Source organism: Ictalurus punctatus, chromosome 16 (genome assembly GCF_001660625.3).
Source record: "Ictalurus punctatus breed USDA103 chromosome 16, Coco_2.0, whole genome shotgun sequence".
In the NCBI taxonomy this organism is placed as follows: domain Eukaryota; kingdom Metazoa; phylum Chordata; class Actinopteri; order Siluriformes; family Ictaluridae; genus Ictalurus; species Ictalurus punctatus.
Window position 1 is genome coordinate 19,985,103 of NC_030431.2, and position 144,179 is coordinate 20,129,281.

The 144,179-nt window shown below is 38.4% G+C and overlaps 1 protein-coding gene across 1 annotated transcript; it reads left to right on the top strand.

Moving 5' to 3' along the window:
• Positions 1-35,231: 35,231 nt before the first annotated feature.
• On the top strand, positions 35,232-98,679 carry LOC108276527 (ephrin type-A receptor 5). The gene is made up of 17 exons (XM_017488273.3): positions 35,232-35,696; positions 39,546-39,610; positions 46,789-47,452; positions 65,541-65,696; positions 66,993-67,328; positions 78,203-78,327; positions 79,855-80,014; positions 80,528-80,630; positions 84,512-84,579; positions 85,216-85,341; positions 85,724-85,909; positions 86,826-86,887; positions 87,769-87,978; positions 88,633-88,782; positions 92,936-93,129; positions 94,041-94,196; positions 95,887-98,679. The coding sequence occupies exons 1-17, from the start codon at positions 35,600-35,602 to the stop codon at positions 95,990-95,992; spliced, it is 2,964 nt and encodes a 987-aa protein (XP_017343762.1). The 5' UTR covers positions 35,232-35,599; the 3' UTR covers positions 95,993-98,679.
• The last annotated feature ends 45,500 nt before the right edge of the window (positions 98,680-144,179 follow it).

Here is a 144,179-nt window from a genome sequence, read left to right on the forward strand (position 1 = left end):
CACGTTCACCTCACACCTCCAGGGTCTGGGATTCGATTCCCACCGTGGCCCTGTGTGTGCGGAGTTTGCATGTTCTCCCCGTGCTGCGGGGGTTTCCTCCGGGTACTCCATTTTCCTCCCCCAGTCCAAAGACATGCATGGTAGGCTGATTGGCATGTCCAAAGTGTCCGTAGTGTATGAATGGGTGTGTGAGTGTGTATATGATTGTGCCCTGCGATGGATTGGCACCCTGTCCAGGGTGTACCCCGCCTTGTGCCCCATGCTCCCTGGGATTGGCTCCAGGTTTCCCCGTGACCCTGAAAAGGATAAAGCGGTATAGAATATGGATGGATGGATGGATGGGTCTTTTGGAAGAATGGTGTTGATCACTGCAATACAGCTCCAGAGATTTGTAGAATTGATTCTAAGGTGCATTAAAGCATTTTATGTAGTGGCCCAACACCTTACTAAAACACTTTGTTTTAGTAATTTACTTTATGTTAAGCCATGCGTTGAAGTCATTTGTGTCCCTATTTATTTACTTTCGGTGGTTTTGATTTCATCTCTGTCAATATAATCCAGCATAACAAGTGCTACTTAAATAGTTAATACTAAATACTTTTTCCCTCCTTCTATTTTTACCTTTATTGAAATTAGGCTTCTGGCTGGTTGACCCACCTCTTACAGTCTAAGCCGTGTTGGACTCTCAAATCGGTACTGAAAAGATGTCTGTATTTCTGTATGTCTGTAATATATTTAAATGCCCTTCTGTACTCATGTCCATTTCGACAGTTATCTTTCTTCAGGGAAATAAGCAACCATCCCCTATTTTCACCTATCAAATGTCCTTCCTGTATCCCACTCAATCACCTTTCCTGTGTAATTGTGTTTTAGTGTTTATGGGAGGAGCTCAGGACCCGTTTTGGCTTAGTCGCTACACTTAGTGCATGATTTCTCCCCCAGCACAGCAGTGTGTATAATAGGTGGCATTTAGGAGCCGGAGGCTTATTTGCTTGATCGTCACGTCCAGTTTGCTCACTGTCAAGTGTCTCCCCTCCCCTCTGCCATCAGTTGCTGGCACAATTGGATCTCCCTGGCCAGCGCTGTCAGTCAAGTGCTTTGGGCAGATGGTGAGGATGGACCCGATAGAGAATGAGAGCGAGAGAGAGAGCAGGCAGTCTGTCCTCTATTCAGACTGGTGTGGCCAAACTTATAGCCTCACTGACCCGGACAATGCACACACTGGGCATGCGGAGCACCAGACGGTGCCCCACACACACACACACACACACACACACACACACACACACACACACACACACACAGTGATGTGGGAAGAGAAAGAAAATGAAGAAAACAGCTTTAACTGACATTTCAAAGTTGGACGGAGACATTGAATTAAATGAAGAACAAATCTTCAGCAAACAGCCGAAAAACATCCAAATACAATTTGGATTTAGAAGCATTTTCAAGCATTTTTTTTTTCAATGGCCACAATAATGTGACAATAGTACTGTTCAGTTTATATATAATATGGATTTTTCCAAAACTGATACTAATTAAATGTGATTAAAACAAGCTTTAATATATTTTTTTTTATATAACAATTAGACTGTAGGTTTTCTTTTTCAGCTTTGCCATAAACATGATTTCAAAATATTTTCTGATTTAAAAATACATAATACAATGAACACTACAAACAAAGCAAATGAACATCATTTTCTTTAATGATCACATATACTGTATATACACAGCATTTAATAATTGTTTTGTCTGAGGGAATGCATTCTATATAAAGCAGTCTAAAGTGACGTTACATCATCATTATTATTACCATTATGCAACGCTATGATTAGTATTAAGGTTAATTATTCTATCAGAGCTAAGCTTCACTGGCTGGTCATGTATGAGGTAGATATGCATATGAAAAATGATGTTTGGGGTCAATTTAATTGTTTTTAAGCATTTTTGACATTATTAAAAGAAAAATCCATCCTAACTGACTTTATATAATAATCTTTATAATTAACATGTGACCTTCAAAGGTGTCTATTTTAAAAATATATATATATATATATATGAGTTGACTTTTTTCATGGGCACATTTCACAATGCTGTTTGACTTCCTGCTGATAGTTGCACCAATGGGATTTAACCCTTGCTTCATTCATTCATTCTTCAGTATCTACTTTGTAGATACTGAAGAATGTATCTACTGAAGAAGTATCTACTGCGTCCTCATTTATCGACCATGCGAACACACAGGGTAGTGCGTAAACAGTGTATACACACATTTCTACACAGAATATTATTTATCAGTTGTGTATATTTACACTCCTGACCATGCATATGGAGGAACTCCTAGTGGTAGAAAAGTGTAATCATGGATGAATTGATTATGGGGAGCTCTCATCACGCTTATTGTCAGTCAAATCAGGATAATTGACATTGAAGTAGACATTGTCAAGTCAAGTCAAGTGGCTTTATTGTTATTTCAACCGTATACAGCTGGTACAGTACAGAGTAAAAGGAAATAACATTCCTCCAGGACCATGGTGCTACATAAAAACAATACACTAATGACATGAGATGACACAGAACTAAATAAGACCTTCACTGAAGACAAAGCTCACATTTTCAAACCAATATATGAGCCAAAAAAGTACACATGTCTTACATGTCTTTACAGTGATCAAGCTGCAATACATTTCCATATTACAGCAAAAAAGACATCACCAATGAGGAGTTTTCAAACCATTGCAGGTTTTCTAAATGTAATTAGAATGCACACATGTAGTCATTAAATGTATAAAATAATTCATTTATTTCCTGATAAACCACTCATAAAAATACCAAATAAGCAATTTTTTACTTCACTTTGTACAATAGTATTTGTACTCTAGGTGTAGTTCATCTTCTTAGACCTTTTGGTATGCTTTATGTTGCCTGCAACAAGCAGTACCTTGAGCAGTCTACTGGGCTTTTTAAAGGAAATTTGTTTACCATTTATGTCAATTTAGGGGTGTTTCGTTATGCAAATTAGAGTGTTTGTGCACAAGCAGAGCAATTTAGAATATTTGGGATTTATAACTGTGTCCAATGTGTACAGTTGTGCATGTGCACAGGTGAAAAATGGCAATTTAAATGTTCATTTTTATCTCCGAGGTACATTACTACATTCTTTATGTACTGAATAATTCAGAATATCTTTAACCACAGCATATACATTTTCCCAAAACATGTATAATTTGTTGCATTGCCAAAAGATGTGCGTGTGATTGTCTTCTGTACTCCCGCACATCCTCCAACACGGTTGCTGAGAGCCAGTTTGTTTGCTCTTTATTTGAGGTTTATTTGAGGAAAATAGAGAGTCCAAATTTTCCACCCAAATTCTATCCACGTCCGTGAGTTAGTGGTTGTGCATTATGTTACACACATTTCCCCCCACTCTTCTTCTGTAATTTCAATAGTTAGCTCCTTCTCTCATTTAGCTTTAATATACACAATAGATGAAGTTTTTCAGTCCCTCAAATTGTCTTAGAGCTGAGCTATCTCTATATTTTATCCTACACTATGTCTTCACTATAGTAGCCACCATTGCATTTAGAGGTTTAGACATTTCTACAGCTTGTATTTCTGCTATAAAGCAGTCCTTTAATTGTAAGTATCTGAAAAAAATCATTATTTCCTAATACACAATTATCTCCAAATTCCTGAAAACTCATCACATTTCCATTTCGAACTTGTTCTAAGCACCCCTTAAATGAGTCATGGTGGATCTGGAGCCTATTCTGGGAACATTGGGCTCAAAGAAAGAGAATTCACCCCGGATGGGTTGCCAGTCCATCGCAAGTCACCATGAATATACATCCACACATTTATCTTAGCCAATCAACGTAGCTGCATGAAACTCATGTGAGCACAAAACTCTACGTAGACAGTAACCTGAACTCAGGATGGAACTGGGGACCCATGAACTGGGGACCATAGAGCTATGAAGCAGCAAGGCTTCCCACTGCACCATGTTCCACCTTGTTTTTCTTAATCTCTTCCTAAATAGAGCCATGAAACAGTGCTTTAATTTAGTCTATCCAGCTTTCCCACTTCCCCATCTATACACTATACCACCTATTTAACTTTCATGCTAATACCACCTACAATGGCATTTTGTTTGTCATTTTGTACATCAACAACTAGTAAAGCTGGGTGTCCACCATAACTCAATACAACTTCTGTCATATAGTTGCATTTCATTGATTGTATTTTGAGTCCAACATTTCCTGTCACTACTTCTACATTATTCATTTTTTTCCATTAATATGACACTGACCATCGTTGGAAAATGGCGAGTGGGAATAACCTGGTTCTTTATCACTTATGTTTAAGAAATTATTCCTCCTATTAAATGTCACAGTACAGTAATCGCACTAGCAACCACGGTAACTGCGCTCCTGTGACGTCAGAGTGCCACACAACTACTCACAGCAATAACGACAATACATCACCTAACAACAAATCTGAAATAAGCACTTCATAAATATTTCAATATACACATACTAATTGCATTTCTGCGTGGGCTTTTCCTTTAACAGTCATCAGCAGCCTCACAGGATTATACTGTATATAATCACGATATTAACTGATGGCATGCAGTCTTTTAAAATCTATCCCAGTGCCTTGTTAGTAATTTGAAATTATAATTGCAGAGTCAATATTATTATAATAAGACCTAGAATTCTGTGGTGTTATTGCATCTTGCTGATTTATTTAATTGATTCATTAATGATTTATTTACATCTAGGAAAATACATTCATCTTTAATGACGAAGCAGAATCCCCTCACCTGTCTCTATTTCTATATAACTCACAATTACGTGTAGAGTATTTATCATTGGTGAAGAATCTGAATGATATTACAGCACTCCACTGTGCCTCAATATGAAAATGATGAAGAAATATTAATATTATCTATATTTCTGTGTGTACAAAAGATTGTACTGCAATCAAAATGATTTCCTCACAAAGAAGGCTTTAATATACCCTTACCAGACCTTATTGTTAACAAAGACTTTAATAAATACTTATTAAAATCTTCTTTGACTATTTGCTCGCTCATTTCCTGGTAAGACAGACAGCTCAAAGTGCACTTCATCAGAATAAAGAGGAACAGTAAGGACTTTATGAAGTAAATTCTTTATCATTTAATGAGGTCTGGATTACGTTAATTCGGACAGGTGCAGGCCAGACAGACGTTCATGCAGGAAGGACCAGGGGTTCAAGAAAAACTTTTGGGCAGCACAAAAAGAGCAAAAAGGGTGTCCAGTAATAATAGGATTGATTTGATTCTTGTCATGTTAGTGGGAGTTTTGTATTCTGTCATTAAATGTCACTTGGAGAATAAGAATAAGATATTTTACGATAACGTTCCTTAATTTAAGAAATTGTTTTTGAAAGAAGGAAAATTTTCTGCCAATGGAATGAGACAGTTTGAAGCATGAATTTTGTTTAAGAAAAGACATTAAAAATGTCTAAAGACTAAAACGTTTTAGACTAAAAATGACATACGTCACATATGATTATAAGTTTTTACATGTGATTATGTGAGTAATATACTGTATAACTTTATGTGAAAAACATCCATCAAACCAGTTTCCATCCTACTTATCCTGTACAGGGTCAAGGAGAGCCGGGAGCCTATCTCAGCGAACTCGGGGCACAAGGTGGGGGACGCCCTGGACGGTGTGCCAACCCATTGCAGGGCACATTCACACACTATGGACAATTTGGAAATGCCAATCAGCCTGTCTTTGGACTGGGGGAGGAAACTGGACGTGGGGTTCGAGCTCCCAACCCCAGAGGTGCGAGGCAAACATGCTAACCACTAAACCCCCTGTGCTATCTATGGTTTTTTTTTTTTAAAAAAAAAAAAAAAAAAAAAAACATGTGAAGGATTTCAACATGTCATCATGAATCATATGGAGAAATCAAATGCGGAAAAAAAAATTCACGTGAATATAAATGAATCATGTGAGGGGAAAAATCATGTGTAAATAAATAAGTATTCTGTTAAAAAATCGTGTGTTAAAAAATTCATTGTGTAAGTCAAAGGTGAAGATAAATGAATAATGTAGGGGGGGGTGATCACATATGTAAATTAATAAATCATGTAAAAAAAAATCACGTACAAAAATTGAAGAAATGAATCATGTGTAAAGTGAAAATCACATCTGAATATAAATGAATCGTGTAACGTCACATGCTCAAATAAAAGAGTCATGCTAAATTAAATGAGGAAAAATCTCGTGAAAATAAATAAATCATATAGAAAAATATGATAAATGAATCATGTATACATCACATGCTAAAAGAAATGAGTCATAAGAAAAAAAATCACATGAAAATAAGTGAATTAATGAGTGAAAAAACAATGATAAATTACTTTTAATAATGTCATAATAAGTAATATTAAATATTTTTGTCTACTTTTTGATGTTTTTGTATTTACTTGCACATGTTATCTCTTTCAGTACCCAAAACATCTTGTGCACACTGATTTGGATTCCGGTGCATTAGCGAGACTGAATCATATAATGCGTCGCCAGGCGCTGGTACTGATTTAGTCATAACATCCTGCAGAAGCTCGAGCAAGTTTAACAAAGGCAAAAGAGGAAAGAGGAAAAACAACAAAAGCCTGCGAGATTATGAAGATATAAATGGCCGCTGTCAATGTTTCCTGAAACTCTCTTTAATGAATAAAAATTTGTACAAAAAAAAAAAATGTTATCTCCAACTGCTCCACTTCTGACTGCTCAGTGCACTGTACATATTTGCATAACATTTGCATTTGGAGCTGTTAACTTTATTAAGATGCCTCTTGCGAAGATAAAAATCTACTCAGTGACCAGCTCAGCACTTATTTCCCCCTCATTATCCTTCTGACAATCCCACAGATTTTCCACGCCTTAGATCTATAATTATCTCCAGTGTTTGAAGCCTGAGAAAGTAGGCCTATGTATTATGCTGAATTAACGGTCAACAACTGCAAACTGTTCATATCAAGGCTGGCTTTCTCTCGATCTTTATATGTGTTTAGCATGGAAAGGAACGGGGTCGGGGTCCAGCAGCCTAGTCTTAAGGGGAGGGAGAATGTAATGCATACGTAGTATATTAGCATAGCATAGGGGAAAACAAACACAATTGTAACATGTTTGTTTTCTCTAAATGCAGGCATGCAAATGTGAATATATTCTGTGCATACCCAAGTACATCACTTCGAGTGCATTTGGAAAAAAAAAAAAAAACAGCAGGATTCGTCCACTCTTGTATATGTAAAGTTTACATAAAAACAAATCAAGTTCCAGCTACTGTATAAATGCTGTATTTATAAAAAAGAGAAAAAAAAAGAAAAAAAGTGGTCATGTAAATTGCACGTAGTGTTATTATAAAAGACGTTGGCATTGATTTCATGCAGCCAGCAGCAATCATGGTGAAGGAAAACGCAAAGTTCTCAGGAACATTATTAAGTAAGACTAAAAAATAGAAAAAGTTACAGCGTCATTGCAAAGACCTAAAACATCCATGTCAGTACACTTGGTTTAATAATATGCAGTTGGAAAGTTAATGCAAATACAAATAATTGTCCCTGGACAGGTGCATTATGCATGATTTCACAACATGCTTTCAGACTAATAAGGAAGGTAAGAGAAATAAGCAGCACTCACATGAAAAGTGGTGCAGAACGACCTGAAAGCAGCAGAAACAACAGTTAAACTGAGAACAATGAGTAATGAAATGCACAGCAATCATATTTGTTCCAAGCAATACTCCAAGCAAAACTCCTCTGCTAAAAAAACAAAAAAGAACCATGGAGGTGCACATCTGAAAGTATTTAGACAAATCAGAACTCTTTCAGAACAATACACTCTGGTCAGAGAAATAAAAAAGAGAACTCGTTGGAAATAATTCAGCTCCTCATGCTTGGAGAAAGTAGGGTTGTAGGTTGATCCCAAGAACACCACACTCACAGTGAAGAACAGTGGTGGGAGGATCATGACATGGGCCTGTTACTCTGCAAACAGGACTGATTCTCATTTCACCAGCCAAGAAAGATGAAAGTTTCAGCAAGATACTGACCCCAAACATACAGTCAGATTAACTCAAGAAGGCCTTGCATGGTCTAGCCTATCATGATCTCCTGAATCCCACTGAAAATATAGGGAGGATTTTGAAATTGCGAGTCCATCAGAAGGACTCTCATAACCTTGGGGAATTGAAGACAATTTGCCAAGAGGAATGAGATGTCTCGAAGCTGTAATTGCCAAGATAAGCTTTGTACCAAAATGCTAATGTTGGTCATTTGTGGTGTCTGAATACGTTTGTCCTTATGAATTTTATTTTTAAACATCCGTCAATCCATTGTCTGTACCGTTTATCCTACACAGGGTCAGAGGAAGCCTAGAGCCTATCCCAGGGGACTCGAGCACAAAGCAGGGAACACCCTGGACAGGGTGCCAAACCATCGCAGGACACAATCACACACACACACACTACAGACAATTTAGAGATGTCAATCAGTGTACAATGCATGTCTTTGGACGGGGGGAGGAAACCGGAGTACTTGGAGGAAACCCACTAAGCATGGGGAGCACATGCAAACTCTGCTCACACAGCGCAGAGGCGAGAATCGAACCCCCGACCCTGTTGGTGCAAGGCAAACGTTAATTCATACTTATGAATACTAGATGAACTCACAAATTTCTAAGCTCATAAGCATGAACTTCAATTGATGCAGAGTGCATAAAGATTTCATTTTTTTAAATCATAGAATTATAGTTAAACCATAGTAACCATATAAAATCACAAATACTATGATAAACAGAATGCGTCATGCATCATGAATCAATTACAATTACATTTCTATGTGCTTTTCCCTATGTGCACAATTATGTGTGAAATTGTATTTTGTTACAATACATAAGCATGATTTTGGTAAGCATAAGCATTATTTATAATTTTTCTTGACCTCTACACTTAATTACATTTACAAATACCTTATTTTTTAGGCCCTTCATTTTTTATTTAGACCTTCAAATGACTCGTTACTACAATAGTAAACTACTCGTCATCCAGGCAATGACTGTATGCTACACATCAATCGAATGGGATCAGTTTAGCATCCAATCAATTCAGTTTAGCATCCAATTAAGTTCATCAATATAGAAAAAAAAAACCTATCAAGAATTGTGTCAATTTCTGCTGTGACCTTCTCTTGCTACACTATGTAGTTAGCACTATAGCTATCCATGTGCATCTGAATATGGATCAGCCACCAGACTACAGACTATTTCCATATGCTGGCGTAAACAAAACCCTGTATAAAACTGTGTCTCCTTTGCCTGCCTAGAAGGTATGAACTCCAGTCTACTTGCTAACATTAACTGATTATATTTAACTATCTTGGCCTGTTTTCTTTGCTAATGTCAGGTAAGACTAGCATCAACTCCAGCAGCAAGGGAATTCAAATTCTAGCAAGTGGGTTATTTACATAGCATTTTACTTCTGATTTATTCATTAGCAATCTTAAAGAGATGAATGATGTTTTCACGGTGTAGCTGCTTTAAAACAGAAAAGTAAAGTTTTAGAAAAGTACTAAAAGTTACTTTTCACATGAAAATATCACATCGAGTTAGTTTCATCAGTTAAAAACATTTAACTTTTTGATACTTGGGTACTTTTGATAGTAGCTTTTTTTTTGGCCGGATACTTCCACTTTTAATTAAGATTTTGGCACATTATCTATGCAGTCACTTAACTATACTGTAAATTCCTAGTACTTTTTCCACGCTGCCAATGATTTATTGTAGTTATGTTAATATTTATCTATCAACATTAATATAAATCACACAAATCACACAATTCTGCTTTCCAATCGGCGTTGACTAATACAGAAGAGCGATTAACTCTGTGTGTATAAACACACTTTGTAACCTATGCTTACAGTTCCCTGACGGATCAATAATTCATCGGCGGTGATAATTCTTTCATGAGACTCATCGCACATTATTCATGCTGCGCTGTGAAAAGTAGGACACATATAGAGCTAGTGAAGGTAGAGCTCAGAAATGGCCAGAAATTCCGGCGTTAATAGATGATGGCTGGAGAGAGGAGAAATCTGACAGACATCTGAATTAGTCTGGAACTTTCTGGTTGACATGGAGAGAAAGATCTTGTTGGTTTGGAGGTGTCACCGTGGCCTAAATGTTTCAAATGTAGGAGGAATCTTTCTGCAGGGGAATGAAGACATCTCCTACGCTAAATAAGTGTTCAGCCAGCTCTTTTTCTCCTCGCTGTGCCTTTAGCTCAAGGGCAGAGTGTGTTCTGCAAGGTAACAGCTCGCACAATGTGCTGTGCAAAGCGAATCTTAGGAGAGTTCATCAGCATGTGTGTGTGTGTGTGTGTGTGTGTGAGAGAGAGAGAGAGAGAGAGAGAGAGAGAAAGTGAGGATGATGCCTTCAGACTTTAACAAGTGTCAGAAACCATCTGCTTGTGCAGTTCAGGGTGAGCCCATGAAAATGTGCACCCTGGAAAGGTTCTTAATTAAAAACACAGACCAGAGAAGACCAGGCAGGGGCAAACATTGTAACGTCCTCTTTGGGTGAGACACAGGGTGAGATTTTGAAGAGAAAGAAAGAAAAAAAATCACTTGACATTCCATGAACGTTATTTCCTAGCACTTACAAGTAGCATGTAAATGCAGCAGCAAAGCCCGTGGTCTGAATCACAATGACCAAATCGCCATAACAATGTTTACGAATATACAGTAATGGTTAGGAAACTGGGAAAGGGAACATTTGTGTCAGAATGGGCATCTTGTGATCTCTGAGGGGAAAGGGGTGAAATAATTGCTCGCCCCGTTTTGACAGAGACATACTACAGTGCCCCGTGTTGTGTATGATCAACCGCTAGCTTGTGTGACATGCCGCTGAATCTGTGGGCAGGAATTAATGGAGAGCGTGATTGTCTGTGCTACCACAAGTTAGTCCACAAGGCACAGTCCAATTCTCCATCCCAGTCCTGCTCTGCTTGCTGAACTACACTTTTGCTCATATATTCCTTTATTTATACAGGGAATACCTCATCCCAGACCAAAATTTATATATTATTTCTTTTACAGTAGGACACTTTGTGCAATTTAAAATGTGAAAAAAAACACACGCTTGTTTGCATCAAATAACATTGTCATAAATGTGTCACAACTGGTCTTGAGTCATTTCTAATCCATCCAGTGCTTTTCTTATAACATTTCTGCTCACCAGAGCAACATTACAGATTATTAGTACGTGATTATACCCAAAAATACAAAAGTTATAATTAAAATACTGAAAGAGACAGAGGTAAACTAAAGGTCCTGTTATTCTATAACAATACTGAGATGTTTCCAACCAAAAAGGGCTTTGTACATGCTATACATATACAAAAATGTTCTAACATAATAAATATACTGTACAGGAAAGGCAAAATAAACTTGAAATAAAGTGTCATAGTAAGGCCAATACGAGACATCAGAACATGCTCCTTGGCATTAATTCCATATATCTCTAAAACTGTACTGGAGAGATGAATATCATTCTTCCCAAAGATATTCCCTCAGTAGGTGTTTTGATAATGGTGTTTGAGAGCGCTTTCTAACACGTTATTTCAGAATTTCTCGTTAGGTGCCCAACTGGGTTGAGATCTAGTGACTGTGAAAACCATAGCAAATGATTTACATAATTTTCACACTCATCAAACCATTCAGTGAACCCTCATGCCCTGTGGATAGGGGTGGGGGCATCCTCAAAGAGACCACACCCATCAGGATAGGAATGTTTCATCAAAGGATAAAGGTGAGCAGTCAAAGGAAGTTTGGACAGGTGGAGACAAACCATGCCAGCAGAATAAATAAATGCCCCCTCTAGCCAACATTATTCATTCATTCATTCATCTTTGGTAACCACTTTCTGTCAGGTTCATGGTAGATCCGCAGTGTATCCCGGGAACACTGGATGCAATGCAGGGACGCACTCTGAATGAGATGCCAATCCATCACAGCCCCCACACCACTTTTTCCTTTTATTTGCCATCCATCTGTATGTTAAGCTCTCTTGATCATTATTATTTATAACAGTTGGATCTGGTGTACTAATTCGATTGAACGAGCAGCATTCCAAAATTGCTAATATTTACAATAACAGCACTGGTACATTTCAGAGTTTGTATCACTCTGCTTGTCTGTGTTAGCTACAAAACAAAATCCCAATTCTAACATTAGTGTGTTACATTAGTTTCATTTCTATACAATAGTTTGTCTGTGTGTTGGCATGGCAACAAGCAACACTCTATCCAGCTGTGGATTCTTTGGGAACTATTTTTGTTGACAATGCAAAAATATACAAAATATATGAGAATATTGTGTCTGAAATGTCATTTATCACTCAGTATTAATTTCTTGTTTATAGAAGGTTTGTATAAAAGAAAAATCATACTCACAATTGTGCTATTGTACTGAAAATTTTTACCTGCATCTGAATCATAGCCATGCTGATATTCAGTACAACAGCACTCTTGCTCAGGTTATATTGCCATAGTGGTAGTAAATTAACATTTTTGCATCACAATTGTTATGGCAAGCATGACAGTGCATGACTTCTTTCATGTTTATGATATGGGTATGCTAGTCATATGAAGCAGGGTATTCATTTTTATTTTTTTTTACATAAATACCTATCTAATAGACATTATTGTGATATTTGTTGCGCTTCTTTAAGAGTTTTATATTTACCAATGCTTGATTTGTATATTAAGCATATTAAGTGTATTTCCAAACACTTAATATATATGGAACCTTTATATTTATATACACAGTCATGGAATGAAGACCTGAATGTGTTTACAAGAGTGGCCACAATTAAGATGGGCAATATGACTTCGATTTGATGTCGATATTATGATGCATTATTACAATACATTTTTTTTTCAGAGGATTATGGGTAAAATCTATATTTTTGACTGGTGATTTCACGTTTCCTCTTTTTGTAAAGAGTAAATATAAAACTATCTGAACTATTAAATGTGCCTAAATGTTGTGATACATATTGTGTAATGGGTAAATCTCACAATATAATATGTAGGTCATATCACAATGGACAAAGTCCTTTGAGTTTTCCAGCAAATTCAATAAGTGTGGTCTTTATTTATCTATTTCTGTCATTTATGCATTTCTCTGTTGGACATAATGTACACAACCAATCAGATTCGAGCTAATGATGTCACTTTCATGTTGAAATTGTATCACTCAAGACTGAAACATTGATAACTGGAATAGAGGCTTTGTTCAATTTTATTATCAAATTTATGTCATATAAAAGTACAGAAGCTGCCATTTATATAGAAATATGATGTTCGTGTCAAATTGATTTATTAGCCGAAAAGCATCACAGAGCTACAGAAGGTTAAAAAAAAAATTCCCCCATCAAGCAGCAGTTAAAATAAATAGCTTGACAAAAGTCCATGTGGGCTGAACGATCAAAAGGACAGCGTGACCTTCCACATCCACAGCAGCAGAACAGAGTAACATCTCACACACACACACACACACACACATAGCATGGACAGCTTACACAGCAGCAGTGCATGTGTTCCCAGGAGGTCTGAGCCCAGAGGAGGTGGCAACAGAAACAAGCTCAGCTTCTGCTCGGGAAGAGGCGTGTTTCACAGGTGGAAAACACAAAAGATAAATTTGTTTGCATGTTGGGAATAACCACAAGTCTGCACATCTCTCAGCCGTGGCTCGTGGAGTGGTTTATTCTTAGTAATTTTGGACAACTTTTATAGTCCTGTTGGACTACTATATGCATAATAGTTCATTCTGGAGGTCTACAGTGTAATATGGCACATCGTTCCTAATCTGTAATGAATATGTGAATATTGTAATAGCCACTGGACAGTAGCATCACTAACGTCTCACCCTTAATGTGTTATACCACTGAAATGGACTCATCATTCAATTCAAACACAGCTTTAGCTTTATCAGGATTTGATGTCAATCAAATTGTTGTTTTAATCCCGAACTGCCCCCCCACCCCCTCCACCCCCCATATCATGTTGTGTATGGAGCCAGTGTAACAGAGTGGTAAACGCAGTCAGTCTGTCTAAAGATGTTAAAAGTTAAAAGCAAGTTAAGTGTGATTTTGTCACATCTTGTTAGATAGCTCCATGCCATAGTGACATGGACATAAACCTAATCTATTCAGCTTGTAAACAGATACCGGCTATCAAAATGGTGCAGACACACCATCATCAAAACAAAGAAAATAGCTTACAGACTCTGTACAGAGGACAGCAGGCAGAGTTTTAAAGCTTTTAAATGACCTACCAATCAGATATTAATAACAAGGAATTTGTTAAATGACAAAATGGAAACGATAGAATGAATCAGCGCTTACTTCAGTACTGCTGTTAGTGTGAACGGAGATCAGTGCAGTGAAGATATAAAAAATGAGGTCTGTGTTAAAGGAAACTTTTTATTTTTCTCAACCGCATAGAAAATGAAAAAAACTTGACCATGTGAAGGGATTTCCCATTCATCTGCTCAATTTCCATTACCTTCAGCCATTTATGCAATTACAATTGTCTTGTTTTTGAAACAAGACTTACAGTACCATTGTCATAGCGCAATAGCTGAGTGTAGCGTAATGACACAGAGAAGCACTTTCTATGCCCAATACATTGCGGACTGAGGAAGAGCATCAGTTTACTATGATCAAGTTACCGTTAGTGATGATGCAGGTTGATAATAATCGTCTCTGTATTGGCCTGCACTCAGACAGTCTGATGGCTCCAGAGTGTGTTGATGCGATGAAGCAATAGAGAACAATTTCCCTTGTATGTTTGTAAACTAATTACAGGCTTAAAAAATGGATGGATGCACATGCATGACAAAGAGAGTGTCTCTTCCAATATTATGTACTATTATGTTCACCCACTTGGCTTGAAGATGCAGTACGTAGAACGCTCGTGTGACAATGTAGTAGTGGTTATTTCTAACTTTTATGTCTATGGTCTATGTCTACACTGAAGTAATATTTTCCTCCCAGCGCAGGACAGGTTCCAGGTTATACACTAAAGCACCATTTATCATGACTTGCGCTATACTGGAAACTTGAGAGGTCTGTAGTCCCTTGAACAAAACATGCCCTTGCTTTTTAAGCTGATATGCAGCGAGGTTATATGTGGTTTGAGGCCTAAAGGTAAACTCCATTCTTGGAATCATCATGGACCACAGTCTGGTCAGGAGTCCCTAATTCCAATAACACAAAAACCTAAGGAAATACCTAGAGCAGCAAGAAATAAGGAAATCATGTTTAATGGCAGTGATAACAAAAACTGGAAACATTTCAATTCAATCAGTCAGAAATGAAATTTTATCTAATAATACAGTAATGTAAAAGTGTTATTATTTGACAAAGAAAAACGTATGTGCCTTTCTGTCAGAGGGCATTTATTTAAGATTTATGGAATGAGTCTCCAATGTCAGCACTTTGTAAATGTCAGTTTTGTAGTTTCTGCTATGGGAAAGACTTTAGGACAGAGGCCATTGTGCTTTGAAGTTTCTTAGTAACATGACAAGCTGCTTTTTTGTCATATTATCTTCAATAGAGAGACAAAAACAGAGGCTGGTGCGGGAATGTCTGTTTATAGCTGTTATAATGTAAGTGATAACAGGACCTTTTCATGGATGTTCCACACCAATAAATGTAACTATACAGTACATAGTATATTAATGACTAATTACTGGTCTGATTCTGTATTCAAATAAAAAATGTCAAATGGATAGTTTCGATTCTACAATCTGATTGGCTTAGCTATGTTCAAAGTTTTTGTTAAACCCTCGATATACACACCTTTGACCGCATCACTATAAATGTCTTTTATAAAACTGTACCAGGTTTTGAACCAATAAATATTTTAGACTTGTTATGTTATTTAAGACTTGTTATGTTACTTAACAACCAAAGCTTACTGTTAATAGATTGTGTTGCATGGAAAAAGAATTGTTTATTGTGAATATTATTAATAATAAATATTAATATTAAAGCAGACGCTTTTATCCAAAGCGACTTACAAATGAGGAAATACAAGCAAAGCGATATATCAAGCAGAGAACAATACAAGTAGCGATACCATACAAGATTTTTTATTTTTTTAAAGTATAATGTGGGGTTGGTGTTTTACGGGTTAGTTAAGTGTTCACGGAAGAGGTGGGTCTTTAGCTGTTTTTTGAAGATAGTGACAGATTCTGCTGTCTGGATTGAGGTTGGAAGTTCATTCCACCACTGAGGGACAGTTAGTGTGAAGGTCCTGGTAAACAGGTAAGGGTGTTAGGCATCACTTTGCACTGTGCAAAACAATAACCTTATCTGTAATAAATTTACTGGAATACAAGTACTCTCTTGGTTTGTTGCTTTAGTCTGTCTCTTGTTAAGGTTTAGCTTTTTTTTTTTTTTAATAAAATCAGCGTCATCTTAGCGCCTGATCTTAGGACAGTGATACAACCTCGAGGTCTGAGATAAATGCACACCCTTTCTGGTACATTCTAAAGAGTCCTTTCACAGCAACTGGAGCAAGACTGGATCCGGAAATCAGACTTTCGCTCTAAATGAAGTCTCCTGGAATGTGATGTGTTCTTTAAAATGGATTTCATAGCCTACTGAATGATTCTGATTTCAGAGAAATGAAAATTCATGTGCTTAATTGGCGTAAAGTAGCGCTTCAGGGAGGCAGATTTCAGGCAAACTATCAGAAGACATAAGTAAGACTTCTTTGCTATTTTTCCATAACATTTTCATAATAATTTCAATAATTATGATTCATATAAAATGGCATGTTTGAAATAGTCGAGCAGCCCCTGATATAAAAACATCTTTGATAAGACTATTTGACAGTTTTAGAGTTGCGGGACTAAACTTACCCTCGCTCCACAGGGGCTCAGTTTTATGAGAGGAATTGGAAATGCAATAACCCATCTGGGCGGCTCTAATCAGCTCTGTGTGAATGTGTGTGCTCACATCGGTGGCAAGTGCCTTTCATCCTCTCTGGGTACTGCGAGGTCAATCGCTATCGCTCTCCTCCAGTTCTGCACAAGTCCAAATGGTGAATCTGGCTAGTGTGTAGCAATTGAGGATTTTTGCATTTAATAAAGCTGTCAGAATGACACAGCCAACGAAGCCTGGGCATGCATGTAACCCAGTACCTCCCTTCTCTCTCACACACTCTGTCACTCCCACTCTCTTGGACAAGAGGGATTATGGAGATGAGGATGGACATTGTTAGGAATTGTTAGACACACCTAACAAAGCTGTTTTGGGCAGGCTCTTAAACAGATGTGGCAGCCTTGTCAGATAGAAAAGCATGTTTATTTTCTCTTCACATGTTTTCACTCTTTTTGAAGTTTTAATTGTCCTCCTCACTGTCTAGTCCAGCTATTGTTCCTTTACTGGTTTAGTAAAATTGCCAATTAAACTGAGACAGGGTCTTGAATTACAGTCAAGTTCTGATGATAGAATACATTGTATTTTACAGCTTTAATCAAATTATCTTGACTATCTATAGCTGTGGTTCTCAAAGTGGGGTCCAGGGACCGCCAGAGGTTCATGAAGCATATCCAGGGGGTCTGCAATATTTTTCAATTAGTTACAGCAGTGGAAACCCACTACTGTCAAAGAGTTATTAACTTATTCGACTGGTTTAATCCAGACCTCAGTAACTCAAATATTTACATCCCTACAACCTGCTGTATCAGCAGTATCTATAAATTGCATACTTTCTTTCTGTACAGATAAATTGTATCATATTTTATCATATTGTATTGCACTGTATTGTATTGTTTTGTATCATATTATATTCCATAATATTGTATTGTACTGTACTGTATTGGACTGCATTGTATTGTATTATATTGTATTGTATTGCACTGTATTGTATTGTATTGTGTTGTATTGAATTATATTGTATTGCATTGTATTGCACTGTATTGTGTTGTATTGTGTTGTATTGTACTGTATTACACTGCATTGTGTTGTATTGCACTGTACTGTTTTGTATTGTATTGTGTTGTATTGTATTGTATTACACTGCATTGTATTATATTTTAAACCACGGCGCTGTTGAATTCTCGATTCTGATTGGCTGACAGACGTTCTGAGGTGTGCAATTATTTTCAGTAAATGCACAGCTTAAGTAGTTCCAGGCAGGTCTTGATGCAGTTCCATATCACTTCGCTGAGTTAGCTGAACTAATGGAAGAGTTAGCCTACAGTCCACCACAGCATACAGATCTAACAACAAACAAAATGACAGAAATTTGAGATTTTCCAGAAATAAGTAAGGAATAATTGATGATGGGCCGTTGAATTATTAGAAAAATAATGCAGTTACTGGAGAGAGAGAGAGAGAGAGAGAGAGAGAGAGAGAGAGAGAGAGAGAGAGAGAGAGCAAGAACAAAGAAAGACAGAGCATGAGAGGCATGAGTGAAAAGCCGGTGAACAAGTATCAATATTTATTTATTTGTTGTAATTTGCAGTAATAAAAATGAAAATCCCTGTGAACAAGTAGGCTTATCGACATTTATTTATTTGTTTGTTCTATTTTTATATTATCAGCCTGAAATGAAAAAAAAAAACCTGAACTCTCTCTCTCAAGCCTCCATTACTAATTCTAAAATAACGTTTTGGAATTAGCAACGGAGGCTTGAGATGGGTTAGGGTTAGTAATAAATTAGTTCCAGACACAAGAGCATTTTAAGCACACAAACCTGACAAATGACTTGAAATAAAACATCTGAACAATGTCTTGAGGTGTGGTAACTGTGGTATCAGCGGAATAATTGACTCTGGTTTGTTGAATTATTCGAAAATTTTCTAATAATTCAACGGCCCCATTGTCAATTATTCCTTACATATCGCAATGTATTATATTATATTGTACTACAAGGTATTGTATTGCATTGTATTATATTGTACTCTTTGGTCAATGTGCAGTCCTGTACTATATGTGACTGCACGAAAAAGAAGTCCTTGTGTACCCTATGTTTGGCGAATTAAAACCTTCTTATTCTGATTCTTAAGAACCACTTTAATAGGAATACTTGTAACCCTGCTCATTCATCCAATCATGTGTCAGAAGCATACAGCATTGAGATACCTGTCAAGAGCTTCACTTAATATTCATAGCAAACATCAGAATGGGAAACAATCTCATCTGATTTCTAAATATGACCATTGCATGTTTGTTGATGCCAGACAGGCTAGTTTTATTAATAATCTTTCAGAAATTGCTGGTCTGGGATTTTCAGGCACATCAGTCTCCACAGTTTATACAGAATGGTGCAAAAAAATAAAAATAAAAATAAACACCCAGTGAGCAGCAGTTCGGCGTGCAGAAGCCCTTTGTTAAGGAGAAGAGAATAGCAAGACTGGTTTGAGCTGATAAGACAGCATTAATATCTCAAATAAACACTCTTTACAACTGTGGTGAACAGAAAAACATCTCAGAATGAACATGTTAAACCTTTAGGTAGATGGGCTATAACAGCAGAAGACTACATCAGGTTCCACTCCTGTCAGCCAAGAACAGGAATCTGAGGCTACAGTAGGCACAGGCTCACCGAAGCTGGACAGTTGAAGATTGGAAAAGCATTGCCCGGTCTTTATCTTCAACTGTCCCCTTTTGGCTCTTGAACAGTATCTGTATGGTTTTACGCATTGTGCTGATGCTAGATGATTGGCTGATTAGATTGCATGAATGAGCATGTGTACAGTACAGGTGTTCCTAATAAAGTGGTCAGTGAGTGTATAATGTCATATATGTCAATAAATAATGTTAAATTATTCCACTAAATCTACAGTTAGTGGAAAATTTAAAAAAAAGAAGAAGAAAAAAAAGAAAAAAAAGGTTATATGACTCTAATAAATAACCAATTGTTGTCCATATTTAAATAATGCCTCATGTTTATGCTCTTAAAATAAATCTGCACTGGGGGGATTTGTGGAATTTCTTTTACAGTTAAAGAGGTCCCTGGCTGCAAAAAGCTTGAGAACACCTGATTTATAGAATTCTAATGATGAATGTCTGATGAGGCAATTTACTGATCTTATTACATCAATTATATGCTGGGTGCTCATGTGTTTCTTTAATTCCTTATCACAGATTATAATACACCAGAAAAATACACGCAGCCATATTAATTCAAAATGACGCTGTTTCTCTTTCTCTGTGCGGCCCTCCTTTTTAACTATGCAGTCCGTGTTCTGGCGCAGATGTCAGACTTTACGACTGAAGGTTATGTTTGCCTTTTGTAGATCACCCAGCTGCTGGGTTTGACTGCAGTCATCAAGAGAATACACTTGGAGCAGCCGTAAATTAACACCTGCTGAAATCTGCAGCTCCGTGCCCCGACTAACCTAGAATGAAATGACGCTTACTGTATGTTGCATCAGACTCTGCCATGCAGTGCCATACTGAAACCTTCACACAGAGTCAATTCTCGCTGTGTTAATCACATATGTGTGAACAAGACCTATATGGAAGTCAATTTCAAAAACATTTCCTTGCAGACTGATGTGGTAATTATGAAGTGGGTGTAGTTATGACATCCATGTCATCTGTTTGCAACCGTTTCAACCCAGCGTGATCAACAATACACTTCAGGAAATTATGTGCACTTTCCAATATTCATTGTTCCTGGTAAATAAAAGATTGCTCAGGTTTATATTATGGGAGTTTTGATCAAGCGATCAGACCTCCACTGTGGAACATACTTAGTAGATAAAACTGTACAAGGGTTATAAATTATGCATCCATTTTTTGATAAATGGAATGTCTATTTGTACATGTGAAAGTCACGTTCAACACACAGTACCGCATCAAGACACCTCTCTGTGCCCATGAACCCTTAGGTCTGTACCATTACTTAAGAGAAAAGCTATTTAACAAAATGCCTGATGAAACAAGTAGGTTTTCAACCTAAACCTAAGGATTTAGCCAGTCCTGGAGTCCCAAACGGTGGGGGCTTTATAGGAAAAAGCTCTGCCCAATATGTAGTTTTGTGTATTATTATTCTAGGTACTAATAATTAACCTGAATCTTTTGATCAAAGCAAGCATGGCGCATCATAATAAACTAAAATTTCACTCAGGTACAGTGATATGAGTCCATTCAGTGCTTTATAGGTCAATAGTAGCATGTTTTAGTCAATGCTGGATGTAAAAACTAATGTAGTGTAAAATAGGGGGTAATGTAATATAATTCTCTAGCTCTAGTAAGGAGTGCATTCTGGACAAACTGAAGCTTGTTTATTCTGGAACATCCAGACACCAAGACATTACAATGGTCCAACCTAGACTTAGCAAATGCCTGCATCCATAGTGTCTGACAATTTTTCTTGTCTTGGGAAATGTTTTCATGACATGAAGACCATAAGCAAAATCCCCCACTCCCCCACACCCCAAAAAAAAAAATCTGAGATGATGGAACTTATGAGCATCTGCTACTGTTTATTAAGGCTGGAATTGAACAGTCAGACAAGTGTGTCTCAGTCTAGAATCATAACAGAAAATCATTAGCTGCTTGAATAAGTATAGGGTCTGATAAAAGTCTTGGATACATCTGATTTGATCTGATCTGAGGACGTTGAAGCAGCCTGATGTACATGCCAGGTCTGTATAAGACTACATCATGAGTATATTAATGCTCATTTCTACCATCCTCATCCATCCTTTTATAGCATGGCATGAATATCTAGCAAGACATAATGGGATACCATTTTCTTTTTGTAAGCTAAATATAAAGTTTACAGGACATTGTGCATTTATCAGAGGCCTAGATTTAACTCATTAGTGTTATTATTCATATATGAAGTCTGTAGCATGAGCACAGGCAGTGTGGTACATGAAACCCCATCGTACAAATCCAAAGACTTGATTTAACAGTCTGTTTTTCAAACCCCCTTGATAGGGAAGATTTGTAGTTCAGACAGCTGGGCTAACCAAACCTACCTTTCGTACCTCGAAACCCCAGTAAAGTATAGCATTGTTATTAGATGAATAAATGTGAAATACATGTAAGGTTATGTTAACAGGCATCCATAACTAATGCCGTTTTCAAGTGGCACTTTAATAGAGCACATAATTAAGACCAAGAGAAGGAAAGCATGCCGAGCACGCAGTTGCGAAACTTACAATGCAGAGGCTTATTATAATTGCAAATTAGCTGAATAGCTTTTACTACTTCATGAAATAGGCACATTAAAGTCAGTAGTATTTAGTTACTAGGTATCTACATAAATTAGCATCTATTTTACGACTTTATCTACAGCACATTATTTTAAATAGTATGCACCCTTCGCAATGAATATGAAAGATTCTTTGTAGTTTGGGGGGTTTTTTTGAAGAAGAAGAATTTGACAGACACTTACTGAGTGTCCAACTTCATTATCTCTGTTTGTCCTGCACTGCACATGTTGTGCGTAAGTCCTAATTAGTTAATTAGGGACAGGGCCAGACTCACTGACTTCCTTTCAGATTAATGGACAGCTGATTGACCCCTGACATAAATCATTAGAGGAGCTCAGCAAGATCCTGCAAGCTTCCTCTTAACCCTCATATCACTCATATATTCTCTGTAATAGGAAAACATTTCAACGAGCTCAAGGATGCTTGAAGTGATTTTCTTTTAGCATTAGGGTGCCATAACTTTGCATATTCTTGTAATCCCTACAGAACCTATGACAACAAAAGTTCATTTTCTTTTCTTTTTTCTTTTCTTTTGTTATGTGAATTGTGTAAAAAGCACTGGACTGAAAAACTGCATTTAGTTCAAATTTTTATTTTACATATAATAAAATCAATGTATATAATCAGTCTAAGTAATAGAAGAAGAAATACAACAAGGCAAATACTGACTTGTTGAGCTAAATGCTTAATAAGCTGACAGTAGGCAGTTGATGAGAGGAGAGTAAATCTTATTTTAATCCATTTAATCCAGGAGGGAGTCTGCACTGAAGTGTACACAACCTACGGCTTACCGTGTTTTACTTTTGGTGAACATTGTGCCACTAGAAATAAATACAAAATGCACCATGGAATGTTCATCACTAAGTTTGTTTTAAAAAAAAACACTGAGGACACTCAGCTCTATCATATATACATGTTTTTTTGTTTTTTGGGGGGTTTTTTAGCACTAGAACTAGCACCAGTCACTGTTACATCACCTGTCAATCAGGCCAAATAACTTAGTAAGATGTTTTATATTGTATTTTTCCCTTTAATTTGTAACCTGCCTCTATATTGTTATCTACAAAGTGTGTAATAGTGTGAAGTAATACTGTATGTATCTACTGTAGTTAAAGTTAACTTTAAGAATGAGTGAAAAAATGGTGCACATAAAGTATATTCAAACAATAAAAGTAGTGGATTTTTTTATTCCATATGCATATTTTTTTTTTTAGAACAATACCTTACCTCTACTGATACACTATTTTACTACATATTAACCATAAGCACAACAAACATACAGTACATGTATAATAATCTATGAATTTATGTTTTGTCTTTAAAGGGGTCATATGATGCTTTTTAATGTTTTCTTTCTCCTTTAGTGTGTAATGTATCTGTTTGTGTATGTATAAGATCTGCAAAGTTGCAAAGTTCATTGTCTCCCACAAAGGGATTTATTCTATCTAACAGTGAAGTCCAGATATTACTTTCACAAAAGTCTACGTCACTATTTGAAATATTAGCATAATCCCAGCCAGAGACAGGCATGAAGAAAGAAGACAAGGCTTCAGTGAATTGTGTTGGTGCCATGTTGTGGAGACGCTGTGTGTTTCAGTGCAAAAACAAAACCCCTTTGTTTGGCCTTCTGAAAACGGATGAAATTAGGAATCAGCGGTTAACATTTATTTATAACGCTGTTCCTGAGCAATACAACCCAAACATTTGCTTGTGCATAATAAATTTTACGGAGGACAGTTTCCTGAACCTGGGAGCGTACAACACAGGCTATACACGAAGGCTACTCCTGAAAAATGGTGCAGTTCCCAGTTTGCTCAGACAATCATGAACTTCTGAACTAGAACCTGTGAGTATGTTTGTTTATTTTATGAAGTATCTGCCATTGACTGTTCAAATGTGAATTTTGTGTTGTGGCCCGGGGCTCAGTTGTAGACCTCTGCTAACATGCTAGCTAAAGAGAGAGTTACAAAATAAAACTTACCATTGTGAAACGTTCCGCTCAAGTCGTGCTTGCAAGGTTGGTTCCGATTGATCTGCTTGATTTTCTGACTCTGACACGGGCTTGAACTGATACAGTAAAACCAACAACACTCAATCAGGCAGCCTGGGAATAGAGGTACTGCAATAATGTACAGCATGTGAAAAATAATATGGCTTTTGAACATTAAAACATGTTAATCTATTGTATTACACCCAATAAACAAAAGAATGAACTTTTAAAAAAAATAAATTATTAAAAGCATCATATGACCCCTTTAATTTTTTTTTTTAACTTATTTGGTCTGCAAAACATTGATAATTGTTGATAAATAATGTGATATATAAAATGACAATCCACTGCGATAAGTCAAAAGTAGCCAAATTCTGCAGGGAAGCCACTGGCCTAGCAACTCTGCTGGGATGTACTAGATACCAGAGATCTGAGTTATGTTCTGGTCTTGCATTTTCATTGTGGCTGATTCAATGAAGACCATAAAATCTCCATATGCTTGTATTTCTGTTATCATTACCTGCAAGAGGGAAAATTGTAAGTTGTAACAGATTCTTTTATACTTCTTTTTCTAATAAATGAACAATTCTGGCACAAAAATCCATGCTTATACATGGTGCTACTCATACATTTTAATGCATTTAATTCAATAATAATAATTTAAAAAAAAAAACATTTGCATAGACAACCTTAACACACTGCAGTCAAAGTTCTTCCCAAAAAACAGAGACATGCAGTCTCAGAGACTTTCATGGAAGAGTTCCAAAGGGGTCTCTGACTGCTCTTGTTTTCATGTCTGATCAGAAGAGCAATGCAACAATGAAGACATCAATCAGCATTATTCACTACTACAACACTGCCAGGCTTTTTGTAAAGAAGAAGAAAAAAGAATGAGCAATGGCAAGTGACCAGTCGGTTTAGTCTGGTTAAAGTTCAAGGAAAGAAGAATCAAGGATCATTGAAACAGTGTGACTGTGACATAATGGAGTTCACTAGAGTTCACATCGCAAACATAGACGCCTTTTACTGGTTGCCCTTCTGTAGCTTTTTGTTTAAAGAATTTTGTTCAGCTTTGTAAAGTAAGAACCAGACAATTAACCAGATGTCCCTGAATGTATTACTGTATAGAAAATGTAAAGCTGTACGTTCTGGAAAGGTATTAGTCAGGGTTTGGTTATTAAAAAATATGTAAAACTTTAAACATCCCACAGCGCACCATTCAATCCGTTATTAAAAAAGAAAAAATATATGCCACAACAGCGACACTGCCTAGATGAGGCCATCCACAAAATCAGTGACAGGAATTAGGGCATTAGTTAGAGAAGCAAATACAAGGCCAAAGGTAACTGTGAAGGAGCTAGAGAGCTCTAAGGCTCAGATGGGTGAAACTGTTCATAGAAGACTCGGAAAACATGTAGGGGAACAAAACCTCTTTCATCTGACGGAACTAAAATAGAATATTTTGACTTTGGCACAAAGTGCTACATTTGTCAGATACACAATTCTGTTCATGAACCTGAGAACACATTTCCCACAATGATAACATCATGTTGAGAGTGACCCTTGACCTTTTGGTTGCTCCTCGGACTAATACCCTACTTACCTGGTCACGGACTTCAATGTTCAAAGGGATATTTTTTATTCCCAAACCCTGATTAATATTTTTCAAAAACTTTGACCTATACTTTTGATAGCTCCTTGGTCTTCATGATCACATGACTCTTTAATTGCACACAGTTGGACTCCGTTCAATTAATTGTTTTATGTAAATAGCAACTCATTGTACCAGAACTAAATTATGGGTTTTATAGCAAAGAACACTTATGGAATCAGATCACATTTTTAATTGTACATTTTTTTTTTTTTTTACAGAGTATACTGATTTTTCCCCACCGCTTCTATATTATGGTCTATTTTGTGTAGATTCATGACATAAAATCCCAATAAAGTCCATTTCAATTCCAGGTTGTAATTACAAAATATGAGTTTCAGTTGGGTGAATACTGCATACACAGATTTCCATGTCAGTTATAACCCATTGTTTTTTTTCAACACCACATTGCTCCAATCTCAACTGCTCCACTGCTAATCATTAGTGACAGCACTACTATAGCTGCCTACAGGGAGCCTTCGCTCTGACTCTGACCCTGTGGACATAGAATCTGCTATGGCAACATGGCTTCACAGCTTCACGATTACCGAACCTTAAGGTTATTTTTAACAAAATCTATTCTACTTTTCACTTCATTTGGATGAAATCCAATAACATTATTTGCCACATTTTTAGCATGGTTCACCCTAGTCCAAGTTTTCTGTTAAATCCAGTCCATATTTTCCTGATAGCACAATCTCATTCCGCTTGAGCAGGTATTTGATATCCTGGTTCAAATGTACAGTATGTGTTGAATCTACACTAGGTGTAGCGAATAAGTAATGGAAGTCTATCCCATCCAAGTCATATCATATTCAGTTTTTAAGATATAAATGATGGATTGAAGATCTGATGTAGGAGTTATTGTAATCTATAAACATGAACAAATCTTTGTTGCTGAAAGATAATTGGAACTTTTTATTCGGCACAATCTGGTATCCTTCAGCGTGTCACAGTTTAAAGGCATTTGTTTAAAAAGGAAATGTACACAGATTAACAATATTTTTTAAAAGCAAGTATAAAAAAGATTCTTGCTTTAAACAAGTGTTTGAGTGAGTAAAGTTAGGACAGCAAACATGCCATAGTAGGTAAGTTTCTTTTGTGGAAAGAGTCATTTTAATGTTTGTCTGGACTGTTCCTTCAACCCTGGCAACAACATGGAGACTTTATTTATTTATTTATTTATTTATTTATTTATTTATTTACAACTAAATATATTGACTCCCCCAGGGTATAGGCCTATCTATTTATCCCACCCATGATTGAATGAGAAAGCAGGAGTCTAGCAGTTGTCTATCATTGTTGTTTAAATGTCAGCGCTGTTTCTAATGATGTTATATCCTTGGAATACATGGCACAGAAACATGTCTGATAGATTTCAGGTAAATAGAAAAATATGATACATTTCAGAAAATAGTAATTTAATGCAAAAAAATGACACTTTAGATATGAACATTTTGTTGCCATTCAGCAAAACTTTAGGATTTCCCATTAATATTCATGTAGAGTTTCAGAGTATTGATGAGGAAATTAATGCTTACATACACTATATGGACAAAAGTTTGTGGACACCTGACCATCACACCAATATATGCTCCCCCCCAAACTGCTGCCACAAAGTTGGAAGCACACAGTTATGTAGGATGTCTTTGTATGCTGTAGCATTATGATTTTACCTTCACTAGAACTAAGGGGCCCAAACATGTTCCAGCATGACAATGCCCCTGTGCACAAAGCGAGCTCCATGAGGACATGGTTTGCCAAGGCTGGAGTAGAAGAACTCAAGTGGCCTGCACAGAGCCTTGACCTCAACCTGAACACCTTTGGGATGAATTGGAACACCAGGCCTTCTCACTTGACATAAGTGACCTCTCTAATGCTCTTGTGGCTAAATGAGTACAAACCCCCATAGCCACGCTCTAATATCTAGTGGAAAGCATTCCCAGAAGAGTTGAGGTTATTATAATAGCAAAGTCGGACTAAATCTGGAGTGGGATGTTCAAAACGTACATATGAATGTGATGGTCAGGTGTCCGCAAACATTTGGCCATATAATGTATGTGTGAATTTTATCAGCATATCAGTGGTACACAAACAGAGGAAAGACGGTATGTAAAGATACCCTGAGATCAAGAAAGGTGAAAATGCTAAGAGAATCACCTATAGCAGAAAGCTGTAGGTCATGGTAGGTCATAAAACAGTTCTTGAAAGCGCATAAAAAGAGCATTGGAGGAGTTTGCTTGTGGTTCAGAGTGAAGATCTGCCAACATATATGCCAACAATTACTTCCCACATGCCATTAGACTCCTCAACAGATCTGCCTGAGGGCTTCTGTTCACTTAATTTCATTCTGATTCCCCTCTTTCCTGCTTTACCCGGAGCCCTCAGTCACTTTACAAGAGACATTATATTTATGAAATTCACACTCACAAGCCACTTTAGATGTTTCAATGTTACTGTTGCTGAGGACTATTAACACTTTGCATTATCAAAACTAGGGATGCATCAGTACCATTTTCTTTTTCAAACCGAATAGATGAGGGCATTTTTTCTGGTACTTATCTATACCAATACTGAAACTGATACCAAAAAGAGTAAGCTACTTGGTGTTAATCACTCAAGGCCATCATAGAACATTTTATTAAGCTCTATTTATGTTGTTTGCTATGATGTGCCTCTATGAACTCCTCGTGCTGAACTGTATGTTTATGATATTATTGTATTTAAACACTTTAATAGGGCAGACTTTTAATGAAGGCAGCCAAAGTGAGTTTGCAGTTCAGTATCAGTGACCATGGCAAATAAAAATGAGTGCAAGGTGCCATGAATTGCACTTTGACGCTTAGACCCTTGCAAAGGATGGAAAAGGGAGTGTGTGTGTCTCAGAGCTCAGTGCTCACAGGACTGAATTGATTTCACTTGTGACTGGTTCTCTGCATGGTCTCTTCCCTGCTCCACACTCACAAATACCTTTCACACAATTCATGGCAACTTATGCTTATTTATATGACTATACTCTCTGATCTCTCATACTCCAATGTCATACGATTACATTTATGGCATTTGGCAGACAACCTTATCCAGAGTGACTTACATTTATCTCATATATATACACCTAAGCAGTTAAGGGTTAAGGGCCTTGCTCAAGAGCCCAGCAGTGTCAGCTAGATGGTGCTGGGATTTGAGCTCACGACCTTCTGATAGAAGTACAATGTCTTAATCACTGCGCTACCATCACCATGTGTTTTAAATGCGTGTCTTATCCAGTGAGCTACCACCACCACATCATTCGACGTTTTATCATGTTACTTGTATTGTATAAAGATGCAGTAGTTCCTGCTCTTGATATTTTCACAGAGCACAGTTTGTAGTCTGCTTTGTTTTGCTTTGATCATTAATCTTATTACAGAGGACAGATTGCTGTTATTTCATGTCATCTGTTCATTACTGCAGTAAAGGTCAAAGGCTTATGTCATACAGTGCATCCGGAAAGTATTCACAGCGCTTCACTTTTTCCACATTTTGTTATGTTACAGCCTTATTCCAAAATGGATTAAATTAATTATTTTCATCTTCTAATTATAGAAGATGAACCTTTTAGCAAACTCCTGGCGGGTTGTCATGTGCCTTTTACTGAGGAGTGGCTTCTGTCTGGCCACTCTACCACACAGGCCTGATTGGTGGAGTGCTGCAGAAATGGTTGTTCTTCTGGAAGGTTCTCCTCTCTCCACAGAGACACGCTGGAGCTCTGTCAGACTGACCATCGAGTTTTTGGTCACCTCCCTGACTAAGGCCCTTCTCCCCTGATCGCTTAGTTTGGCCAGGCAGCCAGCTCTAGGAAGAGTCCTGGTGATTCCAAACTTCTTCCATTTACGGATGATGGAGGCCACTGTGCTCATTGGGACCTTCAATGCTGCAGAAATGTTTCTGTACCCTTCCCCAGATCTGTGTCTCGATACAATCCTGTCTCGGAGGTCTATAGACAATTCTTTGGACTTCATGGCTTGGTTTGTGCTCTGACATGCATTGTTACCTGTGGGACCTTATATAGACAGGTGTGTGCCTTTCCAAATCATGTCCAATCAACTGAATTTACCACAGGTGGACTCCAGTCAAGTTGTAGACACATCTCAAGGATGATCAGTGGAAACAGGATGCACCTGAGCTCAATTTTTAGTGTCATGGCAAAGGCTGTGAATACTTATGTACATGTGCTTTTTTTGTTTTTTATTTTTTTTAAATTTGCAAAGATTTCAAACAAACTTCTTTCACGTTGTCATTATGGGGTATTGTTTGTAGAATTTTGAGGAAAATAATGAATTTAATCCATTTTGGAATAAGGCTGTAACATAAAAAATTTGGAAAAAGTGAAGCGCTGTGAATACTTTCTGGATGCACTGTATACTGTAGTATTACACAATATAAGATGTTGGTATAAGATAATTTTTTACAAGAAGTAAATGAGCATGGTATTGCATTGATACATGATACTGGTATCTGTAACAATGCACCCCTAAGCAAAACTATACAGTACAATAGAATTTGTGTTTATGGTGCTCTGCGTGATTTGTTCTTAACATCACATCTGTCTGTGATGAGAGGAATGACAATAAATCCTACTTGACTTGACTTGAGCATATATGATAAAGAAGCAGAAGGTAGAACAGAGAACATCAAGGCCATTCTTTCACTCAGGAATGTGCGGTGAGGCATATATCTCTTATTTAAATGCAAGTGATTTTTATTTTTATGAGCTCAGGACAGAATCATGGAAAAAAGTGAGTGTCTTAGATCAGCCTGGTCTTTAGAGTGGCATAAGTCATTTAATCATTATGTTAGCAGTAGTATCACTGTAGAGATAAACCAGGCCATCAGGACAGGAGAGCTCAGATCAAGCTATCAATATCACAAGAAGTGGTTTTTCCTCCCCAGAACTAAGAATAGAGGGTATACATTTAAAATGAATTTAGGATCAGAAATGCCATTAAAAAAAAAAAAAAAAAAAAGGCATAAAGATTTCTGACTACAGTAAAACAAATTGAATTAAATATGTGGCCATGGATATGAGTGGAAAAATCTATATGCTCTAGGAAGAGAAATCATTCTAGTAAAAACATCTAGTGTGCATAACATGTTTAAGATGAAAATTGTTTCCATCTTGTTGCCAGGTGTCAAGGAATCGTTTGGTCAAAACTGAAACCTACTCACTTTTCCTCTTACCTGAAGATGTAATCAATCATCCAAGACATGTTCAGACAACCAAGACATGAAGCTAACAAAGGGAAGCTTAAAGCTGCCAGTTTCACAAGTTCACTTTCTCAGACCATGTTGAGTTGTTCATTATCTGTCAGTAACACTGCTGTCTGGCACTCTATCTACGTCTGTTATATATATAAATAAAAAGGCCAAAAGTACAACACAATACTAAAATAGTAGTAGCAGTGTTGTTGAATCTGGAATCACTTTCTTTGATAAGTAAAGCACCAGACTCATGTAGGACATGTGGATTTTAGATTTCCAACATACAGCAAAACAGACAACCATTGGTATTTTCTTTGGTTATGTAATGTAGTTCTGAGTGAAACAAGGCCATGGTTGTCTCTCTAACATATGTTGCCCTCTTCCAGAGGTTTATGGTGATAGTGAAGAATCAGACGACATTAAATCATTGTATTATGATGGAATGTTTTGTTTTTAACTGATTCAGTAAATGGTACTGATAGGTTGTAGATAATATGAACATAACCTGAACTACAGTCAGTTTTGGTTACAATAGCAGGTTACGAAGGCAGGATGTTAGCAATCATTTGGACGATAATATTCTTCCAATTTAATTAGTATATTTACTTTTTTAATACAAACTTTCTGCAAGTTAATGAACCTGTTTGTGTACGGTTGTATATTTTGAGGTTAGTGTGTGATGATTAAGCAGTAATTAATGAAGTTTGCATGATGCTTAACTACAGGCTGTAAGCTTTTTGCGCTTGTTTGCTATTTTGGCCTCAGGGCTCCAGAACAAAGCTAAAGAAGGCATAAAATATTTGCATGACTGATACCAGATGCGAGTCCCAGAGAAAGCAAAACAGCCAATTGATCTAGCTTGAATGGAGTTTATCCAGTTATTTATCCGGATCGCAGGGATAGAAAGCTTTTGAAACAGAATGAAAAGAATGAATAGAGCTTAGACTGGAGCATACTTCCGTAATGACCAGCAAGGCCAAGTGAGAATGAGAGAAGTTAAACGGAGCAGAGACAAATGTGGGAGTTCATGTACAGAGTATGTAATCTTCATTGGAGAATAATAGAAAAACACTTCGCATATGAGAAAAAAATGAACAGATGATAAGTGTGAATTAGCCATTAAATAATTGTAGCTACAGTCGGACGTCAAACATTAAGAAAGCCCCCGAAGGCTGAACACTCAAGTCCGATATCAAAATGCAGGAAGTCTTCTGAATGCGCTGATAAGCAATGTGTATCACAGCAGCATCGCAGGAAGTACCCCTGTCTTGTTATCATCGTGACTTGCTCAAGTTGGTTACAATGAATGCACGAGTGCATCTGTCAAAACGAAAAGAACTTACCTATTATGAAGTCGAAACCGGAAGAGCAAACAGGAAGAGAAAGAGTGGAAGCAGGATAATGGTAAGCGGTAAAGATGATGATAATTCAGGATGACAGCTGTAAACACCTAGAGGAACTGGCACTCTGTTTTATTATTAATTTATATTTCAAAGTAGAATTCATTATTTTGCCCATGTTGTCCTTCTAATTCAACTTTCCAGAGTATACAAAAATATAGTGTTAAAAAACTTCAACATTAGCAAAAGTTCTGTTTTTGACCTGCGCACTTTCTATCCAGTAAGCTGACACAGTTTAACACCTTTATTTTCAAGCAGTTATCCTAAGAGTATAGTTAGCTGTTGTTTTGGAGCTCGTTATAACCCACAGGGCTACAGTCTGGACTAGGAAAGATATTTGTTTTCGTGGAAAATTAATCTGTCTAGACAAGCCTTAGTTAGAGATACAGTCAAAAAGTTTGCATACCCGTAGGACAAAATGAATGAGGCACAGACACATTGACTACGTTTACATGGACAGAAATAATCTAATTATTGACCTTATTCTGAATAAGACAATATTGTGATTAAGGTGTTTACATGAGTTGCTTTTAGAATATTCCTTTCATGTTCCTGTTTGACATGTTATAGAAGATAGATCTATTAACTCATTACGTCCCCACGCCACGCCGTCCGACGTTCCCTCCAGAATTTCACGTATCAACATACAGTTGGTCTTCATTTGGGTACCGTATACAGTTTTTGGTGTTTTTATTTTTAATTTTATGAAAGCTTCAAGTGCGGTTAATTATTTGTCATGATATACATGCAAATAGATGACTGCTTGAAGCCGTGGACTGCATCCCAAACCACGTACTTACCTACTATATAGTAGCTGAAATACGTGTATCTCACCTACTATATAGCAGGTAAGTACACGGATTGGGACGCAGCTGTGCTTTCTTCTTTGCCGTCAAACAGTTGAGCACTGCCATGTGTGTATGTGTCCTGTCACAAAATGTGGTGAAAACCCGCACACGACGTTCATACTGTGATTAAGGTGTGTACATGTCTGTAATACATGTTGTTAATGTGACTAAAACATGAATACTCCATGTCTTCATTCGATTTGTGTTTACTTCGAGTATGACTTTAGTCAGATTAAGGTAATAAAAAATGCTGTTTACATGCTAGTTTCTTAATCAGAGTATCGTCTTAATCGGGTTAATATTGGATTATTATTGTCCATGTAAACATATTGATTGTTTATACTGTAGTAGCGGAACATTTTATGTCTTTCACAGGTGCCCCCCCCCCCCCCCCCCATTTTATCACAAGTATATAAGGAAAAATGGTGAAATTTTTATAGATGTTCCCAATAAAGTGACCACTGTATGTATATATATATATATATATATATATATATATATATATATATATATATATATATATATATATATACTATAACATGTTTGTTGGTGCCAGATGTGCTGGTTTAAGTATTTCAGAAACTGCTGATCCCTTTGGATTTTCACACACAACTGTCTTTAGAGTTTAAGATTTTGTGCAGTTGAAGATTGGTAAAATACCAGGCAATCTTCAGCTGTCCTGTTTCCGTGAGCCTGTGCCTTTTGTGCCACATTACTGTATCATGTGGTCTTTTGTTGAGTGTGATGAGTGTGTTGTATGTTCGGAGATGCTTTTCTGCTCATCTTAGCGAGTGAAAATATTATTAATGTATTTAATATTTCTTATTCTGAGATTTTTATAAATCAAACACTAAAATTGTTCAGCCTGTTTTTATATCTTTTACTCATTTCAAGCTCTAATTTTCTCATTGTATTGTCATATATTTTTTTTGCTTCTTTTTAGAAATAAATGCTTAAAATTAGAAAGATTACCTGCCATTAGGACGAGGTGATTTCAAGCATCGAATAAGTACAAATGTCCTACAGAAACACATATAATAATCCTATACGTGGTTTATTGTAATCTTATAATAGGAAATACTAGGTATATTTGAATGTATTTGAGTTTTTTCACTTGTTAAGGTCTCATTTTTGCAGTGTATTTGAGTTTCCCTAAACTTCCAGTCAGCTTGAATCTTCCGGTCTTAGCTCGAACAAGGCGTTTCCACCTGCAGAAGGTTTTCGTTTTGTTCTGTTTTTTGTTTTCTGCACCATTCTGTGTAAACTCTAAAATCCCAGGAGATTTCTGAAATACTCAAATCAACCTGTGTGGCACCAACAACCAAGTCACTGGCAAAGTCACTGAGATCCCCTGTTCTGATGGTCGATGTGAACATTAACTGAAGCTCTTCACGTGTATCTGCATGACTTTATGCATTGTCCTGCTGCCACATTGTCTGATTACATAACTGCATGTATAAAACAGAGGTGCAGGTGTTCCTATTAAAGTGACCGGTGAGTGTGCACACATTTGAAAGTTTGAGCATTTGTTCACGTCTGCCTTCTTAAAACCGGGAATCAGGTCTGGAACATGAAGTAGTCTTTGCAAACTCTTAATACTGATTTGGATGATTTATTACTACGATTTCTGGATAAGACAGCAATGGCCACTGGTTAAAAAAGCGAAATCACCCAATGCATTCTTTCTTCCTTCCTTTCTTTCTTTATCAAGCATCATAACTGATTTTGTTCTATTAAACGCATGCATTCGTCTCTGCCGAGTCTAAACGCACCCTTCCAAACCGTGTCCTCGATTGTCTCCTGTCACCCGCGCGCTCACTGTTGTCTTTATTTATCACGCGAACCAATGCTGGAAGTGCGCGCGCTGCTCTGCTCCGCCTCCGCGCGCGGCGTCTGACAGCTCGCGAGCTTCACACACACACACGCGCACGCACACACAAGCGCGCACGAGCCGCGGCGCTCAGCACTTCAGCGTTTCTTTCGCAGCTCCCCGACTGGCGCGCCGCTCAAATGCGAGTTTATTTCGCCGTAATTACCGGTAGCGACGCTAATGTCTTCGGCACGGACTGTGGGACGGATTTAGTACTGAGTTTGAATTTCAGTACATTCATTTGAAAGGTTTTTTTTTTCTTTCCTCCATCAACCTCAGTCATTTAGACGAGTATGGTTTCGCTGTGGAGTTGTGTCTCTATCAAGATAACATGCCTTTTCTTTTTCGGCTTTGCTGTTTTTGTCACACAGGGGGGCCCCAGCAACGAAGGTAAGAAGAGTATTTCACGAATTTTGAATTAGAAGTCAGTGAATTTAATGTAATGTTATTTGAGAGTCACGGTTGGAAAAAAAAGTACCTCAAACGTTAGCCTAGCCGTAATTGGAATGGCGCGCGAGCTCTCTCTCTCTCTCGCGCGCGCTCTCTCTCTCTCAGACTTTTTTTTTTTAAATTAATTAATTAATTTATTTATTTTTCCATTAATATAGCCTACCTGTTATAAAAATTTGGAGTAATATCATGTCTTCTGCTTCTTTTGTTATTCTGTAATTTCACTGACGTGACAAAATTGTTACAGTGACACGGTGTTACTACAGTTAGGCTACATTTTGTCTGGAAAACGCTCCACATTCCCTTCAGTGCTGAACCTGAAGACCTGTCAAACACAAACATGCTTCAAGAAGCTAGGATGAAATAAAAATGTACACAAGCCCGTGTGAAAATAAAAGAAAAAAGTTCATGTCACCACGTGTCGTGGTCCTCTCTATAGACCTGAGCACAGTGTGCCTAGGTATGTGCATGCAAGGTAATTACAGTCCAATGATAATGTGCCATAAATCTGTGCAAAAGGCACACTGTGTCCAGATACATATTAAAGGTGAAAATAGATCACGAGAAGAAAAGGTTCAGTTTAGTCCCCCCCTCCTCCTCCCACCCAGAATTCCCACTAATCCAGGCAGCAGTCATAACAAGCTCCAAGTTCAAAGATTTAAAGGTTAACTTGGAGTAAACAAAAAAAATAGTATATAATCAACTACAGTATATTATCAGGATGCTATCAGTATGCGCTTTCCCTCTCTCTCTCTGTCTCTCAGATTGCTCCACATCATGATATGCTTTGCCATATATTATGTTACAACAGTCTCGTAAACCTGTGATGTGTCACATGCATGATTACGCCGTCTCCATTTTTACCTACATTTTTGTCCTCATCATTTTGGATCATTTCGACACCACGATTTATCAATCCACCCACAGAAATCCCATCAGATATGCGGGATCGGTATTGCAATAACGATTGACAAATGATATGTTGTGCATGGCGAGACTGTGACTTCAATTGAAAAGAAAAAAAAAAGTAAATTTGAAAAAGTGCCAGGTTGCAAGAAGAAAAAGAAAAAAGGTAGGGTTTGTTATAGTAGTGTATGTCTGGGTTTTTTTTTCTCTCTCTCTCTCTCTCTCTCTCTCTCTCTCTGTCTCTCTCTCTCTCTCCCTCTCTCTCTGTGTGTGTGTGTGTGAGAATGTTTTTTTTTTTTTCTTCCAAATGTCCCCACAAGGATAGAACTAAATGACAGTTTTGAACTTATGGGGACATTTGGTTTAGTTTGGCTTTTTTTCCCCCCAGTGCAGCATGTTTCCTATTGGTTACTGAGTTTAAAGTTAGGGTTATAGGCATAGCGTTAATTAGCTGCGTTAATAATTATGCCAGTGGAAGGTCCTCACAAGGATAGTAAGACCTTGTGAGTGTGTGTGTGTGAGTGTGTGTGCACTTAATGGCGTGGTCACTGACGGTGGCAGGCGAGGACAGCACTACTTACATTCCCATAATAGATATAATAACATCCCAGATGTTGTTACATCAGGCGTATTCACAGCTATACATCTTTTTTTTTTCTCATCGACTTCTGAGCGTTCTGAAAAAGTAGAGCTCTGTGTCTGTTTGGTTCACATTGCTGCCTTTGTTCCCTGGGCGTCTAAGATTGTTTTGTGTCTGCTCGTCTCTGTAGATAGACGAGTGACTACTTTATGTGAGTGCTCTTCCCCCACTCTCTCTCTCTCTTTCTCTCTTTCTGTCTGTCTTTGATCCCGTACACTTGGTGATCCCATCAAGACATGTTGCGTCAGAATTTTTGCATCAAAATTGTGAACGAAAAACCAGCGTCGTTTTATGTGCTGTTTGCAATTTGAGATCGAAATCTAAAATCCAGCGTGTCCGTTACAAAAATACATCTTGCATACAAGTCTACTTTCACAACAACAACAAAAAAACCCCCAAAGACTAGAAACGAACTGGCCGAATGTTACATGAGTACAAATGTACTAATAATTTGGGGCCTAAAATAAAGTCAACAGTATCTTTGGTGAGAATTCTCCGACTTTGGATCGAGTTGGAAAAAGTGTGTCTGTCTGGAAGTCAGAAAATGGCAGTGAGCAATTAAACCCTCTGAAGAGACGAAACAAAGGTGAAGAAGGTACGCCGTGCAGGTTTGTCAGCATGTAACAGACTCGTCGGCATCTCTGCATCTCCGCACCAATTTCCGCATCGCACGGAAACACAGTAGACATTTGTACTCTCGGTTCTTCAGCACTGCAGTGTTTTAAACGGACACAAAGCACAGCCGCTCACCACGCCAAGTGCCAACCATTCCTGTTTAACTATAATTGATGTGCTCTAATTTGTCATCCAGTCCAAGTGCTTTCACGCTGTCATATAGAATATGTAAATTGTTCAGATGACTGCTTGGAGCGAGCATATGGATGGTGCATGACAGGTACGTGGAGTGCGTGATTGATCGCCACTGACGGTGGCACAATGAATCGTGGAGCAGTGTGGGGGCGCCAGACGGCTCCGTGCCTCCATCGGCACTCACAAAGGCATGGCAGACGAGGAAGGATAAAAGTCACGATTCCTTAACCCTGGCAGAATTTTAATACAAACACCGACCCCTGCTCTAATCTGCCAAGCAGATTAAAGAGTTTTCCGTTTCCTTTTCCTAACACGCAGGTCAAACCTTTCTGACTATTTTGCCTCTGCTCTTTTGTTTGAACTCTCTCTCTTTGTTTTGCCCTTGAATTATAAGGATGTTTATTTTCTTGTTAGGTCACGATTGTCTCTTACATGATAGCCTGTCACACAATAGCACCATTTTATCATTCAGTTAAAGAACAGTGTCAGGTAAGAGCACACTGGACGGTCGTCGTCCCCGATCCCCCCCCCCCCCTGCATTTGCCGTAGGACGGACATAACCTTAGAACATGATCTAGTTCAGCAGTTTAAACTTTATACTTTTTGTCCTAATTAGGTTTACGGGATTCTCCCCAGGATATATTTCATCTTGCAATTAGAACAATGTACACCGATATCTGTCATTCAAGTGGAACACATCTGAAACCCAGATTAATTGTCGCGAAGAGAACGTCACGCTGTAGTGCGAATGACTCTTTTCTGTCAACCTCGTGGCGATTGCGCACGCCCTTTATGTTTTCGGCGTCTAGTTTTGTTAATGAATATCTGAAAAAACCGAACCCCCGTTCTTCCATCCGGATCACCATCTGGAAAAGTGCCGCATTCCTTTCACTGTCATTTTCTAATATTGGCTAGGCGTTTTTTAAAAATTTTTTTATTGAGCTGCCGCGCGGTTTTATAACGCTGCCTGCTGTTGCCTGTAAATGATTTCACACGTGCTAAATGGGGCTGCCACGTAACATCTGATTAAAGTCCAGTTCACTGATGATCAGACAGACTCGAAAGGTCATCTAATTAACGCTAGCCCTATTCATTTGTAGAATCCTCCAGCTGCTCTCAAAGCGTTGCATTTCAAAGGCGATGTGAAGACGACACAGTGTTATTTAGTCACGTTCGTGCACGCAGAGCATACATACCGCACGTGATCGTGTCATACCCGGTTGAAAAATATCGGCGAAATGAACGAGTAACGAAGCGTGGATTCATAAAGGACGTTAACGTGATATACGCTGACTTTTAATGTGTTTAATGCACTTTCGAGAGCTGACTCTTTTCTACAACGTGTTGTATAGCTGTAACACTATCGCTGTGTACTCTGAAAGCCTGCAGTATCCTAATAACATGCCTCTCTCCTGTGTCCTGCTCTCCCCCAGTGAACCTGCTGGACTCGCGCTCTATAATGGGTGACCTCGGATGGATAGCCTACCCGAAGAACGGGGTGAGTTATACACACCCTCACTCCCGAACACTGCATTAAGACTGGGTCCAGGATAACATCTCAAGGTCTCACGATTCCCTTGAGTGTAGCAAAGACAGATTCAAAGTGAAAAATAATAGAACACGAACACATCAGAGACACAGGGGAGAGAGAGAGAGAGAGAGAGAGAGAGAGATATTTATTTTTCTTAAAGGGAAAGACACTACTCTTTGTTCTAATTTCATAGATAAACTGTGAATAATTAAGGGATGTTATATACGATTTGTAAAAATTTTTTATAACTAATTAATTTTTGAAAACTGTGGAATAGTCAAGTGAATGGAACAACTGCAAAGTGATGAGTAAAATCTATTTGGGAAAATATATCACATACTTTTTTTTTTTCCTCTGTATGAAAGTAGTAGATTGCTACAAGGTCAAGATACTATTTGACTGAAATGTACCAAGTTGCTTCCACACATATAAGGATCATTTTAAAATTGTGGTTAGATTTAGTTTAAAAAAAAACAAAACAAAACAATAAAATAAAAATACTTATATTGTCTTATAAACTGTCATCTCAAACACCTCAATAATAAACATTAAGAGCTGCATATTAAGCATTACACCAGGCAAAACCCGGGAAAAACACCAATACGGTCGAAACTTTCTACACTCTATAAATTTCCATGTGCGCTCTGATGGTGAGGTGAGACTACTGCTTAGCATTATACTCGAATACAAAGTCAACAAGACCAAAGTGTTACCCAGAATCTCTGTTCACAGTGTGGTTTGTAGCACCTTACAGTGTAGATCATATTCTGGCGTCTCTGAGTGAGAGGGTAATAATGTGTACAGCGAAGTGTAATTAAATGGCAAACATGTTATCAGGTAGGAAATTATGGACTACAAAGAAAGAGCCTGGTCAGCAGCCAGGATAAGCAGAGTTCATCATGTTTATAAGAACAGCGGGCATGGGTACGCAGGTTAATGCCATAACGGCATTGTTTGCAAAACCAAACACTGAGTTTCTGAAAAGCTTTGTGTTCAGTGACCCACAAAGGCATTTTTGTGTGGAGGCCAAAACTCAGACAGAAAAGAAAGGGTTTTCAGATATATATCGGTATACAGTGTGCGGATGGGGCTGCAGTCTACAAGATGAGAACGTCATATTTTCGGCTCCGTGAGCCATTCACGGTAAGTGAGTAACAGACAAGCTTTAATTCGCAGTGAAACAAAGGACATCATCAACGCAACATCTGATCATAATGACATCACCATTTGCCCATATCCTGGTGTGACGGTACAGTTCATTAACAAAGCATTGCATATGATTATGTGTAGGGGCCATCTGTTAGAGTAATCTCTGTGTGTGTGTGTGTTTACTATATCCACTCACAGTCAGAATGCGTAAAAGAAAACTGCATGCCGAGACTCGTATTTAAACACTCTACGGTATGAAAAGCCGCTTGCCTTATGTTTCGATCACGATCTCTGTTTTCACTCAGATTAGCCACTTCCACGAGCATTGTGAATCAGCTGCGCGTTGTGTGAACCTTCACCCATCGCTGTCTGTGCATGTGCAGCGGTAGCTGACCCCAGGGGTGCTCAGTGGCCTTTGTGTGTGTGCCAAGCCTGTAGTCGCTGTTGACAGTGTGCAGTCACGGCTCAATTCAGCTTCCTGTTGTGAAGTGAAGGGAGAACTCGAGCATTGTGTTTACCTGCACCTGCCCTCGGCTGCGACAATGCAGCCCAACAATAAGCTCTTAACTCTCCTGGCGCACGTGGTGTGGAAATGAATATTCAGATCGCAAGACAAATATCCTCGCCTGATATCCAGCTCGTTGCTCTGGGGGAGAAATAAATCTGTGCCAAATAAAAGACAGCTTTTTAAGTCACTCTTGGTGGTAAATAATACAAAGCTGAACAGCCGTAGTGTTTTAATTATATATCTCTAGAGTTTTCTCCAGAATGAAGTGATCATTTTTTTTTTTTTAAGTTATGATTTTTTAATTCTTGTAAGTCCATGGGTCATGTTGCATCGACTACATCACTGACTACGTTTACATGGACAGCAGTAATGTAGTTATTGACCTTATTCTGAATAAGACAATATTGTGATTAAGGTGTTTACATGAGTCGCTTTTAGAATACTCCTTTCATGTTCCAGTTTTATATGTTATAGAACATAGATCGATTAACAGCACACGTCATTACGTCACCGCGTCACGCCGTCCGACCTTCCCTCCAGAATTTCACGTATCGACATACAGTTCGTCTTCGTTTTGGTACCGTATACAGTTTTGGGTGTTTCATTTTTAATTTTATGAAAGCTTCAAGTACGGTTAATTATTTGTCATGCTTTACATGCAAATAGACGACTGCTTGAAGCCGCGATCTGAGTCCGAATCCACGTACTTACCTACTATATAGTAGCCGAGATATATGTATTTCTCCTACTACATAGTAGGTAAGTACGCAGTTTCGGACGCAGCCGTTCTCTCTTGTTTACCGTAAAGCGGTTGAGCACTGCCGTGTCTGATCGTGTCCTGTCGCACAATGCGGTGAACTCCCACACGACGTTAATAGTGTGAGTAGGCTGTGTACATGTCTGTACTACACGTCGATAATGCGACTAAAACAGGAATACTCCACATGTCTTAATTTGATTTGTGTTTACTTCGAGTACGAAGTACTTTAGTCGGATTAAGCTCATTAAAAATCACTGTTTACATGCTAGTTTCTTAATCAGAGTATCGTCTTAATCGGGTTAATATCAGATTATTGTTGTCCATGTAAACGCACTGATTGTTCTGTTCCACCCCCCCCCACACCAGAACCACCCAAACACCAATCAGAGCGAAAAGCCTGTTTCAGTCGGAAATGAGTCATGATATGGATAAAAATGCGTTTCTGTTCTCTGCTTTATGTTGTCTTTAATGGATGGGGTGCTTGAAAGCTTGTCTGAATTCTAACTCAGTATGTATGTTGGCGAATTGTGATCATTTATCCTACAGGAGGACACAGGATGCACTGTCATTTATTCAGACTGTGAATGCTGCACTAAAAAGTTATAAAATAAAAATAAATATAAAGTACGAGAGCGTTAATATTCAGAAGTCATGATAAGCCTGTAATGAAGAGAGAACTAAAGCTGTGACATCTATAATATCGGCACATTGTGTTTTTTTTTAATTTTTTTTATTAGCTTAGAGAGATACTAATTATTAGACAAATATTTGGCTATAATTAGATTTTTGTGTCATTTCTGTGCTTGTATAATCATCCTGCTTTTCAGTACTATGTCTATGGCTGTTTAACAAAAATATGCCAATAAAAATTGCTGAACATGAATTTTGAAAAGCAGCTTCAGAACAACAAGAGCTTGTAGGCGGCTGATTTGTAATCACCTTCTATGTGCGTGATTACACTGTCTCTGGTATAATTAGGTCAAATGAGTGTGTAGCTCAGCAGCTGTTTTGAGAGACAGTCTGGCTTTGCTGAACGTCGGAGGATATTTCCTGCATACATTCATCAGTAACTGTTGAGAGCGATTTTATTCATGAAAGACTAGTACTTTTTCTGTTAAATGTGTTTGTTTTCAGCGCTTGCTCCCTTAACTGCTGCGAGAACACCAGGCCAAAGTAGCGATTTACAGGAGATCAGCTAAATCTAGGCTTTGTGCTGGCCTGTAACACCTCCTGTTTCAAACACTGTTCTTTTTTAGCCAAAAGACTTTTATGTGACCCTCAGTAGAGGATCATCATTCCCTGGCTGCAACCTGCTTGGAAAGGCTCTCTCTCTCTCTCTCTCTCTCTCTCTCTCTCACGCACACACACACACAAACACACACTCTTTATATGTTGTAACCACAGGAAGTGAGTTTTACCCATGCTCGTCAGGTCTGTGTAGCTCCTCCTGTGCTGAATGGTAGGCCTCAGTGACCGGGGTTATCCAGGTGTCTCAGTAATGGTCACTGGGAAATGGGAGGTAATGACTGGTTATTGATTCAAAGTCAGCAGGTTGTGCATGGTGGCTTGAGTGCTTTTGCTCTCTGCCGCTCTGCATGGTGCACCTTCTACACTGAGGGAGAAAGGGCCAATGTCAGCAGAGTTTGAAGTGCTTGGGTAAATTTGTGCTTAAGGCACACAAGAGCTCACACAGGGAGAATTGACGTTTTGCAGGGTAAAAAGCGGTTGCAAATAAGCGGTGTGGGTTAGTGGAGGTGAGGGAACAGAGAGAGCGCCTCAGCGGGAGACTCGCTAGAAAGGAGGTCTGGGGATTTGGAAGAGTCGAGAGCAGGGGATGATGATGGTTCAAACACATTTTCTTTTTTAAATTGTGCCTGAAGTGCTGGAGGGCGTCTACGCTTGCCAACCTCACTAAAGGCAGATTGGCCGTAAATGATAGCCGTTCCCATGTGAAAGTACAATAATGCCCTTCCAAGCCTGGACAATCCACATGTTTCTTTCTTGCTTATTAAAATTTTATTTAAATGGGGCGCACGTGGGTTAACACGTTCGCCTCACACCTCCACGGTCGGGGGTTCGATTCCCACCGCTACCCTTTGTGTGCAGAGTTTGCATGTACTCCCCGTGCTTCTTCCGGGTACTCCGGTTTCCTCCCTCAGTCCAAAGACATGCACGGTAGACTGATTGGCATGTCCCAAGTGTCCGTAGTGTATGAATGGGTGTGTGAATGTGTATGTGAGTGTGCCCTGCGATGGATTGGCACCCTGTCCAGGGTGAACACCCGCCTTGTGCCCCATGCTCCCTGGGATATGCTCCAGGTTCCCTGCGACCCTGTAGGATAAACCGTATAAAAAAAAATGGATGGATGGATTTTATTTAATTTGAGTGTTTTTAGGTTTCTTAATCTTGTGCCATTTTGTCCTTAGTGATTTATATGCATGAGCTCAAAATATAACTTGCTGCATGTGTTATTCTTTTTATATATTAATAGTTTTTGCTCATTTCCAATGAAAGTGCTAGTGCTGTTGGCGGCACTAGAATATTTAAGGGGAGAAAACTGGTGGGAGGGCTCTCGACTGATGCAACAGTAACTTGAGTGTGAGTCTGAATCCTGACAAACAGCCATCTATGAAGGGAGGAAGGGATAGAATACTCTCTCCACCGGCAATCACAGCGACACTAGCCAATTGTGGGCATCTGAGAGTTCATGTATGCGGAAGAGGGTAGATAGCGCCTTCCTCCGAGTGTGTTATACTGCCCAGTGACACAGCATAGGAGAGATGACTTTTAGGACCATACCAACTGAGTGTGTAAAATCATAAAAGACATGCAAACAGTTCTGTTGACTGTCATGAACTACCATGGCACGCATAAAAGAAGAAGAAGAAAAGAAGACACATACAGTACAACCAAAAACCAAACCAGTGCACCCTAAATATACACATACAAGCTTCAATGTTGTCTCTAAAAGTTCCTCAGCAGTTTTGACCAGGATTGTCTTTATCCTGGACAGACTTTATCCTGTTCATAGTGAGGTGTGCTTTTTAATTAGCGTTTCTGTTGCAGATCTTCCCCCTTACCTGTTCAGCTTTACAGTGTTGCAGTGGCTCTCTCAGTATCTGCATATCATGACCAAGCTAACAGCAGCACATTAAGGAAATAAGAGAGGATCCTATTTGCTCTGGTTCACTGCGATTTTTATAAGCACCCGACCCCCCCCCCCCCCAATCTCCCCCCACCATACCATCACCCCCTTCTGCTTGGTGCATTAACGCAACCCATCTGAAAGGACTCCTGTGTTTATTAGAGGAATATAATCATTTATGGCTGAGTGAGCTTCAAACCATGTTATGTGGACATTTGGCTGCCTGGAATGAAATGGAAATTTGCCGTGAACAGAGCCTAAAAAAAAAAAGGGCGCTGCTAATGTGTTTTCTGAACCACATTTATGGTCCACCTTGACAGGGGGAAATGTGGTTAGACTATAAGTGGCGTAATAGATGATACAGTCAGAGCATCCATGAAAAATAGCCAGGGTAATGTGTCAATGCTGCCATTATGAGTTTACCTATGGAGATGCATTTTAAAGCTGGATTTTTTTTTTTATCTCATTATTTGAAAGTGCATTTTCTAGTAAACTACTTTGCTCTTGCGGCACGGTTGTATTTAAACACAAGGCAGAACCACAGCGAAGCTACTGTATTGTGCTGAACTGCGCGTGTTCTTTGTGGGAATTGTGCTGCTCAGGTACTTTCCAAATCCCCAGTGCAAAGGAAGTCAAGGTACACGGATAGGTTTTTTTTTTTTTTGTCGAGGGGGGTGCACGATGGCACTGGGATACTCTTAAGACCAGCATGAAAACTCATACTCATGCGATCAGAATGAAAAGTTCAGAGCCTGCAGCTCTGCTCTTTTCATGCAGCTCCGGTAACACACTCCCAACGCAATTAGCTCAGTTAAGCCTGAAGCTAGGGCCACAGCTCAGCGCATGTGGTCAAGAGGGCTCGTCTGATTGGAATTGAACTGCAGAAGTAGTCGCCGGCTCCGACTGGGATGACTCTCAGTTTGGCTTACCAATGTGCCGCGTACCCAGCGAGTAACATATCTACTGTGATCCGATGTTTGCAGCCTCTACTTTGTCAGAGACAAAAATAGTTGTGTGCGATGAAGGAATCCACGGTGCTAGAGTTGCACTGCTCTTGCGTTGGGCAGTTCAGCCTAGTGCACAATTCTCTATGTTCCAGCGAGTGTCACGTTGGTCCCTGCCCACTGGTAATGTGACGCCTCTTGAGGATCACAGTGTTCATTGATTGCACATTTGAAGAACACAAAGGCCTGTTTGGGCCCTTGGGCTTGGGCTTTAGAGGTCCTGCCTTGTTAACTGCCATGGTATAGTTTTCCTGACTGTGTGTTACAGGTAGCATTGTTTTTCCAATCTCTCCAACCCTGATATATTGTTATTGGTGTTTTCTGCTTGAGAGCACAAGACAGAATAAAAAGGTAATAACTTTGTCTTCAACAGTGTTACGGTAGAATGGAAACCAATATAATCTGGTATTATATGCTGCTTGTATTGTGTAGTTCTCATCACAAAAACATCATTCATGAACCATGCGGTTGCGTATATACTATGAATTATTGAAAAATGTATTTACGTAATTACAAATAAATATCTGAATCTCTAATTTCCCCAGAATTACAATATCATTTTCTCTATCTTTTTGCCAGTGGGAAGAAATCGGAGAGGTGGATGAAAACTATGCTCCTATTCACACGTATCAGGTGTGCAGAGTGATGGAGCACAACCAGAACAACTGGCTTCAGACGAGCTGGATCCTAAACGAAGGTGCTCAGAGAGTGTTCGTGGAGCTCAAGTTCACTCTGAGGGACTGTAACAGCCTGCCTGGCGGCTTAGGCACCTGCAAAGAGACTTTCAACGTCTACTATTTCGAGTCCAATGATGACGACGACAGGAACATCCGCGAAAGCCAGTACACCAAGATCGACACCATCGCGGCCGATGAGAGCTTCACTGAGCTGGATCTGGGTGACAGAGTGATGAAACTAAACACCGAAGTAAGAGACGTCGGGCCTCTCACTAAGAAAGGCTTCTACTTGGCCTTCCAAGACCTGGGAGCCTGCATCGCCCTAGTGTCTGTGCGGGTCTTTTACAAAAAGTGTCCCACGGTGGTGAAGAACTTGGCCGTCTTCCCAGACATCATCACCGGGTCAGACTCTTCTCAGCTTCTGGAGGTGTTAGGGACCTGCGTCAACAACTCGGTGGCCGAGGAGCTTCCCAGAATGCACTGCAGCGCCGAGGGGGAGTGGCTGGTGCCCATCGGGAGGTGCATGTGCCAAGCAGGCCATGAGGAAGTTAATGGTTCCTGTCAAGGTTGGTGAACATCTTCATTATTATGCAAATGCAGGCTGGCAAACGGCAGCGCATGTTCAACGGTCCTCCTTGAACCAAGCCTATGAATGTCACGGACGTTGAAGAGTGTCCACGCCCTTTGCGGAGCCAGGGAGTGCAGTGACATTCAGATCAGATTCATAACACGATCCCGGTTTAGTCGTACGCCACGCGATTTATAGGTCGTTGAAACGGAAAAAGATTTATGTAGGACATTTGAAGAGGAGTAGTGTTGTGAATATTGGCAATCTTATTAGGAACTCTTCGCATGGCTCAGTGGTTGGAGGGAGCGATGAGAAGAGAAAGAGGTGTGTGCGTGTGTTTGTGTGTGTGTGTGTGTGTGTGTGTGTGTGTGTGTGTGTGTGTGTGTGTGTGTGATGGGTTGACTATCTAACAGCTGGCGGAGGGCGCATTGACTCCTGCGATGAATCTTAGAATCTGGACAGCACAATAGCCCAGAGCTCACAGCACCCTGCTTTGTTTCAGGCTGTATTTTCCATTATGGTGAACAAAAGGCATCACAGGGACAGTGATTAGGATCAAGACTCTTCCCTGAAAACATGAATTGTGTATCTATAGATGTTAGTCTTTCCAGGGTGATGGAAAAGGCTTTGACCCAGTTTAAGTCATTATTTTTAGAAATGCTTACTCCGTTCCTGCCTCCAGCTAGACAGTTGAGCAAAGACGGCTTGCTTCAGTCTGTTTTGAAATCATCAGTGGAGTTTTGGCTCTCTGATTTTCATGGGCATGCAAAAGATTCTGCTAGTTTTACCGAAGCAAGCATGTTTTTGCCTGTGTGTCGACAGAACGACTGTAGACGTCACTTTCCCTGTACTGAAGAAGTGTCATCACTGATTGAGTCATACTCTCTGAAACCTCTCCCCACTCTCTTTGCTGCTGTTTTCCTATTTGTAGAGACAGTCCTCAGTGAGATACCATCGTACCTTGTATTTTTAATAGACTTTTCATACAACGGAAACTCAACTTTGTCGTAACACCCCCCTCAATCATCCACCCCCCTCCCCCCCACCCCCCCAGCGCCCCATGTACGTGTCTGGAGTCGATAAATACAGTACATCCTCATTTTGGTTTCTATGGCAACTGGAGACTTCTCCTCAGTCTTTGACATTCAGAGATATAAAATTTTTACACTTTCCCCCAACGTGAGCCAGACACACTGCAGGAAGAGGATGAAAGCCGGCTTTAGTTAGAGTTTATGCAGCTGATGAGCATGGTGCGCCTTTTCTCGTCATTCCTTAGACGTGAACGACGCCGTGCAGGAAACGGGCGACAGTGGTTTTTAGGAGCAAATCCGGTAGTTATAAAGGCATATAAAGTAGTTCCCATGTACTCATCCTTACCGTGTCTCGTGCTTGCAGAAATTCAGCAGTGCCCTTAATTCCGCCTCTTCCTCGAGCCACTCATAGATTATCAGTGCTGGCTGCTCAGTGTGCCATGTGATGATGGAACCCCAGCAATTCACTTCTCTCTTCCACACACACACACACACACACACACACACACACACATACACACATACACACACAGGGCTGTGCAGCCATCCAGCCATCTCTCCCTCTCACACACTCTCTCTTTCGCTCTCAGTCCTGTTCTGCAGGCATTTAATCATTTATCCTCCAGTGCGACATCAGGTGCTTCTCTCTTTCCTATGAGCCATACTGGTGATCAGCCTCCCCCGCAGCCCCCACCCGAAGCTGGAGGCTATAATGATGGCTGGGACTGAGGGATAGAGAGGGATGGCAGAGCAGTGGAGAAGAGAGGAGAGAAGCGATGGTTACACGCTCCAGCGCTGGAGGAGGGCAATGTGTCCTATGAACGATATGGGCCCTTCCTCTTCTGTCCCTCTCCCTCCTTTCCCTCCTTTCCCTCCTTTCCACAGATTGCTCCTTTTGTCTGGCTCCCGAGTTGGTGCTTTGCGATAAGACTTTTCTCTCTCTCTCTCTCTCCACCCTCTCTTTTTTCTTCTTCTGGAGAACGGTGTGATATTTCTGTGTGAATTAATTTCCATTGAGCCTTCCTAAGGGAACGCCCGTTGGCCCTGAACTGGAAGCTGCAGCTTTTCGTGCGGTTGCCCAGTTCACATGCAGACGAGGCAGCAATGCGTTGAAAATGAATTTTGCCCAATCGCGTGTGGGACAGCCCCCCATTCAGCAAGCATGAAGCGAGCGAGCGTTACAATCCCATTCCTAATGAGACGAACAAGCAGAAGGAGTATACACAGTGCCACTCCTGATTCACAGGAACGTGGCACGCAATTATAAAATGACTGTAAACACAAGAGCAGAATCCACCAGAGATGCACAAGAGAGGAGCCACACGCTCTTCAGGGAGACACCCTGATTACATCCCGCTCGTCACTTGAACAAGAGCAATTGAATTAGATTGAGAGAGGAAATCATGACAGTTTAAATTGTATAGAGTTACACAGGAATCTGATGACAAGTCCAAAGGGAAGAGAAAAGGTGTACATCTTTAAATTCCACTCGTACTCCTGCCCTGTCCGATTAACAGAACTCGTGTCTCGTTCGTCTAAGCTCAGTCAGTACCTGATAGGTAAGGTACGGTCGAGACAGCTTGGGGAATACACGCAATTGTAACACACATAAAAAATTAACCTCCAAAACTTGAACACCCAGAAATGTCAGTTTTGTGGCATGGCTCTGTTTTATGAGCCTGTCTGATTTGGATGATGGAGTACCACTGACTGTTGATGGATGAAGATGTGACTTCTCTTAGGTGTAGTGTTCTGTTTCATGCCCTTACAGGAATATAGGTCACATTTCCACTGAGTGGCCAACTCTCGCTCCCAAGGGTCCTTCTGTGAGCACTAGCAAAAGCTTTCTGTTTATGGACTAACAAATCTGACGCCATCCACAGACACTTTTATCCAGAACACAGAAACAGAGGTCATTTCCGAAGACTATTTCTAAGTGCGTTTTTTATTTTCATCATCAGCCTTATGGCTAAATAAGGATCAATTAAAGCACAGACGTGATTTTAAACAAGTACTTATGTGAATAATTCAACACGCCTTCCCAGGTTTTGTTAAAAAAAATTCTTTAATGTTCATGATGCATTCAATACCGGACACTTAAGAAACAAACCAAAAACCTTTTTCATACTGCTGCATAATTTATATTAAACGAACTTTATTTGTTTTTTGAATAAAACGTAATTGACTACATGTTTTGTAAGCATAGCATCAGATTAATGTATTCTCTCTCTCTCTTTTTTTTATATAGAAAATAACAAAAGCTAGTCTTCTAACACTGAGAAATGTACCAATACAGAGGGTTTGTCATCAGCCACTCTCTGAAAATGTTTAAGAAGATGCCGTATAAAATCAGTGCCACGTGAAACGATTTATAAAGGATTTTGAATTTAATCCTTCAAAAGGAAAACAGTACAACACTTTTGATTAGAACGTTCACATTTTTAAGCAAAAAGTCTCTAATATTTATGTAATCTTTCCGCTGATTATGTGATCAACACGGGGCAATATTGCATTTACTTAATAAAGTACTTTTTGACACCTGATAGTTTGGGTGTAAAGATGGATAAAGAGAGCGATTTTTGTAAAATATACTATAAAATATTAAAATATATGTCCATAAATGATTTAAGTCCAACCTCTGTGGCAACCCAGGCTTTATAAATGGAAGAAAAATAAAATGATGTGGACCACCTACTGTACATCCAACCAGTCAGGACGAGGCGTCTCTACTCGCCTGTCAATCATGTTGCCTATCTGTTCTGAAAGCTCCGTTTGACGTGTTGGTCAAGGCAAAGTGTGTGCCTTTGTCTCTAAACTGTTTTGGCTAACTACTTTCAATACTACAGCTATTCCTTGATGGGGTAAACAAATCACAAATGCGTTGTATAACCCACTGGGAAAGTAAAAGCTTCAGTGTGCCACCCAGTCGCATGATTTATTTGCCCAGAAACATAATTAGATAAATGCATTAACGCAAAGAAAGTGAAATAAATGAGTATAACAAAAAGGCAGCTAGTCCATCCATCTTTCCATCCATTCATCCATTTTCTATACCGCTTGTCCTACAGGGTCACGGGGAGACTGGAGCCTATCCCAGGGAGCATTGGGCACAAGGCAGAGTTCACCCCAGACAGGGCACAATCACATACACATTCACAAACCCATTCATACACTACGGACACTTTGGACATGCCAGTCAGCCTACCATGCGTGTCTTTGGACTGGGGGAGGAAACCAGAGTACTCAGAGGAAACCCCCGCAGCACGGGGAGAACATGCAAACTCCTCAGGGCCGTGGCAGGAATCGAACCCCCCACCCTGGAGGTGTAAAAGGCGAACATGCTAACCACTAAATCACTGTGCGCCCAGGTAGCAAGTCACTGGCTGATATTTAAGGTCTTCTTCTTCTTCTTCTTCTTCTTCTTCTTCTTCCTCTTCTTATTCTTCTTCTTATTATTATAGTTATTGTGATGGCTTTGCACTGATTTGTATTTCGCTTGGTTTCATCAGTGTTTCTGCATACCTGCATATACTTTATTCTGAAAAGATTATATGACTAGTAAAAATCACTCTATCCTCCACCAAATCTTGGCCGATGTGTGTATTGCAGCAGACTTTGGGATTCAGAGCGAGTGGCATGTGCTAATGTTACAAACATGTCACATTTAAACATAGCTAAGTACTACGTACTTTTTCTGGTTGGCAAACCGACTAGGAAACCAAACTCCTGCAATCCTGAAGCTCAAGCTTTCCCTGTGACAGTTAGAGGAAAATGTTTGAAATGCTACTTAGCCCAAATGGTGCCAAAGTTAGCAGAGTACATGACTAAAGGGAAAGAATGTTGTACGCAGAGAATGAAGAATGCCAGCTCGTTGAGACGGACAGCGATGAGCTGAGCGAACTGCCAGACTGATTTTGGAAGTATGACAGATAGAGAAAAGAAAAATAAACAGAGAGAGAGCGGGTCGGATAATGCACACACCCTTGCTCGGTCGGGTTCATTCCGACGAGCGTGTCCTGAAAGAGCTGGATCATCCATGATCTCCAGTATTTTCATAACTGTCATTTGTTACTGGAGGAAATGTCAAACTGGATCTAGTCCCTCGCCACACGCTTTCACTTGCCAAAGGAAGATACGACAGAGATGACAAGAAGCTCCCCCACCCTGAAGCACAGACGCGCACAGTCTTTCTTTATCACAAGGCAGGAAAAATAAACATGCAGTCAGTTTATCTCACTAAAGACAAACTAAAGCAAAGCAAGAGAGGATAATCAGGACATTTTGGAGTAATGAAAGAACAGGAGCCACGTGTCAATCCAAGTTCGTCTGTGAAGTGGAAAGGGGGAGTGTTTGCTACTCTAGTCACTGTTTGACACTTTCACAGAGGGCTGATCTAATCAGGGCTGCGGTGTCGGATGTTACGAGGTCATTTGTAAGCAGTTGTCGTAGCCTAAGCGTGTGCTGTGTGATGTGCTGGTGTTCACAGCAGCATCAGAGACTGCAGTGCAGAGCTCCGGGTCTTAAAGGAAAATAGCGGAGGATCACAAAGCGACAGCATTATCCCGACACTTGACTTAGATTGTCTGCTTAGCTAGGAGAAGGGGAAAAAAAATATCTCTCTCCGCACGGTTTCATCGTCTCTATGCAAAACGTCCTTTTGCTGTAAACGACACTATTTCACAAGCATGAAGCTGTACAAGGTTGTGTTTCCACTCTGTATTATGTAAGGCTGACTCTAACTGCATGCTGATTAACGCTGCACCTCGGTGTCTCTGCCTGCACGCTGCAGGCACATTCGTCTTTCGTTTTTTTTTTTCAGTCAACGCTACTAAACACGGCCCTCAGAGAACCAGCCTGAGCACTTCCACAACTAATAAAGTTGTTACCAGTCCTGCTTCTGAGCGATTCACTTATTAGAGCATTTAATCCATACTCTTCTGTTTTTAGATATCATACAGCACTATCAAGAAGAGGTTTCTGAACTGCTGTGAAGTCTTTTCTCTTTCCTTTTAGATATTTTATGACCTTGGAAGTATAAAGCTGTATTTGCCCAGCAAACAGGGAACGTCCCCCGGACCACTTAGATCCGCAGTTGGTCTGGTTTATAACGTTCGCTGGCAGACGTTCCGAGGACGTCAGAGAATATCGAATCATAACACTACTGAATGTGTTCATTTCAGCGAAAGTCCCCTAAGCGTCCCAAATAGCAGCTGGGCATCCTACACATGGACGTTCGGGGGATGTTGTAGAGGCCATTTAGGGAACGTCCTGGGGACCTTTTTTTGTCAGCTGGGTGACAATTCTGTGATTTAAGCAGATAAACCAGCTGAAGCATTTAATTTATACTTTTCTGCAGTATTTTGGTGTAAAACATCTCACACAGTGCATATTTAGTATTATTAATACACACACAAAAACACACACACATATATATGTATATATGTATGTATATATATATATATATATATATATATATATATATATATACGGTATATAAACAGTACTCACTAACTGCATTTTGCCATAAAAGTCAAATGAATGCGTATAATTTTAGTCAAGGTCTTCATTTTAAATTTATTTATTTATTCATTTTATTATGATATATATATATATATATATATATATGTATGTGTATATATATATATATATATATATATATATATATATATATATATATAGATAGATAGATAGATAGATAGATAGATATCTTTTTTTTTTACAAATACATATAAACATTTTTTTTTTTCTATTAATCAACTGTTGTATGGCTATTTCCCCGTTTCAGTTATGTTTACAAATTCAAAATAATTTAAAAAAGAAAAAAAATGGAACAACTAACAAATCAGATTTTTTCAGTATTGGTACAAAAAAAACCCCCTAATTTTAAAATAAAGTGCATTTGCAAGCAATAAGCTCTGAGGTGCGCAAGTCAGATTTTGAAATTTATTTGATATTTAGGCATATCAAATATAATTCCTTAATTAGTCCAAGAGCCATTGGGCTGTAGTGTCTTCCTCTTCCTGAGATGCTGTTAGAAGTAATATAAGCAGTATTTTATGATGCAGTTTGTCGAATGTATTGTTCGATACGCAGACGTATCGGATAAAAAGATATAAATACGGTGCTATACGATACAATATAATTCACCGTATCAGTTCAACTTGTCCTCAAATTGACTAACTGACACTTTCCGCTATTTATAAATTTGACTCGTATTAAAACCAGCGTGTCTTATCAGATGACTCATGGGTAAGGAGGTTTAATAATCCAAAGTAATTTTAATCTTGAGCGAATCATGCAGATCTCAGATCAATTATTAGGGAAGTATTTTCATCTCTCTCTCTTTTTTTTTTTTATAAGAACCATGAAGAATAATTAAAACAAAATTGTATAGCAGAACGCAAAGAGTAATATTGAGGAGTATCTGCACATTGCTCATGTTAGACACTGAGATGCTGCCAGAATCCTTGTGTTGAGTGTATTAGCAGATTTCCAACTACATGTCATTGATTTAATGGAATTCAGATAGCGGATTTGCCGTTGCCAAGTATCAGGCTCGGCCCACCCCGCTATTCAAACAGTGCACTGAGGGAAAATAAATAATTCCAGCTCCAACAATGGCAAAGCACAAAGACCAACACTGGATGCTGCCAATCACCCGCTTGCACATTGCCACTTGTGTGCTTTTGTTTTTGGGTGCGTTTACACGAGGGAAACTAAGCATAGAAAGAGGATGTTTGTCTTTTGATTGGTTAAAAAAAAAAAAAAATCATTTACGAAAACGAATTTTGCAGTAGTTCATATCGCTGTCTATATCCATGTACTATTGATATTCATGAAAAGACTAACTCTACTGATGTTTCACTTGATTTGATCAATAGTTTACATTTTGTCATTACATTTAATAGGTTGATTTTCTTCAGCGTTATAGATACATCTACAGAAAAGCGTCTGTTATAAGTGAACTTGCTATTTATTCCCCTAATTCAGTACCAACCGGATTCCTCGTTTAATTAGCACCCGATTGATTTGTCAGAGCATTTATGTGGCTCATTCATTAGCAGTGTTGTTTCTCACTGATTGGTTTTCTTTAACTTGCAGCACTTCGCTTCCTATCTGAGCCCCACGGTTTCAATTATTGGACATCTCTGCCATGTTTGAAGTTGTTTCTAGTAAATTCAGTAAAGTCCTATCAATCAGTATGTTTCATCCCACACGGTCCTCTGTGAGAGGGAGTGCGTTTACGAAGCTTCTCGCCAGCTTGTTAATTGTCAGACCCACCACTGTTAGCTGCATATTAATGAGGCATTAGCCTTTGTGCAGCACATTATGAGCTCCCCCTCCACCATGACATTGAAGAGACATCATGCCACAGGTAGCAGCAGGAGGGGTCGGCTTCACATCCTCAAGCAGCCGTCACGGTCGAGCATGACAAAAGCAGTTCACAAGACCGAGATGGAATGATGTATGATTTAAGGCTCACGGTTTAGTGTAAATGCGACGGAGGGTAAGAGTTAAAAGGTTGGAGTTGTGTGGGTGGAACAGTGGAGAAGTTTGGTGTGGAAGTCATTGAAAGATCTGCCGGTTGTGTGAAAGTCCTTTACAGAACAGACATAGATGTGAAAACCTACTACTTATTGACTTTTTTTTTTTTTTTTTGCAAAAGAAAAGTTTCCATTAGTGTGTGTTTTTAATCATAATTATTATTATTTCTTACTGTGGTGCGATGCGTTTTGATGTAGGCTACCTCTCCTGCTTCCCGCACACATTCACCTTGCCATTAAACATATTGAGGGAAGAAGATTCTAGCCAGGCTGGAGTATTATCTTTTATATGTAATGCGAGAAGAGAACACCAGAGCTACTAGCCAAATTCTTAATACTTACTGACCTTTTATCAAGGATGTTAACATGATACACTACGTTAGAAACTTTGGTAGAAAAGGATAATAATATAATGTCGTTCAGTCCCTCTTGGTCTGCCCATATGTTATTATATTATGTCAGCTACCACTTTTAAGCCTCATCAGTTTGGTTCTCAGGTGACTGGGCAGCACATTGGAGCTTTTATTTATCCTGTGGGTTAGTTCTTGTCCACACATGTAAAGATTGTGTAAAGGTTGTTTGGCAGTTATGTGAAGGTTGTGTAGAGGTTGTGTGGAGGTTGTGTAGATGTTATGTGCAGGTTGTAATTTAAAACCTTATTGATGGTTAAAATAATGTAATATTAATAGAGATGGCATCGATACTGGACAGATACTAGCAAAAAATGGTGAACTAGATATAAGAAAACATATCAACAAATATGTATGTTTTGAATATTTGAAAATTTTGGAAACATTTGGAAAATAAATTTTTTTGGAAGTGGAAATGTAATGTGACATATGTAGAGACTTGACTGTTTATTTCTTTTGTTTATTCTTTTCAAAGAGTTTAACTGTAAAGTGCTTCAGTAAGAAAAAAAAAAAAAAGCTTAGCAGTTTTTAAAGAAAACTATATGGGATGAGTATGAATATCACCTGATAGTCAAGGTTTCAGTATTGGTGTCAGGATTGAAAAAGATAAAGTACCATCTGTAAATACTGCAGTTTTTAGAACTGGGAAAATTGCCAGTAAAACAGACATATTTCAACGTTTTCATTCATTTTAGTATTATTCTTGTGTGAATTTAATTACCGTTTACCTGTATCGTACATGAAAGTAAATGAACTTCATCGGCCAGATGTTTTTAGCAGGGATTTTTGGTGGAACCTTGAATAGGGCATGCAGGTCTCCAGGGAAAAACAGGAAGACCAGATTAATCCAGGTATATTCTCAGAATGAAAAGGACATATAACATGTCTATGTTGATTCCTATTGTGTCGTTCAATAGAAATATAACAGTGTGTATGGCTGTAGTGTAACCGGTCTGATCTGCCTAGCCCGGCTACACTGCGTTGTGTTCTAGTGCACAATAGACACTGGACACCGGCGTATCTTGTTGAACTCGGGTTTATTCGTCCCGTAGACAAGCTCAACGTCTATTTAGAGTTCAAAGAGAGCAAAACGTCGTCTTACAGGATTTATCTTCACAACAATCCTCTCTCAGTCAAACAAACTAATAGCCTAATACAATGAACTTGACTAAAGTAATACACTTACTGAACATGGTGACGGGAGTACAAAACACATGCACATACCTACTTAGAGTTCAAAGAGAGCAAAACGTCGTCATACAGGATTTATCTTCACAACAAACCTAATGAGAAAATAACGTAAGCGTGTACCTCGATAAGAAGATAAAATGGCGACAGCTAGCACACACACACACACACACACGAGAAAAACTTGATAATTTGCTCATCTTTCACAAACTCATTGTACAAGTAAAATACACAGCAGAAACGACACAGTCCGTCTATCCTAATAATACTATAAATGATTAAACGAGGTTGTGCACTTTAAACGGCTTTTACAGCTTAAAATTCAAACTTTATAGTCGCGCTGGCTTAAGTACATACCTCTCTCAGTCAAACTCAACGCCGACTGACGAGAAACCGGAAATGACACGATACATCTGCTACCAATTAGCAAAGAGCGCTATAACACAAATAAAGTACTCCCAACACCAAGGACAGCAAACTGTTAAATAACCGCGAAGGATTTTTTAACACGAAAAAATACAATACATTTTATTTCCTATTTTTCCTATATCTGTTACAGTAGCATGTTGTGTTAGATATCAGAACGGTCTCAAAATCTCATACTAGTGAAGGAAATGAAAAAGAAAAAAAAAAAAACATCCCAACAAAACTCAGGCTCATGTTTGAGCATCAGCTGTGGAAAAAAAAAAAAAAAAATGACTGAGAAAAAAAATACGTTTTATTCCCATACAGTAATTTGACAGCTGAAGAGCTTCGAGTGAAATTAAAACCAGCCAAACAGTATGAGACAACAAACACAAACAAACTGACATTTGACACACCCACACAGGGAGAAATATTAAATGATCATCCAGCTCTGTGTGTACGTGTGTGTGTGTGAGTATGTGTACTTGTTTGCTCAGTCGCCTACATGTAGTAGAAACTATATTTCTGATAATTGCAGTGGTATCGGTGTACGCAGGTGTCTCTTCATCACATTCACCTTATCAAAAAGCAGACCTGCCAACCTTCACGCATTGTGTGCAGGATCTCTATTTTAACAGCGAAGTTACACTGCTACGAGTTATCACTCAAAATACATAAAAAGAGCAGTTTTCTTTTTCCCCCCGATGGAAAAAAAAGGCAGATGAGCCCCGCCTCCTTCTACCATCTCACATTAGTAATCTCTCTTGAAAGATGCACCTTCAGTTTCTGTCAAGGTAAATGCGGAATGCTTTGTGTTCATTAATATGAAATAAAATCTGTCAGTATATGTTTTACACAGCGGACACTGGACAAGTCTATATCAGTTAACTGTATTTCTTAGGGTTGCCACTGAAAACATTTGTGTGAAAATGATAAGAAAAAAAAAAACAGCACTTGTTAGGCCAAAATTTTGACAAATACACTCAAATACCTGTAACCCTGCTCATTCATGCAGTTATCCAATCGGCCAATCATGTCGCAGCAACGCATAAAATCATGTAGATACAGGTCAAGAGCTTCCGTTAGTGTTCACATTAGACAAATAGGGGGAAAAAATGCGATCTCAGTGACTTTGACTTTTACCAGACAGGCTAATTTGAGTATTTAAGAAAGCTTCTGGGAATTTCACACACACACACACACACACACACACACACACACACACACACACACACACACACACCAGTCTCTGTTCTCCAGTTTTACATGCAGAAGTGCCTTGTTGATGAGAGAGGTCAGAGAAGAATGGTCAGACTGGCCCAGACTGGAAATTGGGATATTTATCCAGTCTTTAACTGGTCTTTATCCAGTCGTTAACTGTCCAGGTTCAGCGAGCCTGTGCCCATTGTAGCCTCAGAGTTCTGTTCTTGGCTGATAGGAGTGGAACTGGATGTGGTCTTTTGCTGTTGTAGCCCATCTGCCTCAAGGTTCAACATGATGTGCATTTTGAGATGCTTTTCTGCTCATCACAGATCGAAAGAGTGGTTATTTGAATGGTAACGATCATTAGAAGGTTTAAAATGAAAAACCTTGCTTGCTCTCTTGTGTCCGATCAGTGCAGGCGTGTAGTAACGGCGAGGTGCAGCCCATCACAGTAGAGACTAGAGTGCATGTAGTGTATATACGGGGTTTTATGATAACCACCAGACCCCTGTAAAAATCTGTTGCTAGTGTGTTTTAGTTTAGACCGATTCGAATTTGAACCATTGAGTGGGTTGAGGGCTATACACCAACTGTGTTGGTCTAAAGCCACAGATTTATTTTGTGAACTAGTTACTTATGTTGTCCTTATTATGCATGCAGAAAGCAAATCAGTGCACTCAGATCTTAATCATGTAGTGATGATATTCACTGCTTAAAAATCAATCCAAAAACAGATGAGCTATTTAAATGCTAAAACTATACTCAAGGAAGCAGAATGAAAGACATCTGAAAGATAGCAAACCTGGCTGCATGCTTGGCTAGACAAGAGCTCAGGATGTAAGTCAAATTCTGCATGATAGAGCACCCAATTTTTTGTCAAGGTCATTCAGTTACAGTAGATGCTGTTTTTAACGACTCTGTTTATACCTCCTTCTATGTGTGTGCCGAACGATTTGCAAAAAAAAAAAAGGATGTATTTATTTAAGGAGCGGAGGTACTAACAACTTAATTTGGTAGATAATAATCCACTCCTTTGTGTTGTGCGTGTGTGTTTAATAAAGAAGAATTATACAGGAAGTCCTCATTTCACACCAGTCCCTGGTGTAATCCAATCACAGGCTCGTACAAGGACCATTACTGCGGCCTGTCTCCAGCCCTTTATTTAATCCAACCTCATCTTGTTTCCATTAAGATTTGCTTTTATATCATAATGCTGCTCGTCCTGTGGGATTATCTCGGCTGGGGCCTGACTGAAGTGTGGAGAAATGGATTTGGCCATGTCAGGATCCATATTTGTAATCCTCAACATTCTCAGAAAATGTATCATAGTCACACGACAGATTGTTTAAATGAAGTGTCTTGTAAGAACAGGCTGAACTCTCAGGCATGGGAAAGATCGGAAGAGAAGTCCGAGTCTACACCACGATCCGAGTCCAGTGACATGCAGGACACTGTTCCAGTGCTGAATTTCGAGCATATGCAGGAGAAGTGGCCAAAATAGCAACAGGATTTTTCTTCTTTCTTGGATTCAGAATGTGAATCTTTAAATAATTTGAGGACTCTCACTACTATGCTGTGCCTGGTATTTAAGAGCCATCCAGATAAACTACAGCTCCATTAGCATGAGACGGTTCAGAGCCTGACATTTAATTCAGCCTTTGTCATTTTCATAGTGGGAGGTAGTTTAATGGCAATTGCAAGGTCACTGCAAATACTTTGTAAATTGAAGTGGAGTACAAGAAGATTTTTTTTTTTTTTTTCCCTCCTAAGGACTCGTTGCTCATGTTGGAAAAAGAAATGTCTTTGTTTGACAGAAAGGCCTGCAGGTGCCATGCCAGAAGTAAGAACTTGTAGGGTATTAACTGATAAACTGTTAAAAGGGAACCTTTTTATGAACTGATAAGCCTAATACCCAAGTAGTAGAGCTGGTTTCACTCAGGTATTTTTGGCTGTCTTTTAGAGAATTCGATAAAAAATGAGGCGAAGGTGGTGAAATGGTGAAGCTGGAAGTTGGGATTGCGAATATTACATTGTTAATAACATGAATTCTAAGATAGATATGATGCTAAGCTGACATTGCGATGTGTCATCTTAATTCTTGCAAAGTCTCTTTTAAAAAAGGCTTATATTTCTGCCAGAAATGTATGCAAAGTTGACAATAGCCCACAAGGTTATTTTTTTGTTTGTTTATAAGTAAACCAAAAGAGTAAAATGGCTGAAAATTTATCCCTATTTCAGTGACGGACTGTTTCTCTACAGCTATTATACAGAATAAGCTTTCACAGTGTACAGTCAATGAGCACTTTATTAGAGAACATTATACTGATACTGGATAGGGCCTCATATATATATATATATATATACCCTACCCAGGCCCTATATACATTCACTGAACACCTTATATTCTGTTCTTATTAGGAACACCTGTACACCTACTAATTCTTGCAATTTTAGTGCAGATTTTAGTGCAGTATTGCATTGCATAAAATCACGTATATATGGCCCAGCAGCTTTAGGTAATGTTCACATCAGACATAATGGGGAAGAATGTGATCTGAGTGATTTTGAATGTGGCATGACTGTTTGTGTCAGACGGGCTGGTGCTGATCTCCTGGGATTTTCACACACAACAGTCTCTAGAGTTGCTCAGACTGGTGCAATAAAGAAAAAAACATCCAGTGAGTGGCGGTTCTGTGGTCAGAAATGCCTTGCTGATGTTGATGGCCAGACTTTTTTTTTTTTTCCAGAAAGGCTAAAGTAACTCAAATCTGAATCTTCCATCCATCCATCTTCTACCGCTTACTCCTTTTCGGGGTCACGGGGAAACCTGGAACCTATCCCAGGGAGCATCGGGCACAAGGCGGGGTATACCCTGGACAGGGTGGCAATCCATCGCAGGGCACAATCACATACACATTCACACACACATTCATACACTACGGACACTTTAGACACGCCAATCAGCCTACCATGCATGTCTTTGGACTGGGGGAGGAAACCGGAGTCCCCGGAGGAAACCCCCACAGCACACACATGGCCCTGGCAGGACTCAAACCCCAGATCCTGGAGGTGTGAGGCGAACATGCTAACCACTAAGCCACCGTGCGCCCCAAAATCCTGAATCTTGATTTTGGCTGATTCAAATGGTACAAATGGTAGGATCAGAATTTGGTGCCAACAGCATGAATCCATTGACCCAACCTGCCTTGTGTCAACAGTCCAGCCTGGTGGAGGTGGTGTAATGGTGTGGGGAATATTTTCTTGGCACATTTTGGTCCTGTTAATACCATACAATCATTGTTTAAATGTCACAGCCTATTGGACTCATGGCCACAATTTACTCATCCTTTAATGACTACTTACAGCATGATAATGCACCATGTCACAAAACAACCACCTGTCGTTTCAAACAGGTTTCATGAACATGATGAGATCAGTGGCTTTCCCAGTCACAGGATCTGAATCTAATAGAGCATCTTTTGGGATGTGGTAGAACAGGAGATCCGAAGCATGAAGGTGCACCTGAAAAATCTGCATGAATCTGCAGATGAATCATGTCAACATAGACCCGAATCACAAAAGAATGTTTCCACATAAATCCACATAAATCCACATACGCCCCCGCTCTGACCTGTGTTCTGTGTGGGGGATTAAACAAAACCAAAAAAAAAAAAAACCAGTAAATAATAAATAATACCAACTGAGTGGATTTTTACATAATGTTAACCAGAAGTTATCTAATGTTTATCATGATTTTTATGTTTATAAATAGCTTGATTGGTAAATCTGATTGTTTTTCTTGAACGCTGCTTCTAGAGAAGTACAGCATAAACGCTTTCCTTGACACAAAGCATAAACCCTGTGTTTAGCAATGAATGTTCTCAAACAGGGTCTCCTCGGATTTGTTTACAGGAATGCGTCTCAGGTTATCAGTTCATGCTTTGTTCATCGTGTGTGGCCGGTTCACACACCTCTCTCGAACCTCTCTCTTTAATGGAAAGTAAATTGCTTTCTAAATGTAAATAACTATAGGAAGTAGGTATGCATTGTCATAATGGGTTCCACAAGACCTCTGAAGGTGTGCTGTGGTACCTGGCACCAAGACGTTAGCAGCAGACCCTTTAAGTCCTGTATGTAGCGAAGTGGGGCCTCCATGGATCAGACTTGTTTGTCCAGCACGTCCTACAGACGCCGTGTCAACACCCTGAACTTTTTGCCATGTTCTTCAAACTATTCCTGAACAATTTTCGCAGTGTGACAGAGCGCATTATCCTGCCGAAAGAGGCCACTTGGTCTGCAACAATGTTTAGGTAGGTGGTAGGTGTCAAAGTAAGATCCACATCCAGAGAATCACACTGCCCCTGCCGGGATGGATTAAACATGTTGGTTTTGATTGAAAATAGTCATAGTCTCTTTGTTAAAATGTGTTCATATCAGATGTGTTTCAAGAATATAAAGAGAAACTTAACCAGTGACTGTTAACCGTGCCTCTGGAATCCATCCAAAGGAAATTATTCATGTCCATGCTTGCTATCTGCAGACCATTTTTAATATAAAATCTATTCTTTTATATTAAAATAGTAATAAGTTATACACTGATTACCCTATAAAGCTCATTTTTAATTTCTAAGCTGAAATGTAGGTCTAATACAGTTCACAAAATTATTTCAGTTTGTTTATAAACAGATATAAAAATGGCATAATAATAATAATAATAATGATAATTATGATAATAATAATAATAATAATAATAATGTTTTGGGTTCCAGCCAAGAATTTCCTTTGCTTCAGTAGCATTTGCTGTTATCATTTGGTCCAAAAGAAACCCTACTTCACCTGCGTGAGCTTGGCTCATCTTAGTGTCCACCAGCACACTTCGTACAGTATGGTGCTTCCTTAGAGCGATACTGCTAGTACAGTCAAATACTATAAGTGCATTGATCGCAACAGCAGTTTTTATTCTCTATGAGCATGCCGACTCTGAGGCGTGGCAAAGGCAGAGGAAATGATCTTTAACAGAGTCACAGCGGCTCAAATGTAAAGCACTATTTAAATGTCAACTAGACTTTCAGATAAAGTAATTACAGACCCTAGTGTGCTGTGTCTGATCGGAGCTGAGAGTGATACACTGCTCGTTTTCTTTTATTTGTACTCCTGATTTTCATATGGAGAGCCAATCCGTAGCTGCTGCCGCTATGCTCCATTAAAGCAAGCAAGCCGTTTAGACTGTGTATGGATTAAGAGTGCCCGATGCTTGCCAAACCCAAACCCTGCAGAGGTCTATTTAGAGCTTCAGACAGGAGGCAAACGTAATGTGGAGGCCCGAGCAGGGCATGCTGTGAATGACAGATATCTGAGTATCTTCATCATGCAGGAGAGACGGTGATGAGGTTGTTTTATAGCCAGCTCATTTTTCAGAGAGTCACAGACTCGAATACAAATCGATATCCAGCGTTTTCATGTACATTGTGAGAAACAGAGCTTCATGAGTACTGTTTTTTTTTCGATATAGAATACAGTTTTGATTACAGCTTGGTGTTGGATTAAATTTACAGAGCTTCTTTAATGCATGCCCAGGAAGCTTTAATTAATGTCTGTGTATGCACTTTGCACTGCAGAGGCCATTGATAATATGTCTCTCTTTATCCACAGCAATCCATTACCTGAGTGTGTTCTGCAGTGTCAGTGTGTCTGCTGGGCAGACATATCGGTGCTAAGCTGAAAGTCATTTAAAGAGTAGAAAAGCACGAGACGCACAGGCTCCGTCTGTGTCGCTGTCCCACGGACATCTTAAATCCCATTCTTTTACATATCCATGCTTTGTGGAAGTTGCCGAGTTGTAAGACTCGACGAGTTCTCTCGAAAGACTTTCAGATAATCAATTCAGTGTGTATCGTTCACTCGTACATTCTTCGGCGTCTGTGATTGAGTCATAGCCATAGAAAACCACCTTGAGTCAAGGAAATGTATTCGCAAATATATTAATTACTCAGCATCAGATGCACATTAGAAAGGGAGTGAAATTATAAATACATCAAAGGTTTCATTTGCGCTAGAAATGTTGATGATGTGGGACACAGTGTGGCGTGTTAATGAGCGCTCTGCATTTTCGCCATCAAAGCCCCATTGATATGAGCACCTGCTCTTTTTTTAATGAAGCAGATGAATGTTTGACTTTAACAGCCAATGTTTCTCATCAAATCCAAATAAGTGGTACAAAGGCATTGATCAGTTGCATTCATAATGTAATCATTTCTGCTTTGTGTGTGTGCGTGTGCGTGTGTGTGTGTGCGTTTTATCTGCAGTGTGTAAGCCTGGGTTCTACAGATCTGCTCTGCAGACTAGGACATGCAGTAAGTGTCCTCCTCACAGCTTCTCCAAAACAGAGGGCTCCACTTCCTGTCAGTGTGAGCACGGCTACTACAGGAAGGACACAGACCCAACCAACATGGCCTGCACAAGTAAATACTCAGAGTGCCTTTTTACATTTCAGATCTGAAATAAGAAATACAAGAACGCAGCTTATTACATCCTTTATGATTAGTGTATTATTATTATTATTATTATTATTATTATTAGTAGTAGTAGTAGTAGTAGTATAAAGTCATCAACATATGCAGCATAGTGACTAACATGTTATTATAGCCTGTGATCATGTCAAAAGTAAATCTTATTTATATTTAATATTCAAAAACGTCTTAAACTTAACAGAAAGTGGGTATTTTGAGTATTATTTACGAGCAGTCAAACCCTACAATCCAGGGAAGGAGCGGTGTATTGAGTTATTTGCTACTTTGAACTGTTCGATCCATCAAATGACACACGGGGAAAGACTCTATCATGAAGTTATATAGGTGTTTGAAATAATACAAATACACAGCACTGTTGACTTCTCAGTTCTCCTTGGTTACATGGTGCTGATGAACTTTCTGTAACGGTAGCTCTGACTGTACAGCTGTCATAAGCTGCGAGGCTTATATTACTGCGTTCAGTCTAGTATGCTAGACTGACAACTATATATGCTATAGTGACAACTCATTCACAGGGACATTTCTAATGCAATTTACACATAATCCAGTCTAATAATACCGTCTAAGTGTAATAATAATAAAAGGACAGTTTCTCAGTAACATGACAAGCTGCACTTTTTGCTTTAATAACTTCAAGAGTGAGATAAAAGAGAGTTATTGGGTGAAGGAAGGACTGTTTATAGCAGCTATGATATGAAAAGTGACACTAGAAATTCATTTGTTATGCTGACATTCTTCAATTCCACAATGCTATGGTTTAGCTTGTATGCCTGAATACCTGCTCAGTCACAGCCTATGAAAGAATAGTGCTTAAATATAGCAGAATAGACCATATATAGTATATAGACTTATATAGTAAGCCTATATAATAGGCAAACTTTGGTTTCACAATAGACACAATGGTGTAACCCTTAGGGGCTGGACATGTATTTATTTATTTATTTATTTATTTATTTATTTACATGTATCAGTAAGGCCATTTTAGAGCCTGACAGTTTCTATAGAGTATATTCACTTATCAACTCCCAGGACATGCAGGGTCAGATTAATTCAGAGTATGCTTTCAGATGAAAAACTGATAATAAGCGGTATGTTTCGAGGGTTAAACGGTAAGCCACATGTGGGCCATTGAAAAATTGAAATGAGCCAGATTCAGTGCATAGATTCAATAGCGCTGTCATCCAACATAAATGTGCTTATAATAGTTTCACTCTACATTTTCCCCAGAGCCTCCTTCAGCCCCACGCAGCGCCATTTCAAATGTAAACGAGACAAGCGTGTTGCTGGAGTGGAGCGCCCCGGAGGAGACGGGTGGCAGGAAGGACGTGACCTACAGCGTGGTTTGCAGGAAGATGAGCGCAGAGTCGAGGCAGTACGAGCCGTGCGGCAGCCACGTGCGCTACCTTCCCCAGCGCACTGGCCTGAGAAACACGTCAGTCATGGTGCTCGATCTGCTCGCCCACAAAAACTACACCTTTGAGGTGGAGGCTGTGAACGGTGTCTCCGAGCTCACCAAACCACTGCGCCAATACGTTTCTCTTAACGTCACAACCAACCAGGCCGGTGAGTAGACCGGCCAGGTTCATGCATTTCATCTGCCTTTTTGTGTTCATGTATTTCTATTAGAAAAGACTCCATCTTTGATGGAGTAAGATCTTGTTTACAAGGTGTCAAGAATATTTCAGCTGGCTTGCTTTCAGCCTGAACAAGGAAATGCATGTATAGTAAAATTCAGTCACATGTTCTAACAGAGTCAGCATTGTAATCAAATGACATTTGAGGTCATTGTTGGTTGCTGACCAAAAATTTTTTTTTTTTTTCCTTCCCAAAAAGCATTACATGGAAGCTTAGCAAGATTGCAAGGGGGGAAAAATGTCAACATGGACAAAAGGGTATAATTTCTGGGCATCAGAGAGTCAGTGGAGCTGTTCAAAACTGTTATTACAACAGCGTTTATTACAGTGGTGCCATCTAAGTGGCCTAAGTATATAAGAGGATACCAGGCTTTGCAGAATTTTTGTGGTGGACTTTGCCAGGAAAAAAGCCGTAGTTCTTTATGACCACAGTATTTATCCCCTTAACTAAATGATAAATTCTAGTTCTCTCCTTTATTATTATTTTAATGCACCAGGAGGGCTGATTTGTCTAAATTACGTATGTATAGCAGAGAGTCTACAGCGCCAACAAGCAAACACAAGCATTCTTTTCAGTGATGTCCCAATCCTACTTTTAATTTTCAACACAGTATTGATATCAGAACTCGGTCGATGCCTGATACTGACTCAGTATTGAACTCTTAATAACTCCACTCAGTGCAAGCTTGTGTTGCCAAGTTATGCAAACCATCACAGTCATCACAATCACAATCAAGTTGTGCTCATGGGCATGTTCTTTAACATAACAATGTTCACAACATTGTCTTGTCACAACACGGTGACGGACAGATTGCTAGCCAGGGCCCCCGGGACAAGCAGATTACATATTGGGACCACCCGTTTTTCAGGTTCAGTAGGCTATATAACCAGCACCAGCGATTTTCACTTATCCAAAGGAAAAATTCTTCTCTATTGATTTTTCCAAAAACATAACTTTTTATTCGATGTATTTGTTTAAACATAACATGCTTTAATTGGTTCATATATTGCAAATAGCTGTGCCGTGTACTACTTGAACCGTCCTCTTTTTACTTGCTATATTAATTAGCTTGATCGTATGCTAGAAAACCGTTACAGAATCTGGACTACGGGAAACAGTGAGAAAACTGAGCAAAATACAGTACAATGCAACATATAAACCGTTGTATTACTCCAATGCTAGGACAGCGCTCATGTTTAAATACTCTCATCAGGTGAAAATAAAGATGCTCGCCAAACTCAAATAACGTCTTTACGTGTGACAAGAGAGCGTGATGAGAGACTTATGGCTGCATAAAGTCACCCCTCCTAAGTACTCACTTATTTTCCAAAGTGTGTGCTAATGTATACATAATTAGCTCATTGGACATTTTATTTAAATCTTGCCACTTTTTAGCCTAGTTAATTGGGCTCAGGGACGAGCATAACGTGGCAACACATTGGAGCTTTCACTTGCCCTGTGCACTAGCTAATGAATTCATGATTTATCCACCTCTAAAAATGTGATCCGATAACAATTCCTGTATCAGTTGCGATAATATATAATACAGTACAATAATGCAGTATAATACGGTATACTCTCTCATGTCGGGGTGTGTGCCACTGACTTTTTGTTTAGGTAATGAAGGTTTATTGATGTGTAATCTACTTTATCTGAACCAGGATCTGTAATTAAGATCATCACGTGGTGGCAGAGAAGATGGAGCCTGTTGCACAGCTGTGCAGTGTGTGTGTGTGTGTGTGTGTGTGTGTGTGTGTGTGTGTGTGTGTGTGTGTGTGTGTGTGTGTGTGTGAAGCAGCTCAGCCATGGTAAGACAGCCTTGAAATAAGGGATTTGAAATAGTCTATGAGGAGACTGATGTAGAATACCAAGCACCTGCTTGCCTTGTGCAGTGGCGCTCAGGATAATCTGTTTGGGTCGATGCATCAAGTGGCAGTCATGTTTCATGTGAACTGGCTGGCTCTAGGCTAAGCACCGTGTTTGGTAGGGTGTTGTTAGAACCTTTGTTGTGTGAAAAGTGGAAAGCGCCGTGATATTAGGATTCACTGTGCCGTGTTCCGTTACAGGAAATGTGAAAACTGTTCGCTTTGAATCTTCTCATCTAGTGCGGTCCTTATTAAGATATTTTTGAGAATGATTTTCACATAAAATCTCTTGCATTATTAGTAATTAGCACAAGGGAGCGGGAGAGGCACCGCTGTGCACTGAGCCAAAAATAAAAAGTTTAAAAAAAAAAAAAAAAACAACCTCTAACTAGTGGGGCCATGTGCAGCGCTGCTTAGTCAAAAATAGATAGTTATTCCATTTAGTTCTGGGCAGCAATTGCATGTTCTGAGTGTTTAATAGCTCTCATGTATGATCAAGTGGCAGCAGATCTAGCAGTGTAATGTGTTTACTAGGCTTGTGCGATATACAGATTTAATCGTCTCTACACAATATTACACTGCCACGAATTCCAGTGAAGTTTATTCAGATTATATTATATTTTATTACTAGACCTGCCAACCTTTATGCATTTTGCTCAGCATAGGAGCTCAACATCAAATACACTACTATGAGTTATCACTCAAAAATACCTTAAAAGAGCTTTTTTTTTTTTATGCTCCAATAAAACGGGAGATGAGCTAATCGGCATGCGAATCTGGAATGATTTTGCACAGGTTTTCTGCTGCATTCTGATATTAACTGACACTGCCTGGAAGCCCTGCCACCTACTCCCTAATCTCATGCAGCCTTGCTTTCTGTCATGGTAAATAGACAATGTTTTCAGTTCCTTAATGTGAAATAAAATCTATCGATATATGTTCGACTTGGCTAGTATTAGATATGTACAATAGAGTCCAAAAGTCCACAATGAAAATCTGGGATTTATTTATTTTTTTACATTGGAAATAAGCAGAAGGTTTCAAACAAAGAAAGCAATTGCTCGATATCTTGAATATTTAATATTCAAGATTCTGCACAATTTAAAACTAAGCAATTTTGTGACGTTGACCATGTTGACTGCTTTGTACAAAAAGGTCAGATTTTCCCCTTGCCTCATTTCTTCTTTTGAAGCCTGCGTCCAGACAACACTCCACATGATGGATTTGATGTAAAATGGATCATAATGTTTTACAAAATCTTGTGGAGTCCATGCCAACTCGAGTACACACTGTCATTAAAGAAAAAAGGGGATGCACCAAATACTAAGACACAAAGAATCAAAGATTCTACTTTTCACTCGAGTTATTGTCAATAAATATCATTTGTAATGAAAATAGTGGTACTATATTAAATAAGAAAAGAATGCAAAATAGAAACATCTTCACTAGTACGCACTGTGTACAGTCTAATTAATGTCCCGTTGACCATTTATTTAGGACGCCATCGAAGTAATTCGTCCGGAAGAGCTAGAAAGATCAAAATCAAGCACTTTACAAATAATGTTAATGGTGATAATAATTAGAAAGTGGTTAAATGTTGCACCGGTAGCGCTCAGATGTGTTTCAAACAGATCAACAGTGAGCATGACAGCCACGGGGACATTAGACAACCGATTTATAAAAGGATTACATTGAAAATGTTCTGTATTATTATCTTTTTAACTCTTTACTGTGCATTACTGTGGAATTTCCTCAAAATATACAACACAATATACAAAAAAGACAATGATTTTCATTGTCTTTTTGGTTATCAATTCTGGATGATTCAATCATTTAATGACGTTTTTTTTAATGGTTAGAAGAAGAAAAAAAAAAGAAATATCGCACAAGCCTAGTGTTTACAAAAGTAGAGATTTCAATGCAAGTTGAATTCCCTATGCTGAGAAATGGAGGTTAGGTGGAGCCATTTTTAGGGAGTCGCATCCAGACACAAAAGAGGTGAAAACTACTAAAGTAAGGAATTGATAGGTAAAACAAAAAAGAAGAAGAAAGAATAGATGAAAATGCATTTTGATCTGACTTTGAAAAAGAAGTCAGTGCTGACTAACAATGGACCTGTGACACTAACAATCCTAATTCACATGATCTTTGTTTTTGTTTTTTGTATTAGACGATTATTCGATCTTGTAGATTCATATCAAAGCAAACACTTGCTCCTTCTATAAACCCGGGTCATCCACGCTTATTAAAATGTTCACTGTGTGGTGGTGACTGTGTCCTGCTCCATGCTTCCACTCTCTTCCACTCCAGGAGCAGGTGGCACAGGTGCTGCCGGAGCCAAACCATTTATTTCCCCTTCCCTTCTGTGTAATCCATTACTGTAAACTCCCAGGCCTTTTGCACAACCCCTGTGAGCCGCTGCTCCGGTCTAATTTAGGGTGAACTATTTAACATAATATTTGCACTTATTTCCCTGCTACTATGTCTCTGTCACCAAATGCACCACCTATGCACTTAAGTAGTACACAACAAAACAATATCGCGGTGCTAATTTATTTTACAGGGAAGGCACAGCGATGTACGATGCTTTGCACTGAATAAACTGGCCTCAACATCTGCCTCAGTCATTAAGGTGCTCTGAGATCAACAGAAGGTTTTAGGTCTTTAAAGCACTATTAATGGTGACAAGAAGACCGATTCTGCAGCCCGAGACGGCCTGCTTCAACACGGCTTCAACTCAAGCGGCGTGTACGGAATTAACGTCACGCTGGCAAACGAAGCACAGCCTCCGAGCCTGCTCTATAAAGAGGAGGAAGAAATCTGTTTTTCACAGTTTCTGCTTTGAGGAAAGCGAGATTTTCATAACTAGGGCAGTTTGTGTAGCTTGATCAAATGTTCGCTGATTTCAAGTGAACTAGATTTCAAAACAAACTGAATAGCACGCAGGTGCAAGTGATTAGCGCTTTAGTCTTTCATGTGCCTCTGAAGTATGCTCATATTTCCCCAATGAACGTGAACAGGCACATAAGTGGTGGCATTTGCTGAGCTATTCTGTGAGCTTTTAATATTTGCCCATTCACAGCGAGTAATTGACATATCTGCCTGCAAAGACTTTCCACACTCAATATTCCTAATTACTCCCAGTGAGTTGGTTTTGGGATGTGGATGAGAGATTTTGCGTTTTGCTCCATTCGTCGCCAGTGCACGGCTATGTGTTATCAGCAGTCGGAGCGTAACAGATGGTGACCCAGTGAGTAATTTAAATAAGTCACTTATAAACGTTTCCGACACGTGATAACCGCTCCGGCCATTGTGGCAAAGGCTTAGAGATAAAACGGTTTTTGAATGAGAACTTTGTTTATTTGTTTAGACAGTTATGTGGGCATATTCTTACATGTTAGTAGTGTAGTGTTTCTGACACTGTATTTCCACCATTTAAGGAAAAATCTCCATCCTGGAAATCATTGAATAGGGTTATATTGAAATATGTCTGACGTGCTTAGTAATTCTGGTGCTGATAGTGTTGGTTGGTGCTGTAGTTTCGTTATTCCTGTGTCATATTAAAGAGGAATCCAGTGTAGAATTAGTGGAAACAGAAAATGTTGGACTCAAATTTCCAGAATGTAATGCAGTTACAGTCATTTGAAAAAATAAGTACACCCCAAGGAATTATTATTATTATTATTCTACATATTTAGACAAGCAAACATTTGATCCTCTTTGAAACAGTGCCTATTAATAAAGGTGATACAGTCTGTCAAATGACACATACAGCTGCTTTGACAAAGATTGAAAAAGATCAGTCACATGGAAAAATTAATTACACCCCTACATTTATCACACCTTCAAATCCATAAAATTAGAATCTTATTTATAACCCTCTCATGTATCAGCTTCATTACTAGGCACTGCTTCAAAGAGGATCAAATGTTTTGCTGTGGCTCAGGTGGTAGAGCGGGTTGTCCACTAATTGTAGGGTTGGCGGTTCGATTCTCGGCCCACATGACTCCACATACCGAAGTGTCCTTGGGTAAGACACTGAACCCCAAGTTGCTCCCGATGACAAGTTAGCACCTTGCATGGCAGCTCTGCTACCATTGGTGTATGAGTGTGTGTGTGTGTGTGTGTGAATGGGTGAATGAGAACCAGTGTAAAGCGCTTTGTATAAAAGTGCTATATAAGTGCAGACCATTTACCATATACAACGCAGTTGCTCTGATTTACAGCAGCGACTCAGTTCATCTAGTTAGAGATCTATTAGCTGATGAGGACGATAGAGTTGAAGATGGTATTAGTATTAAAGTTGAAGCTTTGGAAGCTGATATGTTTGAGCAGAGTGTACAGAAGACTAAAAGTATGTAACTTGGATTTCAGCAAGTGACGTCAGATCAACATGGCTGCTAACAGCACTTATTATTTGTTAGCTTGACAGCTCGTCAAATCTGTAACACTGACAATACAGTTTTGATGGGGAAAATATACATCACTCTTAACAGTTAGCTGGCTAGCATGTGATAGCAAAAGATGAACATGAAGGCATCAGTTTTTACTTCCCACTCTGTAGCTCAAAGGCACTGAGGTCAAAAATGATGTCTTTCCGAGCTTCCGAGGTTAGTCATATGCGGCATCACAGTCGGTAGTCGATCAGCATTGTTTATAAATGTTAGCCAAAGTAAAATTGGATATCCAAAGGTGGATTTTTTTCTATAACCTTTGTTTTAGCATGTCCTCTGCTTGATGACAGGCATTTTCGCAGCAGTGGAACCTCTGGTTCCTCATGCAGCATCGCATGATTTTTAAGAAGACCCATGTTCTTCCTGCTGTGCCTGCATTGGCATGAGAGCCTGTTGGCAGGAGTCATACCTCAGCGGCGGTTTTGGCCAGCAGGCCACTCAGCCCTGCCAGAGGTTTTTCATCTTGCCTTTCAGCAGGACTCCCTGCAGCAATACTTGTTTACAAACACATGGCCTGCTGAGAGCTTCAGTCTGGCACTGAGACCAGGTCAGATTGGAAACAGTGACCTTTCCTGCTCGCACTAAAACTGCACGCCCAGCAATTAAATCACATGCAAGTGTCTGCATGAAAGAGCTTGGTTAAAAACCAATATTGCTTGCCATCAGTCTTGTGCCCCCAAAGAGAAGCAAAGTCTTCTAATGGGGCTTGTACTCAGCGTGACGCATGTTAGGTAAGAGTGATTAATCGAAGTCGCTGCTAGCGTGTGATCGTGTGATCTCTCTTACTGAAAATAGGAAAGTTAACACATCTAGGTGTACATCCAAGTGTGGAATCAGTGACAAGCCTCGCTGTTTGGAGTTAGCAACTCGCTTGCTGGCAACGGTGCAGCGTTAACAGATTCACGCGCTGCAGAATGGCAACACTTCCCAATCGGAGCTATTAATCAGAGCACCATCACACTTTCTCTGCCACACTTCCTCTAGTACGGACGTGTTCCATCTGCTAATGAGAGAGGGTAGGAGACCCTGCCACGCTGAGTGCACAAGGATTTTGTTTGCACTTGATTTATTTGAGTTCACTTTGTACAGCAACATTTGCTGGATAATTTCCATAACTTTTGAATTATTAATGATGTTTGATTTGATGAATCTGTATTTTCCTTTATGAAAGGTACTATATCAAATGCACTTAATCAGAACCGCGTTTCTTTCTAGGCAGGACAATTTTTTTTTTTTAATATAAACTATTACACAATATTGACATTTATAAATATGTCACATATCATTTTCTGAATAATTCATTAATATTAAAATTATTTCCCAATTTTATGCATACAGAGTCCTTCTTTTTCGGTTTGATCCCCCAACGGGGGGATGCAGCTGTTTTTGTTTCCTGTCATTCCGTCATCAGAAATATACTGTACATCAAAATTCCCCCGGAAAGCCTTAAAGCTTATTGCGAATCAATAACTCAAAGGAGCTGCGTCTCCTGTCCGACTGAAAGTCAACCATTTAGCAGGCAGCCAGACTGTTTAAGTAGCCTAGCCACCCTCCACAAAGCAGCTCTTTGCCTGCCAGCCTTGCAGATCGGGTTGCCAAGTATTCCGTTTCAGGCTTTTAAGATAGGAACGATTATAGTTTTGTCTGGGTGAAAGGAGGGATACGGTTACTCTTTGTTTTCAAGAGGCGAGAAGACTTTTCTTTGCTCCCCCTATCACTGTACCCTATTGAGCTCTAAATGCTGCCCCGGTGCAGCCCAGCTACTATATCGGCACCTCTGGGATCATTTGAACATGCTTAAATAATGCTTATCTCACGGCTACAGTCTGACACTTCTGTTCCTGAATACACAGCTGGCTCACGTTTCTGTTTTTTTGTGTGTAGATGGGTGGCAGTAGGTTTGTGTGTGGACGCCACACCATCAGGCAGTAAAAACAGAAAAATGAGAACACTGAGAATAAAGGATATATTAATTGCAGCTGCAAAACTGTAGATTTCAATGTTGAGTCTATTTGAATTGAATCCTGCTGCGTTTTCCCCTCTGTACGGTTCTTTCGAGCCGAGTCCGAGAGTGCCCGAGTGAGGTGGTTTTGGTCTGAACCGGTTGCAGTGAGAAAGTGACTCGACTCTGAATCGACCCAACTGCAGGAGGGAGTGCAAGCTTAGCAAATGAAAATATCTTCTATATAGTCGATGTAGTCAGATTTATTTAGTATTTCCTATTGTAATATTACAATAAACCAAGTATATGATTCTTAAATCTTTCTCTAGATATTTATTACTGACTAATTAATGGCAGGTAATTTTTCTAATTCTAAACATCTCTTCCGGAAAAGAAAAATGTAAATGGTCTGCCAGTAGAATAAGAAAATTAAAGCCTAAAATGAAAACATCTAAAATGAACATTCAGCAGGCTGAATAATCTTAAATTTGATTTACAACGATCTCATAATAAGAGATAGCAGATAAATTTGCCCATATTCAAGATATTTACACTTGCTAGAATATCACTTGCAGTGTATACTGACCCACAATGTACAAACTAAACCAAAGGAGAGAGCTGGAGGGCTGGAGAAATTTAGACTGAAAATTTAGACTGATGTGTAGAACCCTGGTAAGCAGGGAGAGAGCTTCGGAGAGAGCAACACTGTCTTTTTATTTCTTTTCCTTGAGCGCTTTTCAGTGCTTTTGTTGGCAAACTGATTCACTAGGGACAAAACAAAAACTCACAATTTTTCCCTTTGTCTCTGGTCTGTTTATGACCAGGCTCACTGTCAGATGAGCTTTTAAACTAGTTATTTCTATAATTATCTAATCATTTATTTATTGCTGCCTGAGTGTTCTCCATGTTCGGTTGATTTTGTGAATTCTACACACACCTGCAAAGGATTGCTAACCTTTTTCTGTTTATGTGTTTCTCATCAATGAAAGAAAAAGTCCATTTTCAGTCCTACAAGCTCAGGCAAAGGTTTATATTTTTGTATTATTGTTTTGTGTAATTATGTGCAGATTGAACCCAAACCAAACCAAATAGACTAATAAGTGTGTAAGTACCTGTAGAGGAGGCTATATATGTGAAGCCCAAAAAAGCCCAAAAGTTAAAACACCAACATATAACACAATAACAGCGTAGGTAATGAAGGGTGATTGAATTACTTTATGGACAGTTGTAGTCGTGACATGCGCTATCAAACAATTTCATGCTTGTAAATGTTGATGCAGTGTGTAGACAGTAACGAGAAGTTTGTGATTGAAGACAGATTGTAACCGGATGCAGGATTGTTTTACTACGCAGTAAATGGAGTGTGTAAACAGTGTCAGACTATGTCATCTCCCAAAGCCATTTTCAGCACTGAGTTCATTTCTCATCAAGCAGCTGAAACAAAAGTGTGTGTTTAAGCACCACATCTAATTGTCTTTACTGCTCATGTTCTGAATATTTTGTTATAGACTCTATCTATCTATCTGTCTATTTATCTATCGGTCAATCTATCTGTCTATCTATCTGTCTGTCTATCTATCTATCTATCTATCTATCTATCTATCTATCTATCTATCAATCTATCTATGTATCTGTCTGTCTATCTGTCTGTCTATCTGTCTGTCTGTCTATCTATCTATCTATCTGTCTGTCTGTCTATCTATCTGTCTATCTGTCTGTCTGTCTATCTATCTATATCCATCTGTCTATCTATCTGTCTTTCTGTCTGTCTATCTGTCTGTCTCTATCTGTCTATCTATCTATCTATCTATCTGTCTATCTGTCTGTCTATCTATCTATCTGTCTGTCTATCTATCTATCTGTCTGTCTGTCTATCTATCTTTCTGTCTGTTTATCTGTTTATCTATCTGTCTATCTATCTGTCTATCTGTCTGTTTATCTATCTGTCTATCTGTCTGTCTATCTGTATCTCTCTATCTATCTATCTGTCTGTCTATCTATTTATCTATCTGTCTGTCTGTCTATCTATCTTTCTATCTATCTATCTATGTACCCATCCATCTGCATGATTTTATGCATTGTGCTAGTGTAAACGTGTGGTGATTATATATTTTTGTCCTTAAAAATACTTTATGCTTGAAAACATCTAAAATGGCATTTTGGCATCTGACATGGTCTACATTGTTTTTAATTTTTAAGAGAAAACTAATTATTGTTGAATAAAGCGTTTATTTCAAACTTTTGAACAGTCATGAATACTAAGATTGTCTAATCTAGTCAAGAGGCAAAACCTGCATTTCATTCATGCTTTCACAAAGAACAATAAAGACAACGAAAATGGAATTTATATTATGTTTAATTGTGATTGCAAACTATTAAAAAGTGTCAATCTCCCCTTGAAACTCATAAATCTGTGCCATCGTATGACTTTCTATGCAGTTACTCAATATTGCATCACATCTTTCCATTGCATCAAGAGTATTTTCCACCTGGACTGAGAAGTCAACAAAAACAAACAACCCTTATTGTTTTTCTGTTCAGCTCCATCTCCCATCACTGTGGTAAAGCGAGGAAAGACAGCGAAGAACAGCATCGCTGTGTCCTGGCAGGAACCAGACAGACCCAACGGCATCATCCTGGAATACGAGATCAAGTACTTTGAGAAGGTGATTACAGGAGGACAATACACTCCATGCAAGAAAAAGCTGGATATGGTTCATTTCTGTGTTGGTAAAGACAGATTTAGTTGTAATAATATGAGATGTATGTGGATGATAAATATGTGTTTCAGCTGAAATCTCTATTTTTTATTTTATTTTAATGAGCCTATGTCTAGATTGTTAACAAATGGATATTTCTTTGTAAATTAAGGTCCAAGTGTGTGTTGGAAAAGTCTAAATTTGACTTTTGCACATACTTTGACAATTTGAGTTTGAATTTGAATATATATCACCCTATATAACAGGATGTTAAGGTCTAGATACATAGCATTGCTTGCTTACGACGGTCCGGATAAGCAAACAATATGGCTGAATGCTAACCCTAACCTTTTAATGCTTAACCATTAGTGATTGGTTCATGGCTCTAAAAAAGACACATCAATTTAAAGTCTATTTTATTTCAGTGCCAGTTCACATTATATCTGTTCACTAGTGCCATGGACTCAGAACAAATAAGGCACAGAAACCCATCTCATCTGCTTTTGTACTTGAAGCAGAGAATCAGCACGTGTCACTCTCCAGTCTATTTTTGTTGTCTACTTTTTATTTATTTATTTATTTATTTTTTAACAAGCCATGTTGTCACTTCACTAATTAAGACAAGAGAGCGTAAATCTCTATGAAAGTCTGTGAAAACGCTTTGCTTTTTCAATGAACTGAGCTGGTTCAAGTTTAGAAAATGCTGAACTGCAACCACATTTTCAAATTATGATCAGTTCTGCTCCAGTATTTTGGACTGCTTTGTTTGATCCGCTGAAACGCTTTGCTGGGTCCACATCTGTATCACAGTCCGTCCGTTGACGAAGCCTGCTATTTATGATTTCCATCGAAATGAAAAGTCCAGAAATCAGAAAGTCACCATTTGGAAAATCTATATTACGTGCACATACTAAAAGTTTTTTTAGTAAAAAGTTTTTTTACTAAAAAACTTTTTTTTTTTTTTGTCCTAAAATATGAGTTTAAATGAAAGTGTGTTCAGTGCAGTGTTGTGACAGTCAGCATGGCGAGCAATGGAAACAGGTCTCTCCATTAGAGACAGAACTAACAAAAAGCCTGAAACCAGACCTGGCATTGATGCGTGGCTCAGATTGCTGCTCACATTGTGGCTTTGACCAGCTCCACTGTTCAGGCCATTTAAAGAGACAATTGTGCTTAAAGCTCCTGCATGACCTCAGCGCAGTGGTCTAGTCTGGGAAACACTGATATGAGGCACTTTAAAAAGAAAAGTGCCCCGTGCCCTAATGGATAGAGTCGTCACCACATAGCTCTACCGCCATGCGGCCGAGCAGCATGAAAGTGATCCCACACCATAGACACGCTTACACATTCACAGACGCTGCCTCTCACGGGACATCATAATCCTTCTTCCCTCCATTATTTATCCCACCACCATTTTATTTGACTCTCTTTACCTGATTTTCTGCATTATAGGTACCGATGCTGCTCTTTCTCATTTTGCTTTGTGTCCTGAAGGATCAGGAGACCAGTTACACCATTGTCAAGTCAAAAGAGACAGGGTTTGTGGTGGATGGGCTGAAGCCGTCCTCGGCGTACATCTTTCAGATCAGAGCTCGCACCTCGGCAGGCTACGGAGGCTTCAGTCGACGCTTTGAGTTTGAAACCAGTCCTTACTGTAAGTCACAGTACTAAATCAAGCACTGTTATTTCACGTCCATTCACTAAACATCAGATCAGTCCCAAAATAGTCATATAAATAAAACTATCTAATGCTGATCGATTAGAGTATGCAGTCTGTCTATACACCATTTGGCTTAATTATAAACATGAATAATAACATGAAGTAAAAATTTGTTAATATTTACAGTGTATTGTCTGATGATTGTTATGGCCATATTACTACATGGTTAGAACTAAATGTAGCGTTTGAGGTGAGAGGTGTCATGCTGACAACAGTCGTGACTGTGACTTTGTGCCCTTCCTCATTTACATTTAGATTTCCTGCATGTGGTAGATGCTCTTATCCAGAGTGACTCAGAGAGTGCTTGTTGGTTTACTTGGCAAACATGTTCTTAGGCTAGTGCAGATCTGAAGATACCAATGCTGGGAGACTCAGGTATCAGTGATGATAGAGAAATAAAAACATAAACAAGAATATGCATGGCTCACATCTCTCACTTCTCTGTAGTATCTGCCTCCAGAGATCAGGGCCGTGTGCCCGTCATCGCCGTGGCTGTTACACTGGGCATCATCCTGCTGGCGCTGATCACCGGCTTTCTGCTCAGTGGCAGGTGAGAACGTGATTGATTTTCATCACTCAGCTTGATAGAGAAATCTGGGTGGTGTATTGAAAACTTGTCAACATTATTTCATCGAAAATTATTAACATAAGTAGAAAACGATAGAAAATGGATCAACACAGTACTGTGGTATCAGTCACATTACTTTAATATTGTATTACACATTCGTGTACTGTTCTTTAAACATTATTTATCATTTCATTGTTCTAATGGGCTGGCAGAGAAAATTTGCACTGTTTCTCATTATATAGCCAAAATGTATTTTCTAACCAAGCTTGCATTAAAGTATTGCACCAATGTACACTACAGTACACTCCAAGGATAAAGCATTTATTCATTATTATTAAATGATTAATTAATTGATTAATTATTAATAATATATTTATGTTTCTAAAAAAATTTTCCGGAAGTGTATGTAACATGGTAATATTATTAAGTGATGACATATATTTCAGTGGGTTTTTTTTGTTTGTTTTATTTTATTAGATTAGATAGATAGACAGACAGACAGACATGTAGATCATTTATTTGTCCTCAAAGAGGAAATTTGTTTCCACTGTGGGTGTGTAGAAAAACATGTACGCAACAACACCATACATATTAACCATCAAAAAGAATCACATAGGGGAGAACGGGACAAAAAGAAAACAACTAATGCCATCGCATAAGATGGCATCACAATGGCTGATTAGCGATGTGTTTAACACTCGTATAGCCATAGGAACAAAGCTCCTACCATAGCTGGCCTTTCAGCACATGGGTAGTCTATACCTGCGGCCAGAAGGAAGGGGATTGAAATATTGATAAAGTGGGTGGTCTGGGTCATTTAAAATTTTATGTGCCTTCCGGAGCGTATATGAAATAACAGTCCGATAAATTAGGGGTGGGAATACTAATCATTTTTGTTGCTAAATTAGTTATCTTTAAGAGCTTATACTTATTGGTAATTGTTAGCATATGGAAGAAACAAATGGCACCATACATAACAACCGGCTCAGTTATACTTCGATACAGAAGTTGCTTCATTATGATTTAAGCCTGTTACTTATAATTAGCATATGCTTATTTAACACATATATTTAAATGAGCTACTACATGGCACTGCTACAAGCTGTTGCATATTAGATATTTGACTTGCACATGTACATCTCTGTTGCTGTTCATTATATCTTGCTTTGTGGTGGAAAAAAACGCATGTCCCAGTGTTGGCTTTGTAACAATAGCCGAGCAGGAAGTGGTAATATTCTGTTTCACACTTGCTATCCCACTTTGTATCTCAGGCACATTGTGTTCAGAAGAGATACTAACGTTCACCCATGTGTCTTAGAACACAGAGAGAAGTGATATGCCGATCAGAAACGGGATTCGATATTTGAAACCTGTACTGTCTTATTAACTACCGTCATAAGACACAAGTAGATCTGTAAATAACAGGTGTAAGAGATGGAAAAATAGTTGAATTTATTATGCCTGAGATTTTTTTTTTTCTTTTATCAGACATGTTTTTTACAGGTTTTGTTAATAAAGATACACATTCCGTCACGGAATAAGACAAAGGAATTTCCCTCTATAGGACTTGTCCAGAACTGCGATCTGATTGGAAGGCTGCTTGTCTTTCTCTTGCAATCATTGTCCTTGTTCCTGGCCCTCCGCCCTTGAACTGAGCTGCAGCCCTCGATTCGATGCTGTCAAGTCCTTGGCGAGATTTACGCCAGCCGCTGGGGGAGGACCACAAAAACACACTAGGAGCAGGCAGAATTTCTAACGAGCCTTCACACCACCACACGAGAGGCAGCCTTGATTGTTTAAGCAGGTGCCGTGTAACACCTCAAGGACGGAGCACGTTGAAGCAATTACTCCTAAGCTGTATCATTGTATCTCTTTCGCCCCAGCCTTGACACTCGACTGACCTTTAATGTCTAAGGTATAGCCTGGAAGACCACACTAGTGCATTAAGCTATCAGATCAGTTAATAGCCTTTTTTTTGGTCTCATGAATGAACTATATTGCATTTGAGAGACCGTTACAGCAGGTAATACTGAACATGAGCAGTCAGACAGCCCGGGAGGAATCAGTGACACATTCAGCCTGTCAGTGGAATACTGATATCACACTTTGCTGTGTAATTATTAACTGTGCCTTGTCTTGTGGAAAGGTAAAACACTCCTTTTCTGGGGCTGTCAGCTCTGTTTACATTAGCATGTCTATCAGCATTCAGCTAGCATTCGAGCATGAGGTATTGCTCAGAGAAGCAGAATTTTTAAATGTAATTAGTCAGATCAAACTGTGACAGTCTATCAGAAAACATATGACATGCCAATATTTCCAGTTCTGATCCATTTCTTCATTTGCTAGTTTCCAGCTATTAGCCATTTCTCCACTATCACACAGCTATCAACAGGGGAGGATGAGAGATAGCATGTTCTTCCCATGAGACATGTATAGCCTGCTACTCGCACTCCTACTCGTACTACTCGTACTAAATCACAACACAGCAGAACACAATCAGAGGAACACGTACTAGAGCTCACAGACAGCCGTGATTGGTTAGTGTCACTGCGATTGGTTAATGTCAACCTCACAAGTTCTCAACGATGCTTTTCTGTTGTGGCACTTGTACAACATTTTGAAGTGCGGCAGCCAAAGTGTGCATCATCACTAGTCCAATCAGATGTGGTGCTTAGGTATAGGGATTTAGCAAAGGAGGCTAAAGGTTGAGTTACAACACTACACTAATCTCTCCAGCTCAAAAAGAGGAAACAAAAGCTTCTTTGGCTTTGAAATAGGAAAGAAGAGGTGGTAAAGCAGGTTTTTGTGCTAGCAAAAAAAATTGGTAGGTTTTTTTTTTTTTTTTTGATTCACACTTTAAAAAGAAAAAAAAAAGAACTGAATGGAATTCTGCCTCTAGGTTATTGTAGTTCATTTCCCACCAATTTGAGTAACTTTGAACTGACGCTGTTCTTTGACATTTGAATTAGCATTGGCTTCTTGGCTAACCAGCTGAAATTGGATGCTTTACTATTAGTTAGTAGCAAGAATGCTTGTGGATGAAATGGTGTTGTTTCCCATAAAATCAGAAATGAAATGTGATACTATTTGTTCATGCTGCATATGTGCCACTATGTTTCATTTGTGCAGGTATATTTTATAAATGTTATGTAAATAAAATGGCATGATGCTGCTTTTGAGAGTCCACCAGAGAGCATCAGCTAATCTGAATAATCTTTGGTACTGGTTTCATTCTTCTTTGGTACTGGTATAATTTTCTTTGTATGACCAATATGCACTGAAATATAGACATTTATTTGACCTTTTTAGAATTATTGCACAAAGAATGGTGAGTTTTACAGTAAAACAGCGAAACATAAATCATGTTAAACTTCACTGAGAGGCAGCCAATAGCAGTGCAATGGGGACATCTCTTGTGTAACTCGCCATGAGCCGTCACTGCGTCTTAACACTGAAGCAATGCTGTGTCCTGCACACATGTCCAAGTTTGGCGACAAGATGTTTACTTCCTGAAGCCTCCCAAGCACACAGACTTATACAGTGCCTGACTGAGAGAAAAACCTGGCAGAGTGTGTGTGTGTGTGAGTGTGTGTGTGTGTGTGTTCGCTCACACGTGCTGAAACCCACTTAAAGCTATTACCTGCCTATCTGTTGTCTCTGTCCGTCACCTGTCTCTCTGTCCACTAGTCCCTCTTATACGTGTCAGAGCAGATTCAATTAGCAGCTCTGTATCCAAAGAGAGAAAAAAGAGTGGGACAGATGGAAGAGATAAGAGCACACGATTCTAAGATTTTACAAGCAGGGCATGTCTCTGTGTGTATTTGTCCAGCATTCTCAACTGTGAATGTTGGTCTTTTTGCCAGGCGCTGTGGCTACAGTAAAGCAAAGCAGGATCCCGATGAGGAGAAGATGCACTTCCACAATGGCCACAGTAAGTCAGCACAGAAAAAAGCACATACAGAGGTTCATACAGAGTCCAGCTAACAACCTGGTCATGTTGATTTGCACCAATCAGTAGTGCAAAATGACTTTATTATTCTTTTGCTTGTTTGTTGTTACGACAGGCAAATCTCCATCCCTGAACCATATTTCTCTACATGTAGAGGAAATCAGGTTATTTCAGTTATAACCCATTCAAGCGCATGTGCACTTGGCATGTAATAAACATGCACCGTTGAAATGAAATGTTGCAAATTCAAATATTGATGACGTTTGAGATTTTAAAGATGTTTCTTAAAACTGTAAAGACAGAATGTCTCTCAGATGTCTAACTTGACCACAACTATCATGATCACTGGTAATTAAAAGTAGATTTTAACATAATAGTTCTCTTGAATCCAAAAAAAAGTTCTATCTAAAGTTCTGTTGAACTCCATCTCGGTGTCATATGATAGCACCGATTCCTATTTTTGATCTTGTGTTACATCCAACTTTAGCAGACCTCTATTCCCTCATGATGTCTTACATAACCTCTGTTCAGAAAAACAGCTATAAAGTGATGAGTATGTGTTACATTCTTCTTTCCTTTGTTTGTTTTTTCCCCCTCTCTATTTCACTTTCCTCTTAGTCAAATTCCCTGGAGTGCGTACATATATTGATCCTCACACCTACGAAGATCCCAACCAAGCTGTCCACGAGTTTGCTAAGGAGATTGATGTCTCTTGCATTACAATAGAGCGTGTGATAGGAGCTGGTGAGTAAGAAAACACAGCCAGGATCTAAAAGCGAATTAATCTAGAGATTGAGTGACTGGAAAATGGAAGACTGCTCCTAGACTTCACATCATTTTTGTATACAATAAACAGAATGATGCTTTTGGTTTATTGTACCATAAAATCAAAGATATACATAAACTTGATATAGAGCTCAAGCCAAACACTTGCAATGAAAATATTCTGCACGTAACTCAGTGGTGTAAAGTAGACATGCGAAAACTAAAACTGCTTGGCGCTGATACCGACTCGCCGTATATCTTGCACATTCTCTTTCAAAGTGTAAATGCATGTTAATCCCGCGATAAGGGATCTTTATCTGTCCCTGTATGTCTTGGTGTCTAACTGTATGCTGTTTGTCAGGTGAGTTTGGAGAGGTGTGTAGTGGGCCACTGAGACTGCCAGGGAAAAGAGAGCTCATGGTGGCTATTAAGACACTGAAAGCAGGGTACACCGAGAAGCAAAGACGAGACTTCCTGGCTGAGGCCAGCATCATGGGCCAGTTTGATCATCCGAACATCATCCACCTGGAGGGTGTGGTCACTAAAAGTAAGTGTATTAGCATATACACTACCGGTTAAAAGTTTGGAGATACTCGACTGAAGTGTTTCACATGATCTTAAAAACCTTTTGATCTGAACGTGTGTGAGTAAAAGTTTGAAATCAGTGTTATAGACAAAAATATAATTGTGCCGACATGTTCGTTTCTTTCATTAGAAAACGAACGTTTTATTTACAAAAAATGTTTTTTTAAACGGACGACTTGAAGCAAAATATTCCGAAAAGCAGTCAATAAGTGTCCAGCGTAGGTGGGAAGTCCTTTAATTCTGTTTAAAAAGCATCTCAGGGAAATTGAAATTGAAGAGACTGGTTGAGAAAATGCCAAGAATACATTTCTGGAAATTCTAGGCAAAAAGAGTGTCTACTTTGAAGATGTTAAAATACAAAATTATTTTGATTTATTTTCGATTTTCGTACTGTGACATAATTCCCATAGTTCCATTTGTGTTACTCCAGAGTTTTGACGACTTTATTATTATTCTAACATGTGGAAAAAAACGAAATAAAAATAAAGAACGAGTGTGTCTAAACTTTTGACCGGTAGTGTATTTGTATAAATCTTATAATGCTATAAAGATTATTAATGGGCCCTCTTTATCTGATGTTTTTTTATATAGTTTTATATACTGCTGTACTGTATGGAAAGTGTATTGTGGAAAAATTGTCTCATGTTTAAAAGATCAAACTGTACTTGCATTTACTTGCTGCCCTTAGACTTTTTGTTCTTTTCTCATCAGCACTTGTTAAACCTATTGCACTGGGGATGTAGTAGATAAAAACTAGGTTGAAAGAGTCTAGAAGAAATGTAATTGAAGGAATTTTCGAACAATAAAACAAGTCTTTCATCCATTTTATCCATTATTTAAAAGTAATGTGTATGCTTTATTGTCTCTACTCCCTTAAGGCAAGCCAGTGATGATCATTACAGAGTACATGGAGAACGGATCTCTTGACACTTTTTTAAAGGTGTGTTTCTCTTTCCTTTCACTAGGAATGCTTTTTTTTTTGTCTGTACCTTATGACCGTAGTGTTTTGATATAGCCTGTTATAGGCCTTATAGGCTTATTCTGGGGTTGTGTCCCAATTACTTTTTGATAAATCTGGTTTTGTCCCTAACTTTATTTTAAATGGTTCAAATGTTACAAATCTTCTAACATTACACAGCAGAACGGCTCCACCGGTTTCTATATAACAGTTTCTCAAGGTGGCATATGTATTAATGTCTCTGCTATGATCAAACCTCCAGAGATCTATAAATGAATACACCATGAGCGAGTTTGTAGCGGGTGTTTACTTATAAGAACATAATTTTGTGACACATGGCAATACGATCACTTTGTCTCATGAATCTATTTGTAGAAAACTCTAACCATGATTGTGGCATGCGTGAATATAAAGGCTTTAGCAGCTGTAGCTGTCCTTACAATGGCCAATTCAGTGAGCCTGTGAGCTCATGCTTATTGGTTCACTTTTTTATGTTTGTGCTTCTGGCAGGCTCAGTAAGACACAGTGTAGATCATAAATACATTTGAAAAGACGTATAAAACATCCATCATTTGTCTTTAATTGTTTGCACCATTATACTGCGCCAAGTCCAATGCACCAGAACGTTATCTCGTCTTCCTATCTCCCGTATATGGCTAGAATGATGATAAAGTTTTGAAGTCTGTCAAGGTGTTTAAAATAAAAACGTCGAGTGTTAAGATTCGGCGAAAATGGTAGTGCTTCTTTTCAGTGCGACAACTGAAAAAGCATCAGGAACACTTTCAGTGCAAATTGGCCTGGTGTCTCTGATCATGCAAGTTTTTTTTTGTACATGTCAAATCTCCTCATATCTCACCCTGCAGAAGAATGACGGGCAGTTCACGGTGATCCAGCTGGTTGGCATGCTGCGTGGCATTGCCTCGGGCATGCGCTACCTCTCCGACATGGGCTACGTGCACCGCGACCTGGCCGCCCGTAACATCTTGGTCAACAGCAACCTGGTGTGTAAGGTGTCCGACTTCGGCCTGTCTCGAGTGCTAGAAGACGACCCGGAGGCGGCCTACACCACCCGCGTACGTGCTGACTTGCACTATCCCGCTAACCCCACGACCTCCCTGCCATTAACCAGCACTCCACATCCATTTATGTCAGAGCAGAACAGCCTTTAGCACTCCTGTTCAATACTGCTGGCTTTTTCTCTTTCTGTCAGTAGTGTGTATTGAACCAGAGCTCACCATTTCTCTGAGAGCATTACAACAAATGGTAGGAAGACTTAATACTATTAGGTGAATGTTTGCCTTTGCTGTGGCGTACTGAGTGCAGCTCATATCTGCAGCAGAGCTTTAAGCTCCAGGCTGAATTTGCCATTAATAAACACAGCACTGAATGTCGCTGGCTTTGAAAGAGAGATAATTAGTAGCTCAGTGTCAGCGGTTATAATTCCACTGATTATTATTTCCCTTTTCCACCTTGGCATGTCACAGTAGTGTTTATGTGTGTGTATGTATGTTTGTGCGTGAGCAGACTAAGGAGCAGCAAATTGAGATGTACTTCACTAATAGGTTCAGAGAGCTGACGTCCACATGTCGTATTCTTCCTATTACCGTATTTACCCACTTGACATGCTCATTTTCCCAGCTGTGAATAGAACGCTAGAAAGTGTGAAGTGTTCAGAAAGACTCTGACAAGGAATGTTTCTGATGAGCATTGCTCTATTTGTCGTTTAGGGAGGGAAGATTCCCATCAGATGGACAGCACCTGAGGCTATCTCTTACAGGAAGTTCACCTCAGCCAGCGACGTCTGGAGCTATGGAATTGTCATGTGGGAGGTGATGTCATACGGCGAAAGACCCTACTGGGAGATGAGCAATCAAGATGTACGTTTATTTACACCTCGGTGTTCTGTAAATCTGTCACTGCATACACAGTTTATCAATTTAAATAGCCGATTACACTTAAAAACACCTTCTATTCAAATGAAACGGTTCCATCGTGTAATCATAGATAATGAAATGTCGTAAGCAATGAACATTTGGACCTTGTGTACTCTCTTGAAAGGACAGATATTAACCAGTATTTCTATACATTTATTGAATCTGGCTGTATAAAGCTATTCTCCTTGTTGTATAATCTTGTGTCTTAAATATACATACGTTCAGGATGTAAATAATTTGCTAATTATTTTTAAACTCCTTTCTGTGTAGCAGGGCATTGTAACTCTTAAAAGCAGCCCTTTTCTTGAATCAGGTCTAAGAGAGGTTATGGAGTATAACTAACTTTTAATTTATTTATGTAATCTTCACAAATGCTCTGAATTATTTGACATTTCTACATACACTGTATGTATTCCTGTACAGATACACACCTTTGTATCGACATGGTGACAATAACAGCAACATGCAAATTGGTAGCTTCTCAACTGCCCAAATTATTACCAATTAACATAGACGAGTTAATCGGTGTCTTTTGGCTAAAAAACATAGCAAACCTACTCCTTTTTTTATAAACATGCAGCTCATCTTTGTGCATGATGAAGTATTTGGTGAGAACTGACTACCAATTATTCATCCACCATGGAGATGTCGTAATTGTTTTCCCGAGCCATTTTCTGTGTGTGTGTGTGTGTGTGTGTGTGTGTGTGTGTGTGTGTGGGTGTGTGAATAGCATCTGAAATGTGGTGTACTACAGAGAGGCTGAAAAATGGGATCCTGTGTGCATAGCAGTCAAATGGTGGGCTCAGCTGACATTATTGAGCATGGTTAGTGGGGATGGGAGTTGCATCGACAACAATGGAGACTGGTTAAAGGGGATATGATATTGAATAGTCGAACACCCAGTGGGCAAGTCAAAGGCTGCCAGTTAGTACATTCAGGGATGCAGGGGCTTGCACTGGAAATGCAGTCAGAATCAGGCTGGAGTTCTGACTGCAGTGAACTCAGTGAACTTTGCTTGAGGTATGAGAGTTTCATATCTGTTGGAAGTAAAATATGGATTTTACTTCTGCAAAAAATGCCATGAAGCTGCATAAAACATAGTTGAGTCACAAAGTGGTTGATGGGAGACAGTTTTTAATTAGTCTACTAATTAATTCTGTTTTTTTATCAGTCACCTAATTCAATGTTGCAATGTTCTAAACCAGCTCCGTTTCCTTTGTTCTCTGTTATATGAATGTCATGTTAGAAGTATAATGTCTATGTGTGTGTGTGTGTGTGAGCAGTATTAAAAAGGAGGACACAATACAGAAGTTTTCAGAGAAGGTCCCTAAAGGAGGTGCAATTTCAAGTCATGTTGTTGTCAAGCAGAACTGACCTTTTTTCCCCCTCCTAGCCTGCCAGTGACAACTTCATTCGCGCCTCAGATCCTCTTCTCCTCTCCATCATTAATCTGTTTCACACGCTTGGGAAAGAGAAAGTTATTTGATGTTTTATTTAAGGCCTTCATGAGAGCTGCCTCAGATCTCTCGCTCTGCTATACTCAACTCACTCTCCCTTTGCTCCCACCCTGTCTCTTCTTCTCTCCCTACAGTATGTCTCTCTCTGTCTTTCTCACACTTGCTCTGTCTATTTTTTTCTTTCTTTTTCTGCTAGACGTTGCTGCCGGGGATTGGTTTCTGAGCTGCTCTTGTTTTGGATTTCTCTTTTTGCCAGCATAGTGAGAGAATTTTGTTGGAGGCTATGAGAGAGATGAGAGTTTGGCATCTCGCCCAGTGCAGTAGTCAGATCTTAGCCGCTTGAAGGCTTCTGAACCTTAAATAAACACAGAACATATCAGCAGACCTCTCAATCTAACTGTGTGTAATCAATATAAGGTATTGGATTTGTGCATTAGGTGAAAATCTTTGTAGATTGGGAAAAAAACAACTTTTGCTTTTCATCTAACCACTTAACTAATTCAACTGCTGCTTTTCTTGTATGTTGTTGTTGTTTAAAAAAATGAGTATCAAATCCGGGGACAAAAATGATCTGAAAAAAAAAAAAGTCAGAGCTTCTGAAACAATCCTGTGATAGTAATTCACAATCAGCACTGTGCAACAATTTGGAGTGGAACAATTTGCATGTCTACATCGTACACCAGCTCAGATGTTTAAAAAAAAAAAAAAAAAAAAAAAAAAACTTAATCACATTCCAACTTTAGGCATGAAAGAAGTCAGAGAACACCTTGACAGGCAGCCAATCAGGGAAGAGAAAGGGTACGAGCATGATAGTCTAAAAAACAAATGAGAATAGGGGGTTGTCTGATTTATTCTCATTATGGCAATCATATCTACCATTATAGAATTTTTTTTGTCTAAATAGATAATGATAGCTAGCTGGTAGGTAACTAGTTGGGTTTGCTATGTTTCTGTGTAAGTAGAAAGACAAACCTGTATTATACTAGCTATGTGCATTGAAACGCTATTGTTGAAAGTAAGTTGTTTTGCTCTTTTACCTATTCTCACAACACTTCTGTAATATCCTAGTGGTGTCAGACTATTACAGTTTCAATCTAAATTATTCAACCCTCATTGCAAATCAGGTTTATTGTTAAAATTTACAGACTTTCAGCTGTTTGCAATGAACAAATCAAACAAAAGCAATTGAAATAGTTCAACACGACGAATGCTTCAAGAGGTTTCCCCAAATTCAGAAAAAGGAAGCTATGAATGGCTGCAAGCAGATTTCTGAGAAGGCAGCTTGTGAAAAACCCTCGAGTGACTGCGAAAGACCTGTAGTGAGACTTGGTGCCAACAGGCACTGAGGTTTCAGTGAGCACAGTAAGGCGCGTACTAAATGCAGAAGGTTTCCATGCTAGAATTCCAAGACGTACACCACTACTGACCCAAAAGCACAAGAAAATTGGCTCAAAATCAGATAAATAAACCACAGAAGTTTTGGGATTCTGTTCTGTGGAGCGATGAAACAAAACTGGAACTTTTCGGCACGATGGATCAGCGGTTGGTTCACCAAGGCTTGGTTGCAGAAGAAATCCTGGAAGATTCTACAGGGCCATCACAGTCACCTGACTTGAACCCCATAGAAAATCTCTGGTGGGATTCGAAGAAGGTGGTTGCAGCACAAACCCAAGAATATTACTGAACTGGAGGCCATTGCTCATGAGGAATGAGCTATGATTCCTCAGGAACGTTGCCAGAAGCTATGCATCTCGATTGCAGCAGGTCATAACAGCAAAAGGGTGCTCTACTAAGTACTAAAGATGTGTGCCATGAAGGGGTTGAATAATTTTGGAACTTGGGAAGTCATTAGAAGTTGCATTTTCAGTTGAATTTGGGGAAACCACTTGAAGCAATCATTGTGTTGAATTAATTCAATTGCTTTGATTTGTTCATTGCAAACTGCTGAAAGTCTGTACATTTTGACAATAAACCTGATTTGCAATGAGGGTTGAATATTTTTTATTGTAAATGTATTTGTGGAACACTTGCACTACATCCCAAAATAGTGAACTACTATAGTTAATAGTATGTCATTACAGCTTTCATGTCCTTACTATTTAGATCTACTGACTGAGCAGAACTTCATTGGCCTGATGAAGAGAACAGGCTCTTTTTCTGGGACAAAAGCTCAGAGCAGTTTGAGATTGGACCAGCACTCGCACCATCTTGGTGGTCTATGAGTAAATGGTGTGTAGTGATCTGGTGGTCTGGTACTAAAAGTAAAACCAGACTTTTCTCACTTCATTTGCTCCGCAAGTTTCTCTCTCAAAATATTTGAATATAGTTTCATATTTTCCAAGAGTGCTTAATACAATGAACAAAACACCTCCGCTGTTTGTGTATATGTGTGAAACGTTTTCTTTTGCCACGTGAACTTTTTTAAATGTAAACCATAATACCTTGCAGTTGCTAACATAAGTATTATTTGTCATCATCACCATCATCTGTAGTTTTAATTTGCTTTCTATTAGCACATTTCACTTCAGTAAAGGTCCCAAAACAGCTTGCTGGATTGACTATAAGTATTATATTGGATGAAAGAAAATATAGGATGGTGCATGGTGTATAATGTATTTTTCTGTATATTTATATATCAGGTGATAAAGGCTGTAGAGGAGAGCTACAGGCTGCCAGGCCCTATGGACTGCCCCACAGCTCTCTACCACCTCATGATGGACTGCTGGCAGAAGGACAGGAACAGCCGGCCCAAGTTCGATGAGATAGTGAGCCTCCTTGACAAGCTCATACGCAACCCAAGCAGCCTGAAAAGCCTCGTCAATCCCTCCAACAGGTACCAAAGCAACAACTTGCTTAAGCTGTGTTTATTCACTTCAGTAGTTTCCAGCATTTTATGTGGTCTCTTATTCAAAAATAAGATGTTCCATCCTCTCAGTTTGCTTCTCATCTCAATTTCTCTGCCTCTGTGTCTCTTTCATCCCTGTTTTGTTTGTTGTGTACGCACAGGTCCATCTCTCTTTTAAACTAAATGCTAATTATGGTATTTTTTGCAAGCACAAAAAAAGCGTGTCATGTCTGCAAAACGCTGATAATGCAGCGTTAACAGCTTTTTGTTACATGGCTGACACAGAAAATCAAGATTTAATGACACTTGAAACAAATAAGCGCTGGTACTTCATGATTTAATGCCGAGTTAAGTGGAAGTGACAGCGTACAAATGACTTCCAATTATGGTGATTACATGGTATCAAATATATTTTCTGCATTGCGAATCGCTCTGTACACGCTGGAATCTATTTTCTGTAATTGTCTTATGGAATTATGTTACATTTAATAAGACTGATTTTGAGTGAGGGAATTTATTATGTTGGTTCTAAATATAATCTTTTATTTCAGCTCTTTTTTTTTTTTTTTTTTACAGTTATGGTAATAGATAGAATTATTTTCACAAAAATATATATTCTACTCACCAAAGTCCAGTAGTAAACAGATCATTATTGATGTGTCATATTTATACTACATTGCTGTTAAAAAAAATATATTTTTTTGTAAGAATAATTCGATTAAACCGCTGTACTAACTTTTCAGCTGTTTTTGTTTATTTGCATAATTAAGGCTCTCGATGCATGCACAGGAAACATCCACTTAGGCTTGTGCTCATCTTTCCTGTACAGTCTTCATATAGCATGCTAATGTTAGATTTATGCATCCATTTGTTCAACGGTCCATTTGTCTTTCCCACAGGGTGTCCAATTTATTAGTGGAGCATGGCAGTGCAGAGCTTTGTGCTTTCAGCTCTGTAGGGGAATGGTTAGATGCCATAAAAATGGGTCGATACACCGAGCTTTTCATGGAAAGTGGATACACTTCACTGGACGTAGTCACTCAGATGACCTTAGAGTAAGTCCCCCCTGTTGTCATTTCCTGCCAATAGGGTCATGGATATTATCGGATGTGCATTAACAGACAACACAAGCCCATTAAAAATGCAAAATCATTTAGTTATGGCAAGATTTTGATTTAATTCGGGTTCTTAATTGCACAATTTCACATCAACAGTCAGAGGCAGATATTTTGTAAAACATGACGTGACTTTTCTTCACTGTCATTTATTTACTACTACACTGACTGAGGTTTTGTTTTACTACAGGTTAAACACGATTCTTCCCACAGACCAAACAAAACAAATGATACACAACAGCAATTAAATAAGGACCAGATTCTAACGGTAATCTAAGTGAGTGCTTTATTAAAGGCAGGCACATTTGTTATTGGAGGGGAAAACAGTACAGCCTATAGATCAGGGGTGTCCAATCTTATCCGGAAAGGGCCGGTGTGAGTGCAGGTTTTTGTTCCAACCAAGCAGAAGCCACACCCGAGTCTATTGAAAGCCAAGCTCGACTGATTAAACAGGTGGAATCAGGTGTGGCTCCTGCTTGGTTGGAATGAAAACCTGGACCCACACCGGCCCTTTCCGGATAAGATCGGACACCCCCGCTATAGATAAAAGACTCATAGACAGTTTTAGGATGAACCGTAAAACAGAAATATACGGTGTGCGACAAGTAAATAATTATAACGATAAAGATTATTATTTTCTCAGGTCAGTAACCATTTAACAATAAACATGTGTTGATTCACTTATATCTATTCCTGGGTTAGATTTTCAAATGTAAATGTATTTAAAATAAGGTCATTTAAATACAAGTGCAATTATTTGTTGTGATTTTTACAAAATAATAATCATCTTTTATACTTTAGCTTTCATTCTGATTGATGAGAAGGTGTTGATTTTCTATAACAGAAGTTCTGACAGTAGTGCCAGCTGCAAGATTTATGTTAATAGCTTAATCGTTTCTCAGCTATTTTTTTTTTTTTTGTCTTATTAATTTCAAAACAGAGAAAAAAGATAGACTGGTGAGGGTACAACTGTTTATAGCTGCTTTAATGTAAATCAAAACAGGATCTGACTTGTTTTGCGGACATCCCGCAACAGTAACTTTAACTATCAACAAAATGTAATAAAATGCAACACATGTCGTGGGCGCACGGTGGCTTAGTGATTAGCACATTCGCCTCACACCTCCAGGGTTGGGGGTTTGATTTCCACCATGTCCCTGTGTTTGCAGAGTTTGCATGTTCTCCTGTGCTGTGGGGGCTTCCCCCGGATACTCCAGTTTCGTCCCCCAGTCCAAAGACATGCATAGTAGGCTGATTGGCATGTCCAGAATGTCCGTAGTGTATGAATGGGTGTGTGAATGTGCATGTGAGTGTGCCCTGTGATGTATTGTCACCCTGTCCAGGGTGTACCTCGCCTTGTGCCCGATGCTCCCTGGGATAGGCTCCAGGTTCCCCCGTGACCTAGTAGGATAAGCGGTGTAGAAAATGGATGGCTGACGTGTCGTTTTTAAATAAATGCATAAAATATTAGCACTGGCAAATCGCTATGGTACAAGATGAATAAAACACTTCTGTTATAGGAAAATAATCATCTTCAGAGGAGTAACAGTAACTCTGTTCCTTACTTAATAGCAGCTGGTGTTGTATTAAACTCTGGAGGTGTTTAATTATACTACTGACTGTTTTACAGAGATGTGAGGAGGGTGGGAGTCACTTTGGCTGGACACCAGAAAAAGATCCTCAACAGCATCCAGGAGATGCGAGTCCAGATGACGAATGCCACTATTCCTGTCTGAGGCGACTCTTAGAGCTGCCCGACCTACAGTAGTAGCCTAGCACTTTTTCACCAGGGACACTTATTTATTGAATATGGAACTAGTAAACTCTTCAAAGGGAAATGACTCGATATTCCCGAGGAACAAAATGAGGATCGGCTCGATGGCTGGACGGAGAGTTGTGTGTGTGTGTGTGTGTGTGTGTGTGTGTGTGTGTGTGTGTGTTTATGCACAGCCTGTCAGCCTCCTGACAGCTTTGACAGGACCGAGTCAGACGTGTTGGCAATGAAACATTTGGGAAAGTGTGGCACATTTCCAAGTAGGACCACTGAGCGGCTGGTGGGAGTCTCTGGGCTGAATGTATAGCACTTTTTTCAAAACCTCATGCAACAATATTATTACCTCCAGAAATCCACAAAATCTCCAGTCTACCTACGTCGACAGATGTTATTCCACATGTTCACTCGGAGGAAAGGTCATGCCGTAAGACTTAAACCGTATCAGTCGGCGAAGGAAGAAGTGGCCGTGTATTACAAAGCAATATTAGATTTAAAGCTTGATACTGATTTCATTCCTTTTGGGATGTGGAAGAAGAAATGGATGTGTATGTACAGTTTCCGTTTGCACAGTATGTGTCTTAATCCAGGGGGAAATGCATTTAAAAAAAAAAAGTATCAGGCTTCAAAAACAAATATTTGGCTCCAGTTACGGTAAGGTCATGCATGTAAATAGTGTACAGTTAGCTAAAGCAATTCATCCAAGTTCATGTGGGGTTCATATACTTTTAGCCGGAAAACAATTAGTAATAAGATGTTGACATAGAAATGAGAAATGTTTATAGTGCTTTTCAGTAACATCAGGTCATTTTACACTTGATGTATGAATTCAACAAGTGGCTTTGTGCTATTGACTTCTATTTATTTGATCCTAGCAAATCTCATTTTACTCCTGTTTGTCTGCAGTTCATTACAAATATACAGAAGCAAACAGTAGCTCTCAGTATCTTTACGAACAGGAGTTATTAAAATCAGTATTCTTCCTGAATGTCAGTACATCTAAACAGCTCTGCTATGGCCGCTCATGATTTTTCCACTTTACGGTCATTATACGACCTCCCTAGAGTAAACTGTAGTCAGACCAAAGCATCACATGAGCATCATAGATTAATGAGATCATGTTTACTGTTACAAGTGCGTTGTGCTTTGTGCTATGAGCACACCGATCAGTTGAAGAAAGAGGATCATGTAGGTTTAAACAGCTTAGCGAGAAGTTCAGCTTGTATTATAAACAGTGCCGAAACTCTACAAGCACACCGCCATAATTTGTTTAATATTCCATCTAGTTTCTAAGTGCTTCCATTTATTTAGCAGTTAGTAGAAACCATTTTCCAGGCTAACTGAATGTGCTGGGTTGAATCCCATCCGTTAAGACCCGTTAAGAGTTTCTCGGTTTACGTTTCTATAACGCATTTTTCCAATTCGAATATGACAGATCAAACCATTTTTGTGCATTATGCAGTGCCACGCTACTGAAAGACATTAAAATCACTTGTAAGGCGGTTTTTCATATGCTATTACGAGTAATGTGTTGTTTCATATTATACATGGAGCTTAACTGTTGAGGTTTTTTGAGAAGATTGTTAAGAGGGATGTGAAGGAGATCAAACAATATCAGCAAACACTATGGAGGATTTATACATATACACTAATGTCTGCAAACTATTATTTATTTATTTCTGTTGTCAGCACATTAGACAACCTCTTTACCGATGCTTGATTTGTATTGAACGTCCACTCTTTAACCAGCAGCAGTGTTCAGTGTTTTTACTTAAGTTGAATTTTCTTCACTCAGATTACAACTAGTGTTATTGAAAAAAGGGCCGATGACGAATTGAGCAATCCTCTTTTTTTTTAAATGGACCTTTAATTTCTGTACATTTGGACTGATTTTGTTCCTAGATCTAAAGTTTACAAAGTGCATAGTTCTAATTAGACATTAAAGCACAGTGAAATCATGAAACATGCACGTTTTCCTGAAAGAAGAGCAAGAACTTTTTTTCTCTTTAAGGATAACAGAGAATGCACACTGCAGGGGATTAACATACATAGAGGCATCTACCAGCCTGAAAGATCATCTCAAATGATATAATAGGCTTAACAAGCTTAAATAAACTCTACAGATTTAGTTTTATAACATGATAGACAAGATATCAGCATGGATGAGAATTACTTCATACCATTAGCAAAACAAACCTTTCTTGTGAGCCTATTTAATTGCAGGAAAGCCAGACAGATCCCACCATCTGATCAATGATCATGTGACGCTAACAAAAAAATGAAGGTTTTACAGACCGCCATGGGGCCTTTTGGGACTTTCCTTAATAACACTGGCATGTAGGAGAGAAACAGATGGAACAGAAATGATAAAACATGCATGATATTGAGGCGAGGTTTGCTCAAATGCATTTTTGGAGCATAAATATGTTTTAGCCTATCATAAGCCACAAATATTTTAGGATCAGATTGTTCCAACAACAACAAAAAAAAAAGCACAGAAAAAAAAAAAATGTTGTGTTGCTGTTGTGATTATTTGTCTACTCCCTTTTATTGTGTGTTTTGTTTGTGTAAATGTCTTTTGTAGTGTAATATATTAAATTTTCTATTTTTTTCTAATAAATTCAAAAGAAAATCTGATTGGCTTAAGTCTGTTTTTTTGTTTTCGGTAACAATAAAGTGCTACACTTATAATCCCCTCTGAAACGATTGAACGGTAAGGCCAATTTATTTGTGCTACGGTATACGCCAAGCACATTTGGGTTTGAGATCAAAAGATGGATATGAGACGAGAGTTTAGGATTTCAGCTTTTATTTCCTGGTGTTTACGTCTAGCTTTGTTCAACAACATAAAACATTGAATATTCTTTTGGCGAGCAAAAGAATAGGAACAGATGGCCTATCCATCACTTTGGTAACGGTAAATATTGGTTGCAGAGCTTTTGTGGCTCATGTCTTTATTTCTGTATTTGTGTATATGATCCACATTAGTCTGTCTTATCACCTGAGGTAAAAATCAGTGGTTGCATTTAAACACAAGTCTCATCATCAAGTTGAATTGTTAAAGTATGGTATAGGAAGAAAAATTCAATTTTGGTCAAAATCTATTTTTTTTTTTTAAGGTGTTTTCCAGAATTCAGCCAGAGTGACAGCTGATGGGTTTCCCCAGAAAGCCGCCCAAATGTATTTACTGTTTCTACACAATTTTTCTTTCTCTTATTTCTTTTATTCTCTCATTTCCATCATTTTCTTATTATTCTCTTATTTCTCTTTTACGATTACAGGTAACAATCTGTTGTTGAATCTGTTTTATAAACATCATGCATTTGACTTTTTTAGTCGGTTGGGAATCCATGCTAGTTGATGAAAGACTGAGTCTTTGACCCATAATCCTCACCAGACTCTGTGAGTCTTCTACGGTGATGTTCTTCCTGGTCTGTAATACAGTTGTTTTCAGTCCCTGCCTTTTTTCTGAGGATTTCTACCTTCAGTTTTGTCTGAAGTTAGTGAATTGTTGCTCAGTAGGGTTCAGGTCAGGCGATTGATTTCGCTAGTCAGGAACATTCCACTTTTTAGTCGTGCAAAACTTTGGACCCGCTTTATTAGCAAATCTTAGGACAGGAGTATGCATTTCTATCCACAAAGCACCGGTTTGGCTGTGGGTTTTCATTCCATCCAAGCCGGAGCCACACCTGACCCAACTCACCGTTGTTTGAAGTCATTTAATACGAGACCAATTGATTAACCGAAGCCTCACGGTGTCATTGATGTGAAGCTGCACTCTTACATAGCAATCTGCTGCTTTGTGTGCCTGTTCCCATTTCCACAATTTGGCTGAAGTGCGCAGGTGTGGGCTGAATATTGGGGTGGCTGACCTGAATATTTCTAGATGAGATACAGTCGAGTGCAAAAGTTTGCATACCCTTTGGGCAAAATGAAGAAGATAAAGAAATGTAATTTAGAGCAACCAGACATTTAGTGTGTGCTAGGTTTTAGCAATTCCTTCATTTTGACAAGGGAGAAATAGTGCAAAAGTGTAAGGTAAATATACTAATTGTGTGTGGGGAATCAAATGATACCAGTTTAAAGGTTTTGGAAGCTCTTTGATATTGTTAGATTCTGATTTTATCATTTGAAGCAAGATGTTTAAAAGCCAGGATGTTATCTGACTACTGGAACCTCAAAGTTGTTGATTGCTACAATGAATCTCCCAACCTGTCTACTTCACACATGCTTTGTTTCTTACCCAATCGAACCTCCTGCCGTCCGACCAGTTGCGGTAGACCAGATATGAGCCTACCAGCCTCTGTTCTCTGTCTCTAAAATGGCCAATGTAGTATTGCAAATAAAACATACCTTACATAAAGCGACATGTTGCTGATCTTTACTGTAAAGTTTCTGCTGAATCTCCACAGCGAGGAGTCTTCGATTTAACTGTATCCTCTGAGCAGCTTTTGACAGATCCCTTTGAGTTCTGTCTCTAGGTTGTTTTCATTAACAAAAAAGTTTTTCTCTTGATTTTGCATGATTGTCCCATATTTAATGTAGATGAATTGTAAAGTAGAGATACATTTTTTTTTTTTTTATTTCATGCAGAAACTACTGGGGCTGCAACTCAGATATAATTGAAACCTATATTATGTTCTAATGTGCAAGTTGTTTTGCTATTAATAGGTGTGTTGTAATTAAACTGAAACAATTCAAACTTTGAAAGCTGCTTTAGATTATTAACAGATGTGTGGAGAAACCATCCTGGCTACAGGCACTTGCTTAGTGAATGCAGTGCATCATTGGATGACAAAAATTGGTCTTATATTTAACGTGATTTCGACTCGACGTACACACTGTATTCACAGTGACTGTACTGAATGAGTATCAGAGCAATTGTTGGATGCACGATTGTTTCAATAATGAATTATTATATAAGTCAGTTAAAGCCAGTACAAAACAACTAAATATAAATCCTTACTGAACGCTCCATTGAACATTTTGTGCTGAGTCACCGTGATCTCAGAGGAGGCAACTTACAGTCTGCAGAGACTGCACAATGACAGACAATTACTTCATTACCAGGTGCCACAACGCAATATCGGCTCATATTTTATCACAAAAACTTTATTTAGTCTGGGGGAAAAAAAACTATGGCTAATTCTGGCAAACAGACAAAAAAGACGAAAAAATATGGTTTTGACCAAATTTGTTATTTTCTAACAATTATATACTTATATGTAAAATATTTTAACAAACTAACATTTAAAATATTTTAGCAAAACTATAGGGAAATGTTTATATTTACTTTTTAAACTTGTCTAGGCACTTTCCACAAAGACCATGTTGATTAAGTTTAACAAACACTGTGGGAAGAACAGTCAGATCCGTTAAACCTTGCTGGCTAATTGTGATTTTCTCACACAGTGAGTAGCACGCTTTGATCAAGTTGGATAACTATCTGCCAGAGTAACATCTGGGAAAAGATATGTTGCTGGAACGTCTGCTGAGCTGGAATTAAAAACCTGCAGTTACACCAGCGACTCCTGTATTTGATTAAGTTATCCTCATTGCTAAATTATATTTGATATAATGAGAATCATCGACTTTCATACAAATGTGTACTAGTATTTTTCTCAACATGAAAAACGACATATTGCTGCCAGTCAAGCCGGTCCTCACAAACATTACAAGCAGCCCAAACATTAAGCCTATGACAACAAGCAACCTTACAGAGCACTCAGAGTTGCTTCAGGACTATGACCTAATTTAGTCTCACAGTGTAATTACCTCTGTAGGAAAAGGATCAAATTCAAATATCAACAGTGATTTTATTTGAGGGATTATTCATGCATGTCTCAAAAAAAAAAAAATTAACACTTTTATATTTGAACATACATATATTTAAGACAAGACACTACAGGTGAATTGGGATTTTAAACAAATTATTATTATTATTATTATTATTATTATTATTATTATTATTAATACTACTACTACTACTACTAATAATAATAATAATAATAATAATAATAATAATAATAATAACAGATACCCCAGTCAAGCTTTGCCAGTTGATTTCTGGGTTCCTACAAGGTGCTTGAAGTGCTTGAATTTGGCTTTTTCGAACTTAATTACTGGAAAACAATGAAAATAGCCATTTTTATCTAATGGTGCTGAAAAAGTGCTTGAATTATAAGAAAAATCAATAAATATGAAATCGTTAAATAACTTTAACGTGTTTATTTTCGACTGAACACGAATAAAATCCTTTCACTCAATATATGACTCCCCGCTGAGGCCCCTCCCCCTCGTCCTGCTATTTGCTTACTCATTTTAACAGAAACAGCTCCGGTCCACTTTTCAGACTCCTTTAGTGACTCGTTTTCCCGAACAAAAAAGCACTTAGTGACAAATCTAGCAACTTTTTGAACAAGCCTTAGCTACTTTCCATAGAAAAGAGTGGCCAGTACTCCTGCGTTCCTGCCGCAGGTACACCCCTCTCTGCGGCTACTCTGTTCGGCACATTCAGTGTGAGAGAACGAATAAGAAAGACATGCTGTCGCTTCTAACTTTTTCACTGAGTGAGCATTTTACATGTAAATATAGCCAGAATCACAGCACAGACTTGTTTGTCCAGCACATCCCACAGACACTCGATCGGATTGAGATCTGGGGAATTTGGAGGCCAAGTCAACTCCTTGAACTCTTTATCATGTTCTTCAAACCATTCCTGAACAATTTTTGCAGTGTGGTTTGACGCATTATCCTGCTAAAAGAGACCACTGCCATTAGGGAATACCATTGCCATGAAGTTGCACTTGGTCAGTGACATCCACATGAATGCCAGGACCAAAGGTTTCCCAGAAGAACATTGCCCAGATCATCACACTTCCTCCCTCAGCTTGCCTTCTTCCCACAGTGCATCCTGGTGCCATCTCTTCCCCAGGTAAGCAACGCTCACACACCTGGCCGTCCATATGATGCAAATGAAAACATGATCAGACCAGGCCGCCGTCTTCCACTGCTCCGTGGTCCAGTTCTGATTCTCATGTGCCCACTGAATGTGCCTTCGGTGCTCAGCACACGACCTCTTTAGGTAAGTACTAACCATTGCATACCGGGAACACCCCATAAGACCTGCTGTTTTGGAGATGCTCCGACCCAGTCATCTAGCCATCACAATTTGGCCCTTGTCAAAGTCACTCAGATCCTTAATTTTCTTGCTACAAACACATCAACTTCGAGAACAGACTTACTGCCTAATATATCCCACCCCTTGACAGGTGCCACTGTAATGAGATAATGAATGTTATCCACTTCACCTTTCAGTGATTTTAATGTTATGGTAATGTAATATTTTTTAGCAGAATTTTTTTTTTTTAATTGTCTGCAACTCTTTTTGAATGGCTGGCTTCTCTCTCTCTTTCCTTCCTTACTGTATCATTAGTCTGGGAGCGCATTTTTAAATCTTGCCTGGTGCACCTGTCTGGGGACGATTAGTTGTGGTTGCATGAACTTTGCACCTGCATATTGTTAAACTAATTGTGCTGACAGAGATTTTTGCAGTCTTTGTTGTGGCTCTGTAGCTTTTTTTCCATTTTTTAGTCTTGCTTAATAATCTTGTACCTGAGAAGATGGCTCCTTCACCTTCTCCAATAGCAACATCTTTTATAATGACACATTTTTTGCAGCATTTATATATTGTATAGTGTATATTTATATTTTATGCCATTTTCAGTATAAGCTCTAACTTAAATCCGATAATAATTATTAACATTTTGGGATAGGAATGAAGAAGAATGCACGTCATATAAAAACAGACTTTTGTTTCTATATGACAAAAAAAAGTGGAAAACAGTTTTAAAATGTGCATTCATCTGCTTAGTTTCTAATAATATTTATAAAGGAAATGTACATCTATGTCATTATGACTCCTATATCATGAAACAATCTTTTCAGCAATACATGACAACTTGATTGTAAAGTGTGCAGAGCGTAAGCCTTCTTCAAAGTCACTGTTTTTGACAATGCAGTATTTGTGTGTGGACAAAATCAGTGATATAAACATTTTCCTGTTGAGTTTTGATGATTTTATTGTTACAGAAGACATGCCATAGATGCAATTCATCCAAAATCTGAGAAATGATTGACATATCCAAAATGGTCTTTTCTATAGTGTCTAGTGTAGTGTGTATTGTTGCCCTAAAATACCAAATAGAACAGAAACCCAACCACACCAGGAAGTACTGAAATGGAAGTCTGAGGATTTGGACACTTCCATTTCTTCAGCATTCTCACCTTAATCGAACTCTGACCCCCTCTCAACACATACAGACAGACACACACTTTCATCCCTAACACATCTACTATATATGTTAATGTCATACACTCATATTTCACACTAGTGCGGTTGTTTGTTATGGTACAAAATTTCATTTTATCCCTTGAACTCTCGTGGGAAATCGCACCTCTAAACATCGCTCTAGGTGTTAATTATCAATCTATGTTTGTCTAACCTCTGGGGCGAAATATATCGAAACGGCATGGAATTCCATATCAGCAATAAAAAAAAGCTTGGTCTATACCATTTATCAGCAGCTGCTTTCACTTGTGCTGCACTCAGGTCTTTTGGAGGCGCGTTGCTGGAGGCTGTGGAAGCACGGCTGGAGGTGCGAGTCCCACGACAGCGCCCTTCACTCCTAATGCAATTTCCTTGTCTGAAGGTGCCACTGGACTCTGGGTCCCGCGAGTCATTTACAAATCATTTCAATTTTAATCATTATGAATGACCTTCATCAGAGGCATCTATTGCAGCCAGGGTGGGGGATTTATACTGCATAGTTTTGGAATATAAAGGACTCCTGATATATTACATATGTCTTGGCTCATTCCCAAGTTCTTTTCTTAGAATCGTTTTCTAGGAATCTTTTAATTAGTTCACAGTTTTCTTTTTTCCATTTCAGATGTCTTTTTAAGCTTCATATAATTGGCTTGAAGTATAGTTGGAATAATTATTTCGAGGCAGAATGAGGACCAGGAACTACAAATCACAGTTGGTCTGATATCATGTTTTTACTTCGTCATTTCTAATAGCCCAGTTTTATAACTTCTTTGTGCTTGTATTCAATGTATAAAGTATACTATTTCATTTCTTTGAAAGAGTCATAATTGTAACGTTTTTATGAAGTGTTCTATGGTATGATGTAAGCTTCCATTGTATTATTGGCAACAAAATCGCTTATATTATGCTTATTTCCAGCTCCAATATCATTCCGTTCCCTTTGACACCAAGACTTTTCCCTAGTAACATCTGTACCTTAACCCAAAGTAATTTGATGTCAACAGTGTCCTTTGTCCCAGCCTAGCCCTAGTATGATACATCTTCATCTCTTCCAACCAATTATCGCTGGGGCCCTTTGTCTGCTGCATGCTAATGTGTTTGAATAGATAGCAGTTCTCCAGAGCCACATGGCCGGCGCAATTATCTGCTCCTTTGCTGCGGGGCACCTGCTTTATTTTTCCATCCTTCACCAGCTTACATACCCGTATTGATCTCAGCTGCTGTATGTGATCCCAATAAAGCTGCCCTGTGTCTCCAATGTGCCCACTGCCACCTCCTCGGAGTGCTTTAGCAAGCACAAATATGCCTTTGGGCTGAGGGTCATCCTGTTGCTGGAGGAGGACTCTCCCGAGGTCTTGTGTATTTTTAAAGCCGTTCTAGTCTCCTCTGTAGACCCAAGTTCACTAAATCGCTATTGTCAGCACAGGAGCTGACAGGGTTATTAGGCATGTTTTCCTGGAGGTCGTCCAAGGTGAGATGGAATAGTAGTTAACCTGCGACCTCCCCAAGCAAAGGCATATTAATAATGGCCAGTGTGTGTAAGCCCAACCATTATTTCTTCATAATGAGCACTGTCAGTGTGGCTTCCTGGGCTAAGCTAGCACTCCTTCTTAAAATGGACTCTTGCTCATCTGATATACAGAAGGAACTTGAACTCTGTGTGTGTGTGTGTGTGTGTGTGTGTGTGTGTGTGTGTGTGTGTGTGTGTGTGTGTGTGTGTGTGTACAATTCACCAGACAACTTAAAATAGCTTTAAAATATGACATGTTGTTCTGTCCCTTGAAACTGAACCCAAGGTCTAATCTGTTATATTCCATTCAAATTTGGTTTTCAAAAAAGAAAATGCAAATACAACAATGACAATAGCACTTGACACAAGGATCATTTTGTCATTAATTAAGCCTTACCTTTCATTAAACTTCACCCACCTCACTGTACTTTCAGCTTCCCTTTGTTGGGGCCTGGTTCAAAACAAATGTTTCCACTTTTTTCCATTTGTTTTGAGGTGACTATTGTCCTTATCTGTCAGATTGAGCGTATCCTCTGCTCCAACCTCCAAGCTGTCAGTTTTCAAACTACCACATTATATGCAAGTTCAACACATCTGCCAGTGGAGGGATAAAAGTATAAAGGATACCTGTAGTCTAAAACTAAATTCTTTATGAACTTATACAAAATAAATATAAATCCTGGCTGGACCAATAAAATTTCAATCAAATTAAGATCCATTCAAATTCAACATGTTGAACAATTAACCGTGTTAATTGGTAGTGTCTTTTTGTAATGACCAACACCACATGCCCACCCAAATAGTATGATGTCAAACTAATCCATGAATCCAACAATGGCATCAATTTATTAATCCAACTCAACACAAATAGTATTTTAAAAAATGCTAAAATTGATTTAATGACCTTGTTTTCGTATCTTGTGGCTTTCCTAAATTGTGTGCGCAATGTTAAAAAATAAAATGCAAAATTGTTGGATGTTTTATAAGCTGCAAAATAAGGAGGGTGGATGCCATATTGTTAAATTAAAATAATTTGCAGTGATTAATGTGACTAGGACTATTTATGCAGGAATATATTGGTACCAATATATATTTTATAGCTAAAGGTTTGTGCACACCTGCCTAAACTGTTGTTACAAATTTGGAAGCACACAACTGTCTAGGATGTATTTGTAGGCTGTAGTGTTAAGATTTCCCTTCCCTGGAACTAAGGGGTCCAAAACTGTTCCAGCATGACAATGCCCCTGTGTACAAAACAAGCTCCTTAAAGACATGGTTTGCCAAGGTTGGAGGGGAAGAACTCAAGTGGCCTGCACAGAGCCCTGACCTAAACCCCGCAGAACACCTTTGGGATCAACTGGACGCCGACTGCACCCCAGGCCTCCTCGCCCAACAACAGTGCTTGACCTCTCTGATGCTCTTGTGGCTGAAATGGCAACTCCCCACAGCTACACTTCAAAATCTAGTGGAAAGCTTTCCTAGAAGAGTCGAGGTTGTTGTAGCAGGAAATGGGGGACCAACTCCATATTAATGCCCATGATTTTGGAATGGGATGTTCAACAAACAGATGGGTGTGCTAGGGTTTTGTCCACTTACTTCTGGCCATATAGTGTACAAGACCCCTATTAGCTCAGACTTGTTTGTCCAGCACATCCCACAGATGCTCGATCGGATTGAGATCTGGGGAATTTGGAGGCCAAGTCCACACCTTGAACTCCTTGTCATGTTCTTCAAACCGTTCCTGAACAATTTTCAAATTTATTTTCTTGCCATCCTCTCATTCATATAGCATCATTATTGAAAGAAACCCATCTGAGAAGCGTCTACACAAGAAAAATCTGGAAAGCACAGTGGCATGAGAATAGAAATAAAGCACCTGTGTAATTTGACTCTGAATACAAGGAACTTTCCTAGCACAAATACAAACATAACTTTCTGACCTTAAGAGTAGAAAAACTCTTGAAGAAACTGTAAAATGAAGTACTCATTCCTACCCCATCATTTACTTCGTAGTTGATTCTTTTAGTCTTTCACTTAAAAAAAAGTGCTATTTGTGTTTAAGCTGCATGGCTGAGCTTTGTTTCCTTGTCATTTGTTTCTTTGTTTCATGTATACGTTTTATTTTTATTGTTTTCTCTAGTTTTGACCTTTGAATTTTCCCATGTTGTCTGTATCTGTCTTGCTTCCCTAGTACGAACAACATGACTATGAGGACAATAATAAAAAGACTGCACTTATATCTGACTGCCTTTGGTGCCCCTGTGATACACTCACTTCATCTTGTCTCATCAGCGGCGTTCCTGGGAGTCACGGGAATGCTATGGTGATGGTGTGAGTTCACAAATGATCCCCCTCATTATGCTGATGAGCAGGGGGACTGCTCAAAGCCCGGCTGCTCACGGACACTTTGTCATCCGTCCTCTCCCTCCAGATGGGCACGTTTTCCACAGCAATCAGGGATGCACAAGATGTGATTTTCAGCCATGATGAATAACTGTTATGTTTTAATATGGGATTAAATTGTCTGTATCTGCTGTAATGCACGCTTTCCGAGTGGGTGGATTTTTACTCAGTTGGGTTTCACTTGTCATTAATTGAAGACAAGTCTTGTATATCAATCAAACTTGATATATCTATAGGAGATATATGTCTAGGTTCATTTTTTTCCAGACAGAGATTAGTTATTATTATTTACACCAGGACTTGCACTGCAGTTTAGTCCATAGTCATGGCTTGGATAAATGTAATAATAATATTAATATATAAATAATAATATTCCTCTACAATCACTTTAATTGGGGAATTTTTTGAAGATAATGATGCTGAAGTATTTAACCTCTGTGCTTTGATGTACTATCAACTATATAACAAAATAATAGATTTCACACTTTCAACTGTAATTGAAAGATATTTCAATGTAGCGTTTACATCACTTATTTCTACATTGTTGCAGTCAATGACTATCTGCATCCTGTGATGTACAAACATCATTAGAGCCGTTTAATGTTCTGCCAGGCCTGTAATGCACTCATTGGAAGATCCTTCTAGTCTTGTCATCGGGAAGTGAAATACATGATTACTGATGTTTAGGTCAGATGATTAACTTGGCTAATGGCCTGAAAAAAATACATCAGTGTGGCTTTATTGCTATGTTTCTGATTATTGTCATGAGGCAAGATGAAGCATCTTAATTGCTCACCAGTGAAATTACTCAAAGTGACTGGACTATCCCTTAGCTCTTTGTGCACTATATAACGATGAGATGAACAGCTGTCATATTCTCCAGGAACTCAATCTCCCAGAATCCCCTGCCTACTTCCATTCCCCTTTCTCTTCACCAGTTCAGTAATCACACTCGCCTGCACCTCATTGTCTAATCACTTCTGCAGCCTTAAATACATCTCAGATTAGGTTGTGCTTTTTTTCTTGCTATTGGTTTCTTGTATAAGGTTATGATATTATTACTAATGCTCTGTTTTGAGTAGCTATTTATTTATTTATTTATTGGGTTTGCCTTATATTTTGGGTTGTTTACCCTGACTTCCTATAAATGTCTTATATGAAGTATAAAATTCTTTCAGTGACATACTGCGTTTCTGACTACAGCAATTATGAGACATACTGAATATAATAGTTCAACTATACTGATGGGTTTATGGAAATGTAGCCTATGGAGCTGTTTCCAAACGCGTGGTGATGGATTACCTTCTAGTCCTGACGCAGACGACACACATTTGATCTTATCACCACTTCTCAGAAGATGGATTTGGCTTTTAAGTGGTTAATGATGTGGAATCCACCAAATGGCTGAGAGATGTTTTATACGTAAAGCAAAGCAAAACTCATCTACTCCGTAATGGATGAACCATGTTTCCATCACGTCATGTTTTGAAAGGCCAGCAAATTTGAAGAACAACATTTTTTATGGTTCAAGTCTCAGCCGGATGCAATAGATTATCTGAAATTCAAGCTTTTCTCATCAAAGCACAGAATTTGCACATTGAGTGCAGGATGAAACTTGCTGAGCAATACTTGTCCCCACCTCAAAAAAAAAAAAAAAAAAAAAAAAAAATTACAATAAAGAGAATCTTCATGATTGTTCATGAGCACTTTATCTATGAACTTTCACCTAATTCACCTTGAAGTGACAGAGAGAAATGCACTTGGCGTGTACTGCTGGGTCAAACAGGAAGATTGGCCTTTCATCACTCTTTGTATTTGCTCTGTTCTACAGCAGTGCCTCTAATGACCATAATCGATCATCAGAAAACTGTGGCACTTCCATAAAGACCTGCAGTGACTTTTTCTCTTCCATATCACTTGCTACAGTTATTTAAATGTTAAAATGCCTTCAAATGTGGGGGAAAGACAGAGATAAATGACAGCAAATAAACACATTTTAAAGATAAAACTACTAAAACACATTGGCTTACCTTCATTTATTTATTTATTTGTACTGTATTGTATTATTTACATGTGCGATATCTCAGAAGTGTCAAACATCAACACATTCTGCCTTAGGCATGAGAAAAGTCCAGCTACACAATTGGTGGGTAGGAAACAATCAAGGAAGAGAAAGAGAATCTGATATAATACTGTTTTTTTAAAAAAAAAAAAAAAAAAAAAAAAAAAAAACCTTTTTTTCTTTGTTTCTTTTGTCTTTGCAGTTGTTTGTTTTCTAATTTGTGGGAAGATAGTGTCATGTTCCACGACCCTGAAAAGGAGTAAGCGGTTGAAGATGGATGGATGGATGGATAGTGTCATGTTTGATCATTGTTGTGGAATTTGCATCGTTATCCAATTGTGAGGTAATAACACTGATGCTAGCCAGCTAGTCAATAACAGCATGTGGTTGGTGTGTATCCTTGTATTTTTGTACCTTAATCCCTTATACTGTATGAAAATGAGTCATCTAAGGCACCTGGTGTGTATATTTTTATTGATTGGTAGCTTTTTAATCTCTACTCTGTTAATAGTTTGACAATGGTATGTAGCTAGTGGCAAATATTTGGAATAAACTAGAGAACAAAATACACAAATTACATCATAAAATACATTGAAATCATAAATTAGGTAATAAAAATACACATTAGAAAGGAGCAGACATGCTAGCTAGCTGGAGTAAGCAGGTTAACTTGTTCATCTATCAGCCTTGGAGCTCTGCAGTTCTTGCAAAATGCTTAGCACTGCTCCTGATAGCATGTCTCTGCCATGGAGGGCTTCTTATCCAGCAGCTTTACATGCTGAAAGTAAAAATTCATGCCATTCATAGAGGATTACTCAGATTCTGTAAAGAAGTTCCCCAAAGCTGCAGTAGGCTACAGTGAAGACGTATTTAATGCTAAACATCTTACCCTATTTTTAACATATTGTTCTCTAACTAGGTTGAACTTTGAACCATTTCGTTCAGAGGTATTATTTAGTAGTTCCTCAGAGACACAGACATGACCCTTCTGTGTGATGGTCATGTTAAAGTGTGTGATGTAATGAAATCAGAGCAGTGAAAGACAAGGCACCTGTGCTAGCGCTTCTATTATCCACGTCTCGCTCTTGGCTCCTCATAAAACATGAATGAGTTTTCACCCATAAAAGACTCGATTTTTCTTTGATTTACACAAGACACAGAAAAGGTGAAAAGTCCAGAGGGTGAATCTTTTATGGTCCTTGCACAGGATAATGCATTTCAAATAAGCATCCCTAACCGGGGAAAAATAAATGACATGCACTTGTAAATGTGCAAAAAAAAAAAAAAAAAAAGCTTGGGCACTCACTACATTGTCTTCGGGTTTTAGTCTCAATGGTCTATTTGGAGTTTTGGTCTTTTAACAGCATTCGAGCAAAATGATTTCAAACAAACAAACAAATAAATAAATAAATACATCAATAAACAGTTAAGCAAATCTCCTGACAGATACACACTCATCATTGTTCTATAATTGGTGTTTTACAAAAACACAGCAAAGTGAAGTGTGAACAGTTTTTTAACACCTCACTGACACAACAGCTTCCTTCTGTTGCTTCTTGAACAGTTTTTTTTTTTTCTTTTTCTCACTGGCTTACAGTGCGATCACTCACAGTCTCAGTGTGTACTCAATGTGCCATGCCATCTGCCCCCCCCCACACACACACAAAAAAAATCCAACAAAAAACAATTATGTTCTGTACTGTCCAAATGAGCATTTCTGTGTCAAATGTTTCGATATTTTTGACCTGAATGTAACATGGTCAGAAAATGTTGACAATGGCTGTAGGTTGTAAATCTGGAATTAAAACATGACTGGCTTGTGCTCTTCATTCCATTTAATATTCACGTTATTAACGTAATGGAGGTTAGGACGGATGCAAGTGCAGATAAGAGCTTTTAATAAAGAGAGGCAAGTAGACAAATCCAAATAATGAGACAACAGCGTGGTCAAAAACAGGCAATGGGTCAGGCGATCTGTAAACAGGCATAAACAAGGCAAGGCGAGAATCGAGAATGAGAAACAAGATCAATGAACATGAAACAAAATGAGGAACAGGGTATAAACGCTTGTTCCGGTGATAACACTAAATACTTCGCAAAGTCTTCGTGTTCAAACAGTCTCTTTATACTGTGGTTGTGATTGTGCTGTGAATTTGATGCAGGTGTGTGTGATTAGAATGAATCTTAGTCTTCTGGGAAGTGCAGCCCATGGCGGCCATGTTTGTAGGCCGCAGTGCAGGATGGGAAATGTAGTCACTGGTTTGCTGATATATGACTCTCTATGTTAACACACGCAATCGTGATCAGTAAGCAATGTTTTCACGAACTTACTGCCACTGAAGTTACAAAGGTGCATCAACACAAAATTTAGATGAGTGTTATGCAAGTTAATGGACAGCGTTCAGATTTTTGTTGTTGACAATTCTGCCTATAACGTTAATACTGCAACAATATGTATAGGAACTTGGCAATTATTAAATGAATTATTGGTAATTGTTATAAAATATATAAATAGATATTTTTTTATTATCCCAGCTCTATTAACTACACAACTTTATTTTTTTTTAAACTTTCAAGCTTAAGGGGTGAAGAACTGTTGGGCATTCATTAATACAATTATTTCTTTCATAGTTCATTAGTTATTTGTTTCATATTCATCTTTAAAAAAAAAAAAAATCCCCTCAAGTGGCATTGCATTAATTTACACACACAAATCGTTAGCTTCAGGATGAAACATTTTGGTTTAGTGGTTCGCATGTTTGCCTCACACCTCATTGGTGGTTCAAGTCCTGCTTCTGTGTTACTTGGGTGGTTTCCTCTGGGTTTTCTATTTTTTGTATAAACTTTTCAATTGTTTTGTGTAAAAAAAATAAAAATAAATTAATAAAAATAAATAAAATAAAAAAGAGGCTTGAGTCATGAGACATCCATTGCCAAGTAGTGAAGAGAAGAGTTTAACATTTTCTTTTGTTTTGCTCTGTTTTTCTGACTCCAAGCAGGTAGGAAGGCCAGTATCTTGGAAAAGAAAAAGCCAGTGTCATGTGGAGATGAACAGGGGCTTGACTCTTCATGGGGGGTCGACAGCAGTCACAATTCAACCTTAAAAAAGAGAGTGAGAGCGAGAGAGAGAGAGCAGCTGACAAAAGCACAGATTCCTGAAGTGAACTCAGCATTTGCTGTTAGGCTCATGACAGCTCTATTATCGATTCCTCTCCTGCTTCCTACTGCCTGCGCGCACACACACACACACACACACACACACACACACACACACACACACACACACACACACACACACACACACACACACACACACACACTCTCTTTCCTGAGAGACATGGCCACACAGATGCCAGACGGCTGACAAACTAAAATTTCATAAAGCTTATTTCACTCCATCTTTTCCAGTGCAAATCATTCATCCCCGATGAGACGGCTGTAGATTTGCAAGTTCCCAATCATGCATAATTAGTGAGGGATCTTTTTTGAATCGTACATTTTGGCAAGTACAACTCAATCCTATAATGAGGTACAATGAATATTTAGTGTGAACTTCCAATGCACTCTTCCAAACTTCAACTTCTGTTGAGAACTGCAGTTTTACTATGTTGGAGAAAATGGAACATTTGAAGTTAATTCATGCTCTCACTCTTCTATCCATCCATCCATCCATCCATTTTCTCTACTGCTTATCCTACACAGGGTCACAGGGAGTCAGGAGCTTATACCAGGGAACTCTGTGCACAAGGTGGGGGGCACCCTGGCCCCAAAACATAGCCTACAACACAGGTCTTTGGACTGGGAAGGAAACTGGAGTACTGGGAACAAAGCCCTGAAGCAAGGGGAGAACTCCATACACAGTCTCACTCTTATTTATTCTTGTTTATTTATTATTGTGAATACTTGGATATTATTAATATTATCTTATTGAACCTTCTAAGAACTGTTGCTGCAATCATAAAATATGTCCTGTGCTCATCCCAGTTATGAGTGATTATAACTTTTCTTGTTGCTCAAATGAGAAGCAGTATTAAGAACAACACTACTGTCTGACATTTAATGCAAGCACAGGACGTCAAGCTGGAATTCATGTTTCATGCTGTAACTACAAGTAAAACAAATTCTAGAGCAATATTAACCCCATAAACATGTCAATTCATTCATTGTATTGTCCCTGTAAAGTCCACTTTTTTTTGCACATAGAAATCCAGAGGATATGGAATCAGTGACATTAATCATCTCAAGAATGGAAATGTGTTTAAAAAAAAGATGAAATACTGTAAGTGAACCATAAGAACAGCACGTAAACCATTGGCACATTTTCTTTACAGAAGAGCGCATCGAATCAACAAACACGCTGGCATTCATTTATTAATTTGACAACTTTAATAAGAGAATAAAAAGTATGATAAAATAGTTTATATCCACAAATTCTACATTCCAAAAAAAGGAAACACCATTTAAAGGAGCTGTTTAGAAAATCTAGAGCCCTCTGCTGGTTACAAGGTGTGCTGCAATTACAATTTACACACCCACAGCCATCCAGTTTTTTTTTTTTTTTTTTTTTTGGCATTTCTAAATTTTACATCATGTGTAAGTGTGTGTGTGTCCGAAGATACCCTGTGGTGGGTTGGCACCCCATCCAGTGTGTACCCATCCTCATGCCCCAAGTTCCCTGGGATAGGCTCCAGGTTCCCCACGACCCTGTGTAGGGTGGAGGTTATTTCAAGGCAATAAAAGTGTAAATAGAAGACTGATCTCAAGTTATTAGGCAGGTCCACCACACAGTAATGTTGCTAATTACAGTTCTTCAAAGGTTTCGCACGATTACTACAGGTCTAAAAACACTTTTACAAATGATAAACTGCATATTTAATTAGGAGTGTCACTTCAACATTTTCTTGGTCATGAGACATTACTATATATGATTCAAATCACATATATCATATATCATATATATATATATATATATATATATATATATATATATATATATATATATATATATATATATCCTTGTCATGTTCTTCAAACCGTTATATATATATATATATATATATATATATATATATATATATATATATATATATATATATATATATATATATATATGATCCTGGCAGCATCAGTATGTCAAGAAGTCTGTGCAGAACCTGCGGCCGAACACCTCAAATTTACTCAGGGACATTTACACAAATGCCCTCAACAGGCAATCATGGACTCACAATGAAACTATTTCTAAAAAAGCCCTGAGCTTGAAATTCTTCTGAGATGAAGCCAATAGAGCTGTCAAATAGGGCTGCTGAAGTCTATTCCAGGAGACTTTACTGCAGATAGAGTCATACCTGCTTAAAAAATTCATCTCCCTGGCCACCTGCCCTCTCATTCAAGCATATGGATGAAAGTCATGGCTAATAACAGCCACCGCTGCACAAAGACACCACCATCTGCCCCACACCAGGATCAAACACAGTCCTGCAGGCCGAGACAAGGAAGATCCTACAGCTGCTCAACACGTGGGGTCTGGCTACAGCATCCTCCGCTGAACACGCACAGCTATCCACCACACACACACATACACACACACACACACACACACACACACACACACACCCCTCGCTGGAGGATGGACAGTAAAACAATAACTGTGCCCTTGTTTTGTTCACTACGCAACAATATACAGTTTGTCCTGTTGACCAAGGCCAGTCCTTTTAAGTTTATTAAAAGTCCTTCTCATGCTTGAGGAGACTTCTGACATTTAAATAAGAACCATATTTTCTATATGACAGCACATTATAGTATATTTACACACCCCAGTCATTTTAACACTGTTATTTCACCATGTCACTCACAGGTGAAATACGAGAATGACCTGAACATTGCATTGATCCATGTCATACAGATGATAGTGTGTTCGAATTCTCAATTCTGATTGGTCAGAAGATGATGATTTATTTTCTTTATACCACACCAAAGTTGAATTCTCAAATCTAATTGGTCAGAAGGTGTGCATTTCATTATCAAATACAGATGTGTAAACATTGATATGGTGACACTTTCTGTAAGGAGATATTTATTTAACATTTAGGGAAAAGGAGTCTCCAGTGTCAATGATTTGTGACAGTCTGCAAGTTTTCCACCATGGGAAAATCTTCAATACGGAGCATTTTGGTGTTTTCAAGTTTCTCTGTTTACATGACAAGCAGGTTTTTTTTTTTTTTTTGGTGTGTGTGTGTGGGAAGGGTTATTTACTTACAAGTGAAAGAAATATATTGTTTTGTATTCATAACTGCTGTAATGTAAGATATAACAGTATCTCACAAAAGTGAGTACACCCCTCATGTTTTTGTAAATATTTGATTATATCTTTTAATGTGACAACACTGAAGAAATGTAACTCACCTGCTCCCCATTCACACCTGAGACCTTGTAACACTAACAATTCACTTGACACCGGGGAGGGAAAATGGCTAACTGGGCCCAATTTGGACATTTTCATTTAGGGGTGTACTCATTTTCGTTGCCAGCGGTTTAGACATTAATGGCTGTGTGTTGAGTTATTTTGAGGGGACAGCAAATTCACACTGTTACACAAGCTGTACACTCACTACTTTACATTGTAGCAAAGTGTCATTTCTTCAGTGTTGTCACATGAAAAGATATAATCAAACATTTACAAAAATGTGAGGGGTGTACTCGCTTTTGTGAGATACTGTAACAAGAAATCTACTTATTTCATGAATGTTCTGCAACATTTAATATAACTATAAACTGCGAGAAAAATACGACGTGTTTCAATAATAAAATAAAATTAAAATATTCTAATCGATCATTTCAGGACCTGCTGTAATTGGAAAATAATCATTCTCAGGTTATTAACAGCATCACAACACCACGTTATTTATTATTTTCCTGTAACAGCACACACTGCAGACAACTAGACAAGTGTAATGAAGTGGGTCACATCCCTGCAATGTCCATAATAAAACAGCAAAAGCTGAGAAGCATCGAGTAAAAGAAGCACATTTTACTCTTATGGAGTTACATGAGATTACATCAGTGAAATCCATCATAAACTGTTCATATGGCAGAAAACGTCAAATATTTTGGAGGGGGCTTAAACTGGAAGGTGTAAAAGACAGAAAGTATTGCAGCTGAAAAATCACCCTTCACTCTGCCACCTTTCAGCAGCTGCTCTGTTATCGTTTAGCCTATATTTGGACTAATGCACACTGTAACTGACTTTCTACTTCCTGCTGCTCGATGACCTGCTAACACATCTGACAGATGGATTCCGCAAGTGTGTACTAACACTGTCACACTTCTGCCCCTGTTTGACTGGTGCTTTCCATATTGGACTGTTTGCTCCTGACCGCTGTCATTACCTCTCGCTCCTGACTGTTGTCATTACCGAATAGAAAAATCATCCTGAGACAAAATTTAGTCTCTCATTTTCTCTACAGCTTTAAGTCCATTTTAATACTGTTATTTTGTAATGAGATGCTTGTCTCCTCCAAATGCAAAAGCTTGTCAAGTCCCTGTCTGAGGTATTTATGTCCTGGACATACTGTGTGTGTATTGTGTATAGTGTGTGTGTGTGTGTGTGTGTGTGTGTGTGTGTGTGTGTGTGTATCACTGGCACGCACGGCAGCACGGGGCCTCAGCTGTTGCTGGCTCTCCGAGCAGGTGGGGGAATGACCGTCTGTAAATGAGCCGTTTCTCTGGCAACAATGAAAAGATTGATGCGATTAGTTTTTCATTATGTGCCGCCACCATGAATCCTAATCATTTCAAATTGTACAGTATGCGTGAAAAGTGGAAAAGAGGAAATATTTGGCGTGCCAGTCGATAGAAGAAGTATAAACTTTTAGAAATATAACTGATCAGAACTTTGTTTCCCAAACAGCAGGCGAACTGGATACAAGTCTATGAGATGTGATATACTATAATGTGACCTTTTTCTGTTTTGGTGAACTTGGTGAAGTTTCTGGTATGTATGTTTTAGAGAGAACTTTTTATTTATTTATTTATTTATTTATTTATTTTACATTTATCAGGGGTCCAAGTACCAAAGTAGCAGGAGAAAAAGAACTTTTGAAAAGAGTAAGGAAATTTAGCAGAAAGTCATATAGTAATAGCCTTTTACTGGACATTTGTCTGATATCAGTTCCAGAGACATGAATCAGGATATCTGTGCAACTGCTTTTGACCAGTCAATAATCTGCACTATTATTAGTTCCCTTTTTGGATTGCATGGCATTTGGGCAAGAGGGTAACCAAATTTTGCATGGGTAATTAGCTAGGATATGGACATGGGGACAACATGGATTATGGGTAATTTGCTGGACCAAGCCATGCCACACTGCCCAGGGTTAACCATGTGTTCTACGATTTAAAGTCTTGAGGGATGGTGGATTATTTGTTCATTTTCTCTCCAATTTGGTTTCCAAGTCCCACCCACTAGCCAGCTCTCACTGTTATAGCAAACATATGCATCCTCTGAGACACATGAAGCCAATCTCTAAATCTTTTCAAGCTGCTGCTCTTGCAGCATCACAGGGCAGTGTAACACACTGGGAGGACAGTGTCTACCATCTTCCGCATACATCCGAGCTCACAGACATCCACGATTGGCTAGATTGCCAAGTTAAGGTTAGGGTAAGGGGTTATAGTTATGGCTGGTTAACAATGACCTTTTTTGTATAAGATTACACCACATTGCTGTTGTTCATCAATTAAATTCACTTTTATTAAATTGAGAATAGAAAAAGTATATAAATAGATATACTCCTTTCTGGCTTTTCCAAAAGGCTCACAGAAGTACCATGGTAAGATTTATGACGTATTTATTTATTTATTTATTTTTATTGCAACCACTTTGGATCCAGATAGCCAAATCACATACTGGCAATTTTTGGGAGGTGAAGGGAACGAGAGAACCTGGTAGAAATCCACATGAACAAGGGGAGAACATGTAAAACTCCACAGTAACCTCCGCGGAGGATTGAACCGGGAGCGGTGGACTAACTACTGACTTATTGATAAGACATATTATTAAGACACTGTAAGATGTTTAACAGTCTATGAGTTATGCTAATCTATACCTATTACAGTACATTAGATATTCATGAAAATGGATTGTTAATTAAAACCAGTGAACTCTGAATGAAATTTTTAATGCCTGACAAGTCAGTGAGACATCTAAAGCTTGTAGAAGATGACTTCATAATCTAACCCTGTTCTAATAGCCATACTAGTCAGAGATGCCTCACAATAATTTTTAAATACAGAAATGAGACTTAGTTATATGTGGCCCATTGTGATTTGATCCTTTAGCAATGTGATGGAGTATTTCGTATGTCCTGTGGATGTTTGCTTATTAATTCCACCTGAAGTGGTAATGGGAAAAAAACTAGAATGATAGAAACAAATCCAAGCAGATACATCATTACCTGTATGATACGGGGTATGTCTTCCTGACAAAAATGTGAGGATAAAATGAGACAAGAAATATGAATAATAAAATATAATTTGCATAGATTAAAAAAAAAAAAACATGTTGGGTCTGGCCTGAAATGATGGTAATAAGATAGTGCCGAGCCGAGCGTGTCTTACAGCGAGAGACTGAACTGCGGCATGACGGCTAAATCCACCACACACTGGCTAAGTCATTTGCATCTTGAGTGCTGCCAATAGTTGTCACGACATGGTGTAATCTCACGAATACAGAAGAAGTGTTAAAATCTTGAGCTAGGCAATTAGGATGCTGACTTTCTATGTTTGGAAAAAAGATTATAAGAATTATGTGTTATATAACAATTGAGAAGGTGAGAAGCTTCAAAAAGGAAATAAAGTGAGCTTAGCTAATGGTACTGGATTTCAAGCACATTTCATTTCTAGCACTCAAAAAGATAGCTTGCTCTTTGTAAAGCTTTTTATTCATCCAAGGCAACTGGGCTTCATGATAAAAGACAAAAACAAGTCTTCAAGAATATACATTAACACCAATTCTGTCATCGAATCTTTCTACTTCACATCTTGCTCTACTTTACCTGATTAAATGTATTATGCATTCATATATTTCAGCATATAATGGCCATGGAATTGGATGGTATTCTTATAATTTCAGCATAGGAGATGCTAATTAGCAGAAATGAGACCCAAATGGATTATTCTTGTCATAGGCAGAGTGGTGAGGACTCAGAATAGATACCATAATTGAGCTTAACTACTGTACATGACATTCACAATCACAGAAGGTGCTTTTAAAAAAAAATCAAAAGTCACATTTGTGCAATGAAGCATAATCAAATAGCACTACACAATAAAGCTGTTCAAAACTTAAAAATATATGTTAATGAGCAGCTTTGCAAATCTTCAGCTAAATGATAATATGACCTTCCCTTTGCTCAGCCTGGATAAGAATATTAAGTGTGTTAGCTAAAATGCATAGAGTAATGTTGAAAACCAGTAGTGCCCAGACACCAGCACAAACAACTAAGGGATAAGAACAAGAAAAGAAATAAAGTGACAGAGAAAAATAATAATCAACAATGTGGTCATGTAATATCACTCTGTATTTTTTTTTCCTATAACAGCACAACTGGAGTATTCACTGTTGTGCTCCCTGCTGAAACAAACAAACAAACAAACAAACAAACAAACAACAACAACAACAGCAAATCAATAGAATCCCTCATAGAATGGAATTTGGAAATTGGAAATTGTATTGGTTTTAATGGAAACTGTAATGCTACCTGTGGGTCTCTACTGGTAACGTGATGCCTTCTAATGTCTATTGGATACCATTAAGGACCAATAATGGTAATGGTTTTAATGGTTAGCTGATGGTTTGTAAGTTTCCAGTTATCATGTATGTTATAGCAACTACGCTATATGGCCAAAAGTTTGTAGACACCTGACCATCACACTCATATGTGCTTGTTAATCATCCCATTCCAGATTTAATCCCCTTTGCTGTTATAATACCCTCCACTCATCCGGGAAGACTTTCTACTAGATTTTCCATGGCACATCATGTGCACATCGGCATCACTTTGTGCACAGAGGTATTGTCATATTGGAACATGTTTTCACCCCGTAGTTACTGTGAAGGAAAATTGCAATGCTACAGCATACAAAGACACCATATACAATGTCATGCTTCAAACACTGTGGTAACAGTTTAGGGAAGACCCACATATGGGTGTGATGGTCAGGTGTCCACATACCTTTGGCCATGTAGTGTATAAACAGTCATTCCCTCACTAGCCTCTCAATACTTCTCTGTCTTGTATCTTTTCATGTCACAAAATAAAACTGAACACCCAAAGTTATCTGTCCTGAAGACTTTCCCGTGGCAGAAAGTGTGCTGGCTGCTACAAAGCACTGACACTGGAGACTCCTTCCAAATATGTCCTTAAAGAAAGCTTAACACGATCAATGATAAATATTTTTCTTCATTATACAACATTTTAAAATCCGATTATTACTAGGCTTGGATTATATAGAGTGTCCGTCATACAAGTCTCTGTGAATGAGTTTTTAGTATAGAAACGATAACGTATAAGAATGAGTTCATTAATAGAAATCTGTAATTTAAATTATAGCTGGGATTTTTGTCAGAGCTGCTGTTTATGAAAATGAATCCACACCTTCTGACCATTCAGATTCAAACAGGGGTCTTTATGCAAAGAAATCTCCAAATTGCTCTCGACTGTAATCAGACTACCCCTGTGCTATGTATTTATAATTATATACGGCAATTTTACATACCTGTTCTATGTAATCCATAATTAGGGATATATGAAAACAGCAGGAGGGTTGGTTTTTTTTTGCACTTCATTCAACATCTGGCTCCCATCATCATTAGATCTCATATGGGACTGAACAATAATGCAAAGAGAAATCCCAGTTGCTCTGCTTGCATGTATTTGCCTTCTTTGTCCTCTAACCTGCCACCATCCCGTTCAGCTCTATCAGACAAATAATAAATGATAGTATCCTCTTAACGAGGGTGGGCTCTTCTCAAATTGCTCGCTCATGCCCATTACAATCGCCAGGTTGCTGTCATTAATCAAATGTGTGATAATGGCCCACACATCCTGCACTGACGGATACGAGCAGAATATTTTGGGTGGTATTTCAATGTTTCGTACTTTGCCAAAGAGCTTTTTGCTGTAGTTTGTAACACCGTAGTGGTCTCTCTGCTGTGATCATATGCACCAGCTTTGGATACATCCATTAAACACAGAAACCTGTGCTCCAACTGGAAGGAACCTAAAACCATCAGCCATTCTGGCAGAGCTGGATCGATAGTGTTGAGAGCATGGTGTAACTTACATCGTTTAATTACACTTCCATTCATCTGGCATAAACAAACATGATAGCACCCCACTAAAACTGCTTAGTCTCCTGTACAGACATTCACAGACATGCACACACTCTCTTTGAGGATCCAATTATGGGTCTCAGCTAATGCCTCCCCCTACTGGATGAGCCATTGATTCTTTTTCTTTTCTCTCTTTGCGGCCTTTGTTTTTTCTTCAGTTCAACTGCCACTCCAAAACTAAAAATATGGATATAAAGTTCAAATATAAAATAAGTTTAAATATCATGCCTTTAGTCTCATGATTCAATATGGAAGACAAACACAATGGCTCTGAAGATATGACTAAATAAAGTACCATTTCCCCCATTTTACATCACATAACACGCTGTCACAGCTCATCAAGTCAGAATTTTAGGCATTTATAATCAAGGCTATTAAAAACTGATGAGATGTTAATATATGTTGTTTGTATATTTATGACATGTTTTTCAAGGGTTCTTTGAGTAGAATGGTGCTAGATGGAACTTTATTCACAATACAAATGAAAATAATTTCTTTTTTCATTCCAGTCCAAAACATTGTCCATTACCAAGACCACTGAATGAAAACTGCAGGGATGGGAAACCATAACACTGCAATAAGACTGAAAAAAAAGAGGCAGTATCAAGTGTTAGGTACATATGATGAAACAATGACAATTAGCATGAATGAGTGTAAGTGCTGCCATCTGAATGAAATCTTCCCAACAGTTGCTTGAATAATGAAGCAAATATTGTTTAAACAGGATATGCAAATACACCTCAATAACACACCAGAATTTCTCAAACAGTGAGTATTACTGATTTAAAAAAAACAAAAACACAGTTTGCTGAGATATTAGGCCCTGGGTGTTTTCAGAACATTCAGCAATATATTTGAAAATAACATTCCTGCGTTTCCTGTTCTGTATATAGCTTAGCTTGCTTACATTCCCAATCAGACACCAATTCAACATAATTAACATTATGGAAACATTTTATAATGTCCAAAAAAAATAACAATAAAACTTGGCTTGGATTAATTTTAGCCCATTTCTCAGTATAGAACAGCTCCAACTCTGGGATGTTGGTGGGCTTGCTTCAGGTCCTTCCACAACATTTCTATTGGATTAAGGTGAGGACATTGACTTGGCCATTCCAAAACATTAAGTTTATTATTCTTTAACCATTCTTCAGTAGAATGACTCTTTGTCTTTCTGCATGACCATCTTTCTCTTGAGATTATATCCTGACATTTTCCTTTAGAATTCACTGCTATCATTTAGAATTCATTGTTCCATCAATGATGGCAAGCCGTCCTGGCCCAGAGGCAGCAAAATAGGCTCAAACCATGTTACCACCAACATGTTTCACATATGGGAGAAGGTTGTTATGCTGTAATGCACTGTTTTCCTTTCTCCAAACATAACCCTTCTCATTTAAACCAAAAAGTTCTGTTTTGGTCTCATCCCTCCACAAAACATTTTCCCAATAGCCTTCTGGTTTGTCCACATGATCTTTAACAAACTGTAGATGGACAGCAATGTTCTTTTTTGGAGAACAGTGGATCTCCTTTCAACCCTGCCATGCACACCATTGTTGTTCAGTGTTCTCATGATGGTGAACAATGAACATTAATATTAGCCAATGAGAGAGAGGCCTTTATTTGCTTAGATGTTACCCTGGCTACTTTGTGATCTCGTGGACTATTACACGTCTTGCTCTTGGAGTGATCTTTGTTGGTCGACCAGTCCTGGGGACGGTAACAATGGTCTTAAAGTTCCTTCATTTGTACACAATCTGTCTGACTGTGGATTGGTGGAATCCAAACTCTTTAGTGATGGTATTGTAACCTTTTCCAGCCTGATGAGCATCAACTCTTTTTCTGAGGTCCTCAGAAATCTCCTTTGTTCATGCCATGGTATACTTTCACAAGATGCGTTGTGATGATCAGACTTTAAGAGATCCCTGTTAAATAAAACAGGGCACTTACTCAGACTTGATTGTCATCCCATTGATTGAAAACACCTGACTGTAATTTCACCTTCAAATCAAACTGCTAATCCTAGAGGTTCACATCCTTTTGCCACTCACAGATATGTAATACTGGACCATTTTCCTCAGTAAATAAATGACCAAGTTTAATATTTTTGTCTCATTTGTTTAATTGGGATCTCTTTGTGTACATTGAGGACTTGTGTGAAAATCTGATGTTTTAGGTCATATTTATGCTGATATATAGAAAATTCTAAAGGGTTCACAAACTTTCAAGCACCACTGTATGAAAGTCATAGCCCCGGATTGTGTAACTTAATATGCTCATGACTTAATATGTTATACTTTAAACATGCCCTCAAGTTAATTATTCGGCAGCCAAATAGATCTCTTAAAACTTAACTTGCGTTAATACATTCTTTCATGGCAACACTTTATTAAAAATATCAGCAGCTCCATAGTTAGAGGAGAATATTACAAATGATTATTTATTTGTTTGAAAATAGGGTTGCTTTTTATACTTGGAACAATATTTGCCTACTAATATTAGTACTCCAAAAGTAGCATCCTGTCCATCATAGCAGTTCTACAGATACTGTGTGTGAAAATAAGAATCTCCAGAGATGTGTCTAAATTCTGGTGTATTGTAGCTTGAAATGAAAAAAAATGCTTGCATGAGGTTTTAGGTGTGCAAAGCCATTGCCTTACAAGGCTCTCAACAGCAATAATAGCGTGCTTATCAGGTGTCGGCAAGATAAATGCATTGAGACAATACAGCTCTGTGTACTAACAGCTGTTGTCTTGGGGACATCTGGATGAGGGAGCATTCAGGAGATTCACACATGCAGAACAGAGCTGTAAATAAATAGAGCTTGAATAGACAGGGGGACAGAGAGGTGCTCTGTTTAATAGATAATTTGAATTAGAAAAGGTATTTAGTAGACGTAATCAACTGAGTGACTGACCTCTCTTATCTTATAGCAGCAGGAGACAATGGATGTGGTTTTTTTTGGAGAATAGGACAATGTAGTGTGTATGAGAGAATGAAGAGACCTTGATATATATATATATATATATATATATATATATATATATATATATATATATATATATATATATATATATATATATAACTTGTAGAAAGTTTTTCATATATATATATATATATATATATATATATATATATATATATATATATATATATATATATATATATATATATATATATACACGTGTGTTTGTGTGTGTCACAACAGAACTGATTATATATGTATACATATATATAAAATTCCAAGATCTTGACATTCCAAAGATTATTGAGCATCCAGATGGACATTCTCAGTTTCTTAGTTGTGTGTTAATAATGTTATAGTGAGTAATTTAGCTATTTTGTAACTCAAAATTCAAATCCCGACCCTTAGGTCCTTATCCAGACCCTAGAGCCCTGACCTGGTGCACTTCAGAGCTTGTCACCTAACCAGATTACCAGAAATATCCAAAGCACCAGAATGAGTTGAGCATCAATATTACCAAATGTTCTGACTTAAAAATCACTGACTGCACCTTTAAAGGCGGGTGAGGTTGGATATAGTGATGTCTGTAGTTAAAATGTTCATATCCAGTGTTAGTATCAATTGAGACAAATATGCAGTACTTTATACCACAGCACTACTGAATTCTTGAATCTCATTGGTCAGAAGGAGTCCATTAACAGTAGCTTTGACAGTAAATCTGGCTGCAAGGCAAACCACAGGTTTATATTAATGCTCTCATTCTAACACGTTATTGGTTCTTTAGTAACACAGGGACTTGTACAGTAGACACTCCATGTAAAGTAAAGCTAATAACAGATGAAGTTTTATTTAAAAAAGAAACTCATATATTCATTGGTATTGTGAAGCTTTCTGGAAGAAGGAGTCTCGGGGGCACAGTGGCTTAGAGTTTAGCATGTTTGCTTCGCATGTCCAGTGTTGGGGTTTCAAATCCAACCTCCGCCCTGTGTGCATGGAGCTTGGGTGGTCTCCCTGTGCTTTGGGGGTACTCCGGGTACTCTGGTTTCCTCCCTGTTGTAGGCTGATTGGGTTTTCCAAATTGTTCGTAGGGTGTTAATGTGTGTGTAATTGTGTCCTGCGATGGGTAGGCACTCCATCTAGGGTGTCCTCCACTTTGTGCCCTGAGTTCCCTGGCTTCCCAGGCTCCCCTCTGTAGGATAAGTGGTATGGGAAATGGATTGATGAATGAAGGAGTCTCCAGTGTCTTTGTTCCAGTCAATAAGTTTTCGGACACAGGAACGTCATCAGAACTGTGGAGTTTGTGTGTTCCAGTTTTTCAATAACATGACAATCTGTATTATTAACTTCAAGAGAGGAAAAAAAAAACAGAGAGCTTAGTGAGGGAAAGACTGTTTATAGCTGCTGTGAGGTAAATGATAAACGGAACTAATTTGTTAATGGTCATTCAGCAACATTAAATTAAATTATAAACATGTCATTCATTAATACATTCAGATTTGTAATTGTTGGCAAACTGCTGCTGTGCAAGAGGAATAAAACACTTCAGGAAGTGATATAGTAAAATAATCAACTTTTGGGGTGGTAACAGTAACTCCAAATGGGGCACATTTGATTATTTTCCTATAAGTCTATGCAGTTTATTACATTTCTTTATGGGATACAATTTCTTAATACTCAATTAGCACTTACAGTCCATTAGATCTAGCTAGACTGATATAAATACTTTAGTTAATGTGTAGGGTTTAATGCAGCACTGTGAGAGTTGGAGGTGTTAAATCAACATTAGGGATTTTGTAGTAAAGGAAGGTTTGATTCACTGTGGACAGATTTCTGAACATCAAATTCCTTTGTACAGCATTCATCAAGTTTGAACAGACACTCTGTAAAGATTAAAAGTGTTCAAAATTCATGACATGCAACCCTGAAATGTGTAATGCTACAGCACAGCAGTAATCTTTAGCCATTTCATTTGACCCAGAAAAAAAATGTGGATAATGTGTTCAGCTTGGTGGTCCCAGCTGACTTAATTAAGAAGTGTGAGCTGTGGGCTGAATGGCATAACCTTCAAATCATCATTCTCTTTTTCTCGCAGCTCTCATCCTCTCCCCCTACTGCTGCCTCTCTCTGTTCACACTCACCATCTCCTCTCGTCTTACTCTCCTGCTTGAAATTTCCTGATGTGTCTCACGGCACTAAAATGGAGCAACAGCTTAATCGAATCGGCTTTAACTGTGAGAGGAAAATGGTGGCTGAGTTAAGAGGAAACATGCCACCAATTAACAGACGCCGGGCCAGTGCCAGAGGGAACAGTAGCACATGGAGTTTTTATTCCAACCTTTTTATCTATTTTCCCTTTTAGTCCCATGACATAATCATCAAAAATAAAAATTCATTCGATCTATTCAATCTATGTAAAGAAAAATGAAGGCTTAGCTTAAGTTTTCTGCCTAGTTCTGTGAGTTGGGTAAAATATCTGAAACAAAATAAATGACCATATTTTCATTGGAGCTTTCTCACTCTAAGATCTGCAGGTTGCTGAGAGAAATGTTCAGTATGTCTTGCCAATGCCACATGGATTTTTCACGGTAAAAACTGAAATACGCAGAAAGCAAAGCAACTCTTCTTGAGAACGCTCTTGGTTATGAAACACACGGCAGATGGCGGATGATTTTAATGAGTCTGGGTGACAATAAAACAAATCTGATGAGAAGTTACAGTATCTAAAGAAACACCTCAATATTCATATCTATTCACAGCGAGATTCCTCAAAGGAGTGAAAACAGTATTTAGCAAGTCTCCTAGTCAAAACAGCTATTGACTAGCTTGATGAAAACGACCAAAATGTGTTCTGCATTTGGAAATGCATAACGTTGAGATAGAGACGCTTGGACAGAAATATGGCGTATGTACATTAGCTGAGTGTTAAAGCAGCTGTGGAACATCAGGACCCAGAGACGTGCATAGAATTTCCTGTTCATGACTGATATGTTTTCTTAACATAACCCTGAACACCATTACACAGCCTTTCTACAACTCTACAAAGTACTTTTGTATTCCATTATCTGTCATTTATCATTCAAATAGGAGACTTTAAATGTGTCACGGTAAATCAGCATTCTGAATTAAACTCGTATGTATTTTCTTCATTCAGTACAGACACATTTCATTTATTGCTTCATGTCCCTTACTGCATCTTGTTTTACTTTAAAACTATACATGATTAAGTGTTTCCGAAGTGATACTGAATCAAACTGACTTCCATTTTCTTTTATAATTACCAAAAAGTATATATTTAACACCATCTTGGTGTCACATCATGTTGCAAAGTGATCTTTTTAGTACCAATAACCATTCTAAGTGTTACATACATATATATATATATATATATATATATATATATATATATATATATATATATATATATATATATATATATATATATACACACACACACACACACACACACACACACACATAAATATATATATATATATATAGGTTACAGGAATGAGTCTGGTTCCAGAGAGGGGTACTTACTGTAAATTGAGATTAAGTGGTTTATGCAAGATGCTGATGAAGAAATACTGCATTAGAAAATTGTAATTTGTTTTTCCGTACATAAAGAGCAGTAAACAGTAGTAAATGAAACAAAGTCAATATTTGGTGTGACAATAAAAATAGTAGGTACAATTTCTGCAGTTTTATAAGGATTTTAGCTGGTACATTTTCTTGAGCATCCTGCAGAACCAGTTCTTCTGGAGGCTTTGACTGTCGCACTTTCTTATTATTTTTGCAGCGAAACCCAGCAGTCTTAATTGTGTTTTTTGTCTGAAAAGTGGTTTCGTACGTAATATGCTGCTTTCTTTACTGACGTACAAACATTTTTCTGTAACATTAAATTTTTTGCAAAAAAAAAAAAATAATAATGTTTGGGAATTTAAAATGTTTTTGGTACTGACTTGATAATATAACAGTCATAAAATAAAAAATCTATAACAATGTTTGTATGGAAAAAAAAAGTAATAATAAAAATATAGGGTGCCTAAATCTTTTGCACAGTACTGTATGTGTGTGTATATATATAGCGGTATTCCTTGAGATATTTTCTGAGAGTGTATTAAGAAAGGAGATAAACATTCCAGGGTCCCAGGCTTTCTACACTGGCAGAATGAGGAGGAAAAACAAAGTTTGGAAGTTGTTCTTCTGCATTGTGGTCCACTAGATGGAGCAGCAGAGCCAAGAGAGGTCTCAAGTCATGTGATCCATGACCCTGGGCTGCTCATTCTCATTATTCAGCAGACGATGACGGAGAGCATGCACACACCGTAAATCTGGACTCACTTATACTTCCCAAACTGATGTTATGATATTCATCACAAGGGCTGTACTGCCTATGACAGCGTACTTCTTGTTATCTAGAACTCCACAAGGACATAACCTAAAGCTAATCCTTTGTAGCTCTTTATTTAAGTTTTAAGTGAAGAGCTGGCCTTGTGTAAACATGATTTACTCTCCTTTTAAATCTTTGTTTTGCTTTTGTTTTGTTTTTCAGGCAGACAACCCTTTAGGTTTTACGGGTTTCTTATAGGCTGCTGCCTGTGGTGTGCTTTGTAAGTACAACCACAAGTCAAGTGATTATGTTGTCACTTTAGGATGGGGGCAAAAAAAAGAAAAACAAGAACCCGCAGTCTCGACCCATTATTTGTAGGCTATGTCTTTGTTTAAAGCAGTGCTGGTGGCAGAACCCGCCAAATTGTTCATACACTGGGCCTGTGAATATGAAAAGGTCATGTCCTTTATAACACAAAGAGCAAATGGATATCACATCGACACACCATGAAACTGCGGCCAGTAAACAAACGTGAATTATTTACAGTAATGACTTTGACTTTGCAATGGGTTGTTAGTACAGAAGTTGTAATCAACCTTAATGTTTGTTCCGTTTTTGGCAATGATTTTGTCAGGGTTGCATGTTTAATATTTCTAAGGCTTCCATCATGCATAAATCTGTTCCATAAGGTGGATACATGTATTGTACATTCAATTGTATTGTGGAACATTCATGTACATTTAATAGTATTTTGGAACAGTTTTAATAGGGAATGGCTTATAAACTGACTGCATTATTGGGTACAGCCTAATGTGGTTATTGCATGGGAAATGTCTGATAATTCAGTGATGATTTCTACTGGATGCAGTATGCTCACATAGCTTGAAGGAAGACAGTTTTACAGTTTCTTAGTGGGTGGTAAGACAAACATGGTTTACAAAATACAGCTACTTGTGGGCAGCCCTGATGGAACTCCATTAACAATTTGTATGAATCCAAAAAATGGCCAACATACAACTGTGCCATGTTGTAGTAGCTAAAGATCTGCTTTTGAATATGGGCCAAGTAAGTGTACTTATTGTGCTGGGGAAAAACAAAGCAAAACAAAAGCAGGGCTTGCGTGCAAAGCAAGTTGCTGGTTCATGCTGGTGCTGCTGTGGAACAGTTGGCTTCCCTGAAGCAAAGCCAGCTGGGAGCCATCAAGCCCTGCAGTCTTTCCACATCCTCAGAGTTAGCATTTGGAGTCCTTCTGGCCTTGTAGATGTGTCAGGCGGTAGGACTGACACCTCACTTCTGAGTTCTGTGGTGAATTCTGGGGTTTCCTTGGGACACAGATAGGATTTAGAAACCAAGACTTATTTTGGACAAATTAAAGCCCAGTAAATAGTTATGGATTTGGTTTATTGGGCTTTTAATTGTGGTCATCTTTGCGTAGTTTGGCAGGAATAGTAATATACTGTTATACTGTAAATCTGTAGACATGTCCCAGTCACTGTAATCTGTGTGATTGCAGTGACTGCTTTGGGTGAGGTCTCTAAGAAAAAATACAGATGGCAAGAAATCTATGTAACTAGATTAACTAGTGCACTGTACAGTATGATTAGGTCAGTGCAAATCTTCAGATCTACCAACTCAGCCAACTTGGTTTCATGTTTGCAAATGTGTAACAAATCATATACAGTCTCCTCCAAAACTATTGGAATGGCAAGGTCAAAACCCAAAGACATTTGGGTTTGAGATCAAAAGATGGATATGAGACAAGAGTTTAGGATTTCAGCTTTTTTTTCCCCATTGTATTTACAGCTACAGATGGGTTGAACAACATAAAACATAGAATCTTTTGTATCAGACCACCCAATTTTAGGCAAGCAAAAGTATAGGAACAGATAAGTCTTGTAAATTAAAGAAAATAACACTTCATATTCACTTGCATGTCCCTTGCTTGCAACAAGTGCATCAAACCTGAGACCCTGACATCACCATATCGTTGGTTTCTTCTTTGGGATGCTTTTCCTGGAATTTACCGCATCCTCTTTCAGTTGTTGTACATTACAGGGGGTTTCTCTCTTCAGTCTCCCCTTCAGGAGGTGAAATGCTGCTCAATTGGATTAAGGTCTGGTGATTGACTTGGCCAGTTTAAAACCTTCCAGTCCCCCCCCCCCCCCCAACCCGATGAAGTCCTTTGTTGTGTTGGCAGTGTGTTTTGGATTATTGTCTTGCTACATGATAAAGTTCCTCCCGATTCATTTAGATGCATTTCTCTGTAAATTGGCAGACACATTGTTACTGTAAACTTTTGAATTCATTCTGCTTTGGTAGTGGTTCCTCTTGGTTCCAGAACTTTTGTGGCTTATTTCAATTTCTCTGTGGTATGGCCTCTATGTTTCTGCTCTCAAAGTCTTCTTTGAATGGTGGATTGTTATATCTGTGGAGGTTGTAGGTGTGGTCACTGACTGTTGTTTTTGGGGTTTTCTTCACAGCTCTCACAATGTTTCTCTGATCAGTTGTTGGTGTCTTCCTTGGCCGACCCACTCAGTGTCTGTTGCTCATTACACCAGTGGGTTCATTCTTTTTTCAGGACATTCCAAATTGTTGTATTGGCTTTGCCCACTGTTTGTGCAATGCCTCTATGTCCCTCTTTTCTTATCTTCAAAATTGCTTTTCTCCCATAGACAGCTCTCTGATTTTCATATTGGCTTATCCTTTTTAACAACAAATGCAGTATTCACAGGTGAAACCGGAGGCTAAAACAAAGAGTAGATGTTCAGAGCTATTTATTGTTTAAATAGTCAATCTAACAGGACACATCTGGGTAACAAGAAACTCCTGTCGGTTACATGCTTCAATATTTTTGCTTGCCTACAAATTGGGTGGTCTGATTAAAATGTGCTATATTCTATGTTGTTTAACACATGTTGTTTAATCCAAATACACAGAAATAAATACCCTGAAATTCGAAACACTCCTCATATTAATGGGCTTCAGTCTACAGCAAAAACAACAGCCTTGCTGTTCTAATAGTTTCAGAGGGAACTGTGTAATAATAATAATAATAATAATAATAATAATAATAATAATAATAAAACCTCAAATTTGTACCTTTTCTTGCGCAATTCCTACCTATAAAATCTAACTCAGTCTAACCACATGACCCTTGTTGGTTGACTTTGACATATTTCACCTTGTCAGGATTTGCAATTTGACCGTTTATTAACATTTATTTTTCTTCCACTGTTTCCTCGCTCAGTCCAAAGGCAGGGATTATTGGCTGATTGGCACTTTTAAATTGTCAGTTGTTTTTGAAGGGGTGTGTGAGTGTGTGTGTGTGTGTGTGTGTGTGTGTGTGTGTGATTGTGCCTTGTGATGGGCTGGCACCCTATCCAGCGTGTCCCCCTGCCTTGTGCCCCGAGTCCCCTGGGATTGGCTCCAGGCTCCCCATGAACCTGTGTAGGACAAGCGGTACAGATTAATGGATGGATGGATATTCATTTAACCCCCTTTTCAATATAATGGAGCGTTTCATTGTAGATTAATGACATAACGACTATTAAATCCATTTCAGATCCAAGTTGTAACACTATAAAATGTGGAAAAAGGTAGACATGTATACAGGACAGTGTATTTCACTGTGTATACATTCAGGTACTAGATTGAGGGAAGTTGTAAGCCTGGCTCTCAACATTCAAACACAAACTTATTTCATTTACAGTGCTATAAGAAAGCCCAGTTGTTCTGTACCGTGCATGGAACAGATGTACTGACACATATGCATTGTCCTTTGTTGGGCCTCATTTATTAAAGCAGCTTTTCTTTCAGTTTTACTTTGTGTTCTAAAACTTTTGTCATCTTTTCATCATCAGCCATTTGTCATCAACCATTTGTCATCTTGACACTTTTCACACAGATTTCATGGCTAAACAATGTGCCCTTGTAGTCTGAACACTGAAGTGCATTCTCTGGCTCTGACTAACTGCTTGTGGTGTTGGAGGAAGTCATGGTCCACTCTTTAGATTCCATGAAAGCAGGTGGACAGTAATGGTGAATTATTTTACACAGTTAACTGTTTGACATATCTCATATTGTATCTAGACTTGGCACAGAGCAAAAAAAAAAAAAAAAAAAAAAGCACTACTGCACAAAAAAGATTAAATTGATCATTATAGTGTGGCTGAGATACATATTATTATTATTATTATTATTATTATTATTATTATTAGTAGTAGTAGTAGTAATAGTAGTAGTAGTAGTAGCATTAGTTGCAGTAGTAGTCCTAATAGAACATCAGTTATTTAACTTTTTTTGTAAAGATCATTTTTAGCTACAACATTGTTTTTAAATAACAGAGAATAGAATAGAAACAGTTGCAGTTGTAGTAGTTTTAGGTTTAGTAGTAATACTAAAAGTACTGCTACTTGTAGTTGTAGCATTAGTTTTAGTAGGAGTTCTGATGGAACATCGTATTATTTTTTGCAAATATTTTGTTTAACTAAGTTTGTTTTTAAATGGAGGTTATAATTCTAGCTGTAGTAGTAGTAGTAGTAGTAGTAGTAGTAGTAGTAGTAGTAGTAGCAGTAGGTGTAGTAGTAGTAGTAGTAGTAGTAGTAGTAGTAGTAGTAGTAATAGTACACCAGTCAATTCATTTCAAAGATAAACTTTAGCTAATATTGTTCTTAATAGAGCTTATAGTAGTAGTTATAGCTGTAGTAATAGTAGCAGTAGTAGTAGTAGTAGTTCTAATGGTATATCAAGTATTAATAAAAAAATTTTTTGCAAAGTTAATCTATTTAATCTTTTTTTTAAGATTGTGTTTAAATTTAGGTTATAACAGTTGGTGTAATAGTAGTAGTATTAGTAGTAGTTTTTGTAGCCACATTAGTAATTGTAGTATTGGTTCTAATGATACATCAGTTATGAGTAAACTTATTTGAAAAGATCATCTTCTCTAGCTAAGATTGTGTTTAAATGGGGGTTGTAGCATTAGTAGTAGTAGTAGTAGTACTAGTTGTAGCAGTAGTTGTCATAGAACTTGTGGCAGTGGTAGAAGTAGTAGAAGCAGTAGTAGACTATTTCTGCTATAATAAATTAAGGTACAACAAACTAATTGGTTTAAAGCTAACCTGTACTTCATGACTTACGTGGATTCCCAGCATGCACTGCATCTCTGTGCATGTGTCCCAGCTGTCTGGGTAAATAGAGAGCTCAGCTCTGTGGGTGAGGACCTCACCTCCTCAGGACACCAGTCCCATGCTGAGAGCATCTGTTTCTGCATCACAAGAGAAGCAGCAGCTGCTTGATCAAAGTATGCCACATTGTTTTCAGCAGGATTTTGCTCATTGTTTTTCAGCACTCTGAGAATTTCGCCTGGCATCAGGTACAGTGTCACGAACTGCATTTCTTTTGGATCTTGGACCATGCATAGAGCCATGGATTTATTTGAGAAGAAATGCTTCTCGAATATACAGTAGATTTTTCTAAAACTGAAACCAGTGTGGTTTTAATTACATTTATGAAAGTTGTTATTAAAATTGCTATTAAAATTATATTAGTGTGTGAGCTTTTGATCCACCTAATGTAATTTTGTATAATTCGTTTGTTTAGGCCGTGGGGAATTTGTCATTCCTAGAACCCAAACAATCACATCTTTCTCCAGCATAACTGCAATCCATTAGACATTTCCCGCCAGTTATTTTATGACCTTCTGCAATGAACGATAGAAGCTGAACAGAGATGTCCATTGCTCATTCAATATTATCCTTCCACTTTTTTTCCCCCCTAAAAAGCACCTATCAGGCCAGTGTACACACACAGCACGCTCTGTGATTTTTTTTTTCTTTTTTTCTGACTTCCTGTCAAACTCAGAGGTCTTTCTTATTTTAACAGATGTAGGCAGGCTTTTAGTCTATCATTCCCAAGTGACCCCAATGTGCACTTCCTGCCCTGTAAGCTAACACATATGAACAGAACAATCTCACATTGTACCCGCATGTTCTTTATTCTAATAAAGTGTTGTGATTTTGAAGTCACATTAGCATCATTCCTCGGAGCCTGGAAAGATTGTACTTCAGCACTGATTTTGTGTGATTCTACCATGTGTTATGGTGGTGCAGTCAAGCTAGTAAATTCTTATAGATGGATTTATGGAAACTCAATATGAAGAATTTGAACACAAGCGTTTTTCTTGGAGGCATCGAAGAGCAAATGGTTTAGATGCTTTGAAGTCAACAGAAACACTTGTGTGTACTCATTCAGTTGAAGGATTTACATGCTTTGAGTGCTTTCACCCTGGGAGGCTGGTGTGTGGTGTAACGGTACATGTGGTTTTACACTGTTGTCGAATCTCTGCAACCAATTCTTTTTATTTATTGGAAATATTTCAGATGCCTTCTTAACCATGCTCCAGTGAAGCTGGCCAACAAGTATCACACCTCCATTCATCATTAGCATTTGATTAATAATCCCTGTGTAATGACTAATACACATGATTTAAAAAACAAAAAAAAACAAAAAACAAACTATTTATTAAATGAAAAGCTGGGGTGTGTTTGGACATTTTTAAAATATTAGTCTGCATTACATTTACACCCTTGATTTTTGTTAGTCCCTGCCCTCTTTGCAGATTTGAAAAATGTGCTTTGGGGGAATGTCACAAGTGTGTGCAGAGGCGGGGCACAGTATGCAATGAGGTAACCATGGGTAGGGAGTTGTTGTCTGTGTTAGCATAAATCAGGCATAAAGACATGTGACAGCAAAGATCATGACATCACAGTTTCAGAATGGAGAGATTTTGAATCGTGATGATAATAATAATACACAGTAACAATAATGATTTGGATGAGCAAACAGTCAGCCCAGAATCAGCCTGATCAATTTAAGCCTTTGCCTGAGGGAACACATGCAGCTCCTGGAGATTTATATGGAGATTGAAGAGAAACTCATAATCACTGAATGCTACAATGTGTTGTCCTTAGCTTGGGTGTTTATATTGTAATAAAAGAATCAGCCCACTAAGAACTGTTTGTAGTATTTATTACATTGTCTATAACAGTTAAGGTGATAAGTACCCAAAGATTAATTGTCAATAGAGTAATAGCAAAGATCACATATATGCACAGCTATAGCACTATCAAAATATTCTTGCCCTGACTTATTATGCATTAGTATTTATAACGCCTTGAATTCACTCTCATAACATTACAAAATTACTTGACTTGCATAATATAATGCAGCTTGTCTCGCTATGCTGGGTTATGGTACTCAAGTAGTGAGACAAGTCACATTATATTATGTTATGGGGTGGTTGTGGCTCAGGTGGTAGAGTGGTCTGTTCACTAATCGCAGGGTTGGAAGTTCGATCCCTGGCCCACACGAATCCACATGCTGAAGTGTCCTTGGGCAAGACACTGAACACCAAGTTGCTCCCGATGAGAGGCAAGCGCCTTGTATGGTATCGTTGCTGCCACTGGTGTGTGAATAGGTGAATGAGAAACAGTGTAAAGTGCTTTGTAGAACCACTAAGGTTAAAGGCACTATATAAGTGCAGACCATTTGCTACTTAGTTTGTTTGGAATGCTATAAAGTTTAGTTTAATAGTGAAGATCTTGTTGGCATCTATACCGATTCCGACAACTATAAAATCAAACAAAATCTAACCCAATCACCCATATGTATTCAAATGTGTAGGGATTTGAGTCCATGACTACATGAGTTCCATCCTCCCGGAATACCATTAATATGTGTTGCAGGTTTGTTTAACCCTTTACAGCATGGTGTTGCCATATGGCAACAATTAATTTATCTCCAATTTTTTGATAGGCAATAATACAAAACTATTATTTTCTTATGTAACTGGAAAACGGGGGCTTTAATATACATAATAATGTCATAATTTAAAAATAAAAAAATTAAGATTACATCACATGACTAGGAAGTGCTGTTTGCACTCCCTTTTCTGCAATCACATGACATAGTGAAGGTCATCATCTGAGGGCTCTCAACTTTTGATAATTTTTTCAATATTTAGGCAAAAATTTAAACACTATCTGAGCTAAGTTAACATTTATTTTTGGTCAATTAAACAAGTTGATATATTTTGAGTATTCTGTTAAATGGTAAAATGTAATTGTTGCCTACATAGCAAAAAATAAAAAATAAAGACACTAGGCACCTTTAATAGCATTTTTTTTTTTTTTTTCATTTTCAAAGTAAGAAAAACTTGCAATTTCAGACATTTTGCAATTGCACCTTATTTTCAAGAGAAAGAATTAAGAATTCAAGAGAAACATGTTTGGATCTCATTTTTCTATGTATTTTGAGTGAGTAAATCCATCCAAATAATTTTTTACATCTGTAATTCCTTTCTAGAAGATATTACTTTTATATGCTTACTAGGTGGCAAAAAAAACAAAACAAAACAAAAAAACATTCTCTGCAACTTATAGTCTAGAAAAGGCAGTAATTGGAACTGTAATCTCATACATTTTGTGTTATTTTTGACTATATTATATTTTCCACCTTTGCAAACTGTTGCCATACGGCACCAATTGACCAACTACGATAAGGAGCAAAACTGATCAATTTTACTAGCTTTAAATCATTTTAGCAAGACACTTTTTAGTCATTGATAGTGGAGTGAGCCGAGGCTCATCTTGAGCTGTGCTTGTAGATTTTTGATTACACAGCTCTGGGTGGAATTTCTCCATTATCTTTCTCGACATTCACATGAATGACCGAAGCCCCACCCCAGACCTTCTCCTACTGACTCATGCAATATTGGGTCAAATTAGATTTCATCACAAGCTACATTTCTTTGAACTATGTAGAACATTTTCACCCATTGCCATGTTTTGCTCATGTGCTCATTGAAATCAGTGGCCATTACTGTTCTACTTAGCATTATTTCTAAGATTTTTAATGGCCATAAGAACCCAGCATCTTCTGATTCTTTTAAACTGATTCAGTAGTATTGCTTCAGGACAAATGGCATTTCTCTCCACCCAACAGATGCCACTGTCTTATTGGGGAAAGGCCATGGAGGATGACTCTGTTGCTCTTTTGTCATTTGTCAAGATTCATGGAAAGTAAGTCATGGCTGTGGGGGAACTCCTACTGTCAAGGGAGGATGAAGTGGTGCTTGACCTCCTTTTGTCTTTCCTTACAATTTTATTACATAAAATGTATGTATTCATAGTAAATTCATTGTAAATCTTTTTGCTTGTTTTGTAAAAGTCAAAACAAGCCGATGCAACATATTGTTTGGTGTCTACCACTTTTAGCTCCAATTTTTATTTAACCCTTCTAGGACTTGGAAGCGATTCAGCAAACATGTTTCAATGGAGAAAATGAAGGAAAATCTGTTTCTGAGCCATCTGTTGATAATTTAAGATGTAGTCAAAACAAACTAGCTGAAACACTAGACCCATTCTTGTAGAATGAAAGAAATAGCAAGGAGCCCAACCCATCTAGCCACGAGTGACGTACATGGCGCCAAAATGGCGTTCAAAAAGGGGTGAAGAGGTTATTCAACTCTGAATGTTCTCTCCAGGTCCACAGAGATATTTAAAGCCTCACGACTTCAATTGCACCTGCATAGTTTTGGCTTTTTTTAGGCCCAGGGTGTGGTTCTGAAGTCCAGCCCTTCCTCAGCAACACTAGTGCCTTTTTTCTTTCCAGCTGAAAGTGAAATCCAAGGTGAAGCCTTTAAAGATGAAAGAGGTTCAACCAAGCACCATCCCACTGCTATGCTGTACTAACAGCAGGCTTTTTCCTTCACAAGCATTCTTTTATGCATTCAGGAAATGTGTTCTTTCAGATTTGCTCAGAAAAAAAATGACTAAAGTTTGCTAGACAACAATGTAAGAAAACGAGTGTCTCCTGGGCCCAGACGTTTGATGCTTAATTACAGTAAGAGACAGCAGTTAAGTGTGTGACGTGGAGACTGATTCATACTTATGGCTGTCTGGTAAAAGGCGTCCTGGTGTGCCTCTTTAAGTTAAAACCACCATGTGAGCTAATTTACTGTTTTACTTTTGAACTATAAACAAATGTGACTACTTTCCGATAGTAATAAAAAATGACACAATACACAATACATATTTATTTATTATGATAAACAGATTGTATCACAATATATAGCTTTTCTAACAAACTGCCAGCAAAACAATACATTTAATAAATTATTTAACACTGATAAGGATGAAAAACCCCCCCAGAAAATTATATTTTAACAGTTTGCAATTTTTGAATATTCAATTGTAGCAGTAGTAGTAATATTATCAATATTAGTAATTAGTAATACCCTTTGAAAAATAATCTTTATCTTAGACTGGGTTTATATTCAGGGGAAAAACATTTGATGCTTTTATTTAACAAATGATTTAACAATGGAGGAAAATAAATGTTTTTGCAAATATGAAATTAAATTAACTTTTAACATTTTCTGCAGATTCAGTACAAATTTTAACATGAAGTCCTATGCTTTATATTAGCGTTTGTGATTGTTAGAAAACATGAATATCCCACTATAACAAAAAAAGTGACACAAAAAGTATATAATCATCATTTTGACCTGCCCTAATAATTAATGACTTTTCTAACAAAATATTTTTAAATGAGTACAGCTAGCTTTTTATATGGAACATCATTAATCACTGTTTCACAGCAATTTGTTTGGCACTGTGTAGATTATTAATGCAACAGATGCAACTTCAGAACGTATTTCAGCTTCAGTGTGTCTTACAACAGCGGCCCAGCACAAACTTTAGACCTTGCCTGAATGGCTTTAGTGTCTATTTGCCAAATTGTGTATTTCTCACGGCTGTATTTTACATAGACTAAACGTCATTTGAGATGTAGTTCTATAAACCAGCTGTTAAGTGGAAGTGTCTGCATATCTACACATCCATATCCCCATGCCAGAATAACAGAATCCTTTCACTCAAGATATTCTTCTAATGGCATGAAGCCACTTTAAACCACCCTGAATGGGGTCTTTTGTGTTTATCTTGTTTTGGGAGGGGGAAAGTGAAAAAGTGAGCTAGATGACCAGAGGCGTCAAGTCCAAACACTCATTCACCAGGACAAATCTGTAGCACACTTGATGAAATGATGCATTAAGGAGCGTGTGAAAGGCTATAGTTGCGTTACCTCACTCTTTCCACAGGAAGCCTGAAAAAAGTCCTTCATATCAGATGGTCACTCCCAACAACCCTGCAAAAATCTTTCAGATGTCTTTCCTAGTTTTAAGTATATAAGAATTGCTGTAGTTTATATTTGTATGTTGTACAGGCACCAAGTTGGTTTAAAAAAAACAAATAAATAAAAATTTATATTTTGGCTAAAATGAGCCTATAATTTTAAAATCACTTTAGAAGCACATTGCCTACAGGCTAAGATACAGAAAAGCTTTAATGATTTTTCTCTAATAATATATCCAAAACCAACTGTATGTGTGTATTGGCCACATTGGTATTTCCCTCCTTTTTTTCTGAAGTCTGCTTTTCTCCTCTTTACCTGGCTGCCCATCCCCCGTTCCCCTCAGCCTGAGGACGGAAACATTTTTTGTCTGCTAGTTGTTTCCAGATGTAGCCTGAACCCCGAGCTCGCTGTGACTGCGTTCACAGACGACTTCTTACACTGAGAAAGTGTAAAGCTCCAGAAGACAATCTCATCTTTCCCAATTAGACATCGGCGAGGACAGAGGGTGAAAACGTAATAATAAAAAAAACATGGGGGGGAAATGATTCAGGCAGTGACTCCATCTTTGAAGCAGCATATGGTTTTATGATGATGATTTTTTTCCACAGTAAAAAAAAGAAAGAAAAAAAAAAAGTCACATTGCCCGCACATTGAATCACAGTAACACAAATTTCTTTATTTGTTATATGTTATACACCTGGACATTAATACTTTACACAAACAAAATTAGGCTAAATGTTTCAAATGAAAGGTTTAAATGCAATTCATGTAAACCAAAGTAACAAAAAAGGTTACATTCCCACTCTCAGTATGTTGATATTTACTCAGTGACTAACTCTTATCTGTGTAATGTGTTTCTTACATAAGCTCTCAGTTCATTTGAGTAAAGAAACTGAAACATTGCCTTGTTTTGGTTCCATGCTGAGGAACTGACTAACAGAGGCCACAATATCTCTAGAGAATGATAGTAAAGTCCACAAAATAGCTCTAATTCGCCCAGATCTACAGTGAAAAAAATCAGGCACAGGATTTGTTTGTTGGGATTTGTTACATAACATACTGTTCCATAGAGAGGACACGAGATTGAGCCGTGATACATTTGATAACAATGGTATGAAGTCCTGAGCTTAGATCATTCTTCTTGTACACCACAAAAGCCACATCTTTTACCGCTTGCATCTGTTGTCCTTGGCGCTGTAACGTGGTAGTTCGAGTTAACAGTTTGCTGCTAGGGTCACTTACATTTTGGCTTAAATATGGTGTATGGAGAAACACAAAAAGCACTGATTTTAGAGCAAATTAATGCATAAGCTCTGAAACAAAACAAGACGTGCAGATTTAACATCCCTGATGTCAACATCAAATGAGGGAAAGGGGAGAGAGGTGCTTGTTTTGTAATTTTATGCATGGCCACTTGTGTACTGAACTTCGACCTAAACTGTCTGCCATGTCTCTGAGAGAAACTCCAGATGACTGCAGCTCTCAGAGGAGAATAAAGTCAAAAGGATTTAGTAAGGGCTCGGTGGAGGATCTGTCTGCTTGATGGGAAAAGGGCGCAAACACTGGGGCTTTGGAAGTGAAATCAATGTCTAGGATCTGGGCAGGATGAGAGGCAAGGAGGCAGCAAACACACTGACGCACGCACAGACACACACACACGCACACACACACACACACACACACACACACACACACACACACACACACACACACACACACACTGTTCTATGATGTGGTGTAGACATCACCCAGTCTCTTTGGGAGGCCATTAAACTACAGAAATCGTAAAAGCCCACATGTCGCGTCTCCTCCAGCAACCAATTCATTTACACTCTACCACCAAGCAGCAGCATCACCACTCCTAACTATCAAATGAACCTTAAATATATTAATAATCTTACATTTCTAAAAACCTTTGCACTTAGAATAGGTCAACTGATTTTATATCTAATGTATATGACATGCATGTGTTTTGTAGTCCAAATATAAATGCCTTTTACTAATATTACAATTAATTTTCATCATGTGCTCCTCTAGAATGTGTGAGTTAGTGGGACGTCAGTAGAGGAATTACGGTGGAGGAAATAAGTATTGAACGCATCAACTTTTTTTTTCAGTAAATATATTTCCAATGAGGTTATTCACATGAAATTTTCACCAGACATCAGTATTAACTCAAGAAATCTGCAAATATAAAGAATTCACAATATTAAATTCCATAAATGAAGTTATGTGTAAAAAAGTGTAATAACATGGGAAAAAAGTATTGAATACGCTAAGAAAAAGCAGTTCTCCAAGGCAAGGTAAGGCAAGGAACCAGCTGAAATCCCTAAGTAGTTAGAAAGTAATTATACCTCCAATCTGTGCAAATTAATATCAGCTGGGTTAGTAAATTGATGGTCTATAAAAAAGGCTTTTCGTTAGAACGTTATCACACAAGAAACTTCTCATGATGGGTAAAAGGAAAGAGCTCTCCCAAGACTTTAATGTTTGGATTTCTTTATATGTGTGGCTTTCTTGAGTTAATGCCAATGTCTTTTGAAAATTTCATGTGAATAGCCTCATTGGAGATATATTTACTGAAAAAAATGTTGACTTGTAAAATACTTATTTCCCCCACTGTATAGCATAAATATTTATTTCTTCCTGCATCACGAATGAAGCAAATGTTGACAGATCAGAAAAGATCCACAATGAGCAATTTGAACTAAGTAAACAAGAGAGCAGATGGAAACATGTCAAACAGGTCATAAACTAAACCAAACACACTCTATAAGACCAAAGAGCAAGATGACTCAAGCTGAACAACAGAATCGAGTGATGGCTGGTTGTGATAATAGATGGAGGTCTAAAACCTAATATTAAAGAAAACATTTGCTTGATTTGTTAACAACAAATAATCTGATGTGATGCCAGTAACATTCAACCTTATACTGACATCTTTTTTATCTTCGAAAGTCTTGCTTAGT

Coding starts and splice junctions, on each gene's coding strand:
- LOC108276527 (XM_017488273.3), top strand. CDS start 35,600: ATGGTTTCGCTGTGGAGTTGTGTCTCTATCAAGATAACATGCCTTTTC. Junction 39,611..46,788: donor TAGCCTACCCGAAGAACGGG/GTGAGTTATACA, acceptor TCTTTTTGCCAG/TGGGAAGAAATCGGAGAGGT. Junction 93,130..94,040: donor CTCGTCAATCCCTCCAACAG/GTACCAAAGCAA, acceptor TCTTTCCCACAG/GGTGTCCAATTTATTAGTGG.